Source organism: Myxine glutinosa, unplaced genomic scaffold (genome assembly GCF_964187855.1).
Source record: "Myxine glutinosa unplaced genomic scaffold, kmMyxGlut1.1 SCAFFOLD_352, whole genome shotgun sequence".
Lineage (NCBI taxonomy): Eukaryota > Metazoa > Chordata > Myxini > Myxiniformes > Myxinidae > Myxine > Myxine glutinosa.
Window position 1 is genome coordinate 172,989 of NW_027616465.1, and position 131,264 is coordinate 304,252.

Genomic DNA, 131,264 nt, shown 5'->3' on the forward strand with positions numbered 1-131,264 from the left:
AATTAACCCTTTCCTCCACTCATCCGAAATGGAACCATCTCTCATACATACAACTGGTCGAGTTGTAACGGCTAGGGTGCTAGTTGTTGGGCTAGCGGCTTAACCCTGGTGTTGGGCTAGCAGCTAGGGTGCCGGCTTAGGATCCTTGGATCCTGGGTTCGAATCCCGGTCAATCGCTGAATTAACGCCAGGGGGGTTGACTCAGCCTGTCATCCTTCCGAGGTCGGCTAATTGAGTACCAGTTCACTGGTAATTCCCTGTTTGTCGTTAAAGGCGGCAAAAAGGGTTGGCGTCAGGAAGGGCATCTGGCCGTAAAACATTGCTTCAAAAAGGGGACCAAAAAACAACAACCATGGTTCCCGAAAAAGGCCATCCCCCGCTTTGCGGGGAAAAATGGCCTCTAAAGGTGGGTGGGTTGGTCTCATACATACAACAACCGCTTCGTCCACCAGACTCCGACTTCTCCCGCTGCAATTATTATCTTTGCACACACCTCATCAATCCCTGGCGCCCTTCCCTTTTCGCCCTCTTTAATGGCATCTGCATTTAAACCGTTGCTTAATGAGCTAGCTGATGAAATTCCGGGTGGATAAATTTAAGCCATATTAACACCACCTCATTTTCTAAGGTAGGGGTCAGTTCTCCATCGATGATTGAGAGCTCTCCATGATGGGTTATGGGCCCATGCTTCTGCAGCAGAGTATCCTCCACAAAGGTCAAAAACCTTTAGAAAACATCCTCTTGGTGGTAATCAGGCGAACGCTTGATTAAATCCAAGACTATGAAATGGGTCCAAGACTTGATTAAATCCAAGATCACACGGCAGCAGGAACATGCCCTCCGTCATCAGCAAGGCCCCAAATGATCAACTGCTTGGTTTTATTTGCCATGTGAAGCCATCGATGAGAAAATATGAAACGTTTGTGTCGAGGTAAAGAAAATACTGAAGATTTTGTCGCCAGTTCTCGAAAGATGTAATTGTTTTGCGCTTCATTAGACTCCATTGTTTAGGGGCCGAATGTGCCGCCATCTTCGGAGTGTGAAGTTCTCCGGCAGTTCAGAGAAAGTAGAAATAATCCATCTCATCGATCGAAGGACACAGGTTCAGATAACGGTGCCACCACTCCATGAGGGAGAAGGATCAGCCGGTAACACCTGCGAGGTTTGGAAGCACTAACCCAAGTTTATTTAAGGAGCGGTATATACACGACTAAGTCAGTCGGGAATGCAGAAGCAGGAAACAATGTCAACAGTGACACCTAGCTGCAGTCACCACAACTAACATACATAATGTCGTGGAATAAGGTTAACAAACCATACACCCACGTTTTTGCAGATGGAAACTAGACAGCTCATAGAACACCTTACCCCATGTAGTGCTCAGGTATATAACTTAAATGAAACAAAATAACGATTTTAAAAGTCATATTAAAAATCTTAGCACCGTCAATGCAGTCTTATACACCACCTTACATCACATGTCCTAGTAATGCAATACCGGAGGTTTTGTTAATTAATAAGAAGGTGATTTGTGTTCCACAGTGTTCAAGTATAAAATTAAATTGAAATAAAATAAAGATTGTGACACTCAAAGGAAAAAATTAATTCTGGAAGTTTACCGCCATTGACACAGTGGCTATTACACCACATGATACAACATGTACATTAGTTATCCGTGCCTGTTGTTTTTGACCTTTATGAAGTCCTTAAAAACTAAATTTCCTGTTGGGAATAATTTTCAATTTTGTTTGACTGCCGGGCAGGAAGACAGCAAAATAAGTGTTCATGCATCATAAATGGGCACACGACAAACTTGTAGGATGAGGATGTGGTTTGCTCTTGTGATGGAATAACTACAAGATGCAGAACTAGCATGGTGAGCGATGGGATGTGGTGGGTGATCTCTACGAATCGCGTGCATTTGACAAAGTCCTTCATTGGCACATCTGAGCTTCTATCCACATACAAGGCTTTCATCCGCAGCTTGATAGAATACTGCTGTCCCCTCTAGGCTGGTTCCCCTGCCTCACATCCTGCTCAGATTGACGTCCTGGAAACCAAGGATTTCAAAACCATTGGAATCTCTCGCGATGAAGCTGAATCTATGGGCCTATCACTTTGCCATCACCGACAGGTCGGTAGCTTCTCTGTCTTCTTCAGTCTCATTTTTGGTGTTGCACCCTCCACCCTCCCCTTGTCCCCTCAGGTATCTGCAGGACGCACGCGGTCCAGCAGCAACATCTTCCTTGTGAAACTGCCTAAATCCAGAACCATTGCTCACCTCCACTCATTTATTCCTCTTTTTCCCATTTGTGGAACCACCTTCTATACACACTTCAATCTCATTCTTCCCTCCAGGTCTTAAAAACAGCTGTTCACCACCATCTCAAGTCTTTCCCCATCCAAAACCATCATCTTTCCTAAACCCATTTAACTATCCCTCGCAAAACTTTCCTTATGTATCCATCTTGTTCACCCCCGAGTTCTCCCCTACCCCTCGTTACCTGCATCTGCTGGTTGTCCTTCTCCGTCAACTTTCTCTCTCTGCCCAGCTGTTGGTGTTTCCCCTTTCCCCTGCTGTTCCCTTTGCTATGTTGTGTCCTGATCTGTTCTGTGTCTTAGGTCTTCCATTAGCTTAGACCTTGTATTAAACAATTTTTTAAAACCATTTGTGACCTCATTCTTCCAATGCATTTCCAAGGCATTAACGTATCGTGTTCAAAAGGTGAAAACCACAAGGCATTTGCAACATCATGCTGGTGAAGTAATGGCTGCATTAGCCAGTGGAGGTGAGCATGCACACACAGGTGGGCCATGCAGGTGATGAAGGTGCAAGCTACTTACCCTGGTGAAAAAAATGCATTACTGGCACATTCCAAACATACAATCAATCGCTAAATTTTACATCCGACCTGGTGATCCCATTGGGTCAGACGTGTTCGTGGGGATCAAAATAACACGACGTTGTCCACTTTCTCAAACTCACCTTTTCGCTGCTCTTGTATTTGTCCCAGTTTTTAATCATCTTCACCCATTTGCTCACTCGTTCGATCTCCGTGTGCTTTTGCTGAGGGATAAGCAGCGACATCGAACATTTCATTTAGAACACCCAAAACCAAGCGTATCGAATAAACTACTCTGCACTAACTAAAGGAAGATAAACTTTACTTGGGGGGTGGAGGGGGGAGGGGAAGGGCTGAATGAAATGAATGATCGTTTTAAGGCTATTTTTCCCCGCTAGAGCTGGGGTTAGCCTTGCGGGCACCATGACAATCATGGTTCCGTGTTTGAGGCAATGTTTTTATGGCCGGATGCCCTTCCTGACACCAACCACCAACCCTTAGTCGCCTCTTACGATGCGCAGGGATATGTACCAATTCTGAATCGGGGTACACATCGGGATCATTCATCCCAGCAAGCTGGTACTCAATTTGCCGACCTCGGAAGGATGCTGAGTCAACCCCCCTGGCGTTAATTCAACGATCGCCCGGGATTCAAACTCAGGATCCTAGGATCCCAAGCCTGCACCCTAACCGCTAAGCCTGCACCCTAACCGCTAAGCCAACACCAGGCTGGTTGGGGGGGAGGGGCTGAAGGTAGGTAATCAAAGGAGAACAGAATAATGAAAAATCACTCATAGAGCGACACTTAGCAAAAGAGAACAAAGTAGAATGGCACTCAGTAGAGCATTCTTTTGACCTCAAAAATAATTGGTGGTTGAACTCAGTGACCCGATATGCAAATCCTTTTCAAATTTCAAGTCAATTGGATGAAAATTGAGGATTTTAGACATTTGAAAAGGTTGTTGATATTTTGGCCTATGTTGACCTTTTGGCCTATGTTGATCTCAAAAATAGTTTGTGGTTTAATTCAGCAAGCTGATATGTAAATCCTTTTCAAATTTCAAGTCACTCGGATGAAACTTGAGGATTTTAAGAAATTTGAAAGAAAAGTGGTTGACCTTTGGCTTATGTTGACCTTTTGACCTCAAAAATAAATAGGATTCTGTTGGACCACCAACTATACCATGTGGCGAAGTTTTGTGAAGATCGGTTTAAAATCGTGACCTGTAGCAAGTATAAGTGAGCAGACAGACAAACACACAAATCAGAGTGATCAACAAACTTGTCCAAAAATTTTTTTGGGCCAAGTAACAAACAGTGATAATACCTGTTCATCAGTCACGCATTAAAGTGACATGACCATGGGCAGCCACATGGTGGGACAAGTAAAGCAGTCTAAGTCTATCTGCTACTCCTGCGTTTAAGATTTAGGAGAGCAACGGTAAAGATGGAACTGATTTTCATCGTGGCTTTGACTTTGAATCCGCACGCACAGTTCGAACTGCAATCACCACTCTGACACACTGGCAGGGAAAACGTTCCCACGGTGGACCCTCAGAGCATCTCAAGGCAATAATGGCAATGCCAAAGATTCAACGTCATCATCAACCAACATCAAATACTCTCACTTTGTCTCTCCGAAAAGACCGTCTGGACAACCCTCCCATCTACTTTCTCAACAATCCTCTCCAAGAAGTTCTGCCACTCAAGCTTTTGGGTCTCACTATCTGCCATGATCTTTCCTGAGAAAACCACATTTCCAAGCTGGCCTCCAAAGCCAGTCGCCAACTGTGCATCCTCCGTCGTGCGAAGTCCTTTCTGGGCACTCTAAGCTCATCACCACATACAAGGCTTTCATCCGCAGCTCAATGCAATACTGCTCTCCACTCTGGGCTGGTGCTCCTGCCTCACACCTAGCTCGGCTTCACACTGCTGAAACCAAAGCATTCAGAATCATTGGAATCTCCCGCGACGAAGCCGATTCTGAGGGCCTTTCTCTCTCTCACCGCAGGCTGGTAGGTGGTCTTTCTGTCTTCCACTGACTCCTCTCCTGCCTTACTCCCCCTGCTCTGTCTGTGCTCCGTCCCCCAAATATTCCTGCAGGACACACAAGATCTGCCAGCAACCCTCTTCTGGTGAAACTGCAAAAATCAAGACTCTCTGCTCACCTTCACTCCTTCATTCCTCTTTTCTCCCACCTCTGAAACAAACCCCACACACTCTTCAATCCCTCTCCTCCCTCCAGGTCTTTAAAACAGCTGTTCACCACCATCTCTTATCTTCCCCCATCCATCCATCTTCCCCCATCCATCCATCTTCCCCCATCCCTTTAAATCCCCAACTTCTTCCTGAAATTCCTAGAAGTGTTCATTTGCTTTAAACCGTGTACCTCTCCCTCCTCCCCCAGCCCTCCCCCTTCCACAGATCTACCGACGTCCCTGTTCTCTTCTGTTGTTGTGCTTGTGTACTTCCCTCTCTCCCCCTCTTGTCTCCTGCTCCCTTCATTGCATGTTTTATGTGTCTGTGCATCTTTTCATGTTCAATGTGTTAGCTCTTACACGAGCCTATATTCTGTATACAAAAACAACAACAGGCATTCTAAGGCCATTTTCCCTGCAAGAGCGGGGGTTAGCCTTGCGGGCCCCATGACAATCTTCTCCATTTTGCCCTATTTTCTGCATCTCCCCTTGCTAATCCCCTTGCCCGCATTTCTTCTTCCAACACCTTCAGCCAAGTCTTTCTCGGTCTTCCCCGTCCTCTACTTCCTTCTGCATTCATTTCCATCACTCTACTCACCCAGTCACTTTCATCCTTCCTCAACCCATGACCAAACCATCTCAACCTGTTTCTCTTCACAGCATCAATCACAGGCTCTATTCCCATCATCTTTCGCAATTCATCATTTGTCTTCCTCTCTCTCAACGATACTCCGCACATCCACTGAACCATTCGCATTTCCACCCTTTCCAGCCTTTATTGCTGCTCTACGTTTAAATTCTGTATTAAAAAAAAAAAAAAACCATGCCAAAACCAAACGAAGAGACCTGCACCAAACAAGCATCCAGAGCAACCCAGAGATCGATTTTACACAACTGACCTTCTCCTCCACCGCATTTGGTGTTGCAAGCTCTTCTTGGCTGAAAGGTAAGTTCAAAGCAGGTACATTAACCAACATAATTTTGTGGACCAAGGTTTGCAGATAAGTTGTCATCGAAACAAAGCAAACTTATCCAACAGCTCATTACTCACTGCAGGAAGCCAAAGCGGTCAGTAACTTTATAGAGTCTAAAATCACAGTCTTTCCAGGGGTCGATCGTTGCTCCTTCCTCACGACCCTGAAACGGTAAAATAAAATAAACAACAAAACTGGACCTTGGTGCACGCAGGTCAAAGAAAATCAGCAAGACGACAACAGCACTCGGTAGAGCGCACATCTCCGCCAGGCTGAACAGTTTATGTTTTGTATCCACTGATAGGCCAGATCTCGATTCTCGACCTCAACCAAAATCTAATCGCCTTGTTCTTGTCATCTAACCAACTTATCTACCTAGTTTCGTCTGAATCTGTCCACAACTTTTTGAAATATCACGCCATATATCATTTTTAGCTCCATCTCTCAACGGCTCACAATCCAATGATGGCATCTTCTTTTCAAACCACGATATGACAAACCACACAACAACAGGCATTTTAAGGCCATTTTCCCTGCAAGAGCGGGGGTTAGACTTGCGGTCCCCATGACAATCTTCTCCAAATTGTCATGGTTCTATTTTTGAGGAAATGTTTTTATGGCCGGATGCCCTTCCTGACGCCAACCCTTGGTCACGCTCTTACGACACGCAGGGATACGGTGTACCTATTCTAAACCGGGGTACACACCGGTACGATATGACTCTGACCTTAAACATTTAAAAAATGTTAAATCGTCTATAATTAGGTCATGACTGTAAAAAATAGGTCAATATCAACACCAACGACAGTACTCTACAATGTCGAATGATATGCCTCTGTATACATTATTACATCATTATACATACTTTTACCAATTTTGATTTAAATCCCTTCAGCTGTTCTCAAGTACCACATTTTACCCAACATGACCTCTGACCTTTGATGCCGAAATCTAATAAGTTCATCTTTGCATCATAATATATACTTGTACCTATTTTGGTTAAAAAAATCACATCACTGGTTCACAATTTGTCGTGGTAACAGAAATTTCACCTCATGGGACATCTGACCTTTGACCTCTTGACCTCAAAATCGAATCAGTTCATCTTCGTATCATTATACATACTTGTACCAAGTTTGACTTGGATCCCTTCCGGCCATTCTTAAGTTATCATGGTAATGAAAACCTATTACGGACGCACGGACATGCGGACAATCCTTAAACAATGCCTCTGGTAACTTAGTCGGTGGAGGAATAAAAATATTTACATAAAACTCCACATAATTTTTATTCCCAATATTAATGCAAAATTTCATTCCGAAAATCCCAGACAACTCCGAGATTCAGCTCAGACATTGGCAAGAAAAAAGGACGAAGAAGAAAAAAACCCAAAATGGGGGGTTAGTAGTCGTAGGGGTTGAAGAAACTCTGAGGTACATTTAAAATTGGGGGAACTAATTATATAAAGAAACCCTACAACAGGTATAAGCATTCCCTTATTCTATGGGGCGGGGGCTTGAAAAAAAAAATTAGCGACACATTCCCATTTCACACGATACCAAGACACGTAATTAGACATCTCCAACTTACAGACATCACCACTCAAAAACACCTAGCCAATCCTAAAATACCGACCATTCTAATTCCTGCCAACTTACTTCATGCCAACACACCCCTCTACGCTCATTGCTTCCAAGTACTTATGCAACTCCAGTTTAAACCTATCGACTGTCCCTGCTGCCATCACCTTCCCCAGAATAAGTCACTTGCCTTGTCATACTTGGCAACTATGGCAGCACGTTCTTGTGCCACTTTGGCTGCTGCAACTGCAGATTTGTCCGAATCTGGGGGGAGGGGGGCGAAGGTAAAAAGGGAAGGGGGTTTACAATAAAAACATTTTCAGGCAGATAAGCAGACAGGCGAAAACATTTCATTTGCAAAGAAAGTGGTACTCGGACCGATCACCAAACGAAACCTGTCATCTTGGCTGCAGTTAATAACGAGAAGCCAATGACAGAGATAGACTTCCTGGATTTTAACATCAGACTCCAGTAATGAGAAAAGAAGTTGAGCTTTAGTTTTCACAAAGTCACGAAAGGTTTAGTAACAGTTGCTGAAGACCAAACGTTCTTCAGCCACAGGTACTGCCTTCATTGCCATACCTTTCAGTAAGCAGATATGCCTTTCCCCATTTGAGTATATCAGCAGAGTACGCACCCACAACCTCTACGCACCCTTTGGGTGGCCAGAGATTGCTCATTACAGTACTTGCTGAAAAAAGAAGTATAGTCTGAGTTTTGCAAGAAGACAATAGATGTTTACGTGGTGTGTGTCCAGAAGGTTCTCGATTTGTGGTTCTCAACTGGTGGTCCATGATGACTTTTTACGGTGGTCCACAGGAACATTGTCCAAAGTCACATGGCATGAGAAATAAATTTCAAACCAATATGTTTGTCGTCTACTATTTTTTTTATCATGTCTCAAAAAGGAGGTGGTCCACAAAAAGTTTTGATTGGCCTGGTGGTCCATCAACTGAAATGAGTTGAGAACCACTGTTCCAGATGGTCCAATGGTCTAGAGTCTACATCGATGTGTTGGAGGCATACTCTATATGGATGTGCTGGAGGCTTACTCTATATGGATGCGCTGGAGGCATACTCTACATGGATGTAATGGAGGCATACTCTATATGGATGTAATGGAGGCATACTCTATATGGATGTGCTGGAGGCATACTCTATATGGATGTGCTGGAGGCATACTCTATATGGATGTGCTGGAGGCATACTCTATATGGATGTGCTGGAGGCATACTCTATATGGATGTGCTGGAGGCATACTCTACATGGATGTGCTGGAGGCACACTCTATATGGATGTGCTGGAGGCATACTCTACATGGATGTGCTGGAGGCATACTCGATATGGATGTAATGGAGGCATACTCCACATGGATGTGCTGGAGGCATACTCTGTATGGATGTGCTGGAGGCATACTCTGTATGGATGTGCTGGAGGCATACTCTGTATGGATGTGCTGGAGGCATACTCTGTATGGATGTGCTGGAGGCATACTCTACATGGATGTGCTGGAGGCATACTCAATATGGATGTCATGGAGGCATACTCTACATGGATGTGCTGGAGGCATACTCTGTATGGATGTGCTGGAGGCATACTCTATATGGATGTAATGGAGGCATACTCCACATGGATGTGCTGGAGGCATACTCTGTATGGATGTGCTGGAGGCATACCCTATATGGATGTGCTGGAGACATACCCTATATGGATGTGCTGGAGGCATACTCTATATGGATGTGCTGGAAGCATACTCTACATGGATGTGCTGGAGGGATACTCTATATGGATGTGCTGGAGGCATACTCTACATGGATGTGCTGGAGGCATACCCTATATGGATGTGCTGGAGGCATACTCTATATGGATGTGCTGGAGGCATACTCCACATGGATGTGCTGGAGGCATACTCTATATGGATGTGCTGGAGGCATACTCTACATGGATGTGCTGGAGGCATACTCTATGATTGACGACAAGAAGGACGCGCTCACTTAACTTCGGTCAAATGCAGAAACTGAATTCTCTCTGTGGTTCGATCACGCCAAGGCCATGATAGAATCTGTAGGAGGTGATGTCACAATGCCGAGAGTTGTAAAACGACAAATCTATCGTCCAAACACTGCCGCGAATACTCGCTTGCTCTTCTACCTCAGAAACATGTCCATTCCATCACCTCAGCCAGGAAATGGATACCGATTCTGCGCTGAAAACCGGGAAGGTAGTGATCTGTTTCTGCTGATGCCATCCGCAATAATCGCCGATACCTGCGACATTCCAGCCCTACCTACATCAGAAGCTGTTGCGTTGGAAAAACGACATGGAACATCCTGCAGGACTGATAAATGAGCTTAGAGACTGCAGATGTTTTGGAGAAGGAAGCCCAACAACACGCTTCCACGCACATTCATGGATTGTTTCTGCGCAGCAGATGGAGACGAATTTCCATCCATCAAAGTCCTACTCCATATTGGATGCACCCTCCCTGGAGGCTCCTGTGAGGCCGAACGCTCATTTTCTTGCGTGCGTCGTCTGAAGGCCTACCGAAGAAATTCCATGGGAGAAAGTCGGATGGCATCTCTGGCCCTCATGAACATACACCATGACTTCACCATATCTCCACATGATGTATGTGACATTTTCGTTCAGAAACACAAGCGCCGTCTATTGCAAAATAGCAAAATTTATGATTAATAAAATAATTCACATTCCGCTGTCCAATCTGATCTGTTTTGTGGGGAGAATCCCCTGCCTTGATCTTCACAACCTCGGCGCATGGCTGTGCCAGGCTTTGTGGGGAGAACGCCCTGCCTTGAGCTTCACAACCTCGGCGCATGGCGGTGCCAGGCTTTGTGGGGAGAACCCCCTGCCTTGAGCTTCACAACCTCGGCGCATGGCTGTGCCGGGCTTTGTGGGGAGAATCCCATGCCTTGAGCTTCACAACCTCGGCGCATGGCTGTGCCAGGCTTTGTGGGGAGAACGCCCTGCCTTGATCTTCACAACCTCGGCGCATGGCTGTGCCGGGCTTTGTGGGGAGAATCCCCTGCCTTGATCTTCACAACCTCGGCGCATGGCTGTGCCGGGCTTTGTGGGGAGAACCCCCTGCCTTGAGCTTCACAACCTCGGCGCATGGCTGTGCCGGGCTTTGTGGGGAGAATCCCATGCCTTGAGCTTCACAACCTCGGCGCATGGCGGTGCCGGGCTTTGTGGGGAGAACCGCCTGCCTTGAGCTTCACAACCTCGGCGCATGGCGGTGCCGGACTTTGTGGGGAGAACCCCCTGCCTTGAGCTTCACAACCTCGGCGCATGGCGGTGCCGGGCTTTGTGGGGAGAACCCCCCGCCTTGAGCTTCAGAACCTCGGCGCATGGCTGTGCCAGGCTTTGACCAGCACACAGTCTGTCATCGCCATAATTTCACACTATGGGAGTGCTCAGGTCTTATATATCTACGAGTGAGCCCGTTGGTCCAAATGGACCAAATTTTCATCGTCTTTCATGGCCTTGCAGCATACCTGCCTCCGAAAGTGCTTGAGTTGGAATAAATGGTTTGTAAAATATTATCATTGTTTTTGTTATTTATTTATTAATGAGAATGGCATGCCATGGAAGGACCTATTAAGCTGCTCTATACCCTTAACATGGCGTGCATTTAGAAACATGGGAATTCTTCCGGATTCTTTGTAGTTAATGAGACTAATTAATTCAGGAGATCATAACAATCATTTCGCGAGAAATACACAAATCAGAAATTCCATATCAGAAAGCTCCAGTAGAACTACACAAAAAACATGCCGCACGCATACACACCCCACACACACACCTACACCTACACACACACACACACACACACACACACACACACACACACACGCACACACACACACCTACACATACACACCTACAAAATTCATCAATCTATAGCAGAAGGAACAGCTGGGCAAGTCGTTTCCCCACTTCCTCTATCTGACCATTAGTCATCGCGAATCTGTTGAACTGTTGGATCATGGAAGAACACAAGGAACTGCAGAAACTTCCAAGAACGCACGAAATTCAAAAGGGGTTGGGAAAGACTTCGAACTATTGCGACAATTGATCCTGGTGGAGGAATTCCAACAGTGTGTCCACGAGGACATTAAAGTACATCGGGAGGAAAGGAAAGTACCAAAGTTGTATGAGGCAGCAACCATGGCAGATGACTATGCCTTAACACACAGGATGAGGTTCCGACGGCTCCCAACCCCTTTTGAATCTCCTGTGATGAAGCTAACTCCGAGGGCCTTTCACTCACTCACCGCAGGCAGGTTGGTGGTCTTTCTGTCTTCCACCGACTCCTCTCTGGCCTTGCTCCCCCATCTCTCTCTGTGCTCTGTCCCCCAAATATTCCTACAGGTCGCACATGATCTGCCAGCAACCGGACCCTCTTATGGTTAAACTGCCAAAATCTAGGCTCTCTGCTCACCTTCACTCTTTCATTCCCCTTTTCTCCCGCCTCTGGAACAAACTCCCTCACTCTCTTCAATCCCACTCCTCCCTCCAGGTCTTTAAAACAGCTGTTCACCCGCCCAGGTCTTGGTGGTGCGCAGCGAGGCCCACCGCAGACGCATGGTAATCGACTATTCCCAAACGATTAACCGCTTTACACAGCTGGATGCCTACCCCCTTCCGGGTATGGACGCGCTGGTGCAACAGGTGTCCCAGTATTCGGTCTATAGCACTCTCGATCTCCGTAGTGCGTACCACCAGATCCCTATCTCTAGGGCGGATCGTATCTATACCGCTTTTGAGTCAGGGCAGCGGTTGTACCAATTTACGCGATTGCCTTTTGGGGTAACGAACGGGGTCCCTTGTTTCCAGAGGGCCATGGATGACCTCATTGCGCGGGAGCACTTAACCGATGTTTTCGTCTACCTCGATAATCTTACGGTTTGTGGATATGACCAAGGGCACCATGATGCTAATCTGAAGCGCTTCCTTGAGGTCGCGCAGAGGTATCACTTAACTATGAGCGAAGGAAAAAAGCCCGGTGTATGCACGATATTTGCTGCTAACGCGACGTCAGCAACCCAACGAGGCGATGGACCACTATGCCCAGGAGCTCCGACAGCTCTTGCTGGACAGCATCAAGGAGCCACGGACTCCCGCGCAGTCTCAGGATGATCTTCTTTTAGATGCCTTTATCGCAGGGGTCTCCTCCCAGGAACTAAGGCTCAAGCTCCTAGAGAAGACCGACCTGACCTTCGCTACGGCACTCGAGCAAGGGAAAGTATACACCGAAGCGCGGATGCAATCGAACACCTATGATCGCACGCGCCTCTTGGCGGGCACTACACTACTCGCCCGGCCGGAGAGTGCTACCGCCGAGGACGCGGACCTGCTCGAGGAACTCCGGGATGCTCCGGAGGAAGACCCAGTCCTGACGGCTGCCGCTACGGCCAGACCCAAGGCTATACGCGGGGCCGCATGCTTTTTCTGTGGGGGGCCACGTCATGCCCGGCCCGTGTGTCCGGCACGAGACGCTATATGCCATTTGTGCTCGCAAAAGGGACATTACGCGAAAGTGTGCAGGAAAACGGCACGCGGCTCGCGGCTCATTGAATCGCGCGGTCGCGGTCGCGCGGTCGCGGCGACCTTGAATGGGCTCATTGCGGAGCCTGCGAGCCGAGCCCGAAACCCGGCGCCTTACCCGTCTTCGAAGGGGAGGGCCCCTCTCTGCGGGCCCCTGGGCACTCAGACGTCCTTGGCGGGCGTCACCGGACAGCCACCACAGTCTCATCCTCAATCGGGCACGAAGTACGTGTCCTTGACCAAACTCCGGGCCACGCAAGGGGCTTTGAAGCCTCGCCAAGCCCCAGCGGAACATTCTCCTCATGTCGTCCACGAGCTAACGGTGGCCCTCACCCCGGAAAAGGCGATTTCGAATACTACGGAGGCCTTTTCCTGCCAAAAGTGTCAAAAGGCGTTTTCAAATACTACGGAGGCCTTTTCCCATCAGAATTGTCAGATTTTGAATCGCGAAACACCGGAATGCTTGGGAAAGCCCTCTGGTGGCATTAATGGATTCCCCATGGACAACGCATACTCCGGCCACGACCGCAAAACTGCTGCTGGCATAGGATCCACCCGCGAGGCTTGTCCGACCCATTCGGGGGGTTCAGTCCCACTCCCAGCAGCCTCGTCTGGCCTGGCTCAAGCCCTTATTCCCCTCATGGTCGAAGGCCATTGTGTTCGGGCCTTGGTGGATACAGGGTCTACGGATAGTTTTATCGACCAGCGACTTGTGCTCAGGCATGGATGGCGGATCTGGAGGTCTACGAGACGGATCTTCATGGCTTCCCAGGGGCTTCGACTCAGCACGAAGGGGGAATGCCGATTGAAACTCGTGCTAAAGGGACGGGTTTTTCCTGATGTACACCTTATGGTTTTACCCGCTTTATGTGCTGATGGCCGTGAGACTACTGTCTCCGTCCGTCACCTTGCCCTTTGCGGGGTCGCCGACCTGAGTAGGGAATCGGACGGACCGACCGAACCCATCTATGAAACTATGGCCTCTCCCGACGCTCCCATCACCGAAAGTCTACCGACTCTCCCCTCGCCGGGACTACCTGGGCCCGACGACTTGGAGTTACCCCCTTCGTCACCCGACCCTGATGGCGCCTCCGACGCCGGGGACACAGGGATACGTGGTGCCGTACCCGGGGAATTTCGGACGCATGCTGGCAGAGCAATTCACCGCCCGGCCCGATACGGTTGGGTCGACTGATGTTCCGCACCCTGTTCGTGCTGACGCTCGCTCGCTTCTAGCCGCACCGCCGTATAATTCTGACGGGGGGGAGAATGTAGTGAAATCGTATTCGTACTGAACCCGGGGTGATGCTCGCTGCTCGTTGACACCGCTAGGGGCGTGACTATAAGACCCGCTGCTGCGGACGGTGCTCCGAGACTTCTCCTGTGACACGTTACATCTGGTAGACTCGCTAACGGTACGCCAGCATAGAATATTCAGCTTGCTTGCATTGAATGTTATGAATGGTCCCATGTGATGCCACATCGTATACTTATTGCATTTCCTGCATTACAGGATGATGTCATGATCTAAATGGAATTAAGTGTTGTGGAAAACCAATCAGGTCCACACAACTTTAGTCCAACTTGTGGTTTAATTCCATTTAGATCATGACATCATCCTGTAATGCAGGAAATGCAATAAGTATACGATGTGGCATCACATGGGACCATTCATAACATTCAATGCAAGCAAGCTGAATATTCTATGCTGGCGTACCGTTAGCGAGTCTACCAGATGTAACGTGTCACAGGAGAAGTCTCGGAGCACCGTCCGCAGCAGCGGGTCTTATAGTCACGCCCCTAGCGGTGTCAACGAGCAGCGAGCATCACCCCGGGTTCAGTACGAATACGATTTCACTACAACCACCATCTCTTATCTTCCCCCATCCAAAACCTTGATCTTTTCTACCCCCGCTAATTCACCCCAGATACACTTTTTCGAAATTCCAACTTCTTTCCTGGAAGTCCTTGTGGTGTCCATATGTTTTATACCTCTCCCACCTCCCTCCAAGCCCTCTCCCTCCCACAGTTCTCTCGATGTCCCTGCCCTCAAATGTTGTGTTTGTGTCCTGCCCCCTCTCTCCCCATCTTGTCTACCGCTCCCCTTATTTTGTGTTTTACGTGTCGGTTTGACTTTTTGTATGATTAATGTTTGCTCTTTCATGAGCCTCGATCTTGTATACCAATGCCGTTTCTGACGATCAATTTTTTTAAATTTCCTGGGGGGGGGGGGGGGCTGTGTTCAAATGTGAAAGTGCCAGCTGTGTTCAGGTTCGATACATCAGTGGATAATGCTTCCAACTTAAAGTCAGTGAAGATAACAGCAGCGTAGTGAAATCAGAAGTCAGCACCTTGGAGTCTTCCCATGAAGAAGCGGATACTAGGATGCCCCTACATGCTGCTCACGCATCGGAACAGGGGGCACAGTCAATCGTAATCAAATCCCCAGACACCGACGTAGTCGTGATTGCGCTTTATGCAAGTTTCACAATCCAAGCACAGCTGATATTTCGCATACAGAACAGCGCACGCGATACATCGACCTGACTGCTATCGGCAAGAAGCTAGGACCAGATATATGCAAAGCTCTTCCAGGTACCATGCATTCAGCGGATGCGACTCGACAAGTGCCTTCGTTGGAAGAGGAAAGGCTGTTGGGTTCAAACTCCTCAAGGACGACGCCACCTTCAGAAGCACGATGATGGATTTAGGTAGTACTTTTGATATGACCTCACAACAGCTCACGGCAGGTGAAGGCGCCATCTGTAGACTGTACGGCGATAAGCGACAGACCCGTGTCAATGATGTCTGACATGCCATGTTTGGATGTCAGAAAACTGACCCTAGCAGACTTTCGCCATGTCAAAATGTAGCTGAGAAACATCTCAGACATGCTAACTTCCAAGCTGCCATTTGGAGCAGGTGCTTGCAGCGTTGCCCAGTGATTCCTTCTGCCCAAGGGCATGGATGGGATGTTATTGGTCATGAGATCAGCATACTGTGGATGGATGTAAGCCCTGCACCTATGTCAATCCTGGAATGTATCAGCTGCAAATGCCAGAAATGCAGTGACATGAGGTGCTCCTGCCGACGCAACGGTCTCAGTTGCACTGGGGCATGCACATGCAAGGATGGCATGTGTGAGAACAAGAAAGACACAGCTGGGGACGGAGAAAATCTATTGGAATCTGACGATGATTCGGACAACGAATAGACAATAGTTTGACAACATCAGAACTATGAACATTGGGTAGGTTATTGATATGTAAGCAAATTAGTTAAACACATTTGAATGTTTATATGTTAGTTTGTAATAATACGTTTATGCAAATTAATTATTGTGATGTAATTTTTTTTCAAACAACGTTTCGATGTATCGTGAGAAAATGCCCCTTTTTCGGTAACTCACAATATGTTGCACATGCACTCAAATATATCTGGTGACTTTAGTAATTGTCAATTATAGTTATATAATACACCAACGGAGAGATCAATACATCACCATTCTATTGATATATGCAAATGTGATATGTGTATATCAATAAAGTTATAGACCATAATATGACCACACACCCTTAATCTGGTGGACCAAAAATGGCGCATTAAGCAACCGGACCCCTAGTGTCTAAAGTTATCCGATTAAGGTCGTTTGGACACTTTCCCAGAGGGGTAATGTTTTGAAATTATCATCTTATATATCAAAGAACATTAAAAAAATCATGAAACGTAAGATGCCAGGGGGTGCAGCAAATTTCAAAATTCGAAAATCAGCCCCAGGTCTATCTGTCTCTTCAACGTCTGTTGGGAGTTGAATGTTCTCACATTTCTTGCATTGGCACAGACCTGTACATCTCAGTCCAAGAGAGATACAGCATGACTCCTCAGCATTTGGAGGTTTACACTATGATCCCTTACATCTGTTACGGATCCCGGATTTAGGTGAATTACGATTCACGTCATTGCTTATTAATGTTTATTCTATTAAAGGTTGTTGTGGTTAAATGGTTAGAGAGGCTCCGGATAACAGGAGACCGGAAACGGGATAGTGAACCGGAAGAAAAAAGAAGAAGACAAGGTCCGGGAAAAGCGGCCATCTTCTTCTCATCGCCCAGCTCCGACGCGAGCGGTGTCGATATTGAGCAGCGTGGGGAACGCTGCGTTTGAAAGTCGGTCTGGCGAGAGGAGTTACCGGTGCGGGGTAATTACCGGTTACACGTCAAGTTGCCGTGGGTTCGTGCACGGAACCAAGCGTCCGGCACAGTTCGCCTCCACGTCTACAAGGACGCGTACGGGTCGCACCTTGGGCCTCGCGCGCTTTGCTTTGCCCGCTTTGCTTTGCAAGGAGGTGTGCGCTGCAGAAGCTGTTCCCGGTACGCGACGTGCGCGTTTGGAGCACGTCAGCCAGGGGTTCGTTCAACCGCCCGTGTGCGGAGAAGTCGACCTTCACCTTGGTCTGGAGGGGCCCAGAGACATTGTGAGGGACAGTGACCATTGAGGGGTCGTGAGTGGGGAAAGAGGGGAAATATATGAGATGGCCATCTTAGTAATATTGGTGATTGATTGTTGATGGTTGTTGATTGATGGGGGAATATATTATTGAGTAATCCGGATCCTTGGTGTGGGGTTTCTTATTGACTTGAATTATTGTGTCTTTCATATTGATTGCGCTACGAAAGCGTATAAATCAGAGATCTTTCTGGCGGGGTCCTCCCACGGTTCGGGGGTCACCAAGACCAGGTAGTTACCGGGAGGACCACGTAACAGAATTGGGGGCTCGTCCAATTGAATTCCGGGATCTAAAATTGTATAACATAATAAAATAATAATTTTTAGTAATTAAAAGTAATTAATTAATTATTAATTGGTAAATTTTTGAGAAATTGTGGTAAAGTCTTGGGTGAAGGTTAACAGGTGTTAACGATAGTCACCATGGCGTTTGTTGCACAGAACTTTGCGGTAACACCTAGTGAGGCACAGTTCCGAGCGTTACTAAAAGCGGACCTCTTGAAATTGGCCAAACATTTTAACTTGGAGGTCCGAACTAATTTGAGGAAGGCAGAGTTGCAGACCACGGTGATACAATCTATGGTGGGATTAGGAACATGGGACGAGTTAGCCTGGCAGTGGCTACCCGAAGAACCAGAAGACGTTGAGATCCGGAAACTGGAGTTGCAATTACGGAGCCAGGAATGGATCAAAGAAGAAGAAAGGAAAGCAGAAAAGGAAAGAGCAGAAGAAGAAAGGAAAGCAGAAAAGGAAAGAGCAGAAGAGGAAAGGAAAGCAGAAGAGAGGAGAGAAGAGAAACAAGCAGAGGAAAGGAGAGTGGAACGAGAACTCCAGGAAAGGTTAGAAAGGATGAAAACAGAGGAAAGGAAAGCAGAAAAGGAAAGAGCAGAAGAGGAAAGGAAAGCAGAAGAGAGGAGAGAAGAGAAACAAGCAGAGGAAAGGAGAGTGGAACGAGAACTCCAGGAAAGGTTAGCAGAAGAAGAAAGGAAAGCAGAAAAGGAAAGAGCAGAAGTAGAAAGGAAAGCAGAAGAGAGGAGAGAAGAAAAACAAGCAGAGGAAAGGAGAGTGGAACGGGAACTCCAGGAAAGGTTAGAAGGGAGAAAAGCAGAGGAGAGGAGAGCTGCAAGGGAACTCGAAGCAGAGGAGAGAAAAGCCGAAAGGGAATTAAAGGAACGTGACATGGCGCTTCAGCAAGAAATTAAATTCAAGGAGCTGGAGTTAATGAGAGAACGGGGAGAGGTACCACCCTTGCTGACTGGGCCGACACCTAGCCAGAACACCTGGGATGTGGGCAGACATGTGAGGCTGGTTCCACCCTTCAGTGAAAAGGAAGTCGCTAAATTTTTTCCACACTTTGAGAAAGTGGCTCGACAGTTAAACTGGCCGGAGGAGGCCTGGACCATACTAGTGCAAAATGTGCTGGTGGGTAAAGCTCAAGATATTTATTCGGCGCTACCACTGGACCAATGTGCAGATTATGAGGTATTGAAGAAGCACATCCTCAAAGCCTATGAGTTGGTTCCTGAAGCTTACCAGCAAAAATTCCGGAATTCCAGGAGGAGGGAGAGTGAGACCCATGTGGAGTTTGCCAGATTGAAAGAAACCATGTTTGACAGGTGGTGTGATTCAAAAGGAGTTGGAAAAGACTTCAAACTATTGCGACAATTGATCCTGGTGGAGGAATTGCAACAGTGTGTCCACGAGGACATCAAAGTGTACCTGCAGGAAAATAAAGTACCGAAGTTGTGGGACGCAGCCACCATGGCAGATGATTATGCCTTAACACACCGGATAGGGGTCCACGAACCTAACTCCTTGCCTAGATTTCCGCAGGGGAGTTGTGGAACAGCAGGTGCGGAGAACGACAATACATGGCGACGGCCTCGAGATGATTATGGGGACAACGCTGATACCCGAACTGTTCGAAATCAGAGGGCGACGGGCCCAGGACAAACTTATTTTTCGGGGGGCCCGAGGCAGACCACGAGTTTTTCCTCCGGACCTACTTGCGCTTTTTGCAAGAAACCTGGACACTTGATGTCCAGTTGTTACCTCATGAAAAGGGAAAACCCAGAGCGGAGACCGACTATTACAACTCCGAATGCGATGGCAAGCGTAAGAAATTGCCCACAGAAGAGTTACCAACTATTTATTTATGAGGGGTTGGTCTCACTCGAGGGAGACTTGACTAACCCAAGACCTGTTAGGGTATTGAGGGACACAGGAGCCCATCAATCCTTAATGCTTGAAGGCATTTTGCCATTGTCAAAGAGTACCGCAACTGGTGATAGGGTTCGGTTACAAGGGATCGGTGGCTGTGTTAGTGCCCCACTTCATGTTATCCATTTGGAATCCGATTTGGTGTCAGGACCGGTCACCGTCGGTTTACAAGCCACGCTTCCTGTAGAGGGAGTATCTGTGATTATCGGGAATGATTTGGCTGGGGGGCAAATTTATGGTAACCCAAGGGGGGGTAAAGAGCACCGCAGGGGAAATAACACCACCCCAGCTCGGGATGGCGACAAAAGTGCCAAGTTATTTGTAGGGGGACTGAACTTCAACACAGAGGAAGAAGTTCTGACCTCTGTCTTCAACAGATATGGGCCGCTGGTGGAAGTGCGGGTGGTAAAAGACAGGGAAACGCAACGGTCAAGAGGGTTCGGCTTTGTCACGTTTGCAAGCACAAAAGACGCCAGGGAGGCAGAGAAGAATTGGAATGGTAAGGATTTGGAGGGTCGGACCATAACAGTAGGGAAGGCATTTCGTAGGCGTCGAGAGGTCTACAGAAGAGGACCACTTGGCGGTAGTTTTGGTGTTGGCAGCAGCCGATATTACTATGGAGGCTCCCAGAGTTACGGCATCTCCCGAAAGAATGATTGGCAGAGGACTGGCTGAGAAGGAGACCGCCAGTCAGGTGACTGCTGGGACAAGGGGTCCCACCGTAACTGTTAGGAGTCCGGAGAAGTTGAAGCACTCTATATACGGCAGAGCCGCCGAGCCTGGGCTCCTACACGGGCTAACCGTGAACGCCACGTTCTTAAAAGGCGTCCCGGTAGGGAACGTTCCTGCACGGACTAACCGTGAACTCCACGTTCTTAAAGGCGTCCATGTAATGAACTTTCCTCCCCGGACTAACCGTGAACCCCACATTCCTTAAGGCGTCCATGTAGTGAGTACTCAGCTGGGCCTCCATCCAAGAGCAACTAGAAGTTGTTGACGCTTGGTCTAGAGGGAATTACCTTGGAATCTCTGGGGGGTTTTGGTGAAAGTTTGTTGCTTTATTTTTGAGATGCGATAATTGTGCCCGGGGGGAACTGATGATTTGGGGTATCGGGTTTGTTTATCAAAGTTGGCCGGCCCAGAAAGTTTTCGCGGGGTTCAAACTTTCTTTCTTGAAGGGGGAGAGTGTTACGGATCCCGGATTTAGGTGAATTACTATTCATGTCATTGCTTATTAATGTTTATTCAATTAAAGGTTGTTGTGGTTAAATGGTTAGAGAGGCTCCGGATAACAGGAGACCGGAAACGGGATAGTGAACCGGAAGAAAAAAGAAGAAGACAAGGTCCGGGAGAAGCGGCCATCGTCTTCTCATCGCCCAGCTCCGACGCGAGCGGTGTCGATATTGAGCAGCGTGGGGAACGCTGCGTTTGAAAGCCCGTCTGGCGAGAGGAGTTACCGGTGCGGGGTAATTACCGGTTACACGTCAAGTTGCCGTGGGTTCGTGCACAGAACCAAGCATCCGGCACAGTTCGCCTCCACGTCTACAAGGACGTGTACGGGTCGCACCTTGGGCCTCGCGCGCTTTGCTTTGCAAGGAGGTGTGCGCTGCAGCAGCTGTTCCCGGTACGCGACGTGCGCGTTTGGAGCACGTCAGCCAGGGGTTCGTTCAACCGCCCGTGTGCGGAGAAGTCGACCTTCACCTTGGTCTGGAGGGGCCCAGAGACATTGTGAGGGACAGTGACCATTGAGGGGTCGTGAGTGGGGAAAGGGGGGAAATATATGAGATGGCCATCTTAGTAATATTGGTGATTGATTGTTGATGGTTGTTGATTGATGGGGGAATATATTATTGAGTAATCCGGATCCTTCGTGTGGGGTTTCTTATTGACTTGAATTATTGTGTCTTTCATATTGATTGCGCTACGAAAGCGTATAAATCAGAGATCTTTCTGGCGGGGTCCTCCCACGGTCCGGGGGTCACCAAGACCAGGTAGTTACCGGGAGGACCACGTAACACATCTGCAGAATGCAAGTTCTAGAACACATTCAGGAGCTGGAGCTAGGTCCATCCAGTCAATTGTGAGCTCATTGCCATCCATCTCCCAACCATTGCCTGCAGGAGATGGCAGATCCTGGTGCTGCATCAGGCTTTTCTTGTAGATGCTGGCTTGATAGTTAGCCCTCTGGATGTGCTTTTTGAGGGAGTCCTAGTTTGGCAGCATGACACTTTCAGTCCTGGTTGCTGTCTTCAACATGAAATATCTCCCTTCATTTACTGAAGTAATTTCCTTCTGCCCATACAGTAGGCATACAAACTCTTCCAGATGACTGACCATCTCTTCAGATATGTCATAAGATGTACCAAGTTCCTTGAATGACTCTTATAAGGGAGGGATTCTTCTGCAGTAGTTTAAAGGCTCTTATCTACACATCTGGACAGTGGTCTACTGCAGCGACTGCCTCCGTCATGCTCGTGACAAAATGTTAGATCATCAATCGTTGTTCGGGAAACATAATTTACATTGGTAAACAAGGCTGAGCGTACCCATGGCGAATAAATTGAAAATGTAATCACTTTTTCACTTCAAAATCTGTGATCGAAGTTGTCAATGTGGCCTTTCTAAGCCGAATCACAACAGGCAATTTTGAGACTGGGAAGTGAACGTGTGCGTATCCGAAGTTGGTGGCTGCGCACAATTTTAGCTTCCATGATATTTTTATGCACATCTTTTGCAGCACTCGAATCCCCCGGAAGTGGAATTACAGTGGCTTCGACTGCTGAAAAATATGTGCAAAATCATGGATTCTTCACTGCCCCGAATAAGACGGTATCTGCCAACCTATTCTGAACTCGAAATGTTCGTGTGTAGAAAGTATTTTTTAACATTTTATTTATTTTTTCCCAATACTCTTGTAGAAATTTGTGTGCATATATATACAGTCACGTGAAAAAGTAAGTACACCCCATGTAAAGTTTTGACTTTTTCAACATATTTCAACATACAGCTATTTGATCTTCATTTCAACAATATTGATGGATAAAGGTGATATAACATTACAAATATCATGAAGCATTTACATTTTTTAGTCCATTGTATAATTTAAATAAACATAAATGCAAATTTTGCATGTGGAAAAAGTAAGTACACCCTTGGCTCTAATAGGTGGTATTTCCCCCTTTGGCAGAAACAACCTCAAGTAGGCGTTTCTTATAACTGTCTACCAGTCTCTGACATCGACTGGGAGAAATTTTTGCCCACTCCTCTATGCAGAATTATTTCAGCTGTGCGATGTTTGAGGGGTTTCTTGCATGCACAGCTCGTTTCAAATCCCCCCACAACATCTCGATGGGATTTAGATCCGGGCTTTGACTTGGCCATTCCAGAACCCTCCATTTCTTTCTTTTCAGCCATTCTTTGGTGGATTTACTGGTATGTTTCGGGTCATTGTCATGTTGCAAGGTCCACCTTCGGTTGAGCTTCAACTTTCCGACAGATGGCCTCACATTATCCTCAAGCACCCTCTTAGTTAGAAGCACCCTCAAGTCCCATCCATGCCCTTGGGCAGAAGGAATCACTGGGCAACGCTGCAAGCACCTGCTCCAAATGGCAGCTTGGAAGTTAGCATGTCTGAGATGTTTCTCAGCTACATTTTGACATGGCGAAAGTCTGCTAGGGTCAGTTGTCTGACATCCAAACATGGCATGTCGGACATCATTGACATGGGTCTGTCGCTTATCGCCGTACAGTCTACAGATGGCGCCTTCACCTGCCGTGAGCTGTTGTGAGGTCATATCAAAAGTACTACCTAAATCCATCATCGTGCTTCTGAAGGTGGCGTCGTCCTTGAGGAGTTTGAACCCAACAGCCTTTCCTCTTCCAACGAAGGCACTTGTCGAGTCGCATCCGCTGAATGCATGGTACCTGGAAGAGCTTTGCATATATCTGGTCCTAGCTTCTTGCCGATAGCAGTCAGGTCGATGTATCGCGTGCGCTGTTGTGTACCGGTGCGAAATATCAGCTGTGCTTGGATTGTGAAACTTGCATAAAGCGCAATCACGACTACGTCGGTGTCTGGGGATTTGATTACGATTGACTGTGCCCCCTGTTCCGATGCGTGAGCAGCATAGGGGAGTTATGAAATTTGAAATTACCGGCCGGACTAAAGCACCAAATTTTCACAGGAGTTAGAACATTGATTTAGGAAGATAATTAGCTTCTCCAAACATCTTTTGGCCCCCTATAAGGCCCACAGTGGCCCGTGCAAGATGATACACTTTGGTCTCCATTTATGGATCAAGGGAAGTAACTCAACTTATCTAAAATGATTTTTAATAGATAGATGATAATGTCTGTGTGCTCTAAAACATATCAGAAATCATAAACATGCATCAAATACCATTTTAGGTGTATAAAACTCTCAAATAGTTATATTTTAACAGTATAATAAATGATTATATCGAATTACCTCTCTTGAAATAGCTTATATTCCATCAAAGCATAATGCACTATCTTTAGCTTGATTTTTCCTGCATTTATCCAAGAATATTTATTCTACAGTTGCAAAGTAAGGATAAAGGAGTGGTAATGTGCCATTTACAGAGTTACGTTGCATGTGTACGCTATCATAACATTTAATCATTACCGGAACTGTTATTAAGATATTTCACAGTTACATGTGCACAGCCTTGTGCATGGAAGGTCACTCTTTTTACATTTACACCGAACGCAGTTTCCGGTACATCGGCACATCAGATCACCTAAACTGTTCAACAGTGCCTTTTCAGTATGGAGGCCGCCTAGCATGATCTGCATTTTCCCCTCGCCATATAATTCTGGAAAGCGCCACTGAAGATACTTGCATTGGGCATATATGGGACAGTCGCAGGCTAGTATTGACATCTGACCAGGATTCAAGAAGCGTGTTGCCGATATTAGGATGTCCATGCCGTGTTTGATCATTGCAGGAGAGTCTGCCTTTTCCATGAAGAGAGGAAGAAGGGAAATAATGGCTGGTGGAGAAGTTGGTGATCGTTCTTTGGCTGCGTGAAATGCCGACCAAGACATAGCCTCGTAATCATCAAACTTCTCGTGCGTTACAAGTTCTGATGTTGAAGCCGGCCAGTCATTCTCCTCTCCAATAGCATCGTGAAGATTAGATTCACTCGTTTGCGTCGTGATTTTAGGTACTTGGATAGTTGCCTTGCAGAGCGGAGGAACTATGGTGTAGCTATCTGGTAGATCGTACGTTGACCGAGATGCATCGGCATTAATTTCATGACGATCTTGACCCTTATTATGTTCAGTGGGATGCTGCATAATTGTCATTGCTGTTCCATGCAGTGATCCAGAGGCTGTTGTGCTTGACGGGTTATGATCTATGTTGTCAATCGCGTCCACAGTTACAAGATCATGCCGAAGTTGCAGCGGACATACTCGACCATCACTGTCAAACTGGGCCAGCTGTTTTTGAGAAATTGATTTTTCGATTTCTAGTACACGCTTATATGATATGCTAACACCTAACTTTTCAAACTTCTCGATCATAGTCTTGCTCCTCGTTGATGTGTGAATGTTCAATCCTATATATACAGGAGCGGGCGGTTCGTGCAAGTGAGAATGTCGTTGTTTGGAAGGCGCTGAAGATGAGGATTCTGCTTTTGGCTTAGGCCGACTCTTCCCATTGTGGATCAGAAGTTGAGTGATAGTATTGGATGGTTGTGTCTCATATATGTCTCCTTTCAAATTGGCACCATACAACAACATTGAGATTAGTGTTTTAGTGTTTGGGGCTATATATTGGCAATTTTCTGAAAAGTTTCCATCAAAGCTTATTGTATCTTTGAAAATTTCGTTTCTGCACATTTTAGCAACTCTGGAAAATAGGAGTACTTCGGCACCGTAGTCACGTGTTTCTAACGCTTCTTTGATCAGTTTTCTCACTCCATCTGGAAATATTAGAAACACATTCTTATTAACGGTCTGTTCCTGAATTCCATATTCCATAAAATGGGCGATAATTTTTTCTTTCAGACGTGTTTTGTTTGTGGTGTAATCACACCCCAATTGTTGTAGCCTACTTTGGTGAAGATCATACAGATCTTTGAGTCTGAACATATTTGTTTCTGACATTATTTGTTCCTTGATGTGGTCAACCAGCTCTACAAATGCTCTTCCTTTGGCTCGTTCATGACTACTGTCAGCATTCCTGTTCCTGTTTCGTATGTGCAAACGATACACATTTTTATACTTCGTCATACACGATGAGTGGTATTTTGCCTCGATGGCTATCACATCTCCACCAGCGAGTTTGGCTAGAAGATCCGTGTCCTCCATCTCGGTTGCCATCGTTCTCAACCTTACGTCTATATTGTGCGTACAACATTCATGTAAATCTTCATTGGTGTTTTCAGAACAAAATACACAAGACATGGTGATGATAGTACTGTAGCTTGATTTAGTATCAGACGAGGAGAGGGACTGTCTTTTCGAAGATCTCACTACGTTACCAGAGACGTTGTCATGTTTTCGCTTCTTGTTTACCGCACGTGTTAACATTGTGTCTGTAAACAGCTGGCGACAGGAGTTGTGCCAACATGCGTTGTTCTGATGGAGAATTTCTGCGGTGACGTCCTTCGAGAATGAAACTTTAACGGGCATAGCATCGAGATCTTGAAATTTCTGTACGTTCTCTAAAAACGATGCGTATATTGACAATGAATCTGAGTTTTGCCTGTTCTTTGGACATTTGGGTAAATCCGTCTTTTGTTCTTGGCAGATTACACACCTGGACCAATCGATTTCCTCTGCCTCATCCATTTTGTAATCACTGTAACAGAAACACAAAAAAGGATTAAAATATAGGTATCCATATATATGTACAAACAACGGTCAACCCATGCTAATATAGGTATAGGTTAATAAGGTATAATATAATATTAGTTAGCAAGTTTGCCACATGGCGCTGGGACGAATCTACTTTCATTGGCGACACTCATGTAGCACGTCCTATATTAACCGATAGTATTAAAAGTCAATTACAAAAATAAAAAAATAAGGATACATACCGAACATATATTTATAATCCACGATATGTTTGGGTTTCCTGCTCCTGACAGTCCCTATTCCAGTTGATTTTGGATGATTTATCAGAAGAACGCTTGAAGATTTTCGGCGGCCTTGATTGATTCAATATGCATGCGCCGGGAAAGAATCCTCCTGGAAAAAAAGTATGTTTACAGTTGAGGTATACCATTTATATTAATCATAAAGCAGATATTTAGATGCTATGTACATAGATATCAAACGTCATCATAAACACCCGTATAGGGGAGGAACAATTTAGGTTTATTGCTCTTCCAGGTTTATTGCTCTTCCAAAGGTTTATTGCTCTTCCAAAGGAGATAATTCGATATTAATCATTTATTATACTGTTAAAATATAACTATTTGAGAGTTTTATACACCTAAAATGGTATTTGATGCATGTTTATGATTTCTGATATGTTTTAGAGCACACAGACATTATCATCTATTTATTACAAATCATTTTAGATAAGTTGAGTTACTTCCCTTGATCCATAAATGGAGACCAAAGTGTATCATCTTGCACAGGCCACTGTGGGCCTCATAGGGGGCCAAAAGTTGTTTGGAGAGGCTAATTCTCTTCCTAAATCAATGTTCTAACTCCTGTGAAAATTTGGTGCTTTAGTCCGGCCGGTAACTATATTGACTATATTAAGCCGTAACTCCCCTAACCATCTGGTACAATGAAGAATTCATAGTGGATTCTTTGATGGTGAGCTGTCCCGGCCCTGATGCAGCAAAGCTGCCCCAAACCATAATATTTCCACCACCATGCTTTACAGTTGGTATCAGGTTCTTGTGGTCAAATGCTGTCTTTGGTTTTCGCCAAACATGTCTTCTGGTACTGTGCCCAAATAGCTCTACCTTTGACTCATCTGTCTAGAGCACATTGTTCCAGAAGTGCTGGTCTTTGCCGAGGTGTTCATTGGCAAACTTTAGTCTTGCCCTGATGTTCTTTCTGGACAGCAAAGGTTTCCTCCTGGCGCACCTCCCATGTAGATCAAATTTGTGCAGCCTCTTTATAATGGTCGACTCGTGCATTTTAGGTATTTGAAGTAGTGATAAATGTAGGGGTGCACTTACTTTTTCCACGTGAGAAATTTGCATTTATGTTTATTTAAATTATCCAATGGACTACAAAATGTAAATATTTCATGATATTTGTTTTGTTATATCACCTTTATCTATCAATATTGTTGAAATGAAGATCAAATAGCTGTATGTTGAAATATGTTGAAAAAGTCAAAACTTTACATGGGGTGTACTTACTTTTTCACGTGACTGTATATGTGCAAATTTCTTATGGTGGCGTCAATGAAACTGTGATAACATGTATCAAACGACAAACCATTGCACGAAGCTTAGCCTGGTCGGCTTTCATCATCACGAGATCACATCTAAATTAGTAAATATAATACCCATGAAGCTCACCTTTGATTAGTTCTGTAGACATCATTTGCAGGCTTTCTTCTTTTTCTTTGAGCTTGTTCTATCTTAGATTTATCGGTGAATTTCTGATAGCATCGCCGATGGAATCGAGCATTATGAGGCTTTGGATCACTTGTAGTCGTAGCTGTCGTACTCGTACTGGGTAGATCTAATTGCACACAGTCCGAGCTACTGCCGATGGAACTTATGAAATCGGTGGCGATTTTGGCCTCACAGTCTATTAGGCCCGGTAAGTCCGAGGGGAACCGAGGATACCCCCCTCTAAGTAGACCCAAAACCCGTGGCCGTAACTGTGTGTGTGTGTTCTGGCCGGTTAGGTTTTCCAGCTCTTTCAAGAGTTTGTACACAAAAAGCCTGTAAAGATGGAATTTATTGTAGAATTGCTTTATTCCAAAGAAGAGACAAAATGAAATGCATTAAACAATCAGAACCAACATCATTACTATACAGTGAGAAGATCACAAATTGAAATGATGTCATAAACTTTGATGATGTATGTATCAAGGGGAGTGCAATTCTAATCCATATGTCCCCAACCTAAGGCATGAGCATCACCTGAAGCCTTCACATGCAACAAGAAGCAAGTGGTCTCGTAAATAACAATAGTTGAGGAATGAAGATAATGCAACAAAACAAGCAAAACTCTTGTGAAACACGCAAACAGAAAATGGTGCAAACAACACCGACTCAAAGGAGGAGACGTAAAGGCTCCGAGGGTTGTCAATCCTCTTTATCTGAAGGCAAATAAAGAAATAAACAGAATGCAGCTTTTGCCACTCCCAATGCTAGTCAAGTGACAATCTGAAATTCTGTATTAAATGATCCTTCATAGTTTATTCTCCACTCTACATTTCAGGGAGTTTGGTACTACCCTACGAATCGCCTCCAATTGAGATCCAAGGTGGAGCAATGATGAATTCACAAAAGCTGTGATATCAAAGAGCACATGACGTTCTTAATCAGGGTACATGTTAAGTACTCGATTGGTACCTTCTGTGCCTTGATCTTGATGCCTGGGCTGTTGTTTGACACAGAAACCCGCATCCAGTAACAAGTGGTTGATTAGTGTGCCGGAGTCTCCCATCAGGTATAGCAACACCCACAGCGCATCAGTCAGACTCCTTCGCATCACACGAGCAACCAACACCTTTCCCAAAATAATATCTTCAAAAAACTCTCTGAGGAAGTTGGTAGAAAGAAGGGAAGAAAGTATTTTCAGCCAAGAGTTACTACGCTGAAGACCTCAACCTCTCTTTTTTGCTTCCCAAGGTGGTTACCATTCCTCAATTAACATTCTGTTTATTTCAGCCATTGTTATACCTGTCTGCCAATGCAAATCGACACTAGCCTCCACCAGCAAGATTATTCTTCTATATATATATATATATATATATATATATAAAAGAAAGTGTTTGTTTGTTTGTTTGTTTCTTTGTCTGTGCAAGCTAATCTCCTGAACGGTGAAAGATAGGAGGAAACCTCTAACTAAAAATCTAACTCTAACTAAAAACCTCTAACTAAAAAAGAACTAAAAATATCGGGACGGGCCCCGGAAATGTTTTAGGCTAGGTGGCGAGACCGGTCGAGGCCCACCTCGGCCGGGCTGGGCCCATTTCGCAATTTAAAGCTGGGCTGAATTATAGTAGTCAATCTTCTACGGCCGCGAGTAAAAGCTGAATTATAGTAGTAAATGCATGCAAAAAGAACTAAAAATGTCGGGACGGGCCCCGGGAAGTTTATAGGCTAGGTGGCGAGGCTGGTCGAGGCCGCTTCGGCCGGGCTGGGCCCACTTCGCAATTAAAAGGTGAGCTGAATTCTCTTAGTCAATCTTCTACGGCCGCAAGTAAAAGCTGAATTATAGTAGTAAATTCATTCAAAAAGAACCAAAAATGTCGGGACGGGCCCCGGGAAGGTTATAGGCTAGGTGGCGAGGCCGGTCGAGGCCGCTTCGGCCGGGCTGGGCCCACTTCGTAATTAAAAGGTGAGCTGAATTATCTGAGTCAATCTTCTACGGCCGCAAGTAAAAGCTGAATTATAGTAGTAAATTCATTCAAAAAGAACCAAAAATGTCGGGACGGGCCCCGGGAAGGTTATAGGCCAGGTGACGAGGCCGGTCGATGCCGCGTCAGCTGGGCTGGGCCCATTTCGCAATTAAAAGCTGAGCTGAATTATAGTAGTCAATCTTCTACGGCCACGAGTAAAAGCTGAATTATAGTAGTAAATTCATTCAAAAAGAACTTAAAATGTCGGCACAGGCCCCGGGAAGGTTATAGGTGAGGTGGCGAGGCCGATCGAGGCCGCCTCAGCCGGGCTGGGCCCATTTCTCAATTAAAAGCTGAGCTGAAATATAGTTGTCAATCATCTACAGCCGCAAGTAAAAGCTGAATTATAGAAGTAAATTCATTCAAAAAGACCTAAAAATGTCAGGACGGCCCACGGGAAGGTTATAGGCGAGGTGGCGAGGCCTGTCGATGCCGCCTCGGCCGGGCTGGGCCCATTTCGCAATTAAAAGCTGAGCTGAATTATAGTAGTCAATCTTCTATGGCCGTGAGTAAAAGCTGAATTATAGTAGTAAATTCATTCAAAAAGAACCAAAAATGTTGGGATGGGCCCCGGGAAGGTTATAGGCTAGTTGACGAGGCCGGTCGAGGCCGCCTCGGCCGGGCTGGGCCCATTTCGCAATTAAAAGCTGAGCTGAATTATAGTAGTCTATCTTCTACGGCCGCGAGTAAAAGCTGAATTGTCGTAGTAAATGCATTCAAAAAAACACCGGGCAAAGCCGGGTGCTTTCGGCTAGTCCGACATAAAATAAGAATTTCTACTTTGGCCAAATGAGTAAAATTGCAACCATAGGCGTAGTACATGAGCGGCTGCATCTCGACCTATTTTCCTTTGGGCAAGCATGATGCACGTCCATCCTGCCACTTACTGGTGTTCGGTTTTGTACCTTATCGTCATGTTCTACATGTTCTTGGCATGTCATGTATGCACTGCACTTGCAACCAAGTGGCTACAACACACCATTGAAATAAACCAGCTACATTCAATGCATCAAACAATTCAATATGACCATCACAACCACAGCTAGCAGATACATTCCCAAAGGGCAATATAAAAAAAATACAACCTCAACTACTCACCAGAAATCGCACACCTCAAACACGAGACAGTCTAAAACACAACACACCAACACCTAATGCACCAGACATAGTAGAAAGGATTCAAACAATAGAAATCAACAAAATACTCGTGAAAAATAACCCACAAAACTGGCACTACTTTTTACAAACACTAAACCGCTCAACCACTACCGAACACTTGTACAAACACATAAACAGCATCAATAACTCCAACAGCCTCACATGCAGCCATAACTACCACAGAAAGTATACAACAAAACACAACATGCATTATAAGGCCATTTTCCCTGCTAGAGCGGGGGTTAGCCTTGCGGTCCCCCCATGACAATCTTCTCCATTTTGCCCCATTTTCTGCATCTCTCCTTGTTAACCCCCTTGCCCGCATTTCTTCTTCCACCATCTTTAGCCAAGTCTTTCTAGGTCTTCCCCGTCCTCTACTTCCTTCTACATTCATTTCCATCACTCTTCTCAACCAGTCACTTTCATCCTTCCTCAACACATGACCAAACCATCTCAACCTGTTCCTCTTCACAGCATCAATCACAGGCTCTATTCCCATCATCTTTCGCAATTCATCATTTGTCTTCCTCTCTCTCAACGACACTCCGCACATCCACCGAACCATTCGCATTTCCACCCTTTCCAGCCTTCGTTGCTGCTCGACATTCATGACCCATGTCTTGCTCCCATAAATCATAACACTTCTCACACATGCAGCATACACCTTTCCCTTCAGCTTCAACGACACTCCCCTCCTCATCGGAACACCACTCAGTTCCCGAAACTTCTTCCATGCACATCTCACTCCAGCAACCGTTGCTGAGTCTGATCCACCTTCTCCATTCAGCATGTCTCCGAGGTAGCAAAATGTTTTCACACCTTCCAGCTTCACGCCGTCTCCAAGATCCAACTCAACATTTCCTCCATCTGCAGCTCCCTCTGTGCACACCTTACATTTGAATGTAGCTGCCACACTGGTTAATGACCCTCTCAGACCACTACATTTTTGATGAACCCACTCGGCGCACATTGTACATTGAATGGAGTTCACTCCGACACCCTTCCTGCACACAGCACATGGCCACTTCCCAGTTCTTTCCACCTCACCACATGCTTTACCACTTGCCATCACCTTCGTCTTTCCTATATTCACCTTCAGACCTTTTGTCTCCATTCATTCCTTCCACTTGTTCATCTTTTCCTTCAGTCCATCCATACTTTCCGCAATCAACACCAGATCATCTGCATACAACAACTCCCACGGTAAACCCTCCTGGACGGTCTGAGCAAGCACCTCCATCACAGCTACAAATAGTAGTGGACTTAGTACCGACCCCTGATGCACTCCCACCTTCACCTCAAACTCACCACTGTTCCCGTCCTTCGTCCTTACAGCTGTGCGCGCTCTTTTGTACATTGCCATCACAACTCTGATCAACCATTCCTCCACTTCTAACTTCCTCAATGCCCATGTCAATACTTCGCATGGAACCCGATCGAATGCTTTCTCCAGATCAACAAACCCAAGAAACAACTTCTTCCTCTTTTCCATGTACTTCTCCTGCAACTGCCTCACAATAAAGAGCGCGTCTGTCGTTCCTCTTCTGGCATAAATCCAAACTGCATTTTGTCGATCTTCACCTTCTTCCTTATCCTCCTCTCCAACACCCTTTCCAATACCTTCATTCCATGCTCCAATAACTTTATCGCTCGGTACGAGCCACACTCCAGAGGGTCACCTTTCCCCTTGTATAGAGGGACGAGGGTACTCAGTTCCCAATCCACTGGAATGCGACCTTCTTTCACCACCAGATTACAGATCTCTGCCATTCTCTTCACACCCCAACTTCCTGCTGCCTTCAACATATCTCCCACAACTCCCGTCGGCCCTCCCGCTTTTCTACTCTTCATTGCTTTTATCGCTTCCTCAACTTCCTTCTCAGTTATCTTCTCTGCCGGTCATAAAACTGGGTTACTCTCTATGTTGCCATCCCATTCATTCTCTGTATTCAACAGCATTTCCATATATCTTTTCCATTGAAGGAGCTGCGCTCCAACGCGAGTCGAAAGAATTGACGCGACCAAAGACGGAATTCGTCCGAGTTGCTTTAATGAAACAAAACAGCTCAGGTATTCTGACAAGCCCGTTTAATCGGGCAGCAATATATATACACATTTATTCCGGGGCGTTTGCCCGGGAAAACCGAGACCGGGGATGCCCGGGTGTCAAGGGCGAGTCCTGGAAAGGCGAGTCTGGACATGCCCGGGCGTCCTGGACGCGGCCTGGCAAGTCGAGGCTGGGCGTGCCCGAGCGCTCTGGGTGAGCCCTGGAAAGGCGAGAGCGGGCATGCCCGGACGCTCTGGGCGAGCCCTGGAAAGGCGAGTCTGGACATGCCCGGGCGTCCTGGCAAGTCGAGGCTGGGCGTGCCCGGGCGCTCTGGGCGAGCCCTGGAAAGGCGAGAGCGGGCATGCCCGGGAGGTTCGGGCGTGCCCGGGAACAGCGAGTGGGGGGGGGGGGGGGGGGGGGGGGTCCGATCCGGTGGTGGGTGGTCGAGCGGGGGGAACTGTAGACGGGGGGCGACCTCGCCGCGGAGGAAGAGCCAACCGTGGTGGTCGGTCGACGTCCACGTGCGCCGGTTTGAGGCGGTCCACAGAGATCCGGTCCGACCGGCCGCCGACGTCGACGACGAAGGACTTGTCGCCCCGTCGCAGGACCCGGAAGGGCCCGTCGTACGGCGGCCGGAGTGGCCCCCGGTGCGCATCATGACGCACAAAGACGTACTCCGCTGTGTGAAGCGCCGGGGGGACGTCGGACTGGGGGCCACCGTGGCGGGACGTTGGCACGGGGGCAAATCGTCGGGCGGCCTCCTGGAGGTCCGAGCGCTGGTGTGCGGCGGACCAGGGACTGGTAGCGTCGGGCACGAACTCGCCCGGGACGCGGAGCGGCTGGCCGTAGACGAGCTCGGCGGCGGACGCCCGGAGGTCCTCCTTGGGGGCTGTGTGGAGGCCCAAAAGGACCCATGGCAGCCGGTCGGTCCAACCGTCGTCCTGAAGGCCGGCCATGAGTGCGGCCTTCATGGAGCGGTGAAACCGCTCGCAAAACCCGTTGGCTTGGGGGTGGTAGGCCGTGGTGCGGTGCAGCGTGACCCCCAACGAGCGGGCGACCGCGCCCCAAAGTTCGGACGTGAACTGTGGGCCGCGGTCGGACGAGATGTCCGCCGGTGCGCCGAAGCGCGCGACCCAGGTGGCGATGAACACCTGCGCCACGTCGGCGGTGGTGGTGGAGGTGAGGGGCACGGCCTCCGGCCACCTGGTGGTCCTGTCCACCATGGTGAGTAGGTGGGTGAACCCCCGCGATGGGGGCAGGGGACCCACCAGGTCCACGTGGACGTGGTCGAAACGCCGTGCAGGCACGGTGAAAGGTGCTAGCGGGGCCTGGGTGTGGCGGTGGACCTTGGCCCGCTGGCAGGCCGTGCAGGAGTTGGCCCAGTCGCGGACGTTCCGTCGAAGGCCGTGCCAGACGAAACGCGCCGACACCAGCTTCTGAGAAGCTTTCCGGCCCGGGTGAGAAAGGCCGTGGATGGAGGCGAAGATGCGGCGCTGCCAGGAAACGGGCACGATGGGGCGAGGCTGGCCCTGGGAGACGTCGCAGAGCAGGACGGTGCCCGCGAAGGGGATGTCGGCCAGGCGGAGGCCCGTGTCCGCCGCCCGGAGGGCCTGCACCGAGGTGTCGGTGGTCTGGTCGGCCGCCGTGAGCGCGAAGTCCACGCCGAGGTGGACCGCGTTCGTGCTGGCCCGAGAAAGACAGTCGGCCACGGCGTTGTCTTTGCCGGCGACGTGCCGGATGTCCGTGGTGAATTCCGACACGGCGGAGAGGTGGCGCTGCTGGTGGGCCGACCATGGCTCCGTGACTTTGGCCATTGCGTAGACCAACGGCTTGTGGTCGACGAAAGCCGTGAACGGGCGGCCCTCCAGGAGGTGTCGGAAATGGCGAACGGCCAGGAATAGACCGAGCAGCTCGCGGTCGAACGTGCTGTATTTTAACTCGTTCGGCCGGAGCTGCCGGCTGAAAAAAGCGAGTGGCTGCCAAACCCCGTCCACCCATTGTTCATGGACGGCGCCCACCGCGTAGTTTGAGGCGTCCGTAGAGAGGGCGATGGGTGCGTTGAGCACCGGGTGAGCCAGCAGCGTTGCGTCGGCGAGGGCCCGTTTTGCGCTCGCGAAGGCCGCGTCCATGGCCGCGGACCAAACGATGTCATGCTTGGCCGGCTTGCCCCGGAGGGCCTCGTAAAGGGGCCGCATGAGCTGAGCAGCGCGGGGCACGAATCGGTGATAAAAATTCACCATGCCGAGGAACTCTTGCAGGGCCTTGATGGAACGGGGACGCGGGAACGTGGTGATGGCCTCGACCTTGGTCGGCAGCGGCACGGCCCCGGTCTTGGTGATGCGGTGGCCCAAAAAGTCAACGGTCGTCGTGCCGAAGTGGCATTTGGCCGGGTTGACAATTAAGCCGTGCTCGCTGAGGCGACCGAACAGTGTTCGGAGGTGGAGGAGGTGCTCGGCGCGGGACGTGCTGGCGACGAGGATGTCGTCCAGATAGATGAAAAGAAATGGCAGGTCGCGCAGTACGCCGTCCATTAAGCGCTGGAACGCCGGGGCCGCGTTCTTGAGGCCAAACAGCATCCTCAAAAATTCGAACAGGCCGAACGGCGTGATGACGGCCGTCTTCGGGACGTTGGCCGCCCGGACAGGTACCTGGTGGTATCCCCGTATCAGGTCAATTTTGGAAAATATGACCCGTCCCGCCAAACGGGCGGAAAAAGTCCTGGATGTGCGGGATCGGGTACCTGTCGGGGGTGGTAGCGTCGTTGTGGCGGCGGTAGTCGCCACACGGGCGCCATCCGCCCCCCGGCTTTGGCACGATGTGCAGTGGTGAGGCCCACGCGCTATTGGAGCGCCGCACGATGCCGAGGTGCTCCAACGCGTCGAACTCGGCCTTTGCCACGGCGAGCTTGGCCGGGTCGAGGCGGTGGGCCCTGGCGTAGACCGGCGGGCCCGTAGTGGGTATGTGGTGCTCGATCCCATGCCGCAATGCGACGGCCGAAAACGTCGGCCGCGTGAGCGCCGGGAATTCCGCGAGCAGGCGAGCGAACTCGTTCGCCGTCGGGAGGGCGCACGGCAGTTCGGTCGGCGCGGAGCTGCTCATCGTGCACGCCAGGGAGCTGAAGGTCTCGGCGTTGACAAGGCGACGACGTTTGACGTCGACCAGCAGCCCGTGCGCGCAGAGGAAGTCAGCGCCCAGCAAAGCCAAGGGGACGCAGGCGGTCACAAAGGTCCACTGAAAGCGCTGGCTGCCGAAGCAGAGGGTGACGTCGTGCAGGCCGAAAGTGCGTATGGCCGAGCCATTAGCAGCGACCAAAGAGGGGCCGCAAACGGCGTCCCGCCTGTCCTGCTCGGAGGCGGGTATGACGCTCAGTTGGGCGCCGGTGTCACAAAGGAAACGCCGCCCGGACGCTTTGTCCCGAATAAAAAGCAAGTTGCCCGAGTGGCCGGCGCTCATGGCTGGGAATGAACGCCGGCCCGGCCGTTTCCCGACTTGCCGAAAGTGCACGGGGGTCGGCACGTCCGAGCCTTGTGTCCGAACCTGGCGTGGTAATAACGCCACGCCTGGTCAGGTGGAGGCCCCGGCCGTCGTGTCGGAAGCGGTCGGCGCGGCGTGGCGGCCGCCAGTTGCACCGGCAGTTCGGCCTCCAACCGCGCAGGGCGCTCGGGCGTCGCCTCGGACGGCGGCAGGCTCCAGGTAGCCGCGCCGATGTGTTGGCCCGCCGAGGAGATCTTATCGGCTTCCCTGGCGAGGGCGCGGGGATTGGTGATCGACGTGCCAGCCAGGGCGAGGCGTACCGGGTGAGGCAGCTGGCGAAAGAACAGCTCGCGAAACAGAAAATCCGGAGAGTGCTCACCGAGCAACGAGAGCATATAGTCCATGCGCTCGGACGGGCGCGTGTCGCCGAGCTCGGGCAGGTCGAGCAGGCGCCGTGCGCGTGCCGCCGGTGAGAGGGCGAAAGCGTCGAGGAGGAGCGTCTTCAGCGCGTCATACTTGTCGGCAGCCGGCGGGTGCTCGAGGAGGCTCAGGGCGCGGGCCGCGGTGGCGGAACCGAGCGCTGCCACGACGTGGTGGAAGCGGGTGTCGTCCGCGGTGATGCCTCGCAGAGCGAACTGGGAGTCCGTCTGGGCGAACCAAACAGCCGCGTGAGCCTCCCAGAAGGTAGGCAGTTTAAGAGTCACTGCCGTGTCCATGTCGGTATGTCACCAGTGAAGGAGCTGCGCTCCAACACGAGTCGAAAGAATTGACGCGACCAAAGACGGAATTCGTCCGAGTTGCTTTAATGAAACAAAACAGCTCAGGTATTCTGACAAGTCCGTTTATCGGGCAGCAATATATATATATACACATTTATGCCGGGGCGTTTGCCCGGGAAAACCGAGACCGGGCATGCCCGGGTGTCAAGGGCGAGTCCTGGAAAGGCGAGTCTGGACATGCCCGGGCGTCCTGGACGCGGCCTGGCAAGTCGAGGCTGGGCGTGCCCGAGCGCTCTGGGCGAGCCCTGGAAAGGCGAGAGCGGGCATGCCCGGGAAAGACGAGACCGGGCGTGCCCGGGAGGTTCGGGCGTGCCCGGGAACAGCGAGTCCGGGCATGCCCAGGAGAGGCGCGTCTGGGCCCGTCCGGACGAGCCCGGCATGGCGATCGCGCCCTGGCCGCGTCCTGGCAGGTGCAAGGCGATTGTGTACATTCAGCGGGAACCGCTACACCATCTTCCTTTAATTCCATCTGGGTCCACAACGATTTGTCCCACTTCATCCTTCAAGCAACTCACCCCCATCACATCACACCTCTCTTTCGCTATCTGCTTTGCAATCCTGAATGCCGCTCTCCGACCCTCTTCCGAATCCAAGCGTTCTCCGAACATTTTCCTACATGTCTCCTGCGCCTTTGCTACCTCTTTCTTTGCAGCATTCTTGGCTGCCTTATAACTTTCATGCTCTGCTTTTTCTGCTCCCGTACCCTTCGCCTTCTGCCACTCCTTGACCTTCTTCCTCTTCTCATCAATCCTCTTTCCAAATTCATCATCCCACCACCATGTTTCCGAGTCCTTTTGTCCATCCACATACCTCACCAACGGCTCCCAACAGACTATCTTTCATTGACATCCAACCACGTTCAAGCTCAACCACATCATCCTCTACCCTACTCAGCCTCTCTTTTAATGCCTCCCTTACTGTCACCTCTTTCAACCTCCACACCTTCATTCTCGGTTGGTACTTCACCCGCCGAGCTCTCCTCGCACCTTTCACCCTTATGTAGCAGACAACCAAGTGGTGCTGTGAAACAGCCTCCTCCCCAGGGATCACCTTTGTGTCCCGGAGGTGCCCCCTATCTCGTCTCCGCACCATCAGGTAGTCAACAGTTGTCGTCGACCCACCTGACGTGTATGTAACAAGCTTATTATCCCCTTTCTGGAACTAAGTATTACAAATGAACAAATCAGCTCCATCAGCAAACTTCAAAATCCTTTCACCTTCTCCATTTCTCACACCATATCCGTAACCCCCATGAACTCCCTCAAAACCGTCCATACTCCTTCCCACATGTCCATTTAGGTCTCCTCCTACCACAACAACTTCCTCATCTTTCACGTTTTCGATCAGCTTCTCTATCGCACACCAGAACTTGTCCTTCTCTTCATCGCTCCGACCAACCTGCGGAGCATATCCCGAGATGACGTTCACCAAGAGCTTTCCAATCATCATTTTCACCATCATCAACCTATCACTCACTCTCGTCACACTCACCACACTGTCTACAAACTCCTCTGAAAACAGGACACCAACACCATTCACGCCCTCCGGGCACCCTTGCCACACAAACTTGTATTTCTGTCCCTGCCTACCCTTCACCATTCCCACCCCACTTCCCTTCCATCTCGTCTCTTGCACACAACATATGTCCACTCTTCTTCTGATCAATACTTCCACCACTTCTCCTGATCTCCCTGTCATTGTCCCTACATTCCATGTCCCAAACCTCAGAAACCGATCTCCACTTCGGGCTGTACCCTGCCCATATGTAGTTGTAATTGTCATGGTTCTCTTTTTGAGGCAATGTTTTTATGGCCGGATGCCCTTCCTGACGCCAACCCTCTTAGTCGCCTCTTACGACACGCAGAAAGTATATCATCAGAAAAACAACAAGCTAACATCCTCATCGACCATTACGCAAACACAAGTCACATAGGATCCAGAAAAGAAGAAAGATAGATTACAAGATGCAAACTCGGCTACCAACTCAACACCACCACCATTCACTCCCACACAAACAACAAAAATCATCAAAAACTCACAAGCTACCCCACCGGCCCTGACATCTATTTACATTTAAAACACCTTGGACCACACGGTATATCAGAACTCACAAATATAATCAATTTCTCCTACCAACACTCAAGAATTCCCCAAATTTGGAAACGAGGCAAAATCATTACCCTCCTTAAACCAAATATAGATCCCACAAAACCGCCTCAACAGACCTATCATATTACGTTGTACACCTTCCAAAGTTACAGAACACCTTGTACTTACACTCACAACCCCTCATATCCCCCTCACACTCTCAACATGGATTCAGACCAAACCACTCCACCATCACTCTTTTGACAAACCTCACGCAAAACACCTTTGAAGGCTTCAACAATAGAAAACCACCAAAACGCACTATTCTCACTCCAGTAGAGATCAACAAAGCGTTTGACACTTTCCCAAAGCTCTCACTCACAAACAAAATACTCAACATAGACATGGACAACAACACCAAACGCTAGCTGGCCAACTATCGATCACGCAGTCATTCGTGATTTTTAACGGCAGGTCATCACGCACACGATACTTTCCGAATGGAGTCCCTCAAGGCTCAGTCCTCTTCCCCACACTCTTTAATCTGTTCACACACGACATTCCACAACCACCCGAGAACATACAATTAGCCTCGTATGCGGACGATATAACCATCGACTCCACTCATAACAACATCTACACCACCACAGCACAACTTCAAACCTTCCTCAGCACCCTACAAACCTGGCTCACCATCAATAAACTATAAGAAGCCCCCTCAAAAGCAACAGTCACTCAGCCCTGCACCACACATCACACTGAACGACATCCATATCCCACACATACATCAAACAAAAATACTCGGGGTCACTTTTAACACATCCATGTCATTCTCAGATCGCATCACAAGCATTAAAAAAACACATGCACACCCAGACTGACTACACTTGGGGAACTCCCAAGCACTGACTTCAGGCACCACAAAGAAACAACATCACTAACATCCAAACAGTACATTCGATCAGTCATCATATCAACAATGCCAGCTCATCTTGGGCCTTCAGCCTATCAAACACACATCTCAATACCCTGCAGATCATACAAAACGAAGCCCTTCACATCATCACAGGTTACACATTAACAACACACATCGAGCCCCAACACACAAAAGTAAAAATACCAAAAAAGGAAAGGCCACTTGGACATGAGACATGCACAGTTCCTTACAATGACAAATGCCAACCGTAATTACCCATGCTACGACAGTACGACATGTACAACCACCCACAGGCCCCCAGACACATTACAACTATACCACAAAGACACTATAGTGACATCCTTCATAACATCCCCCCCAGCAAACAACGGAAACTACAAAAAACACAGCCACACCCACATCATCATAAACGCAATAAACAACCTGGGCCCAAACAGTATAATGGGACACAAAACCCTCACCCATTGATGACAGAGAGAAACTACTCCCCTGGCCCGATCGGACACCAACCCCAACTTTTACACTACAAACATAGACGACGACACCACTGATGACACCTGCAACCACCGTTAGGAGGTGCCACACTCAACAAAACACATCATGGAAGACGGTGCAGTCTTGGCTTCACATAGCATCTTGGATGTGAGGGATCTCTGGGTCACTCATGTGAGATCAATTGGTTATCGTCGTGCCGCTGGTCTGTTCAACCAGAACCGACTGGGGCAACACAACAACGACAACCAGCTGCAAACCTCGCGGTACGTCTGATGCTTTCTCCAGGCACAGGCTCCAATTCGTAGAGAAATACTTGGACTGCTTGAAAGGGTACACGAAGGAACCGAGGCAGGAGCTGGAACAGGTCATCTTTTCTCAAACATTCGGTGTTTCCCAGATCCAAGAAAAACACCTGTGATCAACAGCAGAGTCCAAAAGCTATTTGATCAGGTTATAGGGGGAATATTCATGCAAACCTATAAACATACAACCTTTGGCGGTTGGTTCACAACTGCACACTAATAAGCTAGTGAGAAGAGACTGCAGGTTAATGGACTGCCTTTTGTAAACACGATATAATGGACAAATAAACAACTGCAAAAGCAGAAGCTTGAAGAAAGCTTTCGCATTTGCTTGCATGTATGCAACTAAACAGTCATTCAGATAAACATGGCTGCAAGGCTAACCTTCACAGAGGATATCTCTGGAAGGACATCACAAACACGTCCTCGGTAGAACAGCCCACTGGAAGACAGCCATGCTGTGACTAACTCTCCGCAAGCTGGTAAGTCCTGTTGGGAATGACTTAGCCCATGCTGCCTGTAGTGTTGCTGTAAGTCTCGCATCATGGAAGTGTATGATTGTGAGATGGCCAGATGTCTGGCTGGTATATCTATCACACAAGGAGCATACAGGAAGGAACAATCACTGATAGCAAACAGTATTACTTTCATGACTCCATGACTTCAGCGATGACCATTAGAGGGAAGGAAACAATAGCCGTAATTAGTCATTTACCTCCCAAATAACTGGCTACGTCTTGTATTTCCAATACAAGATCTAGGCTCCTGGAAGAGTGAGATGACAGAGGGTAAAGAGGCAACGTACTGACAGTGGAGTAGCAGGTGCACACAACAATTAAGGGGAATGAATGAACAGAAAAGAGAGAGAGAAAGAGAAAGAGAAAGAGAAAGAGACAGAGGGAGAGAGAGACAGAGAGAAAGAGAAAGAGAAAGAGAAAGAGAAAGAGAAAGAGAAAGAGAAAGAGAAACAGAGAAAGAGAAAGACAGAGAGAGAGAGAGAGACAGAGAGACAGAGAGAGACAGAGAGAGACAGAGACAGAGACAGAGAGACAGAGAGAGAGAGAGAGACAGAGAGACAGAGACAGAGACAGAGACAGAGACAGACAGAGACAGAGACAGAGAGAGAGAGAGAGAGAGAGAGAGAGAGAGAGAGAGAGAGACAGAGACACAGAGACAGAGAGACAGAGAGACAGAGAGAGAGAGAGAGAGAGAGAGAGAGAGAGAGAGAGAGAGAGAGAGAGAGAGAGAGACAGACAGAGAGAGAGAGAAGAGAAGAGAAGAGAAGAGAAGAGAGGAGGGAAGGACATACAACAACCTGCAAGAAAGAAGGTTGGGTTCAGTAGGGTTAACAGGGGTAGATAAGATCACAGGTAGGGATGGGGGACGACATTCGATGGTGGTGCACCGCTTGATTGTAGCCATGGAAGGAAAAGTGCAATTGAACAGTCAGTCTCCAGAAGGTGTCCCGCACATGAGAGAAAAGAAAAAGGAAGGAGTGGAGGTGTGTGGTAAGTCAGCATTTTACCAGTTTAACCAGGATAGAGAAACTCTTAATTCACATGTGTCCCAAAGGAGCTGGGAAGGGTCGGAGGGCTGAGACATCAAGAGGGAGCCAGACCGGAGGAAAGGTGGTTAAAAAACAGGAACCAACGACCTGCAGAGCTCGTTATGAATGGCAAGTGATCGCTTGCACACACCTTATACACAGAGGCTTGCACTCGTTTGAGGCGAGTAATTTATCGCTCTCCTTTTTTTTTGTATAGAGTCAAGACTTGTGGAAGAGTTAGTACACTGAACGAATCAGGATGTAACAGCAGAGTGAGAGGGGGAGTGGGGCACCAACAGTGGAGTAGAAGGATAAGATAGAGGGAGACTTGGAGAAACAATGGGTGTGTGGAGGAATTGGGGGGAGGGGAGGGAGTGAGGCAGGAAAGGACACATGGGTTGGAAAAGATGAATACAGAAGGAAACCCTTTGGAAGGAAAACTGGAAATTTGGAAGGAGTTTGGCGAACTTAATAGGTGCCATGTTACTCAACGCTTAATGTACGGGTAGCGTTAATTACGTGATATTAAAACGTAACTTTGAGACCTTTAAGATCCTTTCTACCTTTTTACACACCTTACACCCATGATCTATTACTCACTCACCTTCAATTGGACCTCCCTGCATGGGCTCAGCCCATTGCGTTTCTCCAGGTGGTTTAGGATTGCAACCGTAGGGCAGCTGTGCCCAGAAATGGCACTCATTGTGGATGGCGGTGACCTGAAGATATATCCAGTCTCCAGCACATGGTAGGTCCAAGGAATGTGTCTCTCCAAATACGTCCTCAGCCACTCCATCGAGGCCTGTAAATAACATCTTCTGTGACGTAGCAGAGGTTCTCCGAAACAATATATTTTAAACTATATCCTATATTTACAAGCAACCCAAATCATCTTGAACACCGCTTCAAAATAATGGGACGAACACTAAATGAAGAGTAAATGAACAGGTGAAAAGGTAACGCAAAACAAACTTGCAACAACAAGATCAGGCAACACTCAAACTAGATGTAGACCGAGTCCAGGATAATGGTGACCTTTCAGCATTTAAAAAGCCTGTTCAGGCAGGTGAAGAGCCTGAATGTTGAGGAGAACCTGCACCTCCAGCGAATAAACTTTGCCCCAGAAATTTCATTGGAAATCCCATTCAGCAGCTATGGCAGTAAACTCAATCATACTGAAAGAACAAATCATTCAGTGTGTGTGACAGACCGCATGTAATTGTACACCGGACATCCTGCAGAAATCAGAAACAATACAGGCCTTTTGATGGCTATACGTCAAAGACCATCCACAGATAATTAATTAATAAGCTTCACACCATATAAGCAGGGGTTTTCCTATAGTATTAACCCTACAGATAAACCATGTGAAATAAACCATGTTTCTCAGTGAAAACATCCTTTAGGGAGGTTAAGATAAACACACCTGTCCGGTGAGGTAACAAATGCTCATAGCGACAAGCTGCTCCACTCCAGCACCGTCCACATCTCCACAGACTGCAAACGTTTTTCTTGTCTGGCATCACAGAGGAAGCCGCAACAGGCACGCCCAACGGCTTCACAATTCCCTCATAGCATAAATCTTGGTGCGTGGGATTCCAATGTCTAAGGTTATCGTTTGGATGTAAGTCAAGCGCTCGACATGCTGGCTGGACTGCTGCTGTCGTGCAATCATTCCTCACCCTCCCAGGCTGTGATGCTATTGGAGTGGCATCATGTAACATCCTTTGTAACTGCCATTTTGCTGCCCTGTCATCGTGAAGGGTTTCTCTCGGCAGTGCAACTGCCGCTGCAATATTGCACTGCATCGTTTTAGGTCGCAACTTTTCTGCACCGAAATCGTGCTGTGCCAGCGTTGGGGCAAAGTCGCACGGCGTCCAATATGGCTGCGTCACTGGCACATCATGGAACGATTTATCTTTCTGTATTACTGCTGATCCGACATTGCGAGGCACAATTCCCGGATGCAAAGCAACTTCTCTGACATCATGTGGATTACGTTCTGGCTGTGTTGGTGGTGCTCCCACGTTGCTTGCTATCTTCTCTTGCCGCACTACCGTTCCGACATTGCAGGACGTTCCACCCGGCTGCGTTATGTCTGCTCGGGTGAAGTGGTGCACGCATCCAGACTTTAGGCCTGTGGCACCAAGTTCCCATAACGAGGTGCTTGGCTGAACCGCTGTTGCTTCAACATCAAACAATGTCTTATCCATCTGCATTACTTTAGTTTTGTCACAACGTGACATTTCCAATGGTTGTTTTATTGTTGCTTTGACATTGCATCTCGTACTTCTTGCCTGTAGTTCTGCTGCTTCAATGCTAAACTGCCTCCTTTGTTGTTGCACTGTTGCTCCAACATTACACCATGGAACTTCAGGGTGCATTTGTAATACTCCTACATCACACCACATTGGTTCTGGACTCATTGTCCCAATATAGGAAGATGTACTCATTGGCTCGTTTACTAATGTGTCCATGTCATGGGGCATCCTTCCTGACTCCAATGCTGCTATCCCATAGTCGCATGGCATCTTGTTTTGTTGCACTGCCGCCATTATGTAGCTTGGCATACTTTCCAGTTGTGTTGTGGCTGACGCTACAGTGGTCCTTATGTTGTTTCCTGACTCCATTATGCTTTCTTTGACATAGTCTGCCGGTCTTTGTGGCCGCATCAATGATGCTTCAACCGCATGTGTAATCCAATCTTCTTGTCCTGCTGCTGCATCCACTTCACAACGCATACCTTTTGGTTGCACTTTTGCTCTTTGCATGATACATGGTAAGTATACTGTCTGTTCACCTGCTGCTTTATCATCACAGCACATCCTTCCAGGATTCATCATTGGGGTTGCATAATGCCACGGTGCCCTTCCAGGCTGCATGTCAGATGGCCTGCTCTCTAGTTCCATCGTTGCTACTCCAGCATTGCAAGACATCATTTCTGCATGCAGGGCGCCTACTCCAACATTCAATGGCGTCTTCTCGAGATGCGTATCCACTACTTTCTTGCTCAATGATATCGAATCAGGATGGCTTAATGGCACTTCAACATGATGTGGGCAACTTCCTGGATGCATTGCTACTGCAGCTTCTACATCATGCAGCACACTTCCAGACTTCTCCATTGATCTGTTGCCACATGGAACATTGCTGGGTTTCACAGCCACATCTGCGGCACAACTCTTTCTCTCTATCTGTGCTGCTGCTTCTGAATCATTTGGCATCTTTCTTGGCTTCTCAGCTGCTGATTTCCAATCCTGCTGTGTCAATCTCGGCTGCATTACTGGAGGTCCAACATTCCATGGCATTCTGGAGAGTTTCACTGATGCTGCTTTGGTATTACAGTGGATTATTTCCGATGGCACTGCTGTACCTCCAACATCGCAGTGAATTCGTTCAGGCTGTGTTGATGCTGCTTCAGCATCTTCATTCAGAAAGTATTTTTGTTCCAATTCACCACTTCGGGAAACTTCCACACCCCCAGTACGTGTTGTCTGGATCATCTGTAAGACAGGCATCTATTGGTTTATGTTACTAGACACATAGCCAGGTGAAAAATGCTAGCAAAAGGTAATAATTAAGAGGAAAATAATGAGTGAGAGTGAGTGAGAGTGAGAGTGAGAGTGAGAGTGAGAGTGGGAGTGAGAGTGAGAGTGAGAGTGAGAGTGAGAGAGAGAGAGAGAGAGAGAGAGAGAGAGAGAGAGAAGGTTCGTATCTTGTTGGGTGGTGTGAAAGTTTGAAGGAGCTGAGTCAGGGATGATGAGAGGTGAAGCATGAAAAGGGGACTGGACATCAATTGATTAGTGATGAAAGCGATGAAAGTTCATGAGTGATTAAAGTGAGATGACAAGCTTATCAAATTGTTGTATATTGCTTCATCATCTAGGCAAGAGTAGATAAGGGATGGGCCAGCAGGAGAGAGGTTATATGTAGGAGGTAAGGAAAGGCTGTTGGTGGAGTTTCGGATAGGACAGCAAGAAGTAAGGAGACATCCAGAAAACCTAAGACAAGGTAAAGCACCAGGGCAAGATCACATGCTTCTAAGAGTGTTACTGGACGTCAGAGAGCAGATGAATTGGATAATCGTTGATCTCTTTAATATCTCACTTTAGACAAAACAAACAGCAGAGGATTTAAGTGTAGCAAGTGTAAGGAAATTAAAAAAAAATCGAGAGAAGCATTGGAGAACTAGAATGGCACTCGGTTGAGCATATACCTCCTTCCGCCAGGCTGAACAGTTTACGTTTTGTATCCATCAATCAAAATTGAATTGGCTTGCTTTTGTCACCTACCACAATCATCCACAAAGTTTTGTCATAATCCATCCCCAACCTTTTGAAATATCATGCTTCATATCGTTTTGCCCCATCTCTCAATTGTGAAGATTCATTGAAAACAAACAAACAAGTAGAGCTACATTGAAAGTACACCACCCCCATGCCAAATAAATAAATACCATATCCTCCAGCACGCAACAGTGCCGGGCACCTACTTCGCCTTTGGCGCCCAGCAATGCCACAGTGCAGCACATTGAGATGGAATTGGGAGGAAGCGGTGTACAATAAATGGATTAATTGTGTAATTAAAATAAATAAATAATAACCGTAAAATAATAAATTTCTTAATCAATTGGCTAATTGCATACCTAAACTATCACTGTTTTATCCGAATCTGTAACTTTTTGAAAATTAAATAATAAATTCATTGATTAATTAATAAATCCAAAATACTTTTTATAGCCAAATCACTTGGTCACTGTCAAGTCCAAATGTCAGCTTTCAAGCTCGAAAGGTGCCTGAGATTACCCAGCTGAGAAAGAAAATAAATAACTGAAAAACAATTAAGTAAAACAAATAAATTATAATAATAAAATAATTAATTTCTTAATCAATTGGCTAATTGCATCCCTAAACCACCACTGCTTCATCCAAATCTGTAACTTTTTGAAAATTAATTGAATAATCAATCGAAAAAATTAAATAATCGATTAATAGATTCATTAAGAATTGATTGATTAATTGTGTAATTAAAATAAATAAATAATAATCGTAATATAAATAATCTCTTAATCAATTGGCAAATAGTATCCCTAAACGACCACTGCTTCATCCGAATCTGTAATTTTTTGAAAATTAATTAGATAATTAAACAAAAAAATTATATTATTTATTTATTTATCAATAAATCAAAAACACCCTTTATATCCACATCACTTGGTCACTGTCGTGTCCGAATATCAGATTCCTAGCTCAAAAGATGCTCGAAATATTGCCTAGATGAGAAAGAAAATAAATAAGTGATTAATAAATCAAGCAATTGATTAATCCAAAAAAAACCTTTTTGCCAAAGCATCAAAATGGATTATTTTTTTTTAGAAATGTTTACAAAATAATTAAAAATGAAAAACAGAAATATGTAATATACATAAGTATTCAACCTCCTGAGTCACTACTTTGTAGAAGCATCTTTGGCAGCGATTACAGCTTCAAGTCTTCTTGGGTATGTCTATCAGCTTCACATATCTGAATTTGGGGAGTTTCTCCCATTCTTCCTTGCAGATTTGCTAAAGCTCTGTAAAGTTGGATCTTCTCAAGAAGTTCCAGCTCAAGCTCTGTAAAGTTGGAGCGTCGGTGAACAGCAATCTTCAAAGTTTTCCACAAATTCTCAATGGGCTCTTTCACGAGCCTCGATCTTGTATACAAAAAAAAAAAAAAAAAAAAATGGGATTCAAGTTTGCGCTTTGGCTGGCTTCTGTCTGGCCACTCTCCCGTGAAGCCTAGATGTGAAGTGCTGCAGAGACTGTTGTCCTTCCGGCAGGTTCTCCCATCTCACCCAAGGAACTTTGTAGTTCTGTCAGAGTGGTCTGAGTTTTTGGTCAACTCCCTGACCAAGGTCCTTCTTGCCCGGTTGCTCAGTTTGGTCGGATAGCCGGCTCTAGGAAGAGTCTGGGTTGTTCCATATTCTTTCCATTTCCCAATAATGGACCTCACTGTGCTCTTGGGAACTTTCAACACTCTATGAATTGTTTTTTATATCCTTCCCCAGATCTATGCTTCTTCACAATTCTATCTCGGGGTTCTACAAACAATTCCTTGGACTTCATGGTGGAGTTACTGCTCTGACATGCACTGTCAACTGTGGGACCATATGTAGAAAGGTGCGTTTCTGTCTAAATCATGTCCAATCAATTGAATTGGCTACAGGTGGACTCTAATCAAGTTGTGGAGACATCTCAAGGATGATCAAAGGAAATTGGATACACCTGAGTTCAATTTGGAGTGTCATAGCAAAGGGTTTGAATATTTATTCAGACAAGACATTTCAGCTTTTCATTTTTAATTATTTTGTAAAAATTATCTTTAAAAAAGATTCTACTGTGACATTATGGGGTGTTATGTGTAGATCAGTGACAAAATTCCTCAGTTTAATCCATTTTAAATTCAGTATGTAACACAACAAAATGTGAAAAAAGTCAAGGGGTTTGAATACTTTCTGAAGGCACTTCGCCTTCTGAAGGAGGCACTGAAGGAGGCAAAGAGGATAGGAATTGGGCAGTTCGCCGATGTGCATTAAGAATCTTTGAGGATAGATGCAATCCTCTGGAGAGGTATGACAATATCAAATTTGTGTGCCTTTGCCTTCATCTTCATCCTTCTCCAGAGTTCTCAGAGGTCCCTGGGAGAGGATTTTGGGCACTCTGGGAAATGGGCCACCTTCCTTTTTACAACGTCTTCCCAAGCGAGCTGCTTTTTAGCTCACCTGGAACTAAGTTCAGGGGAGCTTATGCGATGGCGCGTCGTCCGTCCGTCAGTCCGTCCATAAACACTTGAAACTTCTTCTCTGAAACCGCTGATGGGATTGCAACCAAATTTGGCACAAATGATATTTGTTGTGTTGTGATTAAAAAAAAATTCGCAGCATTAAAAATACTAGGGCATGCCCGTACTATATATATATATCTAAAATTATATCCCCCCCCTCTATTTACATGAAATGGTTTGGTCCAAAGCGAACGGCTTGCGAGTGGTGACAATCCCCCCCCTCTATTTACATGCAATGGTTCGGTCCAAAGCGAACGGCTTCCGGAGTTTGGTAAAGAAATCGCCATCGCGTACACAAACGCGCAGGAAAGCGAATGAATCGCAAATTCGTTTTTATTAGTTGTAAAACATAGTTTAACGCCAACATAGTTTCCAAACGTGAAATAAATGAATACGCTCTCAAATGTGCCATCCGAGGCAGAGTGTGCCCGCCACGTTCGGCACACGCGATCGTTCGCTGCTCTCTGATTGGTTGAATCGTTTTTTGGACATAGCTCGGTAAGTAATTGTCCGATTAATATGAAACCTTGAAAAGGCACATCCTCGGGTCCCCAGCAATATACCTGGCAAGTTAAAAGTATATCGGACCCGTGGTTGTCGAGAAACAGTGGTCACAGACAAACGTACAGACGTACAGACAGACAGACAGAGATTACTGGAATTATAGATAGATTGGAGTTTAAGGGGTCTACTGTGGGTCAAAGTGGATCCAGGTTTGACCCCCCAAATAGGAATTTGCTTTTTCCTCTGAAACTACACACACTATTTCGATGAAACTTTACCACAACCTTCATCACCCGTGATGTACCCATGTTTGTTCAAGGCATTGGAAACATTAGGGTCGAAGGAGGTGCATGGGGTTGGAGGTGGGATTGCCTCCAAAATAGGTATTTTTTTGTTTGTTTGTATAAAGTCTTATGATTATGTTAGTATGATTCTACATACTGCCCTGTCTTCTAGCAAGCATTGAAATTGGTTTAAAATACCTTTGGTCAGTGAAGTATACTGTTTATTCCACCAGGTGGGCACCAGGGGTATTGCCCCTATGTTTCTTGCTTGCACCCATGTCTCTTCTCCTGCATTGGATTGTTTCTTGGTGAACCATGATTACTTCGATTAAACCCATTTGTTACTCCAATGAAAAATTGTCCCCTCTTTTCTCTCCCTAGATGTCATTGTTGGAACACACAAACTAAAAATTGACGTAAGCAGGGCCAATGCAGAGTCATTACGGTGAATTGTTTAAGTAACTTCTTACATGGCGCAATGAACAAAATAAATGTTTAAAAAGCATTGAATCATAACTTAGGTGCAGGTAATTAATCGGCTGTTTCGGCTTTTACAACTAATCGGCTGTTTATCTCCCTTTGTAAATTGCTATCTCAACGGGCGATTAGCTGCGTGCGTACAACGAGGTTTTTTGTCACCATTTAAGGGTTAGGCATGTGTCAGCAAGACACTCGCTAAGCACCTTTCGTAAATTCGGCCTTTTAGGTTTTGAATCCCACTAATAGGCCGGGTCTGGATCCGGACCTGAACCAAAATCAAATTGGCCTGTTCTTGTCACCTAACTAACTCATCTACCTAGTTTTGTCATAACTCATCCGCAACCTTTTGAAATATCGTGCTATACAGGTATATCATTTTGGCCCCATCTCTCAATGGTGAAGAATCACTTGAAAAATAAAAAAACTGTCGTATCCGGATCCGATTCTTCAACAGAATCGAATCTATGTGTCCTTATCACACACACAACCAGTCCACCAAATTTCGTCCGAATCCGTCTACAACTTTTTCAGGTATCCTGCGCACAGACAAACAGACAGGGGTGAAAACATAACCACTGTCCACCTTCGTTGGCGCAGGTAATTACTCAACAATGAGTTCAACTTCGATAGTGGACGGAAGATATTTGAAACATCGATTAGGGATCAGATGGTGGTGGAGTATCATGGCTGAGGCAGGGCAGCAGCTTGGTGTCATTGGACCTCACCCATTATAAAGGGAAGATGAGGAGAAGTTTTTTTTTTTTTTTTTGTATACTGAATCGAGGCTCGTGAAAGAGCTAGCATTTATTTCACAAACAAATCAACCAGACAAACAAAATATACAAAAAGAGGGAGCGGAAGACAAGATGGGGAGAGAAGGGGAAGCACACAACCACAACATTTGAGAGCAGGGAGAAGTGTGGGAGGGAGAGGGCTTGGGGGCAGGAGGCGTGGGAGGGGGGGGGAGAGAGGTATAAAACACAAAGGGACCGAAATTGGCGGGGGTAGAAAAGATCAAGGTTTTGGATGGGGGAGGATAAGAGATGGTGGTGAACAGCTGTTTTAAAGACCTGGAGGGTGGAGTGGGATTGAAGAGGGTGAGGGAGTTTGTTCCAGAGGCGGGAGAAAAGAGGAATGAAGGAGTGAAGGTGAGCAGAAAGTCTTGATTTTGGCAGTTTAACCATAAGAGGGTTGCAGGCAGATCTTGTGCGACCTGTAGGAGTATTTGGGGGACAGAGCCCAGAGAGAGCTGGGGGGGCAAGGCCAGAGAGGAGTCGGTAGAAGATGGAAAGACCACCAACCTGCCTGCGGTGAGTGAGTGAAAGGCCCTTGGAGATAGCTTCATCGCGGGAGATTCCAATGATTCTGAACGCTTTGGTTTCAACAGCGTGAAGATGAGCTAGGTGTGAAGCAGGAGCACCAGACCAGAGGGGAGAGCAGTATTCCATAGAGCTGCGGATGAAAGCCTTGTATGTGGTGAGGAGCTCAGGTGTGCCAAGGAAGGACTTCGCACGACGGAGAATGCCCAGTCGGCGACTGGCTTTGGAGGCCAGATTTGAAATGTGGTTTTACCAGGAAAGATCATGGCAAATAGTGAGACCCAAAAGCTTGAGTGACAGAACTTCTTGGAGAGGATTATTCAGAAAGTGGATGGGAGGGTTTTCCAGTCGGTCTTTTCGGAGAGACATCGTAAGAGTGTGAGATTTATCAGGATTGAAAGACATGTTCCATTTGTTTGCCCAGTCTGTGATTTTGTCCAGGTCTGCAGAGAGTGAGGAGGCTGCAGACTGCCGATCTGAGGGATGAGGAATGGAGCGACAGCGAGTAGAGTCGTCAGCAAAGAGATAGAGAGGATTTTCAAGAGAGTCAGAGAGATCATTGATGAAGACCAGAAAAAGCACAGGGCCCAGAACACTACCTTGGGGAACTCCAGCCTGAACAGGAAGAGGAGATGAGAGAAACCCATTCAGGGCCACACGTTGACTACGACCAGAGAGGAAGTCCGCCAGCCATGTGTGGAGATTTCCATGGATACCAAAGGAGAGTTTGGTGAGCAGAGCAGGGTGCCAGACCGTATCGAAGGCACGTGAAATGTCAAGGGAGACAGCTCTAATTTCCTGTTTGGCGTTGAGGACCTCCATCCATTGTTGAGAAAGCAGAAGCAGCATGTCCAGAGTAGAGTGACCAGGTCTGAAACCAAATTGATGATCAGAGATCAAGCCATTGGAGAAGAGGAAAGATTTCATATCTGAAGCAATGATGGATTCCATGACTTTGCTGATAATTGGGAGAAGGCTGATTGGTCTGTAGTTGCTAGGATCTGTTTTTGCACCTTTTTTGTGCAAAGCGGTGATGTTGGCTGATTTCCAAGCAGATGGCAGATGACCTTGAGCAAAAGAGAGGGTGAAGAGAACAGAAAGAGGGAGTGAAAGAGCGGAATAACATGATTTTAGGACCCGTGGGCTGATGCCGTCAGGACCAGCTGCAGAATCAGAGTCGAGGGTTGACAGAAACTTTTCAACCTTGTCAGGAGGAAAGGACACAGAGTCCAGGAGCAGCTGGGTACGACTAGGGACGGTGGGTACAGAGAGGGATGGGTTTGGGACACAAGATTTAGAGGCAAACACAGAGTTGAGGCATTCAACTTTTTCACGTGCGGAGTCAGCCGTTAAGCCGTTTGAGGTGAGGGAGGGGATGGAGGGGGAGCAAACACCAGAAACAGATTTGACCAGACGCCACCAGGATTTGGAAGAGGGAGACAGATAAGAGAGTTCGGTCTTGAGAACGGTGAGATATTGTTTCCTGGCTCTCCTGAGGGAGGACACACACTTGTTTCGGGCTTTGTGAAAGGAAATGAGATTTCCTTCCGTTGGATTTGCTTTCCAGGAGACGAAAGCAAGTTGTTTCTGGGCAATAGCCTCACCACAAGATTCCGTGTACCATGGACGGGAGGAAGGGTATGTCAACTGAAGACGAGATGGGATAAATCTGTGCATGAGAGAGAGCAATTTACTTTGAAAGAATTCCCAGGATGAGTTGATGTCAGAGGCGGTAGAGATGGGAGACCAGTCCAGATGATTGATGGCTGCTTGAAGACCGTGCCAGTTGGCCTGAGTGAAATGCCAGACTCGTCGCCGCTGAGGAGGCTCTCTGAGAATGGTCAGAGAGATGTCCACTTTGACAAGCACATGATCAGATGAGCCGATTGGAGCAGAAGAAGAGCAGCAGACATTTTCCGGGAAGTTAGTCATAACCAAATCCAGAAGAGAAGATGCTCCGTTGACTGAGATCCGGGTCGGGAAATTGACAGATTGTGTCAGTCCCAGTGAGTCGCAGAAGTCCTTTGCTGAAGAGCCATGGCTGGTGAGAGAGGTACCCACACCCAGCCAACTGGCATGGTGACAATTGAAATCACCACATATGAGGAAGAGAGAGTTGGGATGGGTCGATAGAAGTTGGTCCATATTATCAGACAGCGAGATGTAGATGGAGTCATCACCGTTTGGTGGACGGTACAACACACATATGAACAAAAGGTGGGAGCGAAGGGGAAGCCGTAGCCAAAGGTATTCCTGGGGGTGAGGTGGAGAGAGGGCAGTGGAGGGCGAGTGAGGAAGAGAGTTTTTTATAAAGATAGCAACCCCACCTCCAGGACGAGGCTCAGGTCTATCATACCGGAGGAGGGAGTAACCTGGGAGAGATACCAAGGCATCAGAGACATCATGAAGGAGGAAAGTTTCTGTTAAGCAGATCACATCTGGTTTGTCAGAAGCAACCTGTATGGAGAGATCAGTCAAGTTTGAGCGAAGGCCCCGGATGTTTGAGGTCCATACCGTTAATGAAGAGGAAGGGGGAGCATCGGGTACAGAACAGGGGGGGGGGGGGGAGGGGTAGGGTAAGATGTGGAAGAGGAGGAAGAGGTAGGGAGAGCTGTTGAAGGTGTGTCAGAGATTTCAGAGATTTCAGAATAGCTTGGAGAAAGGGAAGAATGGGGCGGACAAAAGGTTTGATGGAGATTGGGTGAGGCACAGTGAGGTGTTATTTGAGGAGGGGGAAGAGCAAGGCAGAAGGTTGGGGGAGATGAAGGTGAAAGTTGGAAGGGGGAAGAAGCAGGGAGGATGCTTTGAGGAGGAGGGGTGAGAGGGGAGTCTAGGAGGGGAGGAGCGAGGGAGAGTCTCGGAGGGGAGGGGTGTGGGGGGAGTTTAGGAGGGAGGGGAGGGAAGGGGCAGGGGGAGAGATTTGAAAGGGATAGGTGATGGGGAAGTGTTGGAGGGAAGGGGGGATGGGGAAGATTTGGAGGGGAGGGGTGAGATTGGATTTTGAAAAGTGTACGATTCATGGGAAACGAACATTTTTTGCAAAATGAGTTTGAGACCTTCGAGTCAAAAATACGTTTGAGGACACTGAAGGAGGGGTGGAGTTCTGGATAGTTTAGGGAAAGTAGAAAGGAGGAACTGTAAGAGATGGTATTATTATTATTTTTTGGAATGAATAGATTTGGTGAGCAAGACGAAAGCATCCTTTTGTAGGAGAAGAAGAAAAAGGTGTTATAATATATGAGAGAAAATAGTTGTTCAGGGGAGAGATTATACATTTCTAACCACGTGATCGCGTACAACGTGAACGAAGAACGAACGAACAAGTAAGAACAACAAATAAACGAATAAGACCTGAGAAGGAAATATTTTTTGGGGTTTTTTTTTTTTTGAGTAGAGATATTAAACAGGGAGGTATGGGGTGAACGACTGGGACGAAACAGAGAACGAAAATAAATGCAGCGCATTCGACGAACCGCTGAGAGAAAAACAAAACCACAAGGTCGGAGACGGTACGGTAGCCGAAGCCTACGAGTACTAGGCCTCAGAATACTCGATACGCATTAACCGACGATTGTGTATACATGTACGAAAAATTAGCACCGAAAATTTTCCAAAAGATACGCTATAGGTACATACACCGAAAGATAGATACAGTCTCGACAAAAACACAATTGTGAAAGATCACTTCGCTTCGAAAGCGTGAGCGCATGGAACAGCTTCGAAAAGACGTGACCTCGCCGTGATCTCGCGAGATCCTGTCAAGATGAGAAACCATTCAGATAAATGTAATCATTTAAAATAAATAGGGTTTACGGGTTTACTAAATCAATATCTTGTTTAACAAATGTGTTGTCATTCTCCAAGTCACTCTAAGTACATGAAGGAAGTGCATTTAATTGATATAATACACCGAGACTTGCAGCGTTTGACAAGGTAACCACCAAATGGCGACCAGTTAAGGTGTGGCCTTAACTCTAAACCTGAAAGAGAACTGGGGAAGGGGCTATGAATTGAAGAGTGGTCATCACTGGGAGAATGTCACATTGATCTGAGAACTTTTAAAGTGATTCTTCACCATTGAGAAATAGGGCAAAAAAACTATATACTGAATAGCATAATTATCTCAGAACTGTGTACGGATACGGACGAAACCTGGTGGACAGGTTGGGTGTGTGACCAGAAAGAATTGATTAAATTTTGGTGAAGATCCGGATACGAGAATTTTTTTTTAATTGATTTTATTCACCATTGATCGGGCCAAAAACGATATGTAGCATATTTCAAAAGGTTGTGGATGAGTTATGACAAAACTTGGTGGATGAGTTGGGTAAGTGACAAGAACATCCGATTAGATTTTGGTTCCGGTCGGATCCAGATCTGACCTATCAGTGGGATACAAAACAAACTGTTGAGCATGGTGGAGGTATGCTCTCTACCCGAGTGCCATTCTAGTTTTACCCTCTATTCAACCTTGAGCCTCGATCTTGTACTGAAAAAAAAAACATGCCAGTCACTCAGAATCTTGTTCAACATACCAAAGCAAGTTATACTTTTGATAATTACGACAATAAAAAAAAATCTTAGCAATGTGATACAATCTAAAGTGACATTTCATTGACCATTGTCTATTTGTAAAACTAAACTGCATCACTTGGACTTGCAAATAATCTACCTCGGCCTTCATGATTTCTGAAAACACACAAGTTTGGGATGCCAAATCTGATGAAAAATGACAACATTCTTGGTTCCTTTACATTCGCAACACAATTGTTTCGGCCCGAGAATCATTTTGAAGCAAAATTTCTCTGCTGAGCTTTCCATGTACTTCTTAAGGGGCTTCAAACCTTTGAATAACTGAAAATATGCCTCGGTCATTGCATTTCCTCAAAATGGTACAACAAACAAACAAAAAAGGGATGGTGTACTGGTGCCCTTTTATGACACTTACCATGACAGGAGCACTCGGTGAAGTGTGCCCAACTTTGATCCCATCATCACCATTTTGAACTAAGCAGTCCTGTCCCCATGATGACGAAGTTTCACTTTCCTGAAAACTTTCACCACCTTCCAGGGATGCCATAACATGACCCTCAAGAGATGTGTGATCGTCATTGTGCCGTAGACATTCTTGCAATTCACTTTCTTGCTTTACAAAGATCCACAACCAGCAAGGGTTTTTGGAGATTGAATCTGAGTGTTCTTCTTTTGTAAAACTCCTATGCCAGGAAGAGCCTATACACATTAGATTGAACAGTTACCATCATGATAAAATTCACCTTCAAACAACAAAAACAAAAATTTATCTTCAGACTAGGCCTGTGCATATCCAAGTATTTTGATAAATGTGTACACGGTCCCTTTGTTGACGTGGTGCAAGTCACTATAAAAAACATTTTAGTCCAACCTCAGTTTAAAGATTTCTCGAACAGTAATTGCGTTACATTAAACAACATCAACAACAACCGGTAAATGTAGTAATTGTTTCATTTATTTTGCAGCTTTAGCTGACGAATTAATCTGCTATGAGATTAAAGAAAAAGAAAGATGAACTGATTACATAATATATTTCTTATGTATAAAATGTATTTTATTATACATATTAAAATGGTAACATACCTTTTATTATGCATAAAATACATTATACTGTCTGTCGGTGGGTAGGGCATATATAGATTTAGGTAGATCTGTATAGATATTATGCTCCGGTTGTCGTGGGTAGCTAGAACCATCTCGATGTAAATAAGTAGAGGACCTGTCTAGACCGGATGTCGGATAAGTTGGGCATGTGTCCCCGCCATGAGGAGGCGGGGCTTGTTAACTACCGTAGAGATTATGCCAATTCCATTGTGTGTCGTTCCCTCTGTGAACATCCCGGTGTCCCTTATGGCAATACATCCCATAGACATTAGATAGGCCCATTAGCACAACACATTAATTTATCCCTCGCCGCCACAATGATCGAAAAGACCAACAGGAAGCGGCCGCGTACAACGGCGCCATGGCAGGCAGACATCGTGCAAGGCAGGTTGAGGCCACGCCCACCGCGCGATGGATTGACACCGAGGGTTTGGTGGGCGGATCGCATGGCTGTTGGGAGGGGACTCGTGGATTGGGAAGAGGCCCGGATTACGTCAGAGCAGCCCGGACAAGATACTTGGAGCGGCGGACATTTTGTCTCTTTGGTCCAGACTTTGGTGGTGAACGGTTGTGTGCCGACATTTTCCAGCTTCCCGTCCCTGGATTGATCCTGCCCGGACCTCTGTCTCAACCTTTCTTCTTGCCCTTGTTCTCCTGCCCTTGCCTCGTCCCTGCTCGTTGAAGAGACGTGAGTGCCTGGACCTTGTTCGCTCCTACCCTTACGCGTTCCTTCACCTCGACTCTCTCCCTTGCGACCCAAACGTTGAGTGCATCGCAGCATCGTGCCGAATCCGGGAGGAGATTGCCTGTTTGTGAAGACGGGTTGCACGCTGCTCGCTTGGCGCGAGAGGGTGTATCGAGGCCTGGTGAACGGGGACGCATCGATCGAGGCCTTACTCCCCGCCAACATCGGAGCCGCGGTCGGACGACTGCGCTCGGAGCCGGACCATCCTTGACGACTGCAGACTACTGATCGAGCTAAGACGCACCACAGAACACAACAAAACGTTTATTTTCATATCCTTTCCATTTGTCGTGTGGTCGAAGTCTGTGTGTAAGAGTGCCTTTCACTTCAGGCAAGGTTTGTGATTTAGTTTTTACCGGCGCGTTCCTTTGTTCTCGGAGTCCGGCAATAAAGCGGCGTATTTTTGTACAGCAACTCCGATTTTGTTCGATTTATTAATTTGCAGATGAAGACTACGCGGGGCCGTCAGGTAAGCCACGGCATTATCCCCCAAACCCCCCTTCACATGTATGATCCGCCATCAATTGGAAACGCCTCATTAAGCTCGATTCCATCCATGGACACTCTGTCTTAACTGAGAGCCGTCCACACGACAATACATTTTATACATAAAACATTTTAAAAGTAGAACGACACTCATCGACCTCACAATGTCGACCAATATGCCTCCGCCCACATTATTACATCACGATACATACTTGTACCAACTTTGATTTTAAATCCATTCTACTGTTCTCAAGTATCACATTTTTACCTGACATGACCTCTGACCTCACCAAAATCACAAAATCAACTCACTCCTCACCTTTGATGCCAACATATTGTAACGATTTTGAGAAGTGTGTCACGAATTTGAGAAGTGTAACGGTTTTTGAGAAGTGTAACAATTTTGGAGGAAGTGTAACGAATGTGGAAACGTTACAATGTGAACGTTACAAAAGTATGGTAACATCCTCGTAATGTAAATAATGGTCGCAGCCGTCCTCCTAGTTAATTCCATGAAACTTACACGCAGGTCACGATATATCTTTTAAATAGTGTATTTCCTTATTCCATGTAGGCTAAATATGTGTTTCCCACTAGATTGACTTTGCATTGTATCAAACAAAATAAGCGTAGGCCCTTCCAATTTCCCCAAACATCTCCGCTCTCCAAAGTTCCTTTCAAAAGGGGAGTTGTTTTCAATCCCGCAGGCCGCCATTGCCCATGTGCTTTGAGTCGGAGAAGAAAGGCGTGTCTCCACCTCGTCATAAGAGGGAAGGAGTGAACCAGCCCTAACAGCCAATCAGCACCGCGGTGAGCGACCCGGTAGGCGTGCCCTCGGAGCCGGCGGCTTGATTTCGCCCGAGGTGATAAAAGCGACTGTAAGGGACTGCTTTACGAGATGACCTGGGAGGAGCAAAGAGGCGGCACCAAGAGGAGCGGTGAGATGCGAAACGCTCCAAGCCAAAGAGGAGAGGTACTCGGCAAGGAAACCAGCTTTGGAGAGACGCGCTGAAAGGAGGGAGACGGCTCCACCACAAGAAGAGGAGCAGGTGTGCCGAACCAGCGCGTGGCGTCTACCGCAGCGGCTACGCGACGGAGGGTTTTCCCGCCAAAACCGCGAGGAATTGCGAGCTGCTGCCTCCCGACTTTGCCTCCCTCTCAAGCAATCCACCTCAAGCCCTACCTGCCTGCAATATCCCCTGTGTAAGTGTGAACGTCCTGTCCTGCTCGTTGTCTTGGGGTTAAGTAAAAATGAATAGTGTAAGTTAACGATTCGCTGTGTTACTGCTTCTTCCATCCATTGCTTGTGTGTGTATAATAAATCTGTTCTTCCTCCGTATTCTTCTTCTTCTTCTTTTTCATTTTCTTTCGGTCGCTTTAGAGGTTTCCCGATTGAATATCTGTGGGGCGATCTGGTCAACGTCGGGTGGAATCGGGTTCTAATCGGGGAGTAACTGTTCGGACGCGGTTAAATACACCACCGCTCGGTCAATATAACATCTAAAGCCGCGTCTGTAACAATATAATCAGTTCATCTTTGCATTATAATATATACTTATACCAAGTTTGGGCAAAATTCCATCACTGGTCCACAAGTTATCACGGTAACAGGATTTTTACTGAACATGACCTTTGACCTCTTAACCCCAAAATCGAATCAGTTCCATCTTTACCTCATTATAGATACCTGCACCAAGTTTGACTAAGATCCTTTCAGCCGTTCTCAAGTCATCACAGCAATGAAAACCTATAACGGATGGACAGTCGGAGGGACGGTCAACTAGTGAGACTTCTCTGACATACTGGAACCTGGGAACATTACAAGATGGTCTTAAGAGCTAATGTATTGTTACGTTTGTACGGGGTAGTATTTGTGATTACCTTAGAACCAGGTAGAGTGTATAGATTAGCATGCTCCGATTGTCGTGAAGAAGAAGAACCACCATGTAATAAGTAGGGAATTTGTTTAGCCCGGATGTATTGTAAGGTGTATCTTCGTCCTGATTACGAGGAGTGGGGTATGTTAATTAGCTCAGGGATTATGGGTAAATTATCCCTTGTATGTCTATACCTCTGTAATTTATTTCCTATGTCCCTTTTGGCACCCCATCAAAGACGCGAGCAGAAATTGCGCATTTAAACTCTAATTAAAAACCTACCAGAAACCAGGACATTGAGCGCTGCCGCGGATGACTGACTTTGGAAGCACACGGGACAAGCGGGCCTAGGGCCACGCCCAGAAGGGCAGTGACTGGTTAGTGGGAGTGCGAGGCGCTTGGGGATTGGTGGAAGGATGACGTCAGCAAGAACGTTCTGGAGCGGGTGAGTTGGCACGGACTGGTTGGATTAGGATCAGGATGATGTCAGAGCCTGGGTGATAAAAGAATGTGGCAACGTAAAAGAACGTCTCTCTTCGTTCTTCTGCTTGGCTTGACGCACTAGTGGACATTCTGTTTTCTTCTCCTTGGTCCCTCGCTCTGACCGATTCCCTCTTGCACCTGCTCGTTTTGAACTTTGTCGGTAAACGATCACATTTTTATCTCTCTCCACATCAATGCCTTTCTGGTTCTTCTCCGATTTAGGATCTCATCACGGGCAGCCGTGCGCCAATATCTTGCTGGTGGTTGTGAGGAGGAAGAGCCACGACTTTCCAAGCAAGAGCGATGGGTGGACGAGCACTGCTGGCTCGCTGCAGTGCGACACACATCGAGGCCTGGGTTCCCGCCAACAAACGAGCGGTTCCCGCCAACGAACGGGCGGTTCCCGCCAAAGAGCGAGCGCATTTTACCGCGAAGGCCTGGACGAGTTCTGACGAGACGCTGGTCGAGTCGAGCTAAGTGCAATTAAATAACCCGTTTTTCTTTTACCATTCTATTTCCCATTATCCGTATTTGATTCTGTGTGTGGGAGCACTCCATATAGAAATTTTAGTGTTACCGTGTTTTATTTTGTTACTGGCATTCTTCAATAAAGCCGGTATTTTTGGACATTTTAATTTTGTGTTGGTTTAAGTTATTTATTACAGGTGGAGATGTCGAGTGGGATCCGTGAAGGTTAGTGCTCTGGTTTCTCCCCTTCCCTCTTGCTTCCCCACGCGTATTATCTGCCATTTGATTGAACGCCTCGGAGTAACAGCTCGTTTGGTCATCCGTGCTACCCTAAGGTGTTCACCAAGGGTAGTCACGCGACAGTATTGTCATAGTTACTAAGTCTCATTCTAAGTCTCTCATAGAGATCTAAGTTACTAAGTCTCTCATAGAGATCTCGCGAGATCTCGGAGACGGTGGGAGGGATTTTCGAAGCTCCACACGGTCTCCACGTTTTTCGAAGTTAAGTCTGTTCACAATTGTATTTTGTCGAAACTGTATTTATCTTTCGGTGTGTGAAGTTATTGTGTGCAACTTTGGTTGTTTCTCGGTGTTTATCTTTCATAAATTGATCGTCTGTTTGCCGTGTCGTGTCTTGAGGCCTTGTACAGTGTGCACTGTACAACCTTGAGGCTTTGTTTTTCTCTCAGCGGTCCGTCGTTTGTGATCCAATAACTTTCGTTCTCTGTATTCCCAGGCTTTTCACCCATAGCCTACTACTTCCTTGTGTAAATCTCAACTCAAAAAAAAAAAAAAAAAAAAAAAAAAAAAAAAAAAAAACATTTCCTTCTCTGTTCTCATTCGTTTATTCATTCTTATTCGTTCGTTCGTTCTTCGACCACGTGTTTCTCCCCCATTTCCCCAGATAGTTTTCACTCATTAACCTTCAATGTTTACACTTTCCCCTCAAGTTATGTATTCCATCATATTTTATAACACATTTTTCTTCTTCTTCTTTAAAAGGCTGCTTTCGACTTGCTCAACAAATCAATTCATCCCAAAAAAAATATCCATCTCCTATAGTGCCTTTTTTCTACATTCCCGAAACTCTCCTGCACTCCATCCTCCATCCAGCGTCCTTAAACGTATTTTTAACTCGAAGGTCACAAGAAACTCATTTTGCAATAAATGTTCGTTTCCCATAAATCGTACACTTTCAAAAATCCAATCTCACCCCTCCCCTCCAAATCTTCCCCATAACCCCTCCCCTCCAAATCTTCCCCATCACCCCTCCGCTCCAAATCTTCCCCATCACCCATCCCTTTCAAATCTCCCCCCTTGCCCCCTCCCTCCTAAACTACCCCCTCACCCCTCCCCGCCAAGACGCCCCCTCGCCCCTCCCCTCCTAGACTCCTGCCTCACCCCTCCCCTCCAAATCTCCCCCATATCCCATCCCTTTCAAATCCCTCCCCTTGTCCCTTCCCTCCCAAACTCCCCCCTCACCCCTCCCCTTCAAATCTCCCCACCCTCATTGCTTCTCAATTTCACCCCTCTCACTCCCCCTCCTCAAAGCGTCCTCCCCGCTTCTTCCCCCTTCAAACTCTCACCTCCATCTCCCCCAACCTTCTGCCTCGCTCTTCCCCCTCCTCAAATAACACCTCATTGTGGCTCACCCAATCACCATCAAACCTTTTGTCCGCCCCATCCTTCCCTTTCTCCGAGCTATTCTGAAATCTCTGACACACCTTCAACAGCTCTCCCTATCTCTTCCACCTCTTCCACATCTTACCCTACCCCTCCTCCCCCCTGTTCTGTATCTGATGCTCCCCCTTCCTCTTCATTAACGGTATGGACCTCAAACATCCGGGGCCTTCGTTCAAACTTAACTGATCTCTCCATACAGGTTGCTTCTGTCAAACCAGACGTGATCTGCTTAACAGAAACTTTCCTCCTTTATGATGTCTCTGATTCCATAGTATCTCTCCCGGGCTACTCCCTCCTCCGGTATGATAGACCTGAGCCTCGTCCTGGAGGCGGGGTTGCTATCTTTATCAAAAACTCTCTTCCTCACTCGCCCTGCACTGCACTCTCTCCACCTCACCCCCAGGAATACCTCTGGCTACGGCTTCCCCTTCGCTCCCACCTCTTGTTCATATGTGTGTTGTACCGTCCACCAAACAGTGATGACTCCATCTACATCTCGCTGTCTGATGATATGGACCAACTTCTATCTACTCATCCCAACTCTCTCTTCCTCATATGTGGTGATTTCAATTGTCACCATGCCAGTTGGCTGGGTGTGGGTACCTCTCTCACCAGCCATGGCTCTTCAGCAAAGGACTTCTGCGACTCACTGGGACTGACACAATCTGTCAATTTCCCGACCCGGATCTCAGTCAACGGAACATCTTCTCTTCTGGACTTGGTTATGACTAACTTCCCTGAAAATGTCTGCTGCTCTTCTTCTGCTCCGATCGGATCATCTGATCATGTCCTTGTTAAAGTGGACATCTCTCTGACCATCCTCAGGGAGCCTGCTCAGCGTCGACGAGTCTGGCATTTCACTCAGGCCAACTGGCACGGTCTCCAAGCAGCCATCAATCATCTGGACTGGTCTCCCATCTCTACCACCTCTGACATCAACTCATCCTGGGAATTCTTCCAAAGTAAATTGCTCTCTCTCATGCACAGATTTATCCCATCTCGTCTTCAGTTGTCATACCCTTCCTCCCGTCCATGGTACACGGAATCTTGTGGTGAGGCTGTTGCCCAGAAACAACTTGCCTTCGTCTCCTGGAAAGCAAATCCAACGGAAGGAAATCTCATTTCCTTTCACAAAGCCCGAAACAAGTGTGTGTCCACCCTCAGGAGAGCCAGGAAACAATATCTCTCCGTTCTCAAGACCGAACTCTCTTATCTGTCTCCCTCTTCCAAATCCTGGTGGCGTCTGGTCAAATCCGTTTCTGGTGTTTGTTCCCCCTCCATCCCCTCCCTTACCTCAAACGGCTACACAGCTGACTCCGCACGTGAAAAAGCTGAATGCCTCAACTCTGTGTTTGCCTCTAAATCTTGTGTCCCAAACCCATCCCTCTCTGTACCCACCATACCCAGTCGTACCCTGCTGCTCCTGGACTCCGTGTCCTTTCCTCCTGACAAGGTGGAAAAGTTTCTGTCAACCCTCGACTCTGATTCTGCAACTGGACCCGACGGCATCAGCCCACGGGTCCTAAAATCCTGCTCTGCTGCTCTATCTCACCCTCTCTCTGTTCTCTTCACCCTCTCTTTTGCTCAAGGTCAACTGCCATCTGCTTGGAAATCAGCCAACATCACCGCTTTGCACAAAAAAGGTGCAAAAACAGATCCTAGCAACTACAGACCAATCAGCCTTCTCCCAATTATCAGCAAAGTCATGGAATCCATCATTGCTTCGGATATGAAATCTTTCCTCTTCTCCAATGGCTTGATCTCTGATCATCAATTTGGTTTCAGACCAGGTCACTCTACTCTGGACATGCTGCTTCTGCTGTCTCAACAATGGATGGAGGTCCTCAATGCCAAACAGGAAATTAGAGCTGTCTCCCTCGACATATCACGTGCCTTCGACACGGTCTGGCACCCCGCTCTGCTCACCAAACTCTCCTCCTTTGGTATCCATGGAAATCTCCACGCATGGCTGGCGGACTTCCTCTCTCGTCGTCGTCAACGTGTGGCCCTGAATGGGTTTCTCTCATCTCCTCTTCCTGTTCAGGCTGGAGTTCCCCAAGGCAGTGTTCTGGGCCCCGTGCTTTTTCTGGTCTTCATCAATGATCTCTCTGACTCTCTCGAAAATCCTCTCTATCTCTTTGCTGATGACTCCACTCTCTGCCGCTCCATTCCTCTTCCCTCAGATCGGCAGTCTGCTGCCTCCTCACTCTCTGAAGACCTGGACAAAATCACAGACTGGTCAAACAAGTGGAACATGTCTTTCAATCCTGACAAATCTCACACTCTTACTATGTCTCTCCGAAAAGATCGACTGGACAACCCTCCCATCTACTTTCTCAACAATCCTCTCCAAGAAGTTCTGTCGCTCAAGTTTTGGGTCTCACTATCTGCCATGATCTTTCTTGGGAAAACCACATTTCCAAGCTGGCCTCCAAAGCCAGTCGCCGACTGGGCATCCTCCGTCGTGCGAAGTCCTTCCTCGGCACACCTGAGCTCCTCACCACATACAAGGCTTTCATCCGCAGCTCAATGGAATACTGTTCTCCCCTATGGGCCGGTGCTCCTGCCTCACACCTAGCTCGGCTTCACGCTGTTGAAACCAAAGCTTTCAGAATTATTGGAATCTCCCGCGATGAAGCTATCTCTGAGGGCCTTTCACTCACTCACCGCAGGCAGGTAGGTGGTCTTTCTGTCTTCTACCGACTCCTCTCCGGCCTTGCACCCCCAGCTCTCTCTGTGCTCTGTCCCCCAAATATTCCTACAGATCGCACAAGATCTGCCAGCAACCCTCTGATGGTTAAACTGCCGAAATCTCGGCTCTCTGCTCACCTTCACTCTTTCATTCCTCTTTTCTCCCGCCTCTGGAACAAACTCCCTCACTCCCTTCAATCCCACTCCTCCCTCCAGGTCTTTAAAACAGCTGTTCACCACCATCTCTTATCTTCCCCCATCCAAAACCTTGATCTTTTCTACCCCCGCTAATTCACCCCAGATCCACCTTGTTTGAAATTCCAACTTCTTTCCTGGAAGTCCTGGCAGTGTCCATATGTTTTATACCTCTCCCACCGCCCCCTTCCCATGCCCCCCCCCCCCCCCCCCCCAAAGCCCTCGCCCTCTCTCAGATCTCTCGATGTCTCCATGTCTCTCTCATGCCCTGCTCTCAAATGTTGTGTTTGTGTCCTTCCCCCTCTCTCCCCATCTTGTCTACCGCTCCCGATGTTATATGTTTTATGTATCGGTTTGTCTTTCTGTGTGATTAATGTTCGCTCTTTCACGAGCCTCGATCTTGTATACAAAAAAAAAAAAAAAAAAAAAAAAAAAAAAAAAAAAAAATTGTATTTCATGTTCAGTGGACTCAACGTTGTGGAGATGGACAGACTGAAGTTGGAAGCATTTGTGTAGATTGGTTACTTGAGGTTTTGCAATTCATTGTTATACAGTTGATTAAAGGCAAAAGGAAGTCAAAAGCCTCATACAAAATGTCCTCACGAGGATAGGTGGACAATTTAGGCTTTCGACACCATAACATACGCCAAGTTGGAATACTGCTTCATACTGGATGTCCTAATGGTTGTTGTTAAGTCGTCACTTGAACTTGCTATGACTTTTGTACTCCCGAGATTTATGGAATATACAGCAAATTGGCATATCACTTTGTTAATGATGTATTTAAAGAAGTTTTGAGGAATAATAAATATATTAATTTTTTCAAACTCCTTGCTTTGAAGATCTGCGCAAAATGTGGGATTCTTGTGACATTGCGTTCGTGACATTAAACATACGACTCGATATAGGGATTATGGGTAATTCCTTGATGATGTCATTTGTTATGTTACGTGTGAACAACACCAAGTTGCATCCTTCAGCCTCTTATGAATGTTAATGCTCAATTTTAGGTTCATTTGATTGATCATTGTGGAAATGAACTGGAAAAGCCAAACGGCTCGTCAGTCTTTCTTTGTCAAATCAATCACATGAGACTGACCCTCTCAGATTCCAAGGAGGCATCCATATTTGAAGTGTTCATGATCGGCCAAAATGGGTGACTGGGTGCAGTTATGCAAGAGTGGTGTTCACACAATGTAACTGAGGTATCTGACGTGATAATTACGCTGCCACTGTCAGACGCCTGATTACCCTGTCAGGTGCCCAGTAGTCAGGGTCCTTAGGGATATTTTGGTTCAAATTCTTCCAAAAGCATCAAATTTGGTGCAGATGTTGCCCATGCCATACTCTTTCGATTTTTGACGGGCCCCAAGGGTGGTATGATCCGGGGACCATACCGGTCCATCCCGCCATGTCACCTGACCTATGACGTCATAATTAGGATATGCATCCAATCACATGGCGTACTACAAGTGGTCAAAGTTCAAAATGAATCGATCGAAAAATGAAGGCAGGGATCTATTTTTAAGGTTTTCATAAAACCAATATGGCCACCAGGTCACGTGACCTATGACGTCATATTTATGACATGTATACAATCATGTATACATGAACCCGGATCATGATCGCACAAAAATTAAACACAAGGATATAGCATACAGTTCATAAAACATCAAAATCCGTACCTTTGTAATTCGACTGATGAACTGCATATGCCTGAAAATTAGGAAATAGACATGTAAATATTTCCTCTAATTGTCAAAAATAAGGTCAGAGTTCGATTACCCAACCCAGAAACATAAAATGGTGAACCTCGCGTAAATCTCGACAAAAAACTCAAAAACCGACATGTTTGACTCAAAAATGACATTTAAGATGACCTTGAGGGTTGACCTTGACCTCAAATCATCAAAATAACATCATAATTGGATTCCTCGACCTTGAAAACCCCTGAAAAGTGGTATCATACATGATTCCAACCCTTTTGGTTATTTAACTGATTTTCCTCCAATCCGGGTGGTGGCCATTTAGTATTTCGCCAATATGGGGCCCCCGGGGGGGGGGGGGCGCCCGTCTTGGCACCCGTCAAAAATCGAAAGAGTATGGCATGGGCAACATCTGGGCCAAATTTTGTGCTTTTGGAAGAATTTGAACCAAACGGCCCCAAAATATCCCTAAGGGCCCTCACTACCAGACTCAATCAGCCTGTTCACCTGAACAACCTGCTAACCACCACCAAGGTGTACAAGGTAGCAGGGAACCAAAGGATGAAGACGTTCCCACCTAACAGTTATGAGTACAATGAATGAGACCGACTCGTGTGAAGCACGAGACAAAAACTCCGGTTCAACCATGTAATGTATAGTATATAAACAAAGGGTGGGAAAAGGCAGCACAAACCGGAGTATTTCAGGATGAAACTGCAAATTGCCAGGCCCTCCTTTCGCATCATGGTAGCGATGCATGACGACTGCACTCTGTAAGAGAAACCGAAGAATATCTGGATCAGGTTAAAACAATCTTCGCTCAACTAAGGCACAGATTTATCCACAAAAACTGTTTTGCAAAAGAGGAAAGATTGATGGCAAATAATTACCCCCAAGGCCAAATGATTCACATGGCCGACGTGCTTATGGATAAAACCAAACCCATAAAATGCGACTTCAATAACTCAGATGTTCATTAGCTTCAAATGCAGCGGGGTGCCAGAGAGGATGTCAAAGCGCCCGGTCGCAAAAAGATTTCCCCTCACTCTATCCCACCAGGCCAGCAGATATGCCTACCCCTTTATATTATTTTTATTCATTTTGAACAACATTCAATATCTCCTGGACGATTTTTTCCAGAATACATTACAAGAACAAGCCGGACAACTTTGTATCACCATGCGCTGCTCGAGACGTGAGGCATTGCAGCCCACCTCGGACTAAGAGCTCAATTCGCCAGCTAGAAAAATGACCAAGACTGCCTGGGCATACTAGTCGAGCCAAAGGCCTGAGGTGTGCTGCAAGGCCTGAGACAAATGTTACAAATAGCATCTTGAAACATGATTTGTTGTGGCTGTAGATGCCGCACAGAATATGTGCATTCTTAACTAATCACGGTTAAATTAGACAACTTTCATGATTGAGGGGAAAAAAACAAAGATTTTTGAAATTAATGAACAAACTGAGAAACTGAGAATGAACGAACGATATTAAAGTAGATGTGCATGCAGACTAACACACTCAGGAAGGAAATACGAGCTTTCTGGAAAGGCAGGTATGTACACTACATGACCAAAAGTATGCAGACACCCCTTCAAATTAGTGGATTCGGCTATTTCAGCCGCACCCATTGTAGACTGCCAGGTGTTCCAATTTTTCATTTCATTTCGTGACCTGAAAATCGGGTGGGCATCAAATTGGCATGATAATATAGAAATAATTACGAAATAATGTTCATGACTTTTCACAAGTCAGATTCTGGTACGTTAGTCTGTAATATAATGTTGAAATTTATAATTTTATTTCCAAAATCTCCGTTTAGCCTCGAACGCATTTCGATGTATTGACCAATGAGGATCGCGCTTATTCGCGCTACGAACGATGTCTGGGCGTCCGGCTGCGAGTAAACAAAATGGCGGCCTCCAGTAGCAGCGACGGTGACGAGTGTGGGAGCGAGAAACGCTGTTATATGTGCATTTCTCCGGCCAAAAGATCAAGTTTAATACCTTTTAGTGATATAACATGGCCGCGATATTTGCAATTTGTTCTTACGTGGCAGAATTTAGAAGGTGATCAAGCTGAAATTGCGAGAAATTTCGTGAAGAACCACGCTGACGAATTCGGCGAACGTGGCAACAGTATGGTAACAATACCTGCTATAGCTATACCGCATGATGCAGCGTTTCATCAAGTGTGTTATTCACGATTTACCGATAAACAACGAGTGAGCAGGGTGCAAAGCAGCATGAAAAAGAGAGAAGAAAATGCAGCCAATACTGGTAGGTTGAATAACTTGAATAATAAATCATGACAATGCTTCAAAACTTCGTTTGATTTTTTTTTTTGTGAGGTATATGTAAAATGATTTTGTGTGTAGTCGAACGATTTTGAATTGAAGGAACTGTCCAATATTTATGCAAGGAGTTAGGGCCGAGGTGAAACAAATAAATTTTTAAAAGGAAGTCTGAGGAAGGGGGGGTGGGGGGGAGGGAATCTAGTCGGGCTAACCATGTCTTGAGGTCTAGACATTTTTAACTCACATAATTTTAATTGTTTTCTTTTATGTGTATTTATTGCAGCTTCAACATGCAATGACATCAACGTCAACATTGACAAGGTGCATAAAGGCCCACAACCAGTCAAGAAACGTGCTCTACGCTCCAGCTTAGGCAAGCCCAAATGTTCAGCCAGATCCCAATATGTGTTGCCTAATATATGCATCCTTTGTCAGAAAGAGAGAACAATCAATACAGGCAAAAGGGGACGAATAAAAGAGCCTCTAACAAGGTGCTCAACAATTGAGGCACCAAGACTGCAGCAAGCCGCTAAAGACAACAACAATACAAACCTGCTGCTTCAAATTCAAGACCGCGATTGTGTTGCGATAGAGGTAAAATACCATGGTCGCTGCTACAAGGAGTATACCCGGTATTTAGGCAAGCTAGCAACAACACCTAATGCAGAGCAACAAGGAGACTCCAACTACTCAGAAGCATACACATTATTTTGTGCAACAGTCAAGGATCTTATAATAGACAACAAGGAAATCTACAGACTGAAACGACTTAATGACATGTTCATGAAACAAATCAAAGCAACACACGGAATAGAATCAAACTACAAAAGTGGCTTTCTCAAGACAAGACTGATGAAAACATTTCCACAACTATGCTTTCTAACCCCGTATATGCGCTGCCAAGGACACCTTGTGTATGTTAATGACATCTCCACTGAAGTGCTGGTTGAAGAAAAGAAAGTGTTGCAAGAAACCATGCATGGTTCAGGTGATGACACAACAGAGACAGAACAAACATCCGACTCTGAACCAACCCCACCAAAGCAACCTGGGTATACTGAGAATAACCTTAGAGAACACTACTTCACTGCGCTACAATTGAGAAATGCAATCGATGAGATCAAGCCAAATATGCCATGGCCCCCAACCTCTGAGCACCTGACAACAAATGCCGCAGAAGCAATTGTACCTGCCTGTCTCTATAACTTTATTGCATGGATGGTGGGAGTGTCAGACGAACCTGATTCTGATGAGTTTGTAAAGATAGAATCTACAATACATAGAAGAATTCTCACAATTGCACAGGACATCATATACCTCCAATAAAAGGGAAGGAAACAGATGCCCAAACATTTGTCACTTGCAATGACAGTACGTCATCTCTCAGGTTCAGCCCAATTAATCAGCCTACTGAACGGGTTTGGTTACTGCGTCTCAAACTCTGTCGTCTTAAATCATGACACTGCACTGGCTAACCAAGAACTACATCGTGGAGAGGATGCTCTTCCATCAATCATTCAGGCAGGCAAGCATGTCACACTCGTATGGGACAATAATGACCTCGGGGAGGAGACATTGTCTGGGCGTGGAACAACGCACAATACCAATGGGATTATAATACAGCAACCAAGTCAATCCCATGAAGTAGTACAACCAGCACCAGTCACTACAGTTAAGAGGACGCGGGAGAGATCGATGCAGCCACCTGCAGTGAACCTTGCCACATATTATGGAGGGAAAAAAGAAGGACCCGCTCCATTCGCAACCAGCGTTCCATTGGATCGAGCAACGTACTTCCCATTACTCCAGCACCCTAAGACGATAGACCTAGCATACCACATCACCAAGTACAGCATTGACGGGACTCTGCCATCTTGGACAGGATTCAACCAACTACTGTCTTGTGTTGAAGTTCCACCAAAGAGCGTGATAGGGTATCTCCCTGTCATTGATGCCACTCCGACTGAAATGAATACGGTACTAACAATACTGCAGAGAAGTGTTCAGATCGCCGACAAGTTACAGTTGGAAGCAGTCGTCATTGTCGTTGACCAAGCCATCTATTGCAAGGCACAGCTCATTAGATGGAAGAATGCACAGTTCATGAAGAGACTGGTAATTCGACTTGGGGCATTCCACACTGCAATGTCCTTTCTTGGCTGTATTGGAAAGAGATTTTGAGATGGTGGTCTCCAAGACATCCTGGTTGAGTCAGAGATTGTTGCAGTGGGGTCTGTGAATGGAGTGTTCAGCGGCAAGCATTACAACAGGGCAGTTCGAGCCCATAAGCTGATGTCAGACGCGATGCAGCAGATGCTTCTGGATGCATATTTTGAATCTATTCCAGAACATGAGGCGGGTAGAGTGAAGGAACTTTTGTCAAACTTAGCTGAAGCTTTCCCACATCCAAACTACCATGTCATTCTCAACAGTGACAAGTTCAAAGACTTCAAAACCTCCTTTGACAAATTCTTAGAAGCAAGTGACACCAAACCAACATTTCGCTTCTGGAGTTCATACATTGAGACGGTGGAGCTTCTCTTGCTATTCATTAGAGGGACACGAGAAGCCAACTGGGATGTTCACCTCGCCAGCATACGATGTATGCTTCCATGGATATTTGCCTATGATCACATTAATTATAGCAGATACCTTCCAGTATACTGGCTGGAAATGTCAGATGTTCAGCAGACCCATCCCGCCATTCATCAGAAATTTATGGAGGGTGAATTCGCTACCCAGAGAAGCGACAAAGCTTTTGCCCAAATCGCCTGCGACCAGACCATTGAGCAGACAGCAAACAGGGATTCCAAGACCAAGGGGGGCATGACCGGTTTCACTACCAGCAAGGGGACAGTTAACCGATGGATTTGGTCACACCACGCGAGGGGGTCAATTGCACGGGAATGCGAGGTTATGGCAGGGAAGTCCAGATATGAAGAGCACAGCTCAACACGCTCCGATCTACTACAAAGTCGCATGCTACATGACAAAGCTGATGTTGACAAAATAATCGCGATGACAAACAGCATGATTAATCCATTTGAATATGATGGAGAGGACTTGGTTCATGTTACATCTGGTGTGGTGGCTACGAGAGAAGTTCAGGAAGATCTAAACACAGCATATGAAAGAGGAGAAACAGAGTTCACCACCCTATGTAAAGAACGACTTCAGACGGAGACAGTCGACCTGTTTGGCTCAATGAAGAAACTGAAACTTAAGACATTCACCAACATGTCTAAGGCTGTGAAAAAGAAAATTCGTGGAAAGGATGTGTCTTTGAAGGCTGACAGAAATCTCTTAGCAAGGCTTGTTGTCATCGGGCAGTTCCGGAAAATTGATCTTTAAGAGTTAATGTCCTATTCTCTTGGCCCACTACCTCTTCCTTTGGCAAGTGTGCAAGGCTGCCTCGTCAAGACCAACAAAGCCAACCTACTTCATGCACTTGAAAGTCAGGCAGAGAAACCTGTGGTTGATATTCCAGTAGGAGGCATGTATGTAATGGATGGTATGGCAATGATACAGAAATTGAATATCAACAAACTCACCGGGGAAAGGACATTTCTCAATCTGGCCCACGAAATACTGAAGCGCCTTGTCAAGGGAGCAGAGGGCAACAAGTCCAGTGAGATCCATTTCGTAACCGATACTTATCGAAAGGTATCGATTAAGAACGCCGAGCGAGAGAAGAGAGCAGCCAGAGGGTCTCAAGTGATGCGAATATATGGCCAGTCCCTTCCTCAACAATGGAAGAAGTTCCTCTCCAACGGTGACAACAAGGAGTCGCTAATCGAATACTTGTTTGAGACGTGGAGTAAGGTCAAGACAGCATACCTCAGAGGAATTACAGTGTTCTTGGCACATGGAACCAAATGCCATATCTTCACAGGAAGCAGCACTCCAGATCAGGTAGTTGAAGTGAAAGAAGAGCCATCACTAAATTCGACGCATGAAGAGGCGGACACACGGATGTTCCTCCATGCCGCGCATGCAGCACACACAAGCAATGACGTCATCATCGTTAGTCCGGATACAGATGTGTTCATAATCGGCATAGCCTTAGTACCCCAAATCTCTGCACATCTATATTTCCACACAGGAAAGGGAGTCAACCTTAGGACAATTGACTTGAAAGCAATCTACGATAGCATTGGGGATGATGTCAGCCAAGCTTTGATAGGCCTACACTGTTTTACTGGCTGTGATAGTGTAAGCGCCTTCTATGGCAAAGGCAAAAAGAAGGCCTTAAACATCATACTAAAGAATCCAGAGCTGTGCGGTGCCTTGAAGGACCTTGGAGAACGGTTTGACATACATCCAGACATGATGGAAGCACTGGAGACATTTGCCTGCAAATTATATGGACAGCACAATATCACTACTGTGAATGAGGCCAGGTACAACATGTTTCGTCTTGCTAGAACGTCTGAGATCACAATGCCTCCCAACCAAGATGCCCTGAGACAGCACATCAAGAGAGCCAATTACCAAGCTGGTAAGTTAATTGGTTGTTTCTTTGAATATTGAACATCACCTGTAATTTATGTTTGGACAGGAGTACTAGTATATGGTGCAGCATGTGTTAATGAAGATGATTATTTGGAAAGTTTATTGAATTGAAAACAAAATATTGAATGTCACAACAATGCTTTGTAAATGTTCAAAATTAACAGGTCTATTTGAAAGAGTAATTGAAGTAACTATCTGTACAGTTGAGTGGTTAAGATAACATGACATGTAGATGATCCAGAGATTTTTTTGCTCCACACTTAGTCAGAGCAGGATGTTTTGGATTTCGCATGTTTCTCTACACAGAATTTCCCAATAATATGATTGTACTGTTATTAGTGTTAATGATATACCTCTGATGTTGTTTTGGAAATATGTATATCTCCATTCTTAATGTTATTGATCACTTCAATATTTCAGGAATTTACAAGAGGAGCCTGCAGCCCATCCCTGACATTCCCGACCCTGATGGCTATGGATGGATGATGGAAGAGGAACTTGCCATAGACTGGATGACACTTCCACCTGCACCAGACAGCGTGATGGAGCTTGCTAACTGCACTGGAAGCTGCAAGAAGACACGATGCAGCAACGAAACTACATGCACTTGCCTACAGAATAACATTCCGTGCACAGATTTGTGCAAGTGCGGCAGGAACGACTGCTCAAACATAACTGGCCATGTTGACTTTGATGAGAAGAATGATGATAAAGACTCCAGATCTGAAGATGAGGAAGACTCTGATGCTGAAGAGGATGAAATAACTGCACTATTGTATGATGTTTTGGACAAGTTTCAACATGACCAAGCCGAAGAGACAAATTGTGGCTATAGTTCAGCCCATCTCGAGTTTATCATGACGTCAATGCGCACTGGTTCGCTTGTACGCCGCGTAATTGTCTTTGATGGGTTAAAATATCACCCCTTACACACTTATTGGACCTATTAACAGTTTCAAAATAGCATTGGTAAACCACCATGGATCGTAGTAGCAACACCAATCACAAATATTGTACCAAAATTTAAAATTATGCAGGTTTTAAGGTCCAAAAACATGACTTTCTGATAAATGCATCAACAGCATGTTATTTTACCAAGTCGTTAAAACAACATTTTTACTACTTTTGGGGGTCTGAATTAATAAATATTGCTGCCAAGACCAATGTGAACATGACATCATATAGTTTGTGTTGTTTTTTTTACTGTGTAAATGGGTATTTCAAATGTAACATACAATTGGTGTATACTGGTGTTTTGGGGCAGCGGTTCTCGGTAACGTACCACAATATCGCTTGTGAAAAAAAACAAGATGTTTTGGAGGTCATAAGGCTTCATCCCACACCCTTCTTGCCAAATCCCTAGGTTCAGGTCATGAAATCAAAAAAAAAAATAGATATCCACCCTATGGCCCTGTGTCTACTAGGGAAGGGACTTGCATGAGACATATCGTTGAGGGGAAAGGGGTCGGCGAGTTCCTCATGTAAACACCGCTCAAAATAATTTACTAGATGATGACGTCATTGGCATCCAGATTGGGAAAAATAAAGTCAAACAAGTCAGAAAAACGTTTCATAAAAATAAACTGGAACGGCAATGTTTAACGCCAAGACGTCGCCGATATGCCTCCACCAACATTATTACATAATTATATATACTTGTACCTAATTTGTTCGATTCAAATCCCATAAGCTGTTCTCAAATATCACATTTTTACCTGGCATGACCTCTGACCTTTGATGCCAAAATCTAATCAGTGCATCTTTTCATCATAATAATATACTTGTACCAAGGTGGCTCAAAATCCCATCACTGGTTCACAAATGATCTTGGTAACATAATTTGTACCTAACGGGACCTTTGCCTTCTTGACCCCATAATCTAATCAGTTCATCTCTCCATCATAGTACATACTTGATCTAAGTGTTATTGAAATCCCTTCAGCCATTCTCAAATTATCGCGGTAGTGTAAACCTATCACGGATGCACGGTCAAACGGACAACCCAAAAACAATGCCTCCGGCGACTTCGTCAACAGAGGCACAAAAAAACAAGTAGACATGTAATCACCAAAAACCAACCAAATAATATAGGAAGGAATGACAAGATACGAATGACAAGGTAGGAATGACAAGGTAGGAATGCCACCACAATCCTTTTACGGATTTCCACCATGACTTATTTTGACATTTTTCCATCTCAATTCCACAAAAAAATACAACACACAAATCAATTACACCAACCCACAAGACAAATCTACAACTACCTCAAACATAGAAATCTTCAAATAATTGTTCCTATTGCCATCTATAACAAAAATATCAAAATATGTTGTGATGGCAATCCAAAAAAGGATTGTGGTGTAGTATTGTGGTCATTCCTACCTTGTCATTCCTTCCGACCTTGTTTGGTTGTTTTTTTAGGGATTCCATCCCGACAAGAGGCATAAGTGTTCGGAACCATTGATGTTTCTGCAGTAGAGATGGTCTAGCCTTGCATAGATGTTACCATAGCAAAGTAGTAAATAGGCTAAATGTGCATGTCAACATACCACAGCTCTTCCATGAACTTTAGATTTTTTTTTTAAAGCCTTCACGCCCGTTTGGAATTGGGCATGCAAACTGTGGTCTATGCTGACACAACAGGTATCAGACTATCACACCATCACTGTCGATTATTTGTGTCTGGCACGTAACCTGTGTTGAGTGGTGCAGTAAAAATAGCCATTCTGGGTTGTGAGCTGCTGCTCCAACAAACAAAGCACACGTCTCACAGAGCCTCGTATATTTTCACTTGGCCAGACGATGTCAGTACGAAATGTATGATTATGACAGGAAACGAGTTGGGTTCTTGTTTTTACTGTAATTTACTATAATCCTTCTGCATATAATTTTCTTGACTATTGAGAACATTTGGCAAACAAAAAGCAAAGTTTGAGTGGTGCTTGGCATGTCGGTCTCGGTCGCAGTGTCTTCATAACCGTGATCTAATCCAAAGGCGAGCGATCAAAGCTCGTGGAGTGATCCAGAGTGCAGGTAAAACTTTCAAAAGTAAAACCTGAACACTGCTTGCCAATTTGTACGCTCTAAGAACAAAGTGAAAGGAGTGAACACATGAGTATTCAGAAGGTCCTAAAATAATCATCACACACGAGTTTGACAAACCTGTACGAGCCGTCCACCTTGGGCTCATTATATAGGGTGGCGAAACGTGCATCTTGTAAGCAGTGGAAAACAGCGTAAATGGTATGGTTCAGCACTTTATTTCTGAACCACTCCACCTGCTGCCTCGTCCAAGACACTTCCTGTGGTGGAGACACCTGCAACGCACACGGCTCGCAAGTCTCAGAATGGTCTGTTTGAAAACGATTTTCAAATAAATTGTCCACAGTGCAATTCTGTGATTGTCAATGAAATGCATCAGGAACATTCACTGGTACTGCATAATGTGATGATTCTATTTTGTGGTCATTCGTTCATGCACATTAAAAAAGGCCACCATTACTAGTCTGGTTTGTGCAATAAGCAATCAAGCTGTGGACAAACACCTCTTGTAAAAGGGCTTTCAGATATTCTCCAGAACCTTAGACAGTATGTCACTCTTAATCACATCTTTCTAGCTCTCCTTATCAAAAACAGCATATTATCCAGAGCTACACGACAGTCATTCCTTGAAAAATCAGAGAGACACAAGGGCTTTGTCTGTAGATCAATGGAGTACAGCTCCTCCCTATGAACTGGTGCCCAAGTCATTCATGTCTATCTGGAATTTGCAGAATCTAAAGCTCTCAACGTCAATGAAATAATCCACGATGAGGCTGAAGTACAAGGCTTGTTGCTCTCACATCACAGGCAGGTTGGTATCGGCCACTTTTATTTACGGCTCTCCTCCGGTCTAGCTCCCACTGCTCTCTTAACCCTTCGACCATAGCTCCTCAAGGATGTACACAGGCTACCACTCACCTCCTGGTTAAACTCCAAAAATTGAAGCTTACCATAGAACTACAGCAACAAGCTATATTAAAGTAGATCCGAGTGCAGACTCACAATCAAACATTCAATCTCTCACCGACTGATTATAATAGCCTATCTCATCCCTTCGGAAACGGGTGAGGCTATCACAATAATTCAATTGGTAACCTACACACAATGTGGGGTAACCCCACACACAATGGATTTTAAACAAGGAAAAAAACCAACAACATAATTTACAGAGTAAATGAAACTAAAGTTCTTCTGCACGCACAAGGAATGATACAGAATTTACGAGACTGGAAACGCCTGCTCCCTATGGGAGGGGGAAATCATTCTAGAATGCCCTCATTTAAAATTAATTTGTATAATTTCCAAGAGTTTGACTTATTTTTTTCAAGATAGCATCTAGTTTTCAAGTGACTGCCCATTGGTGCAGGAATGGACGAGCAGGTATGATAGTTCACCTATTTCTATGATATATTTGGTTTTCTTATGACGAGTCCATACTTTCACTTAAAAGGTAAAAATACAAGGTGGAAATGGCCATCCAAGCTTATCAGAATATTCCCATGCACAGCCCTAGTCCAACCACCATGCTTCAACACATTTTGTCCAACAAACAAACAAGCAAACACGTACATTTCAATGCATGCTCTCCACATCTCTGATGACAATAGTTTTCATCATACCAGATATGATGGCCAGCATTGCGTATATTGTCCGTATACATTATATGTATTTTAGAACGAGCTGGGACTTGTAATAACTCCAATACCAGGAGCAGAGCTACACGTCCACATTTACATTGAGAAGTCGCAGTTTAGCAGTGCATGCAAGTCAAACACAAATACACACACTCATAAATAAACAAGCTAAATTATATATAGTGCTAGCAGGTAACCCGGTTCTACCAGGCTGTTGTAAGGGAATTAGTTTCCAATAGTGTGGAATATTTAAGGGAGGTGACATGAATGTGTTTTGACAGCGTAATGTCCTCAACACCTTTCTTCTTCAGGTCCGCATCTCTCCCCCTCCCCTTCTCCGCCCTCCACCCTCCCCCCCCCCCCCTCCCACCTATCCCAATTCCAAATCCCTCGCCTTCCTAACTCAGCATCCTTTCCCCTGCCCCTCCCAACTCCAAGTCCAAGTCTCTGCCCCTCCCTCGCAAGGAGTGACACACATTAGAGCTGTAGTGATCTGGAGCCAATATGGATGGTATCACTATGGTTTCCACTTTTCATTCGTTTCATCTACTTTAGTTTTCAGTTTTTCATTATTTTGTTCATTTGTTCTCCTAAAACCCCAATTATTTGCGGTATTAGGACAATTTACAAGGCTGTAAGACGTCAGGAGCTTTCCTTCACCTTGGTGCCGTTCACAACCCTCTAGGATTCCATGCGCATCATCACTTCACTTCCGATCATGTCGAATAAATAAAATAAAAACTCGCTTTCGATCAGTACCAATAGTGTAGCAGCATAGCAAACCTGTTGTGCATTTTGTGATACAAGCAAGACTGCACATGACGATGAGTCAACAACATACATGTACTTGTGGCAATGCTGAACTTGTTAACATGACACTGTTTATGTACACGTATCTTCAGTACCGGTATATACCTAGCCTCAGATACCAGTACACCTAGCCTCAAATACTAGACCATGTAGCATGTCAGTATTATACCTAAGACATTTACAGAACTAAGACATTCTTTTCAAAGTATTGTGTTGAATCCAATATTTGCCTAGATAATTTCCAAATAAAATTATATAACAGACTGTGATAGATAATATTAAGTTGAAATTGGTACCATTGGATTCCTTGCCCCCAAAAACATACATTTAGATACCAGAATCAAGTCAATAGCTGCATTACGTCCAGAGATAATAGCAAATGTAGATTTCAAGTGGCGGCCATTTTGAAATCCAATATGGCGGACATAAAGAGAGAATTTCAAGTGGCCCAATATCTGAAAATGTTCGCAACATATTAATGTACATTTGTGCCAAATTTGGTGCTTGTATCACAAAATGCACAATTATTTTGAATATTTGGGCTAAGCCGCCCCACTACAACTAAATTTTCATCATATACAACTTGCCACGGACTAATTATTAAGGGGTGCAAGATTCTGTTTGTAGGAGAATTAGTTAGTGTCCAAAAGAATGAAGTTTTCTCAGTGAAGTAAAATGGACAAAAAGGAAATTATTCGTTGTTTTTTTCACCATGACTTTCCTTTAACAGCATAATAGTCACTAACTGTTAAGACTGATAAGGTTTCTCGGGAAAGTAAATTTATAGAAAGGTAATTATTGTACGTTGACAGAGTTGACCAAATAGTTGGTGTTGTATCTTGTTTTTCTTTTCTTTTTTACTTCTGGTGGGTGTGCAAACAAACAATTGAGCAAAAACACCATGTGCACAACAAAAATGTGTACAACTCGAAATTGCATGAATATCGATATTTGTAAACCTCCGTATGCACTGCCTGGACCCAAGAGCTATTAAACGAGGTATCATTCAGCATTATACGTGTTGTGATTACAACGTTTGTGCCAATCAGATGAAATCAGGCAACTTGCATGTATATATATATATATATATATATATGATCTCGGGGAGGCCTCAGTGCCCTCACATAAAATGTTTAAGAATTTACAATGATCATCTGATTACGATAGATTGTCACCATGAAGAGAAGATAAAAAATCCACATAATATCATTACATCTTCAGTACCATGTATGATAGCTATCACGACGACACATTTGATGGTTTCCCAGTATCCACCTCCCCTCACATCCGGAATCTTGGCATCATCTTTGATCAAACCCTCTCCTTCGACAAATACACTAAACAAATCACAAAGACAGCCTTCTTTCACCTGAAAAACATCGCCCGTCTCCGTCCATCCCTCTCCTCCACGGCTGCAGAAACCCTCATCCACGCCTTCATCACCTCCCGTCTGGACTACTGCAACAGCCTCCTCTATGGTTCATCCTCAATAATCATCAATAAACTCCAACATTCAGAACTCCGCTGCCCGTCTACTCACCCATTCCCGGACCCGTGACCACATCACCCCCGTCCTTTATAAGCTTCACTGGCTCCCTATCCCCCAGAGAATCCAGTACAAAATCCTCCTCTTGACCTACAAAGCCCACCATAACCTGGCCCCATCCTACCTGACTGACCTCCTCTCCAGACACACTCCCACCCAAAACCTCCGCTCTGCTGGCGCCAACCTCCTGTCCCCCCCCCCCCCCCCCCCCCATCCAGACCAAATTCAGATCCTGGGGGGACAGGGCCTTCTCCATCGCTGCTCCCACCCTCTGGAACTCACTACCTCACACCATCAGAGACTCCTCCTCACTCACCACATTCAAAACATCACTCAAGACCCACCTGTTCAACACTGCATTTAACATTTAACCCACAGCATTTAACCCCTGACTATCTCTTCTCCTTCTCCTTCCTTTTGCTTTGATTATTTACCTATTTATTTTTGTCTTTTTGCACTTGTTTTTGCACTCTGTCAAAGCGTCTTTGGGCTTCTTGAAAAGCGCTATATAAAATAAATGTATTATTATTATTATTATTATTATTATTTGCTGCAGATAAACAGGGACAGGCCTTCCAAGTGGTGCTCACGTAGGCCAGAGATGTGGCGATAGCTTGCTGAGGCAATTTGGCGTACTTGGCCTCCAAGACGCAGAGTCGGCTCAGTGGCAACCACTCTAGGTTTCCATAATCTATGTACTTTACGTGCACCTTGAGTGTCTGCAGGCTCTGCTCATCTGCATCCTCACAGACAAGCACATGAGCTGAGAACTTGTGAATGATCTCAGCATGGACAACGATCAAGGGAGTGGGGATTATACCAACCAACAGTGAAGTGATTTGCACATATTCGGTCATTCAAGTCTTCAATATACATTCAACCTTCAGCCTTGAAGATCACTGGCAAAGAAGAGTTTTGCATTTTGTATACGTAGACGTGGCAAATAAAAGGCAAGGCCTTAACTACAGGCTGGTACAAATCATCCAGTCCGATGTGGACTATTAATTATCAGGCCCCACCTGTTAGCCGCACAGGCCAAGTCGGGTGAGAGATGCATGACCTTTCACAGAAATGTCATCAATTCAAATTCAATTGTGTGATTTTGTTTCCAACAGCACATACACCCCTTAATAAGGTTATACAAAGCAAAGAGATTAACAATGGGCATCACAATCTTCACCAGTTAACACATTGACCTCTCACCTCCCCCTCCTCTCCCCCCCACCACCTCCCCTCCAAATAAACTACAGCACCATTTATAATGAAAGAAAAAAAACACAATTGATCAATTTCATAAACTGAATGGAATTTTATATGAATGGTTTATTATATGAATGGTTTTATATGAATTTGAATGGTTTTTTATATTCAGCATCAGGAATCAAACAGGTAATGGAGACGATTAAGAAGCAAGCCTGCTACACCGAGCTGTCAAAAGTCAATGAAACGTCATCTAACGGCATCACTTTCATCGTATCATCAGAAGTTATTCAATGGAACATGATGGGTGAGTTCACTTTTACAAAATAAAAGTACTGAAAACAGTCAAACCGATTGTGATCATCCAATGAAGATAAGGCTCACCAAAAGACAAATCGTTATCATCATCAAAGTCCAGCACCTTAGCTCTGTACCAGTACTCATCCTCCGTGAAGCAGGCCCAAACAAATGATCCCAGTGAAGGCAGGAAAAAATCCACTTTCCTTTTGCTGATCTCCCAACTGAAGAACAACCGTCAAAGCACCGATCTTTCTTAGACACGATATGCAGTTTAAAGGGCTATTAACACCATCTAGGGTGTAGTTATTTTTACAATAGCTCATAAACAAGAAAATGCAAGTGAATATATTATACAAAAACAAAGGTTTTCCCATCATAAGATGTGTGAGCGAAGCCAGGTCGAATCATGACGAAGACATCCTTCTACAAGCTGCCTCGTGTGAACAGACCAAGATGAACAAAAGCTAACTTGGTCTGAGGGATGGGGAGGGGACAGCTAGACCCGAAGTAGAAAGGGCTTCACAAACAAGCAGGAAGAGAACAGCTGTACCATATATACTTGGTGTTAAACATAATAAACATTCCAAAACCAATGATATTGTTACAGACGCGGTGGTGGATGTTAGTTTACCGAGCGGTTTGGTATGACCACATCTGCACAAGTTACCCGATTATACTCGAACGTTGCCGAGTCGCGCTACGCTAGGTCAATGACGGAAAAGGACACACGGCTGGGATTCAAATGACACGACACCAAGGGTTCAGTTCTCAAGACCTCCGGAGGAGGTTATATTATGGCGGAAGGTTAGATTACAACTACAAGAGGGACATCATAGAAAGACAGGCACTTAGACACACTTATATTAACCCCAACAGACGACAGATAAACGGGACAAAAACTGACTCACACGGGGATTGATGGCAAGGAAAGGCAGAATCGATGGCTCCAGGTGCACCTGGGCTCAGGGCAGGATCGACCCGGTCCGGTCTAGAGATGCGGGGAGGTCGCAGCGCTCGGAGGTAGTGACTTGCTCTTCTTCAAGCTGGGGGCGCATCTGACGTCACGTCCGGTAAGTGGCCGCGTATATCCGGCGGGGAGTGACACGCCCTCGGCTCGTTAGCTCCGCCCCAGATGGAATCGGCACGTTGCTTCTCATTGGGTGCGTGCGGGGGGGTTACCGGCTCCGCCCTTGACGAGGGGCTGACAAGGAGCCCCTTCGTGGTAACCCCGTCGGAGCGCATCGTCAATGGCGGCTAACCGAGCCGGTGTGAGGACGCACACTCCCCCGCGCAGCGCCGTTGTTGTAGTTGTTGTTTGTAGTTGTAGTTGTTGTTGTTGTTGTTTGGGGAAGAAGATGGGAGGAGGTATGGGTAGGTCCTAAACTCACTACTGGTGCCATATAATCACATTCTGGTGCAACGAAGAGTCAGAATTAATGGAAACGAGTCCTTAACTGACATAGACTAAGAATAACTAGCAAGATGTCCGAAAGTTGTCTACGTGAGATGCGGTGGACCTGGGCACGACATTTAATGGGGGAAAGAGGGGAAGGTCGGTTCTACAGAGTGTTGTTTACAGACAATGGGACTAGGTAATGGGGGATTGGGGATAGTTGGGGAGTATTGGGGAAATAGGGGAATATTTACAAGCGGATATGGAGGCCAAATTCCATATTCGCAACATTGCACCCTTCTCTACCCTCGGGGCGTCCCGACCCGATAAATTTTTACCTATTTTAGTGTGGCACTCAGATGTAGTTCCCTCTACTATTAACTCTACCCTGAGTGCGACAGTTTTACAGATATTCACAAATGAGTAAATATGTCCCCCTGCGACGTTGCACCCTTCTCCTCACAGAAACACACCCACAGGATAACCGAATCCGGAAAGAATTCGCAAACTAAACATACAGCCGGTAGGGAGCATTATTTACAAGACTACGCTGATATTTACACTACGATCCAGGACCTGTTTTTTGGAGGGACACATGCAGATGTTATGCATAGAGAGAGCACGCATGCCAGCATCGATACACCAACCCACGAGTGCTCTGTGGCCTACGGCCTTTAATAATGTGCAGAGCACCCCTTCCCAGCACCAAAAGCACCACCCCATCACACAGTCAGCACCATCCGGTGCACCAATAAAGTGTTTATAATCACCGGTGGTGTCGCAGCCGGCCGATGTTCTGCCGCTGGTCTTGCCTTCGTGTGGTGCACTTGGCCTTCTTGCCTCTTTCAAAAATAAAGAAAGGCGCCAACCGCGTCCATTTCTATATTGTGGCCGTCAGGGGGCCAACTGTTAGTGGTTCACCTTGTATGGCATAGGTGCCACGTTGACCCATAGGTCCATCCATGGGTGGTGCTTGGCCGCAAAAGAACTGCGGTCCATTGTGGGTGGCCACAAACATTGCGGTCCATATGGTGTATCGATCCAAGCAGCAAGCAGCGAAAGTGCAGGCCCACAACTGCGAAGCCAGCACCTCTCTCTCCTCTCTCTCTCTGCCCCAAAGCCAGATCCTCGGAGGTGGGAGACAAAAGAAGCAGACAAGTGAGTAAGGTGGTAAGGGCGCAAAAGTGCACGCAATACAAGATGATGCACACTGGGGGCACATGGGAACCAGGTGAGACAGGTACGTTCCTATCGTACGCCCCCCCCCACCAGGTAACCTACATGGCCCCTCCCTTACCCCTTACTGCATCCACAAAACACAACACTACCCATAAACATCTACTTTACAAATCAACAAACATCCCTACTGTCTTCCCCGTTCCTCCCATAAACCAAATTCGTCTTCTCTCCCTCCTAACCAATCAAATTTGCCATTTTCAACTCAACATCATAATTTGCCATCACCAATTCATCATCAGTCCCTCCTAAGGAGGGAGAGATGGAATCACCCCAATGTCTCATCCACGTCGTGATGCGTATCACAAATCCAACAGCAGTCCTTACTTCCTGCAACACAAAACAAAGAAAACACAGGTGTGGAGTCATCATCATCACCACAGGTAAGTGGCTGCGTATGGTGCGACAGGTTCATCAATCCTAACTATTTCCCTCAATGACTTTAACAACTTTACACTACCCGGGGTCTTTCTCCGGCCAAACCATTGGCCCTCTTACACTATGGGTTCTAAAAACCAATTCCCATTGGCCAAACTGTGGTGCTTTTCAATTTGGGGTCTCACTCCCCCGATTCCTCTCCCGGTGCCCTCGCACAATTTCTGGGCTGTGGCGTGTACCTCTCCCAGCGGGTCTACCCACCTGCACACCTCCACCACTGCAGTTGCCTCCGAGCTTACCTGCTCCTTACCCTAACCTAACTACCTGGGGAAGGCCCTCTGGCGCTCTCCCCACTCGGTGCCCTCTCTGGCACTGGGCTGCCCGATCCACACCCGGGATCCTCAGGCACCCACTCACAACTACCGGCTCCCAGAGCCCACCTGCGGCCTCACCTGGCCGACATCCTCACAGTGGTGGAGTGCCCAACCAACTACACACACTAACAGGCTACACGCCCAGCCATTTCCACGACACTAATGCACCCATTCACAATACCATTCTGCAACCGCACCACAAATGCCAATATCCAACCACAATTTACCTATACCCTCTACCTAACACTTACACTACCCGCCCCGGGTACTCGTGAAAGGGGTCCAGTCTTCCCCCATCCACACCTTCGCACCATGCACACCACTCCGTACCACTTACTCCAACTACTCCACACACCTGTACCTGCACACCTGTGCTCTCACACCTGGTGCCACCTGCACCCTTCTCTCCCCAAGCGCATTCGCGCTGATCCACAACACTCATTACTCACACACTGTTCCACACACCTGTCCAGTTGCACACCTGTGCAATCACACCTGTTCGATCACACCTGTTCAATTCTCACACACACGGCATCATCTCAGCTAACTACTCCCTTCTGAAACTAGCGCTTCCCAGTCGTCCCTTTAAACTATTGCGCTCCCTCGTCATTATCATCCACACTAATCTACCTGCGTCCCCACTACAGGTATCAGTCACTAACTAACCTTAACGTCACCTGATGTCATCTTCGCTAGGGCCCTATCAATATCCTCACCCACCCGGGCTAGTTTTCACTGCCATCACCCCATAAACTATAGCGCATTTGCCCCACACCATGGGAAGGGTGGCAGGGATGCCACCCTTACCCACCGGGCCCATCGCTCACTACCAATTTTGCACATCAAATTTCAACAAATCAAAAATTTGCCAATCACTACTCATCAGCTGCCAATCACTACTGCCAATCCCTTGCCAATCATCAAATTTTGTTTTTCTCTAATTTTGGGTCCAAAACACTAACCTCATCACCCAGTCTACTCACTAATGCCTCTCGGTGCGCCAATTCCTGTCCAAAGCCCGGCTTCGTAAAGCCAAGCCATGAATGCGGGTTGTTCTGTGCCAGCGGCTGGATGCGTCCGGCACTCGGTGCAGGGACGGGGGCTTACCCGGGCCGAGATCCCACGCACCATCTCGGCGTGGAGCCATCCAATGTCCCGATCTCGACCTGCCGGACTGCCTCAACAAAAGGTGGTCGCCATGACGACCCTTTCTATCGGGCTGCCAGCTCCGCCTAGTGGAGCACGGACGCGGCCGTTCAAAGCGAGGCCCAGCACGCACCGAGGGCCCGATTCGGCTATAAGTCGTTCTAAACTCTACCCCGTCTAACGTCGATGCTTCACCTGGACGCTTACACCCCGCAGCCCGTTCCTTGCTCACACATCCAGCCGTTCCCATGCTCCTCGTACCTTTCCCTACACACCCAGGTATCCTCATTCCACTCACAGCCTTGGTCACACACCTGACCACCGAACACTTTGGCACACATTCGTTGGTCGCACACCTCACCAACACACCTCTTCGCGCCCCCTCCTCGGTCACCTCCTCTGTGACAATCACAGGTGTGCTCTCATTCACACACCCAACCACGTGGCTCACCACCAACTCCAGCGTGCATTCCCACTCACGCTCTACCATTCCAGGTGTGCATCCTTCCATCCCAGGTGTACATCCTCGCTCACCTGTCACAACCAACTCACTCTCCTTGTCACTCTCACTACTCTCACCTCCATTCTTGACAGCGCATTCACCCTTACTCTTGACAGCGCACTCTTTCCTCATGCACCTGTCCGTCACACACCTTTCTCGCGCACACTCTCCCGTTACACCCTCTGTAACACTCACCACAGGTGTGCATTCTTCCTTGCCTTTGACAGCGCACTCTTTCCCCATGCACCTGTCCGTCACACACCTTTCTCGCGCCCACTCCTGCGCACACTCTCCCGTCACACCCTCTGTAATACTCACCACACCACGCTTCCATGTGCTCCCTCGCACACGCGCTACGACCGACTCACTCTCGCCAGCACCCTCACTCCTTGGCACGCACTTTTTCCTCACACACCCCAGAGTCGGACTTTCTCGCACACCTCCTCTTTCGCACACCAGACCCGTCGCACACTTCACCAACGGCCTCTCACGAACACCCGGGTCCATCTCGACCCCCAAGCTTCTTAAATCACCTGGCGCATCATACGCCCGACCATATTGGTCACCACTTACACCGGGTCCTCTTCCTCTTCGCTTCTCCTCCATCACCTGCGAATCCCTCATCCGGTTAATGAGCACATCATCACGATCCGAACACAGACTTTGGACCAATTCTTTTACTTCCTCCTTTATCTCTTTCTTATCCTCTCTCCGTCGCTTCTTAATTTCGCTCACCCCTTCTTCCACTTCTTCTAATTTTTGCTTCATCTCCTTCATCTCTTCGTGCGCCCCTTTAAGTTCTTCCTCTAACTCCACTTTATTTTTTTCTATGTGCTCCCGCACCTCCCGCTCTTTAACCTCCATCACCTCTACCACCTTGTCCATTTTCCTCGTCAGGTCCTCATGTACCGTCTGACACTCTTTTTTAATTACCCCTACGTCCTTTTTCATCTCCTTCTGTGTCGATTTTAAACCCTCTATTACCGCTGTGTTCTTCTTTACCTGGTCCCCCAACTCCTTTTGTCCCACTGTCAGTTGTTCTACTCCCAGCGTCAACTCCTCTATACCACTTTGCAATTTTACAGTCCCCTTTCTCACCTCCTTCTCCATGCGCTCCTTACAGTGCCTCACCTCCTCGCGCACTCCTCCGACCTCCTCACTCACACCTCTTCTGATCTCCTCTCCCATCACTTGCATCTCCTGCCCAGATGCCACCCTCATCTGCTCCATTTCCTCCCTGTGAGCATCCAGTTTGGTTTCTACCCCCATTCTGACCCCCTCTATCTGCTGCCCCATTTGGTTAACTTCCCTTTCCGCTTGGTCCCTCATGTCCCTCAATTTGCCTTCCATGGTGTTTTCTAACCCCTCTAACCCTTTTTGCATCCCTTCCATTTGATTCTCTTGAGCGGCCATTCTGTTTTCTACCCCCGTTAACCCCTCCTGTATTTCCCCTAATCTATCGTCTAATTTCCCAAATTTCATGTCTAATCCCTTAAAATTATTATCTAACCCCTCACCGGTACCCCTCGCTTCGTCCCTCATTACCCACAATTGCTCACCCTGAGCATCCATCCGGTTCCCCATTACCCCCAATTGCTCACCCTGAGCATCCATCCGGTTCCCTATTACCCCCATTTGGTTTCCCAACCGCTCACTATCAGCCCTCATTCCCACCATTTGTTCCATAAGGGCCCTCATTTGCAGGAGGAAAAGGTTCGAATCCACCAGGGGCGCTGCCACGGTCGCGGGCGCGGTGACCAGCGAGGCGCCATTTTGCGCGTCTACTACCCTCGCTGCTTCGCTCTCCTCACGTCCCTCAATTTGGTCCTGGACCGACCCTGCCTCACTCTCCACTACCGGACCCCAGCCGACTTGGTCTGCCATAGCGCGACTTTCAAAATTCGGGTTTTTATTTCCGTATAACAAAATCAAATTTCGCCGTTATAATTTCGCGCGGGAAACGCGCTCCGAATCGATTCTACTACAAATTTGGGCCTAATAAATTTAGTCCCGGGTTCGAATTCCACTCCTCGACACCAATTGTTACAGACGCGGTGGTGGATGTTAGTTTACCGAGCGGTTTGGTATGACCACATCTGCACAAGTTACCCGATTATACTCGAACGTTGCCGAGTCGCGCTACGCTAGGTCAATGACGGAAAAGGACACACGGCTGGGATTCAAATGACACGACACCAAGGGTTCAGTTCTCAAGACCTCCGGAGGAGGTTATATTATGGCGGAAGGTTAGATTACAACTACAAGAGGGACATCATAGAAAGACAGGCACTTAGACACACTTATATTAACCCCAACAGACGACAGATAAACGGGACAAAAACTGACTCACACGGGGATTGATGGCAAGGAAAGGCAGAATCGATGGCTCCAGGTGCACCTGGGCTCAGGGCAGGATCGACCCGGTCCGGTCTAGAGATGCGGGGAGGTCGCAGCGCTCGGAGGTAGTGACTTGCTCTTCTTCAAGCTGGGGGCGCATCTGACGTCACGTCCGGTAAGTGGCCGCGTATATCCGGCGGGGAGTGACACGCCCTCGGCTCGTTAGCTCCGCCCCAGATGGAATCGGCACGTTGCTTCTCATTGGGTGCGTGCGGGGGGGTTACCGGCTCCGCCCTTGACGAGGGGCTGACAAGGAGCCCCTTCGTGGTAACCCCGTCGGAGCGCATCGTCAATGGCGGCTAACCGAGCCGGTGTGAGGACGCACACTCCCCCGCGCAGCGCCGTTGTTGTAGTTGTTGTTTGTAGTTGTAGTTGTTGTTGTTGTTGTTTGGGGAAGAAGATGGGAGGAGGTATGGGTAGGTCCTAAACTCACTACTGGTGCCATATAATCACATTCTGGTGCAACGAAGAGTCAGAATTAATGGAAACGAGTCCTTAACTGACATAGACTAAGAATAACTAGCAAGATGTCCGAAAGTTGTCTACGTGAGATGCGGTGGACCTGGGCACGACATTTAATGGGGGAAAGAGGGGAAGGTCGGTTCTACAGAGTGTTGTTTACAGACAATGGGACTAGGGAATGGGGGATTGGGGATAGTTGGGGAGTATTGGGGAAATAGGGGAATATTTACAAGCGGATATGGAGGCCAAATTCCATATTCGCAACAATATGTTCAAACAAAAATGATACGTGGAACAGCATTAAGCAAAAACAAAAAAGAAACGGCATTCAAGATGTTATTTAAATGGCAGAGCTATAAAATATATGCTATTAATAAATATATGCACACAGGTGTTCGCACATCATGTGTGAATTGTAGAAATGATAAAGACATATACGTCAGCGAACGTAAAGCTCCAGACGAACCAACTTCAAAAGCTGTACGCAGGTCGACACTTGTCCCCCGCACACGTCTCTCCGAATCTTCCAGCTGCCACTGGTCTCTCCACACATTGCACACCTTTAAGTCCCTCTTTGAACCAGCTTACCAATCAGATGGGTTCATTCAAACTACAACAGCGAGTATGAACCAGACATGGAAATGCATATTCAAATGTCAGGCCCTCATCAGGCTGGCATTTGGGTGGGTTGTGGGGTAAATAGTCCATTCAAAAAATGATTTGGAAGAGAAAAAAATTGCACAGAATTAATTTTGCCACAACGCATTTCTATAATTGGTTAGTTCTGAATTGCTGAAAACTTTGGCTTGTTCAACAAAGTTTGTATCAGTCTTGATTCTCTTCAAGACCAGACCCCTGCTCAAGCCGAACAGATGAGAAGTAGTTTCACAACCCAAGATTGCATGGACAAAGAGGATATTTTCACAAACAGAGGGGCCGAGGCAAGCTTTAAATGGTTTGATGCACCACACCCTTTTCCTAGAGGATTGTTTGCGCTCTGATATGAACAGGTCGTGAGATCCAATTTTGGCACCATAAAAGTAGGAAAACGAGTGCATTTGTGTCGTCCCCTCTTGGAATAGTGGTTTTGACCTTTGCTGAAGCTATAGCTGTTTCCACAATAAGATCAGCATCATGTTTGGCATGGTCAGTGCGGCACCCAGCATGCTCCAGCTTGTCACTGAGAAGATGAATAAATCGTTCTTTGTTTTGCTGATTCTTCAGGATATCATCTTTCTTGGACTGAATAACCATGTCACCAGAAAAATGAACTGCAACACCTGGCGTCATTGTGCATCTCATGTGTGCAGCATTCTCTTGTTGTTGGTCCATCAGAGTATTGAGGGTGGAATTGATACAGGATAGGTCATTTGGGTCCAGGTCAATCATGAGGAGGTATCTGATAGAAGACCAATTGTCTGGATACTGACCAGTCTAACATCTGCAACAAGTGCACAAACTTATTATACAGTGTCTGTTATGTAGGTAGATCTCTGCTATGAAAATGCTGAATATCGGAACTTTCACCAGTGAACGACAGTGTACAAAATGCAATTGCTCAGTAAATATAAGAGATATGAACCAAATTTAAAAACTGCTGTATTTAGAACACCTGTCGCCTTACTAAATGTCTAACTGAGTGTTATATGCTGATACCAGTTTGAGGTCGCACTTGTGCTCAACCCTACCCCTTAATTGCCTATTTTCACAGTATCGCCACTTGCATATGTGACTGAAAAAGCACAACAAATGTAGGTATATTAATTATTTCCACTTCATATTGTCTCCTGATGTTTTTATTTCAGAAAACTACTTTTAGAAAAAAATTAATTATCATTGACTTACTATATGAGGGTAGATGCAAAGGTATATGAAAATCTGGGATTTTGGCCACCATATTGGATTTCTGCAAATTTAGCATATGTCCCTTGCAAGGATTCCTTGGGACTTTTAGTGAATTTGTTGTTCTAGGGACCTTATAGAAAAGCATTGTGGTAAAATAAATTGTGTTGCAATTTTTTCCGAGAACATGAAAAAATGAGCTACTTTGATTGGACTATAAAGTGGAGACTCAATAGACAATGGACTGAACTAACCAACTGAGGCAGAGTGACAATCCCACTGGTATGGCTCAACAATTTTCTCAGCTCATTAACACCGAGTACAAATAGCATTTTGATTTAATATCATTCAATTGTTGGATACATGATAAACCATGGATGAACAATGGTTTACGCAGGTTCATAATACAGTGTGATGCTGCCTTTCAATTGGGAGATGATGCACACTGCAATCTGTGTAACAAATGTCATAGAGCAATAAAGTTTATGAAAAATAGTTGTCCCCACACTGTTTTGAAATAAAGCCGGGAGATATTATACTCAGTTCCGTCTGTCTGTCCATCCGTCCGTCCGTCTGTCACGCCATCTCCTCCTCAAAAGTTGGGCTGAAATTCACCAAACTTTGCAGTTATGATCATCACATGCAAGAAGGTGCAAGAGCTGTGCCATTTTTGCCCCAGCCTCTTGGCGAAATTTCTTCAATATTTTAAGAAAATAACACCAGCTGGCTATCTAACACGGTACGATGTTATATGGCCAGGCCAGCAGGTGTTAGTTTATTTAAACAACACTACTTGAATATGTAGGTGATATTATTGCAATCTGCCATGAAGCAGCACTCCAGAGGGTTGTAAAGCACTGGCTCGGCCTTTAGGGCTGTACACACAACATGTCACTCTTCTATGGCAGTTTTTTGACACCTTACCCCCTCCTCAGCCTCCATCCGAAAAAGAAGTGTCACTGTGACCGAGAGAAATGTTGCATTTAAAAACTTTCGATCAGCTTTCTTTCTGCAAATAGTTTTTTAATGACTAATCGGTGACATCCGACAGCTCAGTCAATGAGACAGTGTTGCTCCTCAGCTCCATCCAAATTTTACAAACTTCTAGTTGAGCTTCCTATGTTCTCCTTTTCGGAAATGCCCTCTCATCGCTTCAAATTAATGATTTAAACATCACATCTGCCATTTTTGGACGAATTCAACCGAAAGCAAAGTCGTTATAAATTGACCCGTCCTGTCGTGGTGAAGGGAAATCCAAGATGGCTGCCCCATGTATTTGAAGTCACGGGATTGCGGCACTGACACCCTCCCTCCCCACCCCTCTGATGCATTGACACACTGATGCTCTGGGAAACAATACAACCCCCCCCTCCCCAACCGCCAAAAGCATCACATATTTTGTAGCAACCCACAAGACCATGCAGTGCAGCACTGTCATTAACAGGATAAGCAATTGTTTGATGCACAGGACTCTCGATTTCAATAACTCTGCAGGTTACAAATGATAGTTATACAATGTCATCCACAATCACTCACACGACCTGGCATTACTACAGCAACATATGGCTTGAAGAAGATGAGGGCCTACATGCACTACTTGTCCATGGCATGAAGTTGCACACGAAAAAGGCAAAAAGAAAAGAAAAAAGTCAAAGTGCACTCACTTGAAGGCTGACATCATTTCGTAAAGTTCAATGCACGAGAGCGGCTGAAGGTAAAAACACGTTGGACTAACAACGTGCGTCACAGTCGTCTCCATCTCCATGTGGTCCTTCACAGGCAGTTCAGGGATAATCAGACTCGAGGGATTGCAAGCAAAAAGCTTGCTTTCCTCAGTCTCAGTCAGGGACGGACTCCACAGAACTTTGGTGTCCTCTTCAACTGGAGGCAAGTCCAGGCTTGTTTTCCTGCGCTCAGGTGACTTGATCTGACTAATGTTTTCAATATCCATCAATGAATGGACATCATTTTGGTCCTTCACAGAATTTTCATGCAAACCATGCATCGTGCTTTCAAGCTTGCTGGTGGAGTCGAGGCATTGAGCAAGATTAGCTTGTGGAGAAAAAGTAAATTTATTTTTCTTCTTTGAATCGTCTTCAGCAGAATACAAAGCAGCATTGCAAGAAACTATTGGCCCTGGATTGGCTTGCAAATCCCTCAAACCAGAGATTTCTACAGCGCGCTCTTCTTCTTCTTCTTCTACTTCTTCATTCGGCATCACTGAACAACCTAGCATCAAATAACGGCAATTATGCAAAAAAAAAATATTCATACAAATGTAAATTATTAACTTCATGGCAATTACATGCAATACTATCAAAATGTGAACGAGAAAAATCAATTACACACAAGAATACACAAGGAACTTGGACACAGGAAGAGGCTATTTGGCCCATCAATGTACATTCATTAAATCTATCAGTTCATCAAATTAATATCACTGGAACGGACCAGGGGGTGAGGAAGGGCACAACAGTGGGGTGGGGAGACTTCCCCAGGGTTTCTATTATTTATTTTGGGTGGAGAGGGAGTGAAGCGAGTTGTAGAGTTTAGGCATGAACACAGGTAGCAGGACATTCACCTTTTAACAAGACCCTCTCACAGACGTCACAATCACTACACATGCACACAATCACAGATCCATAACCAAGACACATACCATTCCTGCAAATGTGCATGTATTCCTCAGTCTCCAATGCTTCTGGGTATCTATCTAATTCCAGTTTAAACCAAATCTACTGTTTATGCTGATACTAACTTGCCAGGGAGAACATTCCATGCATCATCCACTCTGAGTGAAAGACCGTTGCCCCACTACAGTCTTAACTCTCCTTTTCTTCACTTTCAAGCAGTGGCCCATGATCCTATCACTGTCCATTCTGCTGAAAAGACTCCTCACTTATTCCTTCCATACCCTTAATTAACTTAAACACCAATCAAACCCCCTCATAATTATCTCCTTTTTAATGTACTAGCATTAAACAAGTTGTTTCACTGACAGTAGTTCAACATAACTTCTATATGTTACACTAAAGTGATACAATCTATTGACAGTCAATATTTGCTTCTTTTTTTTATTCCAGGAATATTTTGTTTAATGCTAATAACCCAGCGTTAATTTCAGTAATACACACACCTATTCAACAAAAAACAATTCCGAATTCGTTTTATGTTACAAGGGATCAGATGCTATGTCTTTTTGTTTTTTTTGCAAAATATATCAAGTTTGTTCTCATTTATAATGGTGAACAAAAGTGACAACTAGAACGTCACTCGGTAGAGTGCATACCTCCGCCAGGCTGACCAGTTTATGTTTTGTATCCCACTGATAGGCCGGATCTGGATGCGGACCTGAACCAAAATCTAATCTGTATGTTCTCGTCACCTAACCAACCTGTCCACCTAGTTTTGTCATAACTCGTACACAAAGTTTGGAAATAATGTGCTATAGTCTGGTGTTGGCTTAGCGGTTAGGGTGCCGGCTTGGGATCCGAGGATCCTGGGTTTGAATCCCGGTCGATCGCTAAATTAACACCAGGGGGGTTGACTCAGCCTGTCATCCTTCTGAGGTCGGCAAATTTGAGTACCAGCTTGCTGGGATGAATGATCCCGGTGTGTACCACGATTTAGAATAGGTACACCGTATCCCTGCGCATCGTAAGAGGCGACTAACGGTTGGCGTCAGGATGGGCATCAGGCCATAAAAACATTGCCTCAAACAGGGAACCATGATTGTCATGGGGCCGCAAGGCTAACCCCCACTCTAACGGGGAAAATGGCCTCAAAATTATCATTCATTCATTCATTCAGTGTATAGGTTTTTGGCCCCATTTACTCAATGATGAAGAATCACTTCAAACAAATAAATAAATAAATTAAAAACTCGAATCCGGATTCAAAACTTCACCAAAATCGAATTGATTGGTCTTGTCACACATCCAACCTGTCCAACAAGTTTCGTCCAAGTCCGTCCACAACTTCTTGAAATATCCAGTTCACAGACAGACAAACAGACAGACATACAGACAGGGGTGAAAGCATAACCTGAGCCCACCTTCAGACAGGGGTGAAAACATAACCTGAGAACACCTTCAGGCAGGGGTGAAAACATAACCTCCACCCACCTTCAGACAGGAGTGAAAACATAGCCTCTGCCAACCTTCAGACAGGGGTGAAAACATAACCTCTGCCCACCTTCAGACAGGAGTGAAAACATAACCTCCGCCCACCTTCAGACAGGAGTGAAAACATAACCTCTGCCCACCTTCAGACATGAGTGAAAACATAACCTCTGCCAACCTTCAGACAGGAGTGAAAACATAGCCTCTGCCAACCTTCAGACAGGGGTGAAAACATAACCTCTGCCCACCTTCAGACATGAGTGAAAACATAACCTCTGCCAACCTTCAGACAGGGGTAAAAACAAAACCTCTGCCCACCTTCAGACAGGAGTGAAAACATAACCTCCGCCCACCTTCAGACAGGAGTGAAAACATAACCACCACCCAACTTCAGACAGGAGTGAAAACATAACCTCCGCCCACCTTCATACAGGGGTGAAAACATAACCTCTGCCCACCTTCAGCCAGGAGCGAAAACATAACCTAAGCCCGCTTTCAGTCAGGGGTGAAAACATAACCAACTCATCCATAACCAACACCAGGTCCATCAGAAAAAACGTGCTGTTTATACGTCTCACGTTAGTTTATACGTTTATACGCCCACATAACAAATGCTACGAATTGATGATTATTATTAACGTTACACTATTATTATTACGATAACATTAAAATTAAGAAATGTTTCTGAAATAATACAACGCTTCTCATCGATTCGTGAAGAATACACCACCATAAAAGCCTAGCTTAGCGCTCTCTTTTTACTGTTCCTCTTATTCTGATGTGTCCTGATCCATTCAGTGCTCTAGCTCTTCCACGAGCATGGACTTTGTATGCAAAAAAAATTCCTTTGGCTCCTAGTGGCTGGGTTTGCAGATTTTCAGGTTGTACACAAGCATCTGCATGATATTACAAGTATGGCGGACTCTCGAGTTTGTGTGTGTGTGAAGGGATTTCTTTGCACTTGCAAACCAGGATCGTCATCTGCAGAGTAATGGTTGCCTCGAAGCTCCTTTGTTATCCCTCTATAACCTGCAATTATAACCTCTATAATCACCACCATCTCTTATCTTCCCCCATCCAAAACCTTGATCTTTTCTACGCCCGCTAATTTTTTTTTTTTTTTTTTTGTATACCGACTGAATCGAGGCTCGTGAAAGAGCTAACATTTATTTCACAAACAAATCAACCAGACAAACAAAATATATAAAAAGAGGGAGCGGAAGACAAGATGGGGGGAGAAGGGGAAGCACACAAACATAACATTTGAGAGCAGGGAGATGTGTGGGAGGGAGAGGGCTTGGGGGGAGGAGGCGTGGGAAGGGGGTGGGGGGAGAAGTATAAAACACAAGGACACCAAGGATTTCCAGGACAGAAGTTGGTATTTCAAAAAAGTGGATTTGGGGTGAATTTTGGTCTGAATTCAGTGGTCTGAATTTCACCCCAAATCCACTTTTTTGAAATACCAACTTCTTTACTGCAAGCCCTCCCACACATCTCCCGATAACCCTGCTCTCAAATGTTGTGTTTGTGTGCTTCCCCTTCTCTCCCCATCTCGTCTATCGCTCCCTCTTTTTATATATTTTCTTTGTATTTTTGATTTGTTTGTGTGATAAATGTTAGCTCTTTCACGATCCTCGATTCAGTATCCCCAAAAAAAAAAAAAAAAAAAATTGTCGAAAAGGATGGATGCAGCGAGATACTGTCCTTTATGATACCTTCTCTTCCCAAGCCCTCGATACTCCACGAGCCAAGGCTAACCATGGAGATAAGTGAAGCCATGTGGGCTCTTCCATATGCAAGCATTGAAACGGTCGTAAAATGATGATATTGTCGTGTGACTACCCTTGGTGAACGCCGTAGGGTAGCACGGAGGACCAAACGAGCTTTAACACTCCGAAGCGTTGAGTTCAAAAATATAGCAGAGAATACTCATGGGAGCAAGTGCTGGGGGGGGGGGGGGGGGGGGGGGAAGATGAAGAGCTTACCTTTACGGATCCCACGGGCAGTTTTCAAACCTGCAATAAATAAACTCAAACGAAAACGAGTTTATGATGTACAAAAATAAATACCGGCTTTTTAGAAAATGTAGGTTACAAAATAAAACGTGGCAAAATAAAACTATAATTCCTAAATTGGGACGTCCCCACAATCGACCTAAACACAGACAAAGGTAAAAATAACTGGAAAATAATTATGTGTCATTTATGTAGGGGACTCAACTCAAATCGGCTGGGGTATCTCGTCAAGAATCGTCCAGGCCCGTCTGATGGCTTGGCGGGGAAATGCGCTCGCGCGCTGCTAGGCCTCACCACGTGTCCGTTCACTCCTGGCCTCGTCATGCTGCAGCGAGCAAGCAACGCTCGTTTGCGCACTGCGAGGTCTCACCGCGCGTCCACTCACTCCTGCCTCGTTACGCTGCAGCGAGCAAGCAGCGCTCGTTGTTCTTGCTTGGAAACCGACGGCTCTTCCTCCTCACAACCACCAGCAAGATTTCCCAACACGACCGCTCGTGACAGCGTCCAAATCAGAAGGGGCAAGAGCGGCAACAACGACCCTCCGCTATTGGTGTCCAGAACGAGAAGGAAAAATGTCCGCCGCTCCAACTATCTTGTACACGCCGCTCTGACGTCATCCGTGCTGGCTTCACCAATCAGCATGTGCCACCTCTTTGTAGTCCATCTCTGCTCCTATCAGCAAGTCCCATGTTACCCGGGCATGTGCCAATCAATTTCCCCCACCCAATCACCGCTCTTCTGGGCGTGGCTCTCGGCCTGCCTGTCCTTGTGGTGATGCGGCTGCGGCGCCAGCTGTATTGTTCGATCTGAGTTTCCAGTTAGTTTTATGATTAATTAGTATCGTTTAATGGGCGATTTTGGCTAATGTCTAGTGCGGTATCATAAGGAACAAAAGTATAAATTACAGAGGCATCGACACACAGGGAATTAATTAACATAATCCCTAAACTAATTAACATGACTCCACCCCTCGTGATGCGAACGAAGATACACCTTACACGACATCCCGGCTAAACAAGTACTTATTACATGCTGGTTCTTCTTCTTTATCGCAACATAGTGCATGCTAATTAATGCAAATCTACCTGGTTTTAAGTTATCACTACCCCCTACAAACATAGCAATATTGATGATGATGATGATGATGTGGGCTTGTCCCCGTCTTTGACCATTACCAGTCATGGAAGGTGTCGCTGGTGAGGTCGCCAAATGATAAATAAATAAAAAAACTATGATGATGGATCTCTGGAGACAGGTATGTGACGAATGGCTGTGCAGTTGGAATTGCTCTTTAAAAAGTGCATTGTAGATCGAATGCCTCATGAGCAGCACCTCCGTTTGCTCTTTCAACCCTTTCCACCCCTAATAACGCCCACACCCTCCCTTCCTCCAACTTAAATCCCTCCAATTTTATTTTTCAGCTCCTTGTATCCAGACACAAAAGGGCTATGTATACAAATTCAATTACACAAAAGGGCCAATTATTATTATTATTATTATGATTTTTTTAATTATTACACGCCACTACAATTTTTATTATTACCAAATTTGTACCGGTAATTTAAATTTTGGGAAAGTAAGCAGCTGAGCACTTCATGTGTTTTATTGTGCATCTCATACACTACACCTCTGAGATAAGTTTTACCTTTAACTATTAGTTCTACAACTAATCAACCAATTCCTTTAAAAAAAAAATTTAAAAAAATTAATATATATATATAAAAAAACAATCTAGAATCGACTCACTTTTCCTGAAAGAGTTCAAAAGGTTCAAAAAGAAGCTCAGAGTGCGAGAATGCTGCTCCAGTCTTGCTGTGACGCCTTCCAGATGTTTATGGGATTTTGGTTGGTGTTTATCAAGCACCACAAGCACATCCCGTTTTAGCTAAAAGGCGAAAAGACAAATGAACATGATTAAAAGTTCTTTGTTTATATTTAAGGAAATAATATAAACAACAAATCTAGATAGAGCACAGTTCTGAAAAACGAGGAAATGAACAAAACCATTCATTATGGTCATCTGGGTGTTCTAATGGGTTTGAGCTATGAGTGGGAAGCATGGGCAGGGAGGAATGTAGATCTTCACTTTGAGTGCAGCACCACCACTGGTATGTGGGGGAAAGGCCTGTCAAATTGTTAAACTAAAATTCACCCCTCACACATCCCAACCTCCCACACACCACACACCGAGGAGTCTTGTGCCCACACCTCGCACCATCCTGGCCCATACCTGCATCCCACCACAACCCGCCCCAGGCCACCACCCTGTCCAACAGCTGCAACTCTTCTCCCATCCTAGTTTGGGCAACCAATATTTAAGGTCTGTTTGGATGTCACCGATCTCTCCGTTCATTTCTTTTCTCTGTTGCCCAACACAAATCACCTCCGTCTTTTTCATGCTCAATTTCAGCCAATGTTTCTCAAATGCGACCTTCCACTCCCCCAGTACTTCCTGCATGTTCTGCCCACTCTCCACCACAACAACAACCAGATCGCCAGGATACCATATCCTCCCCAGAATATCTTTCATGTTCACCTTCCTGCTTACCAGCTCCACATACGTGGGCTGAGAATGCTTCCTTACCTCAAACTGATGTTCACATTGACCTCGCCCGACATCGCAGGACCGACCAAAATTCTTTCCTTCGTTCCCTTGTACATCCCTTCCACTAACCTAACTTTTGCCTCTGGGACTCTCATCCATCTCAGTGTCGCCATCACCTCTCTTGGGATAGTGTTGTAGGCCTTCTCCAGATCCACAAATCCCAATGCCAATTTCACCTTGCACCTCCAACCTCTTCTCCACCAGCTGTCTCAGTGGAAACATCCCATCTGTCGTTCCCCTACCTTTTTCTAAACCCATGCTGCTCTTCTCCGATCTCCTTCTCCACACTCTTCTTTATCCTCCCATCCAGAACCCTCTCCAGCACCTTCATGACATGACTAGGGAGTGTGATGCCCCTGTACTTTCCTGGATGTTGAACATGCCCCATCCCCTTCCACATCGGCACAATTAACCCTGTCCTCCACTCCTCTGAAAATGACCCATCTCATACATACATTCAACAACCTCTTTGTCCACCTGCAGGGTTCGAAATAAGCGGTGTTCCCGGTGCCGAATGCCAACAAAAACTCCGCCGGGCCACCAAAACCTAGTCCTGGGTGGCCCGTGAGGACACTTGTGTCAAATTATTTGATACATCTTCATCGATGTATTCGGTCGATACTTATCATGATGCAATCTCAATCAACTAAACTTGCCAAGGGGGCTTACAGGTCAGGCAAAGGTTGTAGCGACTTCAAATGCTCCCCTCATGTGGAGTTCCGAAGGTAGAGCCACGCATATTGTCTTGTCTTTGTAAACATGTATCGTGTATCGTCTGGCGCTGCTTCCGGTGGTGGTGGGAGAGGGTATTGGTTGCTTGTGATGCTAAGTGAGGTTGCTAAGTGATGCTTCAGAACCTTCAATTGTATCACAACTAAGAGGACTCCCTCCATGCTATTATCACTCGTTTTAGACTCGATTGCAAAAAATCCAGAGGAATTTCCATGTTTTAATGCCGTTTTCCACCTTGGGAAGGTGTATAAATATGTAGCAGCTTGAGCGTCGTTGCACGTTATCATGGAATTTTTCGCAGGTCACTTCAAATAGCGAAAGTAATAACAAGAGTAATGATAATAGCATAATAATATTAACATTGCAGTACCATATTGTAAAATAATAATCTAAATAATAATAATAGTAAAACGATGATTAGTATTACAAAACGTTAATAGAAACGTTAATATAGACGACAACAGACACATTAAGGGCATTTCCATAAAACAATTAAAAAGAACCAGAAAGCTTTTTGTTAAGCCACTTGGCCAAAGAACCAAAAGGTGCTTAAGCCACTTGGCGAGCGCTCTACAACAAGCAGCTTGGTAATGGAACACCCCACTGTTCACCCTTCTCTTACCTTTCAGTTGCTTTACCTTTTATCTCTTACCTTTTATTTGTCTTTTGACTTTGATGTTCAACATTGAGTGCTATTCTTACGTCCGTGAAGTTAAGGGCGCATTTCATTTTACCTGCTTCCCGATTCAAAGTGTGGATTGTACCATTACAAAAAAGAGGGAGTTGTTGATTGTACAATTACAAAAAAGGGGGGTGCTTATAAAACCTCATTACTGTGCTGTACTACAGTATTAATCACAAAATAATAATTGTATGTGCCCCTTGGGCCCTAACAACTCCACACGCTGCCTTCGCTTCCCCTCCCCTCTCCTCACGCTGCCTTCACTTCCCCTCCCCTCTCCTCACGCTGCCTTCACTTCCCCTCCCCTCTCCTCTCCTCATGCTGCCTTCGCTTCCCCTCCCCTCTCCTCACACTGAATTGGCTTCCCCTCCCCTCATGTTGCCGTCACTTCCCCTCCCCTCTCCTCTCCTCACACTGCCTTGGCTTCTCCTCCCCTCCTCATGCCGCCTTTGCTTCCCTTGCCCTCCCCTCCAGCTGCCTTCCTCCCCTTTCTCCCCCTACTGAATTCCCATCTCCTCACACTGCCTTCCCTTCTCCTCTCCTCACACTACCTTCCATTCCCCTACACTCACGCTGCCTTCCATTCCCCTCCTCTCCTCACTCACCCCTCATCCCCTTCCTCTCTCTCCCCCACCCATTTCTCCTCCCTTCTCCCCTTCACTCAATCTTCCTTCTCTCCCCTTCTCTCCCCACTACCCTCCTCCCCGCTCTCTCTGCTACCCTCCTCCCTTCTCTCTTTCTCCCCCTCTTTTAATATTCCCGTCACAAAGCAAGCCTGCGTCACCCTGCAATGCCGGGTACCTTTGCTCCTACTAAATAAATAGCTGAATAATATTTGCGAGTCTGTACTTTGACCTGCACAGTGAGGAGGCGCATGATGTCCAACCCCAACATTCACAATACATAATCACACAAACCAAAATTATGACATAACTTTGCAAACATCCGAAGCCTGAGTTCTCCCACAATATTACTCACAAATTGGAAGAACTTCAACAGGTTCACAGAAAGTTGCTCCTTCATCAATTCTATTTCATCCAACTCCTCCATAAGTTTATTTTTCCACTTACTGTCAAGGGAATTCGGCATAATGTCTACAAGGGGCGAATGAGCACAAAGGAGAACAAATCAGTCACAGAGTAAATTAAATAGTTCGGAAAACACGATACTCGCACAGTGTTTAAGTATATATACACTATACAGCACTTCAATTTTAACACATGCTTTTAAAGATCGTTAAATACATCCGGAAGTTTAGCGCTGTTGAAGCAGTCTTATTCATTTCCCTTAGACACCACGCTATAGGTATAGAACATGTCCACGTATTGATAAACTGGAGGTTCTCGGAAGTACGTATTATGAATGTGATTTATGTTCCACAATGTTCAAGGATATAGTTCAATCGACTATGAATGGATGAGGTGTGTGTGTGTGTGTGTGTGTGTGTGTGTGTGTGTGTGTGTGTGTGTGTGTGTGTGTGTGTGTGTGGCAAATTTTTTTGTGGAGTTCTACTAGAGCTTTCTGATGTGGATTGTGATACACCAAAATGATCGTCATGATAGCCTGAGTTCATAATTAACTACAAATAATCCGGAAAATTCCAATGTTTCTAAACGCGCGCACCATGTTGAGGTGGATAGAGCAGTTTAATAGGGCCTCCATGGCATGGTATTCTAATTACAAGATAAACAAGAAAAAGAGCAATCAGAGATTGCAAACCCTCGCCAGGATGTATTTTCAGTGGTTTTTAAGGCTTTTGTATTAAAACAAAAATACGGCGGCCGAACCACGTGACCAATGACGTCATCATTTTTTTTTCCAAAACTAATTTATTCCTAGATTATGCTCAAGAAATTATCTTGATCGGATTAGTTTTGTACTTGTCAAATTATGACATCATAATGGAGGCACCCATGACATCATCATTAACATATTTTATTCCCCAAGGAGAGTTCTTTACAATGAGCCATGTCTCAATTTTTTTCTATTCAGCGCTTTTGGAGATATGGAGGTGCAAAGTTTTTCGGTTTATCCAAGATGTCGGCCGAACCACGTGACCGATGACGTCATCATTATTATTTCTCTCCACCAGTTTATGCTGACATGGCGCTCAATAAATTTCATCTTGATTGGATGAAGTTTTGTACTTGTCGAATTTTGACGTCATAATGGAGGCACCTATGACATCATCATTAACATATTTTATTCCCCATGGAGAGTTCTTTACAATGAGCCATGTCTCATCTTTTTCTATTCAGCGCTTTCCGAGATATAGAGGTGCAAAGTTTTTTGATTTTTCCAAGATGGCGGCCAAACCACGTAACCTTTGACATAATTATCATTAAAAAATTCAACAGGTGGAGTTGCAATTCTATGGTGAAAATTTCCTGTCAATCGAACCAACGGTTGGAGACAAAATCATATTTATTCTGTGCGGACAAACAGACAAACAAACAGACAGACAAACAAACGGACTCGAATGCAATACCCTCTCCTCTGGCGAGGGTAATAAAAACAATGACAACATTAACAAAGCATAATTCATTAATATGAATAACATTAACAACAATAACAACATTAGTATAATTTGATAATGGTAATTATTGGGTAAAATGCAAGGGGCATAGAAAAGGCCCCTTTATATAAGGATATGTGCCATGTGGCAAAGTATAGAAAACAAGGGACATTCCATAAAAAACCACCTTTAGAGGCCATTTTTTCCCCGCAAGCGGGGGTTGGCCTTTTTCGGGGACCGTGGTTGTTGTTGTTTTTCGGTCCCCTTTTTGAAGCAATGTTTTACGGCCGGATGCCCTTCCTGACGCCAACCCTTTTTGCCGCCTTTAACGACAAACAGGGAATTACCAGTGAACTGGTACTCAATTAGCCGACCTCGGAAGGATGACAGGCTGAGTCAACCCCCCTGGCGTTAAATTCAGCGATCGACCGGGATTCGAACCCAGGATCCTAGGATCCTAAGCCGGCACCCTAGCCGCTAGCCCAACACCAGGGCTCCATAGCTTGTAGAAAATGCCAAACAATACAAAACAAGCATTCTGAGTATTGCGCTGCAATACACGTCCCCTACCGGCAGTCTGTCGTCCGGAAAACTGTTGGGGAAATTACCAAAGTTCAAAGTGCCATAACTTTGTCAAAAACGATAGGAATGTCGTGAAGTTCGAACTTGATCTGGAGCTTCACATGAGGAAACCATGTACCAAGTTTGAAATCATGAGCATTAAGAGTTTCGAAAAAAAAGTCCGGAAAACTGTTCTTTGCATGACGGACTGACAGACAGACAGACAGACTGACTGACAAACGGAGTGCAAACCTATAGTCCCCTCCGGTGTACACCGGTAGGGGACTAATAAGGGGCATTCAAAAAAATATCGTGTGCACACTGGACTACCCTTGTGTTCTGAGGAGGAACCAAGTAATGCTCTGGAAAAGTTCATTCCTTTAGGCTTTATCCATTAGGCCATTGAGCCAGCACGTTAGAATAAATAAATAAAAATTTGTAAGGTGTATAAAGTGTATATACCAGTAGAAACCGAGAAACAAATTTTCAGTCTCCATATTAAATTTGCATTCAGAGAAACCGTCCCAAAAAAATGAAGGGGCGCCTCCCTTGATTTCCATACAATTTAAGCAATTTGATGTGGTACAATACTCATAATGACGCTGAAATTCAGGTTTAAGAATAATTACGTTTTAAATACGAACACAATGCATTTGGTCATTGTACAAGATGTTAATTTGTTCATTATTCAAGACGATATAAAAGACTTGAAAGAGTAAGGGGAAAAATATATTCAACACAGATGGGATTCGAACCCACAACCCCCAGCTTGGGAGTCTGGTGCTTTATCCATTAGGCCATTGGGCCAGCACATTAAATGTGCTGCCAGCACACACCGTCCGTCCGTCCGCCAGCAGTGTGTATATATATTTTATATATTTATTTGTTTATATATTTATATACATTTAATAATAAAGCAAAAACGATAGCACTTAGGTGGAATTTGTTTCGAAAGCCATTAACCAGACCTACTGCCCGATGTATACACAAAGAATTAAGTTAAGCACCCCCCCCGTTTTTTTACAACCTCGCACATTACAAGTTTGTTGTCGTCAAAACAGTGTAATATACCCATGATATTGCTATATTTTCTGGAGAAGTGATATTATGGTCACATAAAAACATAACAATCATGCCGTTTTCAATATTTTATTCTGCATAATTTAAGGCGAAATTTTTTGGGAATTTTAGGCATATTTTCACCTCAATTTAAGTATGGAGCTATAGGTCCATCACGGACAGTGTGGATGACGTTTATGTTTTCTAACGTACAGTCATTGTTCTGAGAAGACCTCTAGCGATCTTTGCGTCAATAACGTCAATAACGTCAATAACGTGTAATGTCAATAACGTGTAAGTGACGTCAATAACGTCAATAACGTCAATAACTAATGTCATACCAATCATTATTTGATCTCACATACCTTAGAATATATGCCAATGTATACATATACACAAAGAATATATATTAGGGGGTGCTTACCTTAATTCGTTGTGTAGGGGTGCTTAACTTAATTCTTTGTGTATATATTCAGCTAGTCTCAATGTATAGTACTTGAGATATGAGCACCAACACATTTTGGGCGGACGGACAGACGGACGGACAGATTGATGGATGGACGGACACCAACGTAAGTTCAAGGGTTTTCTAAATACAACTCAAGAATGCATAAACGGACGTTGTTGAAATTCTATGACATCATCATCATCTTTTTCTATTCAGCGCTTTCCGAGATATAGAGGTGCAATGTGTCCAGCGTGTCCAGCGTGTGTAAGCGAAGGACCGAATTCTAATTTGATGTGTGGGTGCCACAGCCACTAGGCATAGGGAAGAACCCTATTGGAAATTAGGTCGCCACGTCAAAATCCAAGATGGCCGCCGCGATGTATGTCTGAACCTTGTGAGCGGAATATCTTGAAAAATAAGCGAAGTACCAACTTCTAATCTGGTGTGTGGGTGTATCTAGGCACAAGCAAGAACGCTGTTCAAAATTGGGTCGCCACGTCAAAATCCAAGATGGCCGCCGCCATGTATGTCAACCTTGTGAGATGTGAGTCTTTTCCCACATCCATACTTGTGAACGTATTACCTTCCACAAGTGAATCTGCAGACGACAAACCTGTGTCAGGTAATAAACCCAAACCCATCAGAATCGGTTTGCACTGTCGTTCGAAAATTCGTGATAAAATACCAGCTTTTGCGGCTTTTAAAGCACGTCACAATGAATCCACGGCTTTTAAAGCACGTCACAATGAATCCGCGGCTTTTAAAGCACGTCACAATGAATCCACGGCTTTTAAAGCACGTCACAATGAATCCGCGGCTTTTAAAGCACGTCACAATGAATCCACGGCTTTTAAAGCACGTCACAATGAATCCGCGGCTTTTAAAGCACGTCACAATGAATCCGCGGCTTTTAAAGCACGTCACAATGAATCCACGGCTTTGAAAGCACGTCACAATGAATCCACGGCTTTGAAAGCACGTCACAATGAATCCGCGGCTTTTAAAGCACGTCACAATGAATCCACGGCTTTTAAAGCACGTCACAATGATTCCACGGCTTTTAAAGCACGTCACAATGAATCCACGGCTTTTAAAGCACGTCACAATGAATCCACGGCTTTTAAAGCACGTCACAATGAATCCGCGGCTTTTAAAGCACGTCACAATGAATCCGCGGCTTTTAAAGCACGTCACAATGAATCCGCGGCTTTTAAAGCACGTCACAATGAATCCGCGGCTTTTAAAGCACGTCACAATGAATCCACGGCTTTTAAAGCACGTCACAATGAATCCACGGCTTTTAAAGCACGTCACAATGAATCCACGGCTTTTAAAGCACGTCACAATGAATCCACGGCTTTTAAAGCATGTCACAATGAATCCGCGGCTTTTAAAGCACGTCACAATGAATCCACGGCTTTTAAAGCACGTCACAATGAATCCACGGCTTTTAAAGCACGTCACAATGAATCCGCGGCTTTTAAACCGACTCATGGCATCTGCATTTGTGATAGACGAACCGGGCTTATAACATATGGTGAATATTCGCAGCTTCATATATGAGTTTGTTTGCCGCACAAAATAAATATGATTTTCTCTGCAACCGTTGGTCCGATTGACAGGACATTTCACCATAGGTGCACTTCCTATTGTACATTTTTTTAATGATAATTATGACACCATAAATCACGTGGTACGGGCACAATCTTGGAAAAATTGAAAAACGTTGCACCTCTATCTAGTGTAGCAGCATAGCAAACCTGTTGTGCATTTTGTGATACAAGCACCAAATTTGGCACAAATGTACATTAATATGTTGCGAACATTTTCAGATATTGGGCCACTTGAAATTCCGTAATTTTTTTTTTCAAATTTTTTCAAATTTCGTAATTTCAAATTTTTCGGGTGACACCGTCACAATTTCGGTCTTCGAGGCCGGCCGATATAGTGGGGTGGCTTAGCCCAAATATTCAAAAGAATTGTGCATTTTGTGATACAAGCACCAAATTTGGCACAAATGTACATTAATATGTTGCGAACATTGTGTGGTCAGCAATGAAGACGAGAGTCTGAATTACATGTATGCAAAAGACCTTGTGAACCAGTGAAGCAAATACACGGGTAAGCATGAATTAAATCTAGGGCATGATATAATTTCCATGATGTTTACCTCTACACTCAATGGTGGAAGGAGGTAATGTTTTGATCCCAGCTTGTCTGTATGTCTGTTTGTCTGTTAGTCCACAAAATTCCAGACAAAACTTGTAGTAGTGGTAGTTGTAGTGGTAGTGGTGAAAACAGAAATTGTTATATAGAACTGAACTTATATTATTATTATATGCAGAAAATAACTTCATTTCTATATGCATGCCCTGCAGTGGACAGGTTAATTGGTTTATGCACTGAAGGGGTCACCCTGGTGTGCACTGCTGTGTTCTGCCTCACTGAGTTGTTCAGGTATGATGTACTCAGCACAAGCTTCCGGTCGGCCCGGAGGTGGGGGTGCAGGGCCTGTCACGGAACGTCAAAACAAACGGCCTGCCGGGGCCGCCCAAAAGTCGGGCGTGAGGGGCGCGTCCACTAATGGAACGCCTCTCGCTTCCCAGATCGAGGGCCACGTGGTCAGGAGAACCTCGTCCCTTCCGGTCACACTTTGCCTATCGGCCGGCCTCGAAGACCGAAATTGTGACGGTGTCACCCGAAAAATTTGAAATTACGAAATTTGAAAAAATTTGAAAAAAAAAATTACGGAATTTCAAGTGGCCCAATATCTGAAAATGTTCGCAACATATTAATGTACATTTGTGCCAAATTTGGTGCTTGTATCACAAAATGCACAATTCTTTTGAATATTTGGGCTAAGCCGCCCCACTAATCTCCGAAAGCGCTGCATAGAAAAACTAGAACGCCACTCAGTAGAGCGCAAACTACCACCGTGGGTCAAGTTGGAGCCCTATCTTCCAATGGTAAAAAATCCTTCAAAAAATTCCTGGATCCGGAATAATATCCTGAGCTTCACCAAAAACGAATCAATTCTTCCTTATCCCAAGGGCGATCATCCCACCAACTTTCATCCAAATCCGTTCAGAACTTTTCCAGATATCTTGTTCACAAACACACGAACACACACACGGACGGACACGATCGAATCCATCACTCCCTGGCGGGAGTAAAAATTGAGACATGCCTCATTGTAAAGAACTCTCCATGGGAATCACATATGTTAATGATGATGTCATAGGTTCCTCCTTCATGATGTCATAATTCGACAAGTACAAAACTTCATCCAATCAAGATGAAATTTCTTGATCGTCAACTATGGATAAATTGGAGGGAAAAAAATGATGACGTCATATATCACGTGGTTCGGTCGCCATATTTGTTTTAACCCAAAAGCCTTAACAACCACTGAAAGCACGTTTCTCTTTCTTGTTACTTTTGTAATGAGAAGCGGCTATGGAAAACGCCACAAAAAACGCCTTGTAAGAACTCCATGGAAGCTGTAGCAAGGGTCCTGCTATTATTCCTTGTGAGGTATATAGACTACAGTAGATCTACGATCAGGTGCGTTCGTCGACGTAGCTCGAAGTGTTGGCCCAGATGGACCACGAGTTCTAATAAATCATTCTTCCTCTTCGAAAGTCCCCAAAAACACGTTTTCACATCAAATGCCTTGTGGGCAGACCAGGGTCACAACTCGGGCCTACCCAAAAACTAGGACTAGGAGCCCGACGTTCACATTTCTGATTTAGGATTACTGGATTTAAGAAGTGCTGCTCACGGGAATATCGATGTTCAGAAACATATTACAAATTTAACTCTGAACCTTCAAACAAATAAATTATATCCCAACCTCAAAGAATCGTATTATTTAAATAAATTATCTACTCAAGTTGAACTCTATGACGTAAAACATCAATAATATCCCTTCAATGTAAAAATAGGTGTGGAGACTCCATTTTAAAAATTAACATTTTACATTAAAACAACTGGTGATGTTTTACAATCGTTATAAAATCGTTCCACATCTTTTGCTGATCTCAATCGTTTTTTTGTCCCGTTCCCGCGTCTCGTTCTGACGTACCTTGTCCTTTCCCACTAATTTGTTGAGTTCGCCGCCTCAGCCCCCAATCTCCTCAAAGAAACAGCGATTTCCGCTTTTCACTCATTCTGCAACCCTTTTCTGCCTGAACGCCACAACATGTTTTCTTTTTAATAGTGCACGGGCCTGTTGGACTTGTGGTTGTGCGGACGTGACGCACGCGCGGTTGCCGGAGCCACGCCCTCCGAAGAGGGCTTTTGGCTTTATATAAGCGTGCTGACTTCCGTTTTTTTTTTTGGTTTTTTTTTTTTTTTTTACAGAATCGAGGCTCATGAAAGAGCTACCATTTATCACACAAAAAAATCAGACAGACACACAAAGTATATAATAAGAGGAGCGGTAGACAAGATGGGGAGAGAATGGGAAGCACACAAACACAACATTTGAGAGCAGGGACATGGGGAGAACTGTGGGCGGGAACGCGCGTAGCGCGACGTGTAGGCAGGTCACCATGACGACGCGGCCTCACACACACTCCAAAAACAAACGAGCAAACTTGTTTTGTTTTGTTTTTCTCCCTTGCAGTAGCTTTGCTTGCGTTGAAGCGGCAGAAGCGCTAGGAAAATCGACTTCAGCAAATTGATGGGGCCCTTACAAAAATTGAATATCAACGGGAGTCCTTACAGAATGCGGCGCTTCGCTCCCTGGAGTTTGCTCCAAAGGCGTGGGAGAATGTCCACAAGGATATGTGCGTATGGAAATGGACATGTTTTGGCGTTATGGAGGAAAAACACACACGGGTTTTATTATCTTTTTGCTCTCGCATGCACGGATATTGATAAAGTCGATGGGATAATGGATAATATACAAGAACAGCAGGAATTTGGGCAGGAAATCTCTGATGCCATCATCTCTCGGCCAGTTGGCTTTGCACAAAAGATAGATAACTTGTGGCATTTTTCAACTTTCACCTTTTGTGTATTAATTCTGCCTAGATACACCCACACAGCAGATTAGAAGTTGGTACTTCGCTTATTTTTCAAGATATTCCGCTCACAAGGTTCAGACATACATCGCGGCGGCCATCTTGGATTTTGACGTGGCGACCTAATTTTCAATAGGGTTCTTCCATATGCCTAGTGGCACCCACACATCAAATTAGAATTCGGTCCTTCGCTTACGCACGCTGGACACGTTGTTGGACACGAGGCAAACTAAACAATCCAGCACACGAAACTCCGTTCGAGTTTAGTGTGCTGGATCTTGCTGTTACAATAAACCATCTTCGAACCCTACGAATGGCCTCGTTCTCTCGCCTTCCGCGACTCCTAAAATCCCATGAAAGTTTCCGTTTTCGAACGAAATGATTTCTCAAAGACCTGTAAAGTGTAAAATAAAGCCCATTCATTGAGAGTCACCCTCACGATTTTATCATGACCCTCACGTCAGAAATAATTGAGAATATTCACGCACACACGGGAAATTGCCGAGATATATTTATAAAAATCGCGCCATATTGATACACGAAAATACACCGCCTAAAATAACAGTCGGGGAAAATGTCGACATATTTTTAAAATTCGCTTTTTCTTTTCCGTTAACATTTATTACTTTTACGTTTTATGACAGTCGGCACAAAAAGGACATATATCTCTCCGTTCTTTCTTATTCCATTCAACATTATTATCCGGAAGTAAAATATGTTTCAGGAAATTACCGAGAGATATTTCTTCGTTTTTTTTTATTCGTTATGTGCGCATTCACTTTAAATAGGTTTATTTGAAATCTTTAATTTTCACAATGTAATTTACTTGTCATTTGATGATTACGAGACACTTCTTCTTGAGGATCGTGACAATTCATGCGTAGCGTGGAAACTTCCATTTACAAAATGAATGCGACGGTCGATGAAGAACGCAGACTTGAACAGGATGCAGCAAGAAAACGAATGAGACGGGCGAACGAGTCCATCGACGAACGTCAATGCAGACTTGAACAGGATGTAGCAAGAACCGCACAGAGACCGCACGAGACGGGAGAACCGCACAGGATGCTGCTGCAACAACGGTGAGGAGGGTTGGAGAGGAGCGAGGGGTTGGAGAGCGAGGTGCTAGGGGTTGTAGAGTGAGGAGGGTTGGAGAGGAGCGAGGGGTTGGAGAGCGAGGTGCTAGGGGTTGTAGAGTGAGGAGCGAGGGGTTGTAGAGTGAGGAGCGAGGGGTTGGAGAGTGAGGAGCGAGGGGTTGGAGAGTGAGGAGCGAGGGGTTGGAGAGTGAGGAGCGAGGGGTTGTAGAGTGAGGAGCGAGGGGTTGGAGAGGAGTGTGAGGGGTTGTAGAGGAGTGTGAGGGGTTGTAGACGAGTGTGAGGGGTTGTAGAGGAGAGTGAGGGGTTGTAGAGGAGTGTGAGGGGTTGTAGAGGAGTGTGAGGGGTTGTAGAGGAGTGTGAGGGGTTGTAGAGGAGTGTGAGGGGTTGTAGAGGAGTGTGAGGGGTTGTAGAGGAGTGGGAGGGGTTGTAGAGGAGTGTGAGGGGTTGTAGAGGAGTGTGAGGGGTTGTAGAGGAGTGTGAGGGGTTGTAGAGGAGTGTGAGGGGTTGTAGAGGAGTGTGAGGGGTTGTAGAGGAGTGTGAGGGGTTGTAGAGGAGTGTGAGGGGTTGTAGAGGAGTGTGAGGGGTTGTAGAGGAGTGTGAGGGGTTGTAGAGGAGTGTGAGGGGTTGTAGAGGAGTGTGAGGGGTTGTAGAGTTCTAACACAAGTGCAAAAAGTGGTTTTCAACACCAGCACAAGTGCGGAAAATGGTTTTGCAACACTAACACAAGTGCGAAAAGTGGTTTTGCAACACTAACACAAGTGCGAAAAGTGGTTCTGCAACACTAGCTCAAGTGCAGAAAGTGGTTTTGCAACACTAACACAAATGCGATAAGTGGTTTTGCAACACTAACCCAATTGTGAAAAGTGGTTTTCAACACTAGCACAAGTGCGGAAAGTGGTTTTGCAACACTAACCCAATTGTGAAAAGTGGTTTTCAACACTAGCACAAGTGCGGAAAGTGGTTTTCAATGCCAGCACACATGTGAAAATTGGTTTTCAATGCCAGCACACATGTGGAAATTGGTTCTGCAACACTCAGACAAATGGGAGTTGTGGTTTTCAACACAAGCGCAAGTGTGGAAAATGGTTTTGCCAACACTAACACAAGTGCGAAAAGTGGTTTACAATAGCAGCACGAGTGCAGAAAGTGGTTTTCGATGCCAGCACAAGTGCGAAAAGTGGTTTACAACAGCAGCACGAGTGCGGAAAGTGGTTTTCAATGCCAGCACAAGTGCGAAAAGTGGTTTTGCAACACTATCACAAGTGCGAAAAGTGGTTTCCACTGGCATTGGAAGGAGAGTGACTGAGTGAGCATTAATCCGAATACAGTAATAGCCTCTGATGATAACTTCTGGAATTGAACAGAGACCCTGATCCACTTGTTTTCCTCCCAACCCTCTCCAGACCAGCAATAAGTGAACCCCAGGTGTCCATGGGCACAAACGCAGACTCCAAAAGGGTTTGTTTGATAGGAAACGGTTTGCATATCAAGGCCAATTACATTCTCATTGAATTGAACATCAGTTCATCTTCACCGTGTTGAATCCTTTGGTTTTCAATCTTTGGGGTGCAGGGCATGAGTGTGTCTCAATCACTGATTAATCCTTTATCAGCACCAATGGTACTGGGGTGCGAAATAGGAATGCACTTCCAGGTATAAGCCTTCCCCCTTCTCTCATGCTGTTCAATTGATCCCAATATGAACAGAACCTATCAGGTGCAGACATGGTGCAATTTAACATGTGGGAAGGAGGAGCTGGGGAAGGGGGGGGGAGGAGGAGCAGGGGAAGGCCCTTGTGTGGAAGGAAGGAAGGCCTCCATAACCTGGCCCCATCCTACCTGGCTGACCTCCTCTCCAGACACACTCCCACCCGCAACCTCCGCTCTGCTGGTACCAACCTCCTGACCCCCCCATCCGGACCAAATTTAGATCCTGGGGGGACAGGGCCTTCTCCATCGCTGCTCCCACCCTCTGGAACTCGCTACCTCACACCATCAGAGACTCCTCCTCCTCACTCACCACATTCAAAACATCACTCAAGACCCACCTGTTCAACACTGCATTCAACATTTAACCCACAGCATCTAACCCCAGACTATCTCCTCTCCTTCTCCCTCCTTTGTGCTTTGAATATTTCCCTATTGATTCTTCTTTTTTTGCAATTGTTTTTATGTTTTGCTATGCATTATGTTTTGCACTCTGTCAAAGCGTCTTTGGGCTTCCTGAAAAGCGCTATATAAAATAAATGCATTATTATTATTATTATTATTATTATTAAGGGAGGAGGAGGAGCAGGGGAAGGGGGGAGGAGGAGCAGGGGAAGGGGGAATTTCCCTGACTCTTTTTTTTTTTTTTTTTTAATCTCTGCCCAGCGCAGCACAGCACTTGAAAATCTATGCTCCCCCCTCCCCCCTGAAGTGCCCGGGTAAGCAGATGGGATATGAGGGGGACAGAGCAGTGGGGAGGACATGGGAAGGGGTGGAGGGTGAGGGGGAAGGGGTGGAGGGTGAGGGGGAAGGGAGGGAGAAAGAAGGGGAAGAGAGTGAGCCTTACCACGTCACTATATACTGTACACTCCAGGAGGGTGGCGTTGTGTGAGGAGGGTAGGGGGGACATGAGGGAAAGGGGAAGGTGAGGGGGAGAGGGAGGTGGAAGGAGGATAAAGGAGGGGAGGGTGAGAGGGTGGTGGAGGGGTGGGAGGGGAAGGAGTAGAAGGGGGGAGGGGAAGGAGGGGGAGGGGAAGGAAGGGGGGAAGGAGGGGGAGGGGAAGGAAGGGAGGTAGGGGAAGGGAGGGCGAGGGAAAAAGGCATGGGGGAGACAGAGAGAGCAGGGAGAAAGGATGGGGGAGTGAAACTCACCACATGTCGCTACACTCCGGGCGGGAGGGTTGGTGTGAGGGAAAGAGAAAGAGAAGGAGAGGGGTGGGGTGGGGTGAGGAGAGAGAGGGGAGAGGGGGAGAGAAGTGAGGGAGAAAAGATGACAATAACAGCAACTCAAGATAATAACTTAACAGACAATACTTAATAACATAACTTAAGCGCTGAGCGACCTGAATGCAGGCTGACCAAAGGTAAGGCTGTTAAATTAAGACCCCAAGCAGAGTGACCTGATTGTGGGCTGACCAAAGGTAAGCCTGTTAAATTAAGATCCCAAGCTGAGTGACCTGAATGCAGGCTGACCAAAGGTAAGCCTGTTAGCATAAATTATTTTTTAAAACACCCAAACACCCATTTTTCATTCACGCAATCCCTTGGAGGTCGATGAGTAAGCATGCAAAGCTTGGGGCCACAAGTTTTCATCGTTTTGGAGTTATAGAGGAGACGGACATACACACAGCCTATTATTATAAATAATTAATGGTGATGAATTCGTGAAATATTAATATATGATATCTGAAAATGATAAATGTACACTGCATCCTTTTTGAGCATGAACTCATTTTAAAAAGCTTGTTCCAACCACAAAAACAGTATCGGATCACATCGTGGTTTACATGATTTTAAAAAATGGAATAGAGTTTGGTTTCACTGGATCCGGATCATGCTGTTAGGGTGTATAAAGTGGATTGGATGGGATTCCACTTATCCGTTATCATCTCAAAACCGTATGTGACGAAGCACAGCAAATTAACCAATGAAAATCAACTACGTCATCGTCATTGCGTTGCTGTGCAGTGTGCACCTTCCAGAAGTCGTTCTTTCCCACTCCAAGGCTTCAGGTAGGTAGTGCACCACCACCTCAGGTGATAGACCATTAAACGGTCAGGTGTTTTTCTCTCATTGAGCGTCGCGGTGGTAAGGTGGATACAGAGTCCGAGGTGATCCTTCCGGTCTCCACGACGAGTGGAGCGTTGGAGCGGCCGCAACGATCTCCGGTAGTGGTGGCGTTGAACTGTTGTCATGGCTGTGATAAAACTGTCCTGATGTCGACGTATTTCGCTGCCATCGTTCAGGTGACCCATGTGGACAGTGGACCTGGCTTCCCGATGACGTCCCCCGGTAACCAGGTCGCACCCGCGCCGAAATTGTGGGCAAATACTGGATCTCCGATGTTGATAGAACGACTGTTGGACGACTTATCGCGCACCGCCTTTTTATTAAGTCGGATCTGATAGACGTTTGATGACACATCCGGTTTGAGATTGTCAAGCTCCGATCTCAGGTGTCGTTTCATCAACTACTCGGACGGAGCTACACCTGTTGTCGATTTTGGCGTGTTGCGCTATTTGAACAGGAGACCAGACAGCTTTGTCTCTTAAGTTTACCTCCTGAAGTTGCTGAAATCAGGATTTGATTATTCCCACTGGACGTTCTGTGTGACCTCATCTTCACAATCCTGGGGTGACAATCATGTGTTACATCCATGACTTCACAGCTTTCTTTTGAAGAGTTTGAACCTGGATTTGTTTTCATGTCTAATCTTACTATAATTCACCAAATATCCGTCCGTCTGTCTGTCTGTCTGTCCGTCCATTCCCAGGTACCCCAAAAACGGCTGAACCGATCACAACGAAATTTTGGGTGGTTAATCCTGGGACCACCTGGAGTAAAATAGGCTATATTGTTTTACCAATTTCAGCTTTGGTCTCAAGCATTTTCAGGTTTGGACTCTCGCATAACTTTATTTTCCTGGGTGCCGCACAAACGGCTGCACCGATCGCAAGATTCCCATGGGTGACCCCACTAGTTCATCAAATCTAAGAAGAACAGCAGTCGCTGACCTGGAACCAAATAGGTTACATATAGAAATTGCTGCAGAAATGATGTATGTACTCTCACGCATTGAACATCCTACTGCAGTACTGCATTATCATGTGGACCATCATTGGTCAGAATGAACACAAGAAATGGTCCAATCAAGGAGCAGCATCACATCTGCATGTCCTGGATTCCATGGAATCTCAAGCTCTCATAATCATTGAAATTTCTCCCTGTGAGGTTGAAGCACTAGGCAAGGTCTGTTGTTGATTTAACATCACAGACAGGTATTTGCTTGTTACCACCTTTTCTCCAGTGTTGCTCCCCCTTGCTCTCTCAGTCCTCTGCCCCTCCCCATCTTGTGCAGGAAGCACCCTTAACCCCAACCAGGCACCGTGCTCTACCTTGCAGGTTCGTTTCCTCCCCTCATTCTCTTGCTGAATCCAACTGTAGCCCCAGTTGGTACATAACCTCCATCACCTACTATGAGCCTTGATCGTGTAAAGACAAAACGATGCAATGGAGATGTCTGGCTCGAATATTCGAAATTTGTTTTACATAATTAATGTTATGCTGCTCCCATGTAATGCTGCAAACCTATAAATAGTGTTGATGAAGTGTGTATGAAACACGATATTGATTATGGGAACAGCACTACGTTGGATGAAAAACATGATGCCGACAGTGAAATGTTGTGTAATTTGTCTTTGATATAAAATCCAACGTTGAGAGAGGAAGTTGATAGATTTATCCTGAAAAAATTGATAAATGCAAAATTAAGACTTGGGCATAGTTATCAAAAAAACTATTAAACTCTAATGATGTCATCAACACTGAGGAGCAAATAGTTTTAGCTGACGAATTACGTAAACCGATAATCACAAAGTTTAAAAGAAGGAGAGTTTATTCCAAAGGTGTTGATTACATCTGATCCGCTGATTTAATTGAACTAAATAATGATAAGGGATACAAGTATGCTTTAACCGTTATTGATTTGAGGAGTAGATATGCACGGGTTGTTCCTTTGAAAAACAAAAGGGGTAATACTCTTATGTTAGCTTTCAGTGAAATATTTAGTAAAAGCAAAAGAAAACCAAAGAAGTTATGGACTGATGAGGGAACAGAGTTCCACAACAAAACATTGATGAAATTTCTTAAAGATAATGGTATTACATTATCCAGCACCTTTAATGAAGGAAAGGCAGTTGTTATTGAGCATTTTAATCGCGCTTTGAAAGAGAGATTATATAAAAAAATTCACACAACTCGGTTCTCAACAATGGGTATCTTTAATTTAGGACATTGTAGATAATTACAATAATACAGTTCATTCAACAACAAAATCAAAACCATCGGAAACATTTACAAAATTAGAATATGAAAAGGAAATTCGTTTGAGAAAAACCAAGTTCAAAGTTGGTGATATTGTAAGAATATACAGATGGAGAAGCCATTTTGAGAAGGGTTATGCAAAGAGATGGACGAATTAACTTTTTTAAATCGTTGATGTAATGGATACAGTTCCTTGGACTTACAAATTATGTGATTTAAAGGGAGAAGAAATCTTGTGTTCATTTTATTCACAGGAATTTAGTTATTTATTCACATTTATTCATACAAAAGACAAAGATGATAAATAAATAAATAAATAATTTTCAAAAAATTGACTGCCCCCTTTTTTGTCTCCACCCACAAACCACGCCCACACAAACCACACCCATAATCCCCATAATCCCCCTCCCCCTTGTGCACCACCACCCACTTCATCCCACCCCTGCAGGGAATTAATGAACTCAACAAACCAAATTCATAGTACAAAAATAGAGATTTATTCACGGACCCGATAACAAGGAATGCGAATAAACTAAATCCTATATTTGGGATCCCACACACCAGATTCAGCAACCGACACAGGAATGAATTAAAGGAAAATAATTGTCTCGTCGTGTAATGTAAATGTGGTGCGCCTTAACTGTCCCTCGTCTTGTCTTGTCTGCCGTCCAACATGGCTCCGTTCGGCCCCGATGCACCCACGAGGTCCCTCGCTCTAGCACCACAGCACCAAGCACCACTCCAAGCACCACACAGACGGCGAGCCAACGACCACCAGGGACCTCTCAAGACCAAGCAGGGAAGCGCAGAGAGCACCAGACAGCCAGGGAAGGACGTGCAAGACGAACTGCTGGATCTCCAAGGGCAAGCAAGAAGAGCGAATGATGTCCAAGCACGAAGAAGAAGAGACAAAAATGGCGTTCGGGACGCCCTTAAATAACCTCCCCGGTGACATCAGCCTTGGCGCGCCACCCAATCAGCGCCTTCCACCGGACCTTCCAGCTTCGCGCCTCTCGTGCTCGTTGGCTGGAGGTCCGCGCCGACCACGCTGCCCATCACTCGTTCCCTGTAGCGTGGTCATAGCGCGTGGCACTCGATGTGGCTAGGCCTGTCGGAGGTGTAACTGGCGGTGGCCATCATCGGCGGTGTCCTGGCCTGGTTTCCTTTTTCCGGTTCTCTTCCGAAGTCCTTGTCAGGGAAGGGAATTATTTCATGTTGCGCTAAGGGCCTGTCTAAATGTCTATGTTGGTGTGCATTGCGATAAGGGACAAAGGTTTGGCTACCAGGTTTGACACACAGGGGCTGTTATCTTTAATCCCTACTCTATCTAACACTCGAACATCCTGGTATATCCACAGGTATACTTCTTAACCGACAAACCGCCTAAACACACAGAACTTATTACAGGTAGATTCCCTATCACGACAGTCGGATACCTACCTACACAGATCTATCTGGCTCTAGATATTGCGCTACCCTACCGACATAACAATACTTTATATTTAGAATTCCCATTCAGTTGTACACAGCTATATAATAATGAACACAAGATGGCGATATAGATTTTGCTAATTAACATAACTAATTAATGTGCAACTTTTTGCACTGACGAGTTGTGAATTCTTTCTAAGTGATTTTTTAAATCTAAATCTCTGCAAAATTTCAGGTAGATACCAGAGGTGGGTCACGAAAGTCAAAAACTAGACAGATTTTGGAGGATTGGCCCACTGTCTACAACTATTTTGGGATCACTTGATGTCATCTCTCAGCCAAGTTCTTTCACTTTTCAACTTTAACTTCTTGAAGTTCTTCTGAATCGGAGTCGTCATCTTCATTCATGGTTTTTTGAGGCTCATGATACTTTTCTAAGTTTGGATTCTCATGAATTAGCCAACCAATTGTTTTCATAATGAACAACATCACAATCTGAGGGCAGACAGAGGATTAGTTCAAGATCTCATGCCATGAATGTGGCATTACAACAGCAACGAAGGTAAAAGTAAATATGCAAAGATACACATTACAATTGGAAGAGCAGCAGCAGTGACATTGGCAAATAGGAACAAATCTGTTGAACACAAACATCTCAAACCTGCAGCTCGCAGGTGTCAATTATTTGAAAATTAAACATTTAATGACACTCAAAATTTAACTGTTATGCCAACAGACTAATTTAATCCAATAAAAAGCTCCAAGCCCGAAGTAGAAGCTCCAATGTGATTGCCTTGTATATCTTACAAGTGAACAAGGGTTCGAGAAACTTGATCTTACCACAAAGACGATGACAAAAACGATCTGTAGAACAAGCAGTTGCCAGTGGAATGCTGTATAGTTCCCTTCTTCATCCCTGAAGCCCTTGTATCTGTAGAAAGAGATGTGTTTAACACGACGATCCATCTGCATTTCTGTCATGACGCGTTCCATACTTGTGACCATGAAACTTTCTCATTTGCATTTGTTTCACCTAAATAAATCACCGGTTGTTATTCCAAGTCCAATGTCCTGTCATCGATTGTCATTCCAGGTCCCAGTAATGTCATACATTGTCATTCCAGGTCCCACTTACTATCATAGATTGTCATTCCAGGTCCCAGTAATGTCATACATTGTCATTCCAGGTCCCACTTACTATCATAGATTGGCATTCCAGATCCCCTGTACTGTCAGATTGTCATTTCAGGTCCCATGTTCTTTCATAGATCGACATTCCATGTCCCCGTAATGTCAAAGATTGGCATTACAGGACCCATGTACTGTCGTTGATTGTCATTCCAGCCCCCCCTCCCCCGTACTGTCACAGATTGTTATTCCAGGCCCCCCGTTTTGTCATAGATTGTTATTACAGCCCCCCATTTTGTCATAGATTGTTATTCCAGGTCGCTCGTTTTGTCATAGATTGTTATTCCAGGCCCCCCATGTTGTCATAGATTGTTATTCCAGCCCCCCGTTTTGTCATGGATTGTTATTCCAGGTCCCCCATTTTGTCATGGATTGTTATTCCAGGTCCCCCATTTTGTCATAGATTGTTTTTCCAGGCACCCCATTTTGTCATAGATTGTTATTCTAGGCACCCATTTTGTCATAGATTGTTATTCTAGGTCCCCATTTTGTCTTAGATTGTTATTCCAGGTCCCCCGTTTTCTCATAGATTGTTTTTCCAGGCACCCCATTTTGTCATAGGTTGTTATTCCAGGCTCCCCATTTTGTCATAGATTGTTATTCCAGGCCCCCCGTTTTGTCATATATTGTTATTCCAGGCCCCCCATTTTGTCATAGCTTGTTATTCCAGGTCCCCCGTTTTCTCATAGATTGTTATTCTAGGCCCCCCATTTTGTCTTAGATTGTTATTCCAGGCCCCCCATTTTGTCTTAGATTGTTATTCCAGGCCCCCCATTTTGTCATAGATTATTATTCCAGGCCCCCCATTTTGTCATATATTGTTATTCCAGGCCCCCCACACTGTCATAGATTGTTCTTCCAGGCCACCCGTACTGTCATAGATTGTCATTCCTGGTCCTCCATACTGTAAATTGAGGTCCTTCTATTGCCCATATTTCATTGATATATTCAAGATGGTTGCTGTACGGTCTTGTGTGACAATATTCACAAAATCAATCATCTACGATAGCCCTACTAATTGTTATTCTTTCTTCCCATATGACATTCAAACATCAAAATTATATATAACTGTAATTGTAATTGACAGAGGTTAGAATTATGGTGTATTAGAAAAAGTCGGACCGTGCGTCCTGAAGCTCACCTGGATCAGGATCAACAATCACTCAAACCACCCACAGAGCCCCTCAGACCCTGATATTTTTATGCTGTGAACAAGCTTTGGTACATCATGGGTGATGAAGGTTGTGGGGTTTTTTTTGGGGGGGGGGGGGGGGATTGTCGAACCTGGATCCACTTTGATTCCGGTAGATCCCCTTATACCCCGATTCTTTTAATGCCGTGAACAAACTTTAGTCACAACACAACAAATGTAATTTGTGCCAAATTTGGTCGCAATCCCATCAGCGGTTTCGGAGAAGAAGTTTCAAGTGTTTACGGACTGATGGACGGTCAGCGCGCCATAGCATAAGCTCCCCTGAACAGATGAGTTAAAAATGCAAGAGTTTTGAGCAAACATTAAGTTTAGCAAATACTGCAATGTTGTTCATCAGGTGACATCTACCTGCAAGGCGTGTGAGTCTCATCCACGTATTTTTGGGGAGAGTAAGCGAGGATGAATTCCAGGTAGCTCGGATCGGTAGCAGTGGCAGTGAAGTAATACATCAACCGGGGAAGGAAATCCGATGAAAATGCAATCAGCAGAGCCTGAAACCGACACACAGATATAGTCCGCATTGTTGCACCGACAAAACTTTTGTCTTTTTTCTATAAAACAAGTCAAATTTGTTTGATGAGCAATGGTACTTGCAAGCCTTGTGGACATGTCATGTTGCTCTTTCTTCAATGTACAGAATCTACACATGATGAAGGGAGTGCTAACAAGGTAGAGCGCATACCTCTGCCAGGCTGAAGAGTTTCCGTTATTAATCCCACTGCGAGGCCCGATCTGGATCTGGACCTGAATCAAAATCTAATCGGCTTGTTCTTGTCGCCTAACCAACTCATAGATTGTTATTCCAGACCCCGAAAGTAGCTCGTCCACTACTTTTTGAGATATCGTGCTCACAGACAAACAAGGAAAAAGTAGTACAGAGCATATTTGGGAAACCCTTAAAACCATTTTGGCCTTAAAATAGTTAGTGGTTGAATTCAGTGGCCTGATATGCAAATCCTGTTCAAATTTCAAGACGATCAGATGGAAATTGAGGATTTTAGAAATTTGACCTAAGATGTTGACCTTTGGCCTATTATATCTGACAAAGGTTTAGCTTTGACCAAAGATGTTGACCTTTGGCCTATTGTATCTGACAAAGGTTTAGCTCTGACCTAAGATGTTGACCTTTGGCCTATTGTATGCGACAAAGGTTTAGCTTTTGACCTCAAAATCAACAGGCTTCTTGCTTATAACCAACTCGACCATTTGGTGAAGTTACTTGAAGATTGTTTTAAAATTGTGTCCTGTAGGTGATCGACAGACAGCCTGACAGAATAACACATGTGACAGACCAATTTAGTTGAAAAATCATCGATTTTCGCAAGGGACAAAGAAATGGACAGGCAGGGATGAGAACATAACCTCCATCTACCCTCGGTGGTGGAGGTAACAAAACAGGATATTGGTTTCAGGTTTACACCACCTCACACCTGATCTTGTTCAACCTGCGGTGTCTACCAGATATCTATCTCTCCGCAGCAGCACCAGACCACACACATGTCCCTCCAACAACTTGTTTCTCTCAGCTCCCTTTCTTGCTTGAAGACAGTCCACCCAGCATTCATCATTTTTCCTTTGTGAAGAGTTGTTCGATCAGTCAGGATCTTCCCATGTTATGGTCCATTGTCCTTGATGTGTTGATACCTTCTCTGGTTCTCCTTGTGTGTGATTGGCTGATGGATGTGAGAAGTTTGCTCTCTGTCCGAAGTATGCGATGATTATGAGTCCGTGCATGATTGAATATTGCTGATTTTTCATGTTTGCCTCGTCGAGCGATGTCGTCCTGCTATGTTGGCAGCCTTGAGGAAACGCTAAATTTGGCGTGATGTACGTCCAATGAAGAGGAGAATAACATGCTCTGGTTTCCGATTTTGGCTCATGAGCCTTTCGTGGTTTGGCGATTATCTTGTGGGCAGGATAACCGTTGAAGTTAAGAGCAGTCGTGATGTGGCATAGTTTGGAAAGTTGAAGGATGATGAAAAGAGTGGTAGTTGAGGTAGCTTCCTGGATAATGGATACCTTGTGAGAGGCTTGCCATTAGGACACTTGGAAATGAGGACATCAACAAAGGAAATTGCCTGTTGTTGCTCGACTTCCATGGTGAATTTAATGTTGCAGTCCTGATTGTTGAGGTGCTGAAGAAAAGTATTGAGATCTCTCTTGTCTTGTTGCCATATAACAAACATGTCATCGACATAACGTAGCCAGAGCTTAGGTTGAAATGGTGCTCATTGGTCTTCCAGCAAGATGTTTGCGACTATGAGTGAGGGTGGAGAACCCATAGCCACGCACCTTCGTTTCGTTAATGGAACGAGTCTCGCCATTTGAAAGATGTAAAATTGAGACGCATAAGAAGGTCATAAATTTGATCTGGTGATAGACAGGTACTTTGCTGAAGGATGGAGTCTTCTTGTGGATGATGCTTGTTGACAGAGCAGGTCTCTGGAACGGATGCTGGTAAAAAGTGATTCTATATCAAAACTGATGAGGATGTCGGAGGATGTCAAACTGCTGGATGTGCTGAATGAAATGTTCTGAGTTCATAACGTGGTGTTGAATCTGATATCCACATGTGAACATGCGACAGACATGGCTCTAGCAGCTGTCCGACCAATGGGTGCACATTTCAAAAATCGATCACCAACAACAACATCAACGCAAAACATTTGTAGACCTGTGATGTGTCGCAGGTAAAAACAATATCTCACAAACGTACATGGAACAGGACAGCAATGTGGACTATCCAGGTCAGGATGGTCAAAAATATTCCGTTATCTTTGACACGTTCAGGTATCGGGCGCTGGTAGTATAAAAGGAACTTCTTTGCATCCAAGCGGATCTCGATCCAGTTGTTCATCAAGATGATGAGTGGAGCAGGTGGAAAAGCCACAGAGAACATGGTGAGGAAACAGAATTGGATTACTGGGAAAGGAGGCACAGAGAGAGAGCACAATACAAGGGTGGATTAGGATTTTTCATACACTTTGAAATCAAAGTTTTATTCAAATATAATGTCTAATCTTATCATATTTGATGCAAAATAAAATGTTTCTGATAGCCGAGTACAAACAAGCACTTAGAACAGGTTGCTGAGAACATTTGTTTTCTAAAGAAGTTTTATAGTAAAAAATTTATACATATTTGGTTTAGCACTAATGTATTTGAATTGTGTGTGTGTGTGTGTGTGTGTGTGTGTGTGTGTGTGTGTGTGTGTGTGTGTGTGTGTGTGTGTGTGTGTGTGTGTGTGTGTGTGTGTGTGTGTGTGTGTGTGTGTGTGTGTGTGTGTGTGTTAGTGTGTGTGTGTGTGCGTGTGTGCGCGCGCGTGCGCGCGCAGTGTATTCAGAACCCTTCACTTTTTTCACATTTTGTTATGTTGCAGCCTTATTCTGAAATCGTTTAAATTCATTTTTTACCTCATCAATCTACACTCAATACCCCATAATGACAAAGAGAAAACAGGATTTTAGAAAGTTTTGCAAATTTACTAAAAAGAAAAAACTGAAATATCACATTTACATAAGTATTCAGACCCTTTGCTATGACGCTTGAAATTTAGCTCAGGTGCCTCCCATTTCTCTTGATCATCTTTGAGATGTTTCTACACCTTGATTGGAGTCCACCTGTGGTAAATTGAATTGATTGCACATGCATGATTTGGAAAGGCACACACCTGTCTATATACGGTCTCACAGCTGACCATGCATATCAGAGCAAAAACCAAGCCATGAGGTCGAAGGAACTGCCTGCAGAGCTCAGAGACAGGATTGTGTCGAGGCACAGATCTGGGGAAGCCTACAAAAAAAATCTGCTGCATTGAAGGTTCCCAGAGCACAGTGGCCTCCATAATTCTTAAATGGAAGAAGTTTGGAACAACCAGGGCTCTTCCTAGAGCTGGCCGCCCGGTCAAACTGAGCAATTGGGGGAGAAGGGCCTTGGTAAGAGAGGTGACCAAGAACCCGATGGTCACTCTAGCTGAGCTCCAGAGATCTTGTGTGGAGATGGGAGAAACTTCCTGAAGGACAACCATCATTGCAACACTCCACCGATATGGGCTTCATAGCAGAGTGGCCAGACGGAAGCCTCTCCTCAGTGAAAGACACATGAAAGCCCGCTTGGGTTTGCAAAAAAGAACCTAAAGGACTCTCAGACTGAGAAACAAGATTTTGTGTTCTTGTGTGTTCTTGAAAGATATGTGCCACGACACAAATACACACACAGAGTGTTCCAGAAACCCTGGGCACATTTTGAAGAACGATACCTGCAACAAACAACTATGTTTATTATTGTTCTTTGGCGCAAAACAAAACATGATTACTCGTTAAACAGTCTAATCAGTCTAATATACATGAGACAGATCAGTTCAAATGTTCAAACTGCTTTCCTTCGTTGTCTATGCACAGCTGTAGCTGTGACGAAACACTCTGACACACAGTTCTGCATGTTTCAGTCGTTAAGGCAGCAGTCTCATTACGGATGAATTGCTTTAAGTCTCGAAGGGTCGTAGGATTCCTCGCATACACTTTGTGTTTGAGGAAATCCCAAAGGAAGGAATAACAGGGTGTTAAATAACAATACGTTCAAGTGGACCACGACGGCCAATACATTTGTCTGTAAAGTTCAAATCGAGGGCCTGGCATACACTGGCAACATAATGAGCAGGCGCACCATCATACATGAACCACATTTTACCATCATTGAGTGGAAACACATGCTCCACCAACATTGGAAGGTAATTTGCAGCATTCACATTTTCTTCAAAAAATATTGGCCCAACAATGCCTCCAGAAGAAATGCCTGCCCAGACTGACACACGAGCTTGATACTGGACGTTGTGCTCAACAGTAAATTGTGGGTTGTCTCCTGCCGGTATCACGTTATGACGATTCTCAGAACCAGATAAAGTAAACTTGGATTCATCCGACCACAAGATCCTGTTCTGCAAATCATTGTCCATATCCATTAACCCAAGCAATGTCTCACATGCCTCATTGCGCCTGTCAAAATCATCCTCAGATAGTTGGTGAATTAATCTGGGTACGTATGGTTTCGCATTAAGGTCTTTTCGTATTCTTCGAATCGATGATCAGCTTATGTTGGTGACGTTTGATAAATGATGAGTTGATAATGGTGTGTTACTGTCGAGTTGTTGTTGAATGACCGCTCTGCTTTCCTCAGTTTGAACAGTATGGGGCCTATCTGGTGACTTTTGGAAGAATGCTGCCTGTTTCATCAAATTGCTCGTTTATTCTGCCGATGGTTCTTCTCGCAATTCCGTCAGCGCCACATTCTTTGACAAGTTGTCTGTGAACCTCAGCCGAATTTCCAGATACAGAATACAAGCGCACAGCGCAACTTTTCTGTCTCACAATATCCTCCGTCATATTAGGGCGTCAAATTCACAATGAACTGAACTAATGCAAAGACAAACGCATGCAGCACAGTGAGCGAAGCTCACCCCGATCCATATCACGTGATGCACCTCACCCTGTTGTGCATCACGTGATGCCTGTGCTTGTTGAAGAGGTCACATCCATTTACGAGTAATCATGTTTTGTTTTGCACCAAAGAAAAATAATAAACTTAGTTGTTTAATGCAGGTATCGTTCTTCAAAATGTGCCCAGGGTTTCTGGACCACCCTGTGTATATACGGTGTATATATATGTATGTATATATATATATACATATATATATATACATATATATATATATATATATATATATATATATATATATATATATATATATATATATATATATATATATATATATATATATATATATATATATATATATATATATATATATATATATATATATATATACATATATATACATATATATACATATATATATATACATATATATACATATATATATATATATACATATATATACATATACATATATATATATATATATACAGTCACGTGAAAAAGTAAGTACACCCCATGGAAAGTTTTGACTTTTTCAACATATTTCAACATACAGCTATTTGATCTTCATTTCAACAATATTGAAAGATAAAGGTGATATTATATAACAAATATCATGAAACATTTACATTTTGTAGTCCATTGTATAATTTAAATAAACATAAATGCAAATTTCGCATGTGGAAAAAGTAAGTACACCCTTGGCTCTAATAAGTGGTGTTGCCCCCTTTGGCAGAAACAACCTCAAGTAGGCGTTTCTTATAACTGTCTACCAGTCTCTGACATCGACTGGGAGAATTTTTTGCCCACTCCTCCATGCAGAATTCTTTCAGCTGTGCGATGTTTGAGGGGTTTCTTGCATGCACAGCTCGTTTCAAATCCCCCCACAACATCTCGATGGGATTTAGATCCGGGCTTTGACTTGGCCATTCCAGAACCCTCCATTTCTTTATTTTCAGCCATTCCTTGATGGATTTACTGGTCCACCTTCAGTTGAGCTTCAACTTTCCGACAGATGGCCTCACATTATCCTCGAGCACCCTCTGGTACAATGAAGAATTCATAGTGGATTCTATGATGGTGAGCTGCCCAGGCCCTGATGCAGCAAAGCTGCCCCAAACCATAATATTTCCACCACCATGCTTTACAGTTGGTATCAGGTTCTTGTGGTCAAATGCTGTCTTTGGTTTTCGCCAAACATGTCTTCTGGTACTGTGGCCAAATAGCTCTACCTTTGACTCATCTGTCCAGAGCACATTGTTCCAGAAGTGCTGGTCTTTGCCGAGGTGTTCATTGGCAAACTTTAGTCTTGCCCTGATGTTCTTTCTGGACAGCAAAGGTTTTCTCCTGGCACACCTCCCATGTGGATCC

General features: G+C 45.5%; 2 protein-coding genes across 3 annotated transcripts; both read right to left on the reverse strand.

The window, feature by feature from the left end:
* Positions 1 to 28,772: 28,772 nt before the first annotated feature.
* On the reverse strand, positions 28,773 to 44,175 carry LOC144888967 (tudor and KH domain-containing protein-like). Of its 2 annotated transcripts, XM_078768755.1 has the most exons (5): positions 43,893 to 44,175; positions 42,127 to 42,332; positions 41,698 to 41,852; positions 29,411 to 29,598; positions 28,773 to 29,154 (listed from the first exon to the last, which is right to left on the reverse strand). In XM_078768755.1, the coding sequence occupies exons 1-5, from the start codon at positions 44,101 to 44,103 to the stop codon at positions 29,141 to 29,143; spliced, it is 774 nt and encodes a 257-aa protein (XP_078624881.1). In that variant the 5' UTR covers positions 44,104 to 44,175; the 3' UTR covers positions 28,773 to 29,140. The 2 variants fall into 2 exon arrangements, with proteins under 2 accessions (XP_078624881.1, XP_078624880.1); XM_078768754.1 differs by lacking the exon at positions 28,773 to 29,154 and having other exon boundaries at positions 29,228 to 29,598.
* Positions 44,176 to 44,699: 524 nt separating this feature from the next.
* LOC137433085 (uncharacterized) lies at positions 44,700 to 112,601 on the reverse strand. The gene is made up of 11 exons (XM_078768756.1): positions 112,560 to 112,601; positions 104,871 to 104,986; positions 101,620 to 101,758; positions 95,402 to 95,966; positions 84,092 to 84,228; positions 83,098 to 83,243; positions 78,638 to 78,792; positions 69,362 to 69,438; positions 57,645 to 57,760; positions 44,971 to 46,791; positions 44,700 to 44,804 (listed from the first exon to the last, which is right to left on the reverse strand). The coding sequence occupies exons 2-11, from the start codon at positions 104,979 to 104,981 to the stop codon at positions 44,700 to 44,702; spliced, it is 3,372 nt and encodes a 1,123-aa protein (XP_078624882.1). The 5' UTR covers positions 104,982 to 104,986; positions 112,560 to 112,601.
* Between the last annotated feature and the right edge of the window lie 18,663 nt (positions 112,602 to 131,264).

Bases quoted from the DNA above. Each gene is read 5' to 3' on its own strand.
- LOC144888967 (XM_078768754.1), bottom strand. From the start codon at position 44,103: ATGTTATTTACAGGCCTCGATGGAGTGGCTGAGGACGTATTTGGAGAG. The intron at 41,853-42,126 runs GTTAGCCTTGCA...TGTTGATCACAG, and splicing joins CAGAGATATCCTCTGTGAAG to GTGTTTTTCTTGGATCTGGG. The intron at 29,599-41,697 runs GTTTGCAGCTGG...CAACTTCCTCAG, and splicing joins AGCATCAGACGTACCGCGAG to AGAGTTTTTTGAAGATATTA.
- LOC137433085 (XM_078768756.1), bottom strand. From the start codon at position 104,981: ATGCCGAATTCCCTTGACAGTAAGTGGAAAAATAAACTTATGGAGGAG. The intron at 84,229-95,401 runs GTGAGTGCACTT...GTTGTTCTTCAG, and splicing joins GAAATGATGTCAGCCTTCAA to TTGGGAGATCAGCAAAAGGA. The intron at 69,439-78,637 runs GTTTGTCAAACT...TTTCTCTTACAG, and splicing joins AAGGTGGACGGCTCGTACAG to AGTGCAGTCGTCATGCATCG.